The sequence below is a fragment of the Pungitius pungitius genome, chromosome 18 (assembly GCF_949316345.1).
Source record: "Pungitius pungitius chromosome 18, fPunPun2.1, whole genome shotgun sequence".
Lineage (NCBI taxonomy): Eukaryota > Metazoa > Chordata > Actinopteri > Perciformes > Gasterosteidae > Pungitius > Pungitius pungitius.
In genome coordinates, this window is record NC_084917.1 from 15,597,766 (window position 1) to 15,737,318 (window position 139,553).

The 139,553-nt window shown below is 43.8% G+C and overlaps 12 protein-coding genes and 1 long non-coding RNA gene across 27 annotated transcripts in view; 6 read left to right on the top strand and 7 right to left on the bottom strand.

The window, feature by feature from the left end:
* The window catches only part of LOC119226854 (endophilin-B2-like), an 11,192-nt gene extending 10,009 nt beyond the window's left edge, over positions 1-1,183 (bottom strand). For 2 of the 7 annotated variants that reach the window (XM_062558843.1, XM_037485193.2), the window contains exon 1: positions 1,011-1,182. In XM_062558843.1, the coding sequence (XP_062414827.1) occupies positions 1,011-1,073 (63 nt within the window). In that variant the 5' untranslated portion in view covers positions 1,074-1,182. Of the gene's footprint in view, positions 1-1,010 lie in introns of all 7 variants that reach the window. The other 5 variants (XM_062558841.1, XM_037485190.2, XM_062558842.1 and 2 more) reach the window with 3 other exon arrangements.
* A 4,137-nt stretch (positions 1,184-5,320) lies between these two features.
* Positions 5,321-18,217, bottom strand: zer1 (zyg-11 related, cell cycle regulator). Of its 2 annotated transcripts, none has more exons than XM_037485026.2 (16): positions 18,094-18,217; positions 16,925-17,142; positions 16,689-16,839; positions 13,500-13,954; positions 12,155-12,328; positions 11,937-12,051; positions 11,621-11,767; positions 11,349-11,522; positions 10,094-10,309; positions 9,302-9,343; positions 9,027-9,146; positions 8,725-8,840; positions 7,718-7,906; positions 6,729-6,826; positions 6,399-6,501; positions 5,321-5,799 (listed from the first exon to the last, which is right to left on the bottom strand). In XM_037485026.2, exons 2-16 carry the CDS (start codon positions 17,089-17,091, stop codon positions 5,712-5,714), a joined length of 2,355 nt encoding a protein of 784 aa, XP_037340923.2. In that variant the 5' UTR covers positions 17,092-17,142; positions 18,094-18,217; the 3' UTR covers positions 5,321-5,711. The 2 variants fall into 2 exon arrangements, with proteins under 2 accessions (XP_037340923.2, XP_062414805.1); XM_062558821.1 differs by lacking the exon at positions 18,094-18,217 and adding an exon at positions 17,480-18,068.
* Positions 18,218-19,703: 1,486 nt separating this feature from the next.
* On the top strand, positions 19,704-21,789 carry LOC134107212 (uncharacterized). Its single transcript, XR_009942703.1, has 4 exons — positions 19,704-20,017; positions 20,851-20,924; positions 21,009-21,049; positions 21,666-21,789. It is a non-coding gene; the product is annotated as an uncharacterized LOC134107212 (long non-coding RNA).
* A 1,859-nt stretch (positions 21,790-23,648) lies between these two features.
* Positions 23,649-31,721, top strand: tbc1d13 (TBC1 domain family, member 13). 2 transcript variants are annotated; one of them, XM_037485205.2, is made up of 12 exons: positions 23,649-23,960; positions 24,794-24,867; positions 24,952-24,992; positions 25,609-25,670; positions 26,096-26,195; positions 27,466-27,548; positions 27,652-27,811; positions 28,314-28,524; positions 28,614-28,777; positions 29,132-29,292; positions 29,380-29,437; positions 29,523-31,721. In XM_037485205.2, exons 1-12 carry the CDS (start codon positions 23,938-23,940, stop codon positions 29,586-29,588), a joined length of 1,203 nt encoding a protein of 400 aa, XP_037341102.1. In that variant the 5' UTR covers positions 23,649-23,937; the 3' UTR covers positions 29,589-31,721. The 2 variants fall into 2 exon arrangements, with proteins under 2 accessions (XP_037341102.1, XP_037341103.1); XM_037485206.2 differs by lacking the exon at positions 23,649-23,960 and adding an exon at positions 24,003-24,120.
* Positions 31,722-32,649: 928 nt separating this feature from the next.
* Positions 32,650-40,526, top strand: thnsl2 (threonine synthase-like 2). The gene is made up of 9 exons (XM_037485312.2): positions 32,650-32,753; positions 34,905-35,136; positions 35,429-35,623; positions 36,586-36,738; positions 36,816-37,055; positions 38,325-38,473; positions 38,910-39,035; positions 39,122-39,276; positions 40,010-40,526. Exons 2-9 carry the CDS (start codon positions 34,914-34,916, stop codon positions 40,224-40,226), a joined length of 1,458 nt encoding a protein of 485 aa, XP_037341209.2. The 5' UTR covers positions 32,650-32,753; positions 34,905-34,913; the 3' UTR covers positions 40,227-40,526.
* Positions 40,527-41,382: 856 nt separating this feature from the next.
* Positions 41,383-55,180, top strand: dqx1 (DEAQ box RNA-dependent ATPase 1). Of its 3 annotated transcripts, XM_037485073.2 has the most exons (13): positions 41,383-41,499; positions 41,609-41,754; positions 43,043-43,428; positions 43,759-43,952; positions 49,609-50,065; positions 50,857-51,162; positions 51,428-51,527; positions 51,626-51,784; positions 52,793-52,984; positions 53,167-53,292; positions 53,416-53,606; positions 53,751-53,941; positions 54,274-55,180. In XM_037485073.2, the coding sequence occupies exons 3-13, from the start codon at positions 43,099-43,101 to the stop codon at positions 54,479-54,481; spliced, it is 2,454 nt and encodes an 817-aa protein (XP_037340970.2). In that variant the 5' UTR covers positions 41,383-41,499; positions 41,609-41,754; positions 43,043-43,098; the 3' UTR covers positions 54,482-55,180. The 3 variants fall into 3 exon arrangements, with proteins under 3 accessions (XP_037340970.2, XP_037340967.2, XP_037340969.2); XM_037485070.2 differs by having other exon boundaries at positions 41,414-41,754; XM_037485072.2 differs by having other exon boundaries at positions 41,414-41,754; positions 43,049-43,428.
* smyd1a (SET and MYND domain containing 1a) lies at positions 54,761-60,409 on the bottom strand. The gene is made up of 10 exons (XM_037485074.2): positions 60,129-60,409; positions 59,099-59,275; positions 57,340-57,553; positions 57,079-57,209; positions 56,924-56,962; positions 56,466-56,661; positions 56,272-56,364; positions 56,025-56,188; positions 55,743-55,911; positions 54,761-55,648 (listed from the first exon to the last, which is right to left on the bottom strand). Exons 1-10 carry the CDS (start codon positions 60,263-60,265, stop codon positions 55,535-55,537), a joined length of 1,434 nt encoding a protein of 477 aa, XP_037340971.1. The 5' UTR covers positions 60,266-60,409; the 3' UTR covers positions 54,761-55,534.
* Positions 60,410-61,091: 682 nt separating this feature from the next.
* Positions 61,092-64,216, bottom strand: spra (sepiapterin reductase a). The gene is made up of 3 exons (XM_037485349.2): positions 63,857-64,216; positions 62,650-62,940; positions 61,092-62,418 (listed from the first exon to the last, which is right to left on the bottom strand). The coding sequence occupies exons 1-3, from the start codon at positions 64,176-64,178 to the stop codon at positions 62,228-62,230; spliced, it is 804 nt and encodes a 267-aa protein (XP_037341246.2). The 5' UTR covers positions 64,179-64,216; the 3' UTR covers positions 61,092-62,227.
* A 2,177-nt stretch (positions 64,217-66,393) lies between these two features.
* On the bottom strand, positions 66,394-78,021 carry LOC119226589 (excitatory amino acid transporter 1-like). 3 transcript variants are annotated; one of them, XM_037484705.2, is made up of 11 exons: positions 78,004-78,021; positions 75,168-75,293; positions 73,507-73,649; positions 73,272-73,409; positions 71,953-72,157; positions 71,835-71,877; positions 70,214-70,494; positions 69,889-70,122; positions 68,357-68,551; positions 68,120-68,254; positions 66,394-67,210 (listed from the first exon to the last, which is right to left on the bottom strand). In XM_037484705.2, exons 3-11 carry the CDS (start codon positions 73,643-73,645, stop codon positions 67,000-67,002), a joined length of 1,581 nt encoding a protein of 526 aa, XP_037340602.2. In that variant the 5' UTR covers positions 73,646-73,649; positions 75,168-75,293; positions 78,004-78,021; the 3' UTR covers positions 66,394-66,999. The 3 variants fall into 3 exon arrangements, with proteins under 3 accessions (XP_037340602.2, XP_037340601.2, XP_062414753.1); XM_037484704.2 differs by lacking the exon at positions 78,004-78,021 and having other exon boundaries at positions 73,507-73,646; XM_062558769.1 differs by lacking the exons at positions 66,394-67,210; positions 68,120-68,254; positions 68,357-68,551; positions 69,889-70,122; positions 78,004-78,021 and having other exon boundaries at positions 70,210-70,494.
* nadk2 (NAD kinase 2, mitochondrial) lies at positions 77,023-82,580 on the top strand. The gene is made up of 12 exons (XM_037484706.2): positions 77,023-77,782; positions 77,863-77,951; positions 78,024-78,112; positions 78,242-78,323; positions 78,481-78,564; positions 79,309-79,448; positions 79,921-80,014; positions 80,094-80,189; positions 80,878-80,933; positions 81,025-81,078; positions 81,162-81,285; positions 81,363-82,580. The coding sequence occupies exons 1-12, from the start codon at positions 77,552-77,554 to the stop codon at positions 81,499-81,501; spliced, it is 1,278 nt and encodes a 425-aa protein (XP_037340603.2). The 5' UTR covers positions 77,023-77,551; the 3' UTR covers positions 81,502-82,580.
* A 3,363-nt stretch (positions 82,581-85,943) lies between these two features.
* Positions 85,944-90,956, bottom strand: skp2 (S-phase kinase-associated protein 2, E3 ubiquitin protein ligase). Of its 2 annotated transcripts, none has more exons than XM_037484051.2 (10): positions 90,550-90,956; positions 89,688-89,938; positions 89,476-89,590; positions 89,080-89,223; positions 88,603-88,737; positions 88,190-88,288; positions 87,971-88,098; positions 87,514-87,565; positions 86,924-87,031; positions 85,944-86,851 (listed from the first exon to the last, which is right to left on the bottom strand). In XM_037484051.2, exons 1-10 carry the CDS (start codon positions 90,561-90,563, stop codon positions 86,644-86,646), a joined length of 1,254 nt encoding a protein of 417 aa, XP_037339948.2. In that variant the 5' UTR covers positions 90,564-90,956; the 3' UTR covers positions 85,944-86,643. The 2 variants fall into 2 exon arrangements, with proteins under 2 accessions (XP_037339948.2, XP_037339949.2); XM_037484052.2 differs by having other exon boundaries at positions 89,476-89,587; positions 90,550-90,954.
* Positions 90,957-91,749: 793 nt separating this feature from the next.
* fpgs (folylpolyglutamate synthase) lies at positions 91,750-102,851 on the bottom strand. Of its 2 annotated transcripts, none has more exons than XM_037484049.2 (15): positions 102,660-102,851; positions 101,493-101,621; positions 101,295-101,348; positions 101,087-101,151; positions 100,205-100,319; positions 99,572-99,649; positions 99,373-99,434; positions 98,638-98,740; positions 98,297-98,374; positions 97,879-98,026; positions 96,970-97,062; positions 94,073-94,223; positions 93,895-93,970; positions 93,159-93,225; positions 91,750-92,588 (listed from the first exon to the last, which is right to left on the bottom strand). In XM_037484049.2, exons 1-15 carry the CDS (start codon positions 102,798-102,800, stop codon positions 92,179-92,181), a joined length of 1,770 nt encoding a protein of 589 aa, XP_037339946.2. In that variant the 5' UTR covers positions 102,801-102,851; the 3' UTR covers positions 91,750-92,178. The 2 variants fall into 2 exon arrangements, with proteins under 2 accessions (XP_037339946.2, XP_037339947.2); XM_037484050.2 differs by having other exon boundaries at positions 91,750-92,555; positions 102,660-102,850.
* Positions 102,852-103,494: 643 nt separating this feature from the next.
* On the top strand, positions 103,495-107,664 carry cdk9 (cyclin-dependent kinase 9 (CDC2-related kinase)). The gene is made up of 8 exons (XM_037484054.2): positions 103,495-103,689; positions 103,812-103,925; positions 105,001-105,082; positions 105,310-105,400; positions 105,496-105,662; positions 106,070-106,241; positions 106,542-106,690; positions 106,788-107,664. The coding sequence occupies exons 1-8, from the start codon at positions 103,649-103,651 to the stop codon at positions 107,151-107,153; spliced, it is 1,182 nt and encodes a 393-aa protein (XP_037339951.1). The 5' UTR covers positions 103,495-103,648; the 3' UTR covers positions 107,154-107,664.
* Positions 107,665-139,553: the final 31,889 nt, after the last annotated feature.

The following is a 139,553-nucleotide window of genomic DNA, read 5'->3' on the forward strand; positions in this document are numbered from 1 at the left end:
AAATGACAAGATTCCATGTGCATAGATGACAATACAAAGAATAGCCTGGATACATGTGTGGGAAGTTTGTTTACTAACGATAAGCAGGAAAAACCTGTCCTTAGATGAACTTTGAAGCTAAAGAGTTGGATTATTTACTATATGTAGGTTAACCGCTTCGTTTTTAGCTATCAATGTTATACAATGTATGCTCTACCATTATATATATAATGCCCTTTACAAATTTGCCCCCCCCAGAGCTGTAAACCTAGGGCAGTGTAAGTAAAGTGACTATTGTCCTCTCCTCTGTGGCAGACACCCTTTGAGCAGGAATAGTGTGACACGTGGTGCACATATTCTATCAGTTCTTCTACGCATGAGGGGAACATTTTATATGTGTATATATATTATTTTGATTTTACTCAGAACGTTGTAAACTCAGCTTTGGCTGGTCAATACATTTAACTGTACATACCATTTTTGCCAGCATTACTTTTCTGCATTTACTGTGGTTAAATGGGAGTCATCGCTATGCAGGTTAAAGAAAACGTACTATCACCTAGCAAGATACGAACTCCAACCAGGACGAGGGCTTTCACATATTGTTTTATTCAATAAATTGTTGTGTGTATATATATATATGGCTGTCAGATCGAGCACTGGAGTGATGGGGACTGGTCGGAGTGTTCCAGGTGGAGATCCACACTACGGGGAAACACGCTGTGCACAGACGGCTCGTCGGGTCTGCTTCGATGCGCAGGTCGTAAAAAGGCATCCATGTGGCCTCTCGGATTATTCCCGTGCACAACGATGGGTCAAGTAGCAGAACAACACGTCTCTCACTGCTGCTGTCACGTGACACACGTTCAATAATGAATCAATGATGCATCAATAATGGATGGAGGCGGGACGAACGGTTATCGGCTTACTGTCCCTAACACGCTAAACGCTAGCGTCGGGATGTCGAACAGCACCGTGGACACCGAACGAGTCACGCGGACGCCGTGTGACGGGGAACGGCGGGCTGTTACCTGCACTGCTCGGGTGAAGAAGACCCCCGCGCCGCAGGCGAGCTTCTTCACGTTGAAATCCATGGTGCGTGGTGCTCCTCTGGCTGCAGGGACGTCTCCGGGTCAGCCGAGATGGTGAAGCAGCAGTAATCCGCTTCATGGACCAGCGGAAGTCCCCCCTCCGCCCTGCCCTTAAAGAGACCACAGCACCGGGCTGCGGCACGGGGACCTCTGGAGGACTTATCCCATTCATCTCGTAACCTGAGCTGATACAACCCAAAACAGCTGTCTAGTTAGAGCAAAGGGAGACAATGTCCTTGATTTAGTTCTAAACAACAAGATGTCAACAAAGCGTAACTGCAAATTCCATGTAGGGAAATGAGACAACTTACCTTAAGTTAATTGTGCATGAGCTGTATTTAGTCTTTGATTGGAGGATTACTGGAGCCATCATTAAATAAAGCTAATCTGATTGACGTGTATAGGACATGTCTGACCACAGCCATACAAAAGGACCTTAACTGTACCATTATATTATTTTACAATGGCTCTGACTATACCCTTACAATACAGCATTCAGTTTCATTGTACGAACCTGTTGCACCCTGAGACTGTTTTTTTTTTGGCCTCTGCTCCAAAAATGGCCTACCCATAATAAAAAGTGTAATAACACTTCTGTGGGGATAAAGGGGAACCCCTGATCCCTCAAAATATGTGTATATGTCACCGGTGAAGACATAAAACAATTTGTAAAGCCCTGAGGGAAAAGATCATTTCTGAATGTTTGCATTTACAACATCTTGTACATCTTACATCTTGCTTTTTTGTTATAAAAGCTAAAACACCTCTATAACTTTTATAAAAATCCAACATTTTACTGGACCATGTAAAAGAACAGAGGATCAGACACACACATTGGAAGTGTGAATCATGCACAATCATTGCCAAAATATGTTGGACATACAAGGAATTTGACATGGCTGGTGATGCATAGCCAATAACAAGACAAGACAATAAGACATTGGACAAATCAACACAGTGCAGGAAATATAGCATATTGCATATAGCATGACCATAATCTACACAAGTGTACTGTGTGTGTGTTAAAGGGATTAAGTATTGTTGATTCTGTACACATGAGATCCATTGCAGTTTGTTTTTCCTGTGCCGATGTGAGGGTTTCGGGACAGAGGATGTTGCATGTGTACAGACTGTAAAGCCCTCTGAGGCTAACTTGTAATATGCGATTTTGGGCTATACAAAATAAAATGAATTGAATTGAATTAAATTTGGAGAATGAGGAGATGTGCAGGGGAGTGACCGGTAGGAAAAAGGGTCAGTCACTCAGTGGGGGACCAGGGCTCTGTTGATGGACGGTCGGCCGTCGGGCAGATTAAATCTCCTCAGTGTGTTCCACACAGTCGGCCGAAGTTGGTCCTCGTCGGCTTCGTAACGGCCGATTCAACATGTTGAACTGTTGGTCAGTCGGGCCTTCTGATCATTCTGATCGGCTGCTCAGCCAGCGAAGTGGAAGGTATTTCCTCTTACGCAGGCGCAGAACAGTGTTCAAGAGACGGCAGATTGCAGCCAATCACCCTCTCTGCAGAGCGGATGACCCGCTGCAGCCGGCCCTTGTCCTTGGCTGTGGCTGCAGCGTACCACACGGTGATGGAGGAGCATCTCCACCGTCTTCAGAGCGTTGCTTTGACTGCACCAGGTGAACAGATGGTCAGATTCCGCCTAGAGATGAGTCCAATGAGGGTGGTGTCATCTGTAAACTTCAGAAGCCTGACGGACTGGTGACTGGAGGTGCAGCTGTTAGTGTACTGGGAGAAGAGCACCCAAAGAGCAACAAGAACAGCAGCAAAAAGAACACAAAGCCCACCGACACACTGAGACAGCCATCTTTCTTTCTTAAAGGTACAATATAACAATTCTTTGCAATAATTCCTGAGGATGAATCATTTATTTGTGAGGTCTTTCCTGTCCCCACCAATAATGAAACTCAATACTTACCATGGCTCGCTGGCATTCTGAATGACTAGCACTGACAGACTCTCTAAAAGTCATAGTTTCTCTGTGACAAAGTTTAGCACGAAAATCGTAAAAGCACAACAAAGAACAAAGTCGTACACACACGTTCAACGTGTCCAGCTGTGTGCCCAGAGGAAAGGAGGGCTGTATACTGGAGATCCGGGCTCACCACTGCTTCATTTCAGTTATTACTATTTAACTAATAGTATTTGTAGAAAAACAAAGCTGAATTCCAATTCTTTACCACTCCACCTTTATTGCTTATTCATATAGTTACACTAATGGCCTGGTTCAATCCAGAGCAGGAAAAGCTGGAATCCCATCTTGTTTGATCAAATATTCACCACTCCATTTTGGATTACAGATTACAGTTACAAAACAAATCAGTAACGGAGTGTTGACAGCTTTAGTAGATGAAATCTGAAACACAGCAGTTTTTCACTTCAACTAGGTTTCTTAAGTTAGATACATCTTCATAAATGACACTCATCCCTCTACAGTAGCTTCTTGTCGTCACTGACATCCATAGCTTTACAATTTTCAGCTCTAGACATTATTTCTTCCTGTAAAAAACGGAGAAATTGGACTTGAAATTCGAAAGAAGGCGTGATGGAGGATTTCAATTTCTAAATGGTCATCTAGTTGATACTATTATGGTAATTAAACAAACACTGGGGATTTATAAACTACAAACTCACAATATTTTGTTGAATTGTAAATCCTCTTCATGTCAACACACTTGAATTCCGAAAAGAAAGCTTTTAATCTCACACCACTACTTGAACATTAGCAATAGAAATTGAGCTGTACCAATTGATAGACCAAAACACTTATCTATTAAAATGGTGATAAAGACTTGGTGGTCATTTACTCCGGTTCATATGAGTTTAAATGGACTATCTTTGGGACGTGGACTGGCGGTTGGACACAACAACATATGTGATTAATCAATGGAGCCATCTACTACATCGCATGGAACACACTTGTGTGTCGTACTTCTCAAATAAAATACAATGCACGATTTGTTCTTGAAGTATTAATACAACACACATTGCGGTGTATCAGCCATGCCTCACTGATTTGAACATTGTTATATTATAACAGGTAATCTAGTCTCTTAGATAAAAATGTGGCAAATGTGTCAAGACCCTGCCTTTGACAGCTAAGTTGGATATTTAATGCGAATGCCCTTTGCAGAAGAATGTCCTCATTCAAAAGTCCTGTAAAGGATCTCAGAACTATTTGTGAGAAGCCATTATATCAACCAGTTAGTAAGGGCCCTCTTAAGGTAGACTGGGGAGATTGAACCACTAGTTGTGTTTTGCAGCAATGTCTTATACGCATATATACACATATATTCATGTGTCATATGTGTGTGAGTGAAACATGTATTCCTGCTGCTTTCTCAGTCTTCAAACATCCACACAATAGCTTTTAGGTTTTGGTGAGAAACCGTTTACAAGAAAACTCAAAGAACGTCTTTAACATTTAGCAGAAGAGGTGGTCAAAAGGAGACACTGTATATATTTGTGATTTCATTACTTCAATTTCAAGAATGTCCTCCCGGCAGTTGCACTATAAGGTGTGTAGTTCAGGAGCGTAGTCTTTCTAATGGTCGGGCCTCACTCTTCACCACAGGATGAAAGAAGCTGTAAGATTCCAGATGCCGATTTCACCGTTCAATGTCCTTACTATTTATACATCTACTTCATCAATTCTAATTCCACAGCACTGGAATAAACAGCAAAGCACTACTGTGATGACAACGTAGTCCTTATGAAGCACTGAGATTAGCAGTAGCTGCACCGTTCTGACGGCCTGGTGTAATCACCCCCTGCTTCATTCAGTCCGGTCTGCTGGTAGCGAACAATGACTTGGGTGCCAAAAAGGGTGCAATACTAGATTTGTGACAGCGGATAGTGGGAGCTCTCCTGGTTTCAGTGAGACCCACATCACGTCTGGCTCAGTCAGCATGCGCTCCACCCCAGTAGATGAGCTCGGGCTGTTCTCTCACATCAACCTGGAAAAAGCTTTTCTTTAAACAACCTAGCTTTGTGCAAAGGGACCTGCATAGTTTTGGTCATATAAAGTGGAGCCACCAGGTGCTTTGACTTCCAAAAGGAATAATCAACCGAATCACGTTAAAATGCCAGATCATTAAAAACAGACGCAAGTAGCAACCAAATCTAAATAAGAGCAGAGAATCCAGGACTGCCAGCCTACATATGAATGATATAGTTTCTTAGTACTGACCATATGCCATTCAAACCTAAACAAATTTAAACAGAGTAAAGTCATGAGTGTTTACAGTTATATTATAAAACATACACACAGTAAAAGGAAGAGACAAACTGAGAATATTTACATATATAACAAAAACAAATCATTGTGCCAGTAGGGGAAGAACTCCCTCCTGTCAACATCCGTGTGATGCTTCCATAGCCTACACACATAAAGTCCTATATTCACTGTGTCAACAGCCCAGTGAATGAGCCCTCTGACGGCATCTGTCACTCACACTGTGTGTGTTTGAACGGCTGTGAAAAGGGTCAGAGACAAATTTCTGCTCTACAAAAATGACAATGATAAGAATAATGCACACGATTGCCCATTGTGATGGTGATGACAGTGTATGGCGCCTTAGGTCGGTTTGTTGAATGTTTGATGGGAGTAATGGTTCCTATGATGTCAACCTCGTCGTCCAAGGTTTACCTCCTGTCCATTACTGGTTTCCATGGGGTCTTCTTTGAAGTTTTCACACTGTTCCATCACTTTGCTGAAACATTCAATGTAGACAAGTCAAGGGTTAGGTTCTGTCCACTTCTTAAACAGTCCATTGTATGCCTGTGCTGAAATGGTTTCTCGGCTCACTTGTAGTAAGAACAAACAGGGAACAACAGTCTCTGGTGAGAGTAGATTAAATCTATCTATGTTTTATAGGGAAAGGATTAGAGAAAGTGGCCTACTTGAAGTTAACACATCATTCCCACACTACAGGCAATGTCAGGACCTACATGTGTAATGCTGCCTGAAATCTTTTCTAAGCAGCATGCCACACAATCGGTTGGTTCTGTGTGTGCTGACAGGAAGGTGTTGGTAAGTTACACCAGTGTTACATCTAGCCATTCCAAGACTCATTTGTATTACTGAAGTCATGTGTGGCCTTACCCCTTAATAGAAGGGATTCCAGGCCTGGCTACTGACAACTTCATTTGGCTAAATACTTGCAATATCTCTTTATTAAGTGCAACAGACAAACGATAAACCAGGAAAGCTAGTTCTTGTGCTGCTACTGCATCTGTGAATCAACCATCAGCTGCAGAATTGATCTTGGCTGATAAAAAGGATGCATTCAAACACAACATGAAGTCTCACCTGGCCATGTCCTTTGTCTCTGGCTTTGAGCTTTCCAACTCCAGAACTTTCTCTAGAAGAATTACTCCTCCTTCCTTTATCAGAAGAGGACAATACTTGCTTGCTGTGGAGCAAAAATACATGTAAAGAGATATTAGGCATCAGCAGTAAGGAACTGTAGTGTGTGTAGATGAATAAATGTATAATCAGGTGGAACGTGTACATGTCTATTATTATAGAAATACAAATATTTGTATTATCAACTAGCTGTATATGAAAAACAAGTTGTGTCCATGCCAGTAGGTGAGAGCACCTGTGACGATGTAGACACTGAGCACAGTGGATACTCACGGTAAACTGACACCAGGTTGAAGAGCGCCCACGTGGCCCAGTGCTGACTGACGGGAGCGATGCTCTGAGGCAGCAGCCGCAGGATAGGCTCGAATGACCTGAGAGACCAACGGTAAACTCAACATTCAAGATGGAGGAAAACCACAACTTCCGTGTAGTATTTACTGATTGTTACCCATATACACACGTGATGTGTGATATATTCATACAAAGTCTATGCGCAGACGAGACTCGAGTGACGCAAATTTGCGGTGCATTATATGGTTGCAACAAGATACAACCATATGTGCCTGCACTGAATATTGTACATTGTAGTGTAGGGTAATTGAATTGTTTAACAACAAAGCTGCTACTGAATATCCACTTAAGATTTGTAGCCTGATAGAAGTAATATCACATGCTTTTTTATCACATGTTTACTCAATAATAATGTGTAATTAACTATTTAATGTGGCTCTTAAATGATGTGCTTGAGCTCAGTGTTTTGCCATGGGCTATCAAACGGGCTAACGGCTAGCATCATGTACCGCTGGAAGCAGTGGTCATCCAGACGCAGTCCCTGTAGAAGTTTGTCTGCGCCTACGGAATCTATTTAGTATTAAAACAAAAGAGCATTTGGTGGTCCGAAGTGAGTTGGACTTCCCGAAACAAGGACAGAGTGTCTTTATCTTCCATGGTTGATGTAGAGGAAAAAAGATGGCGGAAAGTTGAAAGTTTTCTGGGCAATCTCTTCGCAGCGTCTAGCGTGAATGAGGAGATTCATGCGAATTGACCAGAAATGATCCCCCAAGTACACAGCGTTTGGTGTGAAGGCATCATTACATGTCAGAACACAGCTGCTCTAAATATAATTGAACTATTTCTTCTGGAGTTTTTAATTTATAGTATTTGCTTTCATAAATCTTTATGACATGTTTTATGCATCTCATAATGCTATATAATACTTTATGAGAAGTTGATATGACAATAATAACTAATCAGATGATCACCTGTAGTTGATGTTGCGCCGTGAGGTGACGTCCCAGGTCTGAATGGCGTCCCACATCTTGTCCATCACAGTGTTTCTTAGCGGCTCTTCCATGGACCAAACCTCTGGCCCATCAAACATGATGTGTGAGAGCACCCCACATGCGTTGTAAGACACCTCGATCCCGTCAGCCTTACTGTCCAGCAGGTTACTGTCCAACACAGAACAACAAATATCAGACTATTTCTGGCAGATAACATTAAAACCCTCAGACGTTAATTTACTTTGAGCCACACTCTATATTTAGTTGTGTTTCAACTGTGTGGTTCATCGAGTTCAGTAATGGGTTATGTCTGTCAGTGCTCCAATGATATGAAGGAGCAATTGTCTTTTTATGTGGGTAGCAGGTAAAATCTTCAGCCTGTTGCCATGTAGTCGTTATGCAAAAGTATATATAATGCTCTGCATTCAAGTCTGCAGCCAAAGACAGACCCAAGATATTTCTTTAACAAAGCTTTCATCTGTTTAGCAGTTACTGTGTGTTGCAGTCAGGGCAAACACACTGCTGTGTTGGTGAGGATGTATTAACACATTGACAGATACAAGAGCTTTTTAGATGTCTAGAGGTATAATATTTAGTGGACTACAGAGTATGAGTCACAGCTAAATGTGTACCTGGAGACACCAACTGTAACACGAACAAGAACAGGTGGCACTGTGTGTGTGTGTGTGTGTGTGTGTGTGCAGGACACAATTGTATAAAAAAAAACCTCTTAAGCTCAATAAGAAATGTAAACACACATAGGCCATATATATTTATATGGACTGGTTTCATCACATAAATGTTCCCTAATATAAATATATATATGCAAGTCCCAACTATAAATACATGGCGGGACATATATTAACCATGAAATGGAAGTATTTGAGTTAATGTGTTATGTACACCCCGAAGGTCCGACTTCGTACAGAAAAAATATTTTAAAGAAAAATAGTTGATTTACTAAACGATCCAACGCACACTCTTACCTGAACACAGAGATGAACTGGGGGGTGAGCAGCTGTGGCCTCAGAGCTCTCACCTCTGCAACGTTTCCTAACAGCCCCAACATGTTGCGGTGAAGCTCCTGCTTGTCTGGAAACTCCTGGAGTAAGATCATGCAACAAGAGGAGAGCTATGTTATCACATAGTAAAACTACTGCCGTCAGCAGGATATTTCCTATCTAACGTGCAAGCATGCGGAGTGGACTGCCTGAGCATGCAGAGTGGACTGCCTGAGCATGCAGAGTGGACTGCCTGAGCATGCAGAGTGGATTGCCGGGTGCCTCACCTGTAGACACTCCAGAAAAAGACTCATGCCCCGACAGTTCAGAAACATCTGACAGTTGTCAGGTGTCTCATCAGTGATGTTCCACAGTGCGCTCCAGGCAAACTCCATCACCTGGTCACACTGAAGGGAAACAAACACACACTTCAAGACAAGGATCCAACAGGTAGACAAACAGATATAGTGCAGCATGGTTAATAGTTATAATTGTCTATTGCAAGTCTAAAACCATCCAATTTCAAGTTCAAAGATCCAGGGGGAATTAAAGAGAAACTTACCCTTCTGTCCTGTAACTTCTTCTGAATTAAATTCAACATTCTCTGTGAAGGAAGAAGTAAAAAATACTTTATCAGCCGAGAGCGGTCAGGGTGCTTTCAATTCAATCCATTTTATTTTGTAAAGCCCACAAATTGCAAATCACTACGAGGGCTTTGAAGTCTGTACACATAGAACATCCTCTCGAAACCCTTACATTAACACAGGAACAACTCTCCAAAAAAAATCTTTCAATTGCAAAATAAGGGGAGAATGGCGAAACAGCAAGACACCCACAGTCGCACTGTGGCAAACAACACATTGTTGTTGTGGACATTGTAGCTGCGGCCTGCTGCTAGACCACAAATGTACCAAGATTGTGGTGGAAAAAACTATAAACCATGTGCGCACACACTACATGTACAGTACCAGTCAAAAGTTTGTATGCACTTTCTCATTCAATTGAAATGTACCTTCAGATGTTGTGCATTCTCCATATGCTTCCTACATTACAGTATTTTATATCAGTCCTAGCGTGAGTTTGCGTAGATTTGAATCAACAGTGAACAGTGAAATATTATATAACATTAGATTGAACAAAGAACAGAACAAAGGCTGCTTTTGATACCTTATTTAGGTCTGCACACACACACACACACACACACACACACACACACACTTTTGATTCATAATTGAAATCATTTTATGACAGTAGAAGAAAGATAATCTGATAACTGTTTATCATAATCTTAAGCTCATACAGTAGTTCATCATTCCTGGGTAAGTTAGAATTAATAAATATAATATCTTGTTACCTTGACAAAGCCCATTTTCCCCACCGCCTCCTTTTGATGGTTGGCCACCTGACAGACCAAAGCATTGCAGAGGTGCACAGCGATTCTCTGGATGGACTCATCCTGCCGGGCTGGTTCCAGGATTTTCATTAGCAGCTGGTTGACCCGACTGTACTGGAACTCCACCTCCTCTGGAATACTGAAGTTACACAGAGTCAAGCAGCAGTTCCTCTGGACCTGGCGTGGGACACACAGGAGGGTTAACTGTCTGATGACCAACATGATGTAGAAATGATGACATGATTTAACGAAGCAATCTGTTAACTCCAACGCATGCGCTCTCTGTCTGCCGGTGAAAGAGTGTGAACAACTAGTGGAGCCAAAGTTCGGAAGAATACGTTGGATGCAGCGTGCGGGAGAACTGTTGACAAACCAACGCAAGAAAAAATTGGTTGGATAAAAATGGAATGGATTAAAAAAACGTGGCTGTTAGAAAGTTATTTTGTTATTATGTAATTGCTCAACCTGCATTACTGAAAGTGTTTGTTTTTCTTTGCCTGAGATTCAAAATCCAGCTTTATCCAGCTTTATTGTTTTTTGTGCTGGACCCCCCCTCACTCGAAGAGATCCTCACTACTAAACATATGCTGCTTTATGCATTATTGCTGTTGTAACTTGCTGTCGCTCAGAGTGTCTCTTATATAGTTCTATTTCTGAATGTCATTTTGACGTTTTGATACTGGTCTATAAACTGCTATAGATATTCTGTAAATGAAACCCTTAGTATTGGGTATGGAGCAGCTGTGCCCATCCAAACTCTGGCTGGATACTGTTTAGATTTGGAGCAGATACATTACCACAGAGGTGCTCCAATGCAAGTTATTCAAATGTTGCCATTTAATTAGGAATCCAAATATGAGAAAGAACGTGTGTTTGTAAAGCCACTCACAATCACTAATCGATAGTTAAGTTTGATCCCTGGCCCACGCATTTTACCCCAAATCTGTGTGTGTGTGTGTGTGTGTGTGTGTGTGAATTTTTATCGCTGCTAATGAGCAGGTGGCACTTCACACAGTAGCAAAAAAAACTCTTGGGTGCCACTTCAACAGGTACAAACATGTTTTTTTTCTCCTCTGTGTCCGGGTAAAAGTGGCCTGGTGGTTGGGCACCATTGTCTAAAGCCACTTACATTTTAATCAATTATTCAACTCTTTACATTACTTCTAATTGATTGATTGAAACCAGTTTTTAGTCTGAGGCCACAGGGTAGACTTACGGTGACCTCCTGGTACTGCTCCATTCCATTTAGGAGCACCAGAATGACCTCTCTGCGCAACCGCACACTCTGGTCACTGCGGTACTCGTTGTTGGTCAGGTAGAACAGAGCAGCGCTGCCCGTCACCTGGATGCTCTTATCATATTTATGGCACTTTAATGCAGCTATGACAAGCTGAAAGGAAAGAAGAAAGAAGGTGAGGTATAATATGGTGGCAACAGGATATCACCTCTATCCTCCTTCAAAGAAGGACCAAATCGAACTGATCATACTTGCAAAGCTCGGAGCAGTTGGCTGCAGTGCTGTATCCTGGCGATGTCGAACAGCTGATTGATGGCTCTGTGGGCTAGCTCAGGGCGAAACTCTGTGTAAGCCTCGATGGCATTCAGGACCTGGTCTTCATGCTTTGATCCAGTCACCTGAAACAGGCCGAAAACACGCTGATGTAACTCACAAAACAAAACCTGTCATTATTATTATGCAGAGAATTAATTTTTCATTTGAATCACAGAATACTGAAGCTTGTCTGCCTATAGATGTGATGCCCAAATTACCCTCATCAGTGTTGTAAACTGTAATGAACAGTACCTTATGAGCAGGGATATGAGTCACATTACAGAGGGTGGTGTCGTACAAGCCCAGAAACTGCAGCGGCCTTTTCAGCTCCTGGAAAGGATAGATGCTGCTCTTGCAAGGCTCAATGCTGAAAGAGTGGAAAAGAACTGGCTTATTAAGAATGTCGTTGTTCATCTGAAAGACAGGGCAACATTTACTCTCCAACATTCATTGTAGACTTGGTTACCCACCTTGGCCGACCCATAGCTTCTTCAAAGTGTGGAACCGTGCAGTTGTCCAGCATAATGTGACCGGAGATATCTAGTGACACCAGGTTGACCAGACGCTGTACGATGGCCGTCAGGATTTTCCTGCTCATCTTAAACTTAGAGGTCCTCCTGCTCTCCCGCGAGATGTCAAGCAGCCTGTAGAATGTAGAGCTTTATTAATGACAGTGGCGCATTCTTCTCAAAAGGTGTGGCAGTACCAACCAACAAGTCAAATTCCTTGTATGTCCGACATATTTTGGTAATGTTTCCTGAGTCCTGATATTAATATGTCACAAATATGTGCAGCGGGGCAGAGAGCACCAGAGTGACTACCCACGTTTGCCCAACTAATACACCCCCAGCTCCCCACCACTGTCAGCCTAACCGTTTGCCCGACTCTACTACCCCCCCCACCCCCCGGCCTGGCCCGACTACTGCAACGCCTCCTGAAGTTTAGGGGAAACACTGTAAAAGCACATTTCAACACTCTTTTCAAAGCTCTTAATTGACTGTGGTTCAAAATGGTCTAATACATTTATTTAATAAATAAAACTGTCAATAAAAATGTACAGAAACATATTTCCATCCATTAGTCTATCATTAAAGGACTACGTGAAAGTGCAACATTAGAGGTTGCATGTTCATGGCTACACACACTTAACAGCCTTTGACCTGACAAAGTTGATCCACTCTGTTCACACAGTGTCGTTCTGCTGCTGAGCAGCTGGAGGAAGACAGCTTCCCAAAATGATACCAGCGAGAGAGGGAGAGAGAGAGAGAGAGAGAACTCAAAGAGTAATGTTGGAAAAATAAGATGAAACTCCAGGAAACACACCGACCAATTACAAGTGTCACAATGCTACTCTGCCAATTAAATATGTGTTCTTATAAGCATCCAGGCTCCAGGGATATTTACACACATGGGGGAGAGAGAGAGGCCGAGTAGTCCGGGAATAACAGAAAAGAGAGGAAAGTGGTCAGTGAGAAGAGAACCTTTAAGCATGAGAGCAAACATTCTCACTCACCTTTGAAATGAGGACATAAACCAAAAAGCCCAACATGATCAGAATCCTAACCTATCAATTTTCTCCCCTCTGCTGTTTGCTGCTATTGAATACTACCTTATACACAGCAACCATCACCTGTAAAGTCATACAGAGAATTTGACAGCCACCTACAGCCAGCTACATTTGATCCATGCATGAATCAAATGTACATTGTAATTGATCCCTTCCAATTTTCAAACAGGCATGACCCCCTGGCAGAATATACACGGTGTAGCAAGAGCATAATGACAACTTTCACAGAGAAGCCCCTCCCACCTTACCTGAGGTTAGAGAGCTCCACCACTGTACTGACCAACTCCTCTGACAGGTCAACGTTGTAGAGCACAAGGGATGCCAGTCTATCCTTCCACTGGGTGAGAAAGGCTGTTCCCAGCAATTGCACATTAGACAGATCAAGTGAGATGAGCGACTTGAGGGGTTTGAGTAGGCTCTCAGCATCCACCTCGTCAGGCAGGCCACCTAAGTTGAGCAACCTGAGGCGGTTGAAGCCCTCGAAGTTAAAGTCTGTCTCGAGTGCTTGCCTAGAAGCAGGGCTCTCCTCATCCTCATCCTCGGTGTCTTCGTTACAGGCGAGCGGGGCGCCGCCCTTCCTGTAGAAGATGTGGCTGCAGCCGAAGAGACATAGAGAAACCAAGGTCTCCCGGAAGCAGGTCAGTGTTTTCAAGCTGCGGGACGAGAGACTATTGCAGTAGGTGAGGTGCAGCTCAATCGGGTCCTGGAGAGACAAGAAATGAATCATTAATAAACCACATTTAGAGATTGTGTTATGCTGCAATTAATTGGTAAATAGATATCTATTTGCGACTTTCAACCACTCAAAGTGCTTTGACATTGCATGTCATCATTCACACACTGATGACTGCAGCTACCATGCCAGGTGTCCCCTGCACATGAGAGTTTATCAAATCATTCGTACCCATTCAGTAGAAATAGACTGGGTAAACCCCAAGGAAATAGACATACATACATACAGCAAAGAGGAGCATGCACTATAATCTGGAAAATATCACTTGTTCACAAAATAGAGGAAGAGCTGAGAATTGGGCATCTGATCATCACAGAGCCTATCCTTCTTCTAGTTAGAAAACATTCCTTCTCACTGTTTGACAGCCGTACTGTACGGCTCTTGATAATACACTTGCACCACGCTCATCTGATTGAAGGACAACCTGCTCTAAATAACTACAACTAAGAAAACACTGAATGATCTGGACCCTGGTAAGGCCGTCAATTGGAACGTCTTGCCAACAAAACCGGACTCAACACCACCGGACTCAACACCACTCCTTCCTCTTATTAGTCCTCCATCATCAAATCTGGCTCCAACAAAAAAATAAAAATTCTTCAACGCTAAAATATTTGCAATACACAACCAGCTGGCTGTCCCATCCCCCACCACTACCACTGCTGTCAACCACGTGTTGAAAAAAACTCGACCCCGACATCCCCAACAACTACCAGCTAAATCTCCAACCTCCCGTACCTGTCCAAAGTCCTTGAGAAAGCTGTGGCATCACAACTCAAGTCCCACCTCAATCTCCATAATCTCTACAAACCCTTCCAATCCGGCTTCCGCTCAAAACACAGCATAGAAACCGCCTCACTGAAAATCACAAATGACATACTCCTCTCTGCTTACTCTGACTTCCTCACCATCCTCATTCTCCTTGACCTCAGCGCCGACTTAAACATTATCAACCACTCCATCCTCCTCTCATGTCTTCAGTAGGCAACTCCCTTGGCATAACTGGCACGGCCCTCTCCTGGTTCACCTCATATCTCTCAGACCGGCATCCATTCATTGCCCTAAACAACTGTAAATCCTCCCCAGTCACCCATGGTGTCCCCCATGGTGTCCCCTATGGTTCCGTGCTTGGTCCTCTCCTCTTCATCATTTACATCCTTCCCCTCGGACAAATCATCCATCGTCATGCTCATCCTCAACTTCCACTGCTACGCCGACGACACCAAACTCTACTTCTCCTCCAAGACATCACCGCAGTCTCCCACTCCACTGTCACTGCCTGTCTCACTGACATACAGAACTCTCAAACTCAACTGCAATAAATCTGAAATACTCATCATCGGCCCTACCACCCTCACCCACTCAGCACAGACATTCTCAGTCAACATTGATGGCTCCATCGTCCCCCCCTCCAGTCTGCTCCGCAACTTCGGTATCATCCTCGACCCCACCCTTTTTTTCCTACCCAATGCCAACCACATCACCAAGATGGCCTTCTTCCACCTCAGGAACATTGCACAGCTCAAAGCCTCCCTCTCCTCTGCCACCACCAAAACTATCCATCCCCTTAGATTCACATTGTAAAGTGTCTAATACAAAAGTATTATAATTATTATTGTTCTGTTCTACTTATAATATATTGAGGTAGATTTGGGTCTAAATGATTTATCATTTATCATAAACAAAACTGAACATTTTCAGGAGACCAAAAGGTTTAGTGTTTCTTGAAGTAAAAAAAAGATTACCATAGAAAGATTATTAGGTAAAAACAAAGAAAACTGTCAGGACTGACTAGATGACTCTGTGGTAGTAGCCTGTCAATCACAAGGTAGCCCGCCCTAAAGTTTAACTTGGTTTTAAGGTCAATTTGACTCTAATAGGACCACAAGGCTGTATTGAAGAAACCTTACAACTAGTGGATGAGGCAATGTTTAGTAAGTTAATAAACCAAGTGGGAATAAGACTCATTATCTCATAGACTTTCATACAACAGGCTGCGACGAGAGCAGTCGCCTCCTGATGGCCAGTAGAGAGAATGCAGGTTTAAGGCCATTCAGCACGGGTGTCATCTTTCAAACCCAGAGGTTACCTCAAGGCATACTCTTCTTTACAGCATTTCTTTGAGGCTCGCTGTATAAAAATGGCTTATAAGAGTGAATGTATAAAAGAGAGAAAGAGAGAGAGAGAGAGAGAGAAAGTGGGCTATGTTGTCAAGTTCACAATTCAATGATAATTCTCCATCTTCCCATTTTTAGGCAACTGTCATTTAAATAAATAATGCTACATAGTAAAAAATAATGCTTCAAATAGACAGTGTGATCAGGCCCTCAAATCCTAATCGGGGCACCTTTACGGTTTAGCCAAACAGATCTACCACCGAGTAAAACCCATGCATTGGGATAAAGACGTGCCGACAGCGTTTCGCCTTAGTTTTCATTAACAAATCAAAGGTTTGGAGAACATGACTGCTTGTGATATGCTCTCTATCTACTGTCATTTTGTCTGTGTCTACATAATTAAGTACAGCGCAATAATAGGTAGATGGGAAATGAAAACAATAAAAATGAGACAAAAAAATATAGTGCCTTAATTTTTTCTTTAGAAAGTATTATGTTTGAGATGATCCAAAGAGGTGAACTGCAAAATGAGAGCTGTAATCGGCTTATTGTGAAAACTGGTTTTTGACTAACTTTTGATGTCCCACCTGTTTTTTAATGGCCTCCAGATCTCTGTCACGTACAAAGTCTTCTCTCAGCTGTACTCTGTTCAGTCTGGTGCTTCGAGGGTCCGAAAATAGCTGAAAGAAGCTCTCCTCTGGTTCAAAGTTAATGTCTGTGTGGACCAACTCCATGTATCTGTTTGAAAAAAATGAAACAACATTGGATTTTGACCAAGAAGACTCAGAAATTGGATCAACCATCAACCAACACAGTTCCTTACGTGTTGACCAGCTTGTCGCAGATTTCACTGGGAAGGAAGATGTCCGAGCGCAGACTAAGCTTGCTCCTGAATCCCTGGTAGCACATGGACTTCCTCAGGTTCCTCAGGCAGAAGATGGTTGCCAGGGTCATGAGGCTGTCAGGGTTGTCTCCTGCTTTGGCTGCCATGTTAGCCTCTTCTCCTCCTGCTCAGACCGAGGACAGGGCAGTGCAGGGGACCTGCCATTGGACACAATAAACACCATAAACGTCTAAACTGTCCCCATGACAGTCTCACTTACGTGAGGATTAAATGGAAGCATTGAAAACGTTTCATTTTTCCACTATGTTTGACATTCGCTGCAGTAAAACGAGGACGTTTTAGGTTAATAAATATTGCTGTTATGTTAAATGTTTTGTGTGGTGCCCTTTTTCTATGTAACAAAAAATATTAGTTAATTAAAGTTACGCTAATTACATTCAAATCATTACACGCATGTTCAATGACTCTTCTGTTAATTACTAAACTAACTAAATACAAACTATTTATGTCACAACAACTTAGTGCCACAATAACCTGAGCCAATTTTGTCCCGATTAGACGACCTCTTTGCGGGCATTGCACACGCTTCGGACGGATCGCCTTCACACCTAATGTCGGTTACTCTGCCACAACTTGTGTCAACGGTTCAAACTAAATTATGGTATTTAGTTTACGCTGAAGTAATCTTGCTATTAAGCTAACGTAGTAACTTCGGATAAGCTGTTCCATAAGGTTACCGTAGCAGTGTATTAACGTTATTACGTTAACGTTAACCACACACAGCAATGAGTCCTGGGAGACACTGTTACGAAGTTAGCTAGCTTCCTAGCTAGCTACACTGTACAATCATTTACTAACGATAAATAGCCACTTACAAACAGACAACAACTATAAACCGACTCACTCACAACTAGCGGAAATACTATAAAGCTACACTTGTTGTTTCTAGTTTAGCGTCACCTTGCCAACACGGTGTCAGCGATATAACGTTACATTACAGCCTCTAAATTAGCTTGTGGCTAACGATTACTTTCCCTTCTATGACGCTAGCTAACAGAGCTAGTGGGGCTAGCTCTAGCTAAGCCCTGTGCGTGGTGGGAGCACAGGCAACAAACTGCGGCCACCTGTCTCTTTAGCCGCTGCTTTACCTTAGCTTTCGCCAAGTCTTGATGACGGCGAGAAATTGAGTTATTATCATTAGACTTCACTCATTTGATTTTCTCTTTCGTCCGATGTCAACAAACAGACTCCTCCTCCTTCTCCTCCTCCTCCTATTTCTCCTCCTCCTCCGTCCCCTCAATCTTTTCCTCGTAGTCTTCCAATGTTGGTTATTCCATCAGTCGTCCATCCAGGTCCAATGAATATACTGCTTCAGAATATTATTACTATTTTCAAGAATGATCTTAACGTGGTCAGTTTTTAATGTAATTAGTAGCAGTTGTAGTATTACTAGTACTGTTAACGTGTAATGAAAACATGATTTATTTTCTGATTATGTATTTATTTTCTTATCAAAACCATGTAGAAGAAACCTAAATGGGTTCTAGATATTTTACACTCTCTTTGTTTGTTTGTACTTTTGTACAACTGTGTGCCAAACCGTGACAACATGCAACATGGTTTATTCAATGATACGTTTCTGGATCTTTACTTAAACAATTGAAATCCCTTCTAGATGGCCCAGACCTCAGGAGCCCTAAACCACTGGATACTTTAGAATGTGTACAATCTGTAATTTGGTTGACAACAATTTGCACCACTAAAGAATAATAACAAAGGCAGATCCTTCAATATAGCCTGATCTTGTGGTCCTCATCAATAAGGACTCAAGAGCAAATTTGCCACAGGGTATCCTCCTTAATCCAGCCATGTTCCCTGCACAAGCAAACTGGTTTGTTTATTAAGGAATCCAATCAATGTTAACCGTACAATTGTTAAACAAACAAATCATTATGTGAGGTTTTATTGCACTGCAGAATCAGAAACAGAAACATTAATTCAATTTATTTTATTTTGTTTAGCCTAAAATCACAAAATTGGCTCAGAGGGCTTTACGGTCTGCAGACAGGCACCCGCTGTCCGAAATACCCTGGCATCGGCAAAACTCCCCCAAAAAAGAAAGAAACCTTCAATGGGGAGAACAAAGGAAGAAACCTTGTGGAGAAGAGGAGTATGCAATGGATGTCATGTGTACAGAATGACCATCCACTAAACAGATGTAACCACAATCCACAAACACATTTGAGGATCACAATCACAAAGACTTTGGGAAAGAAGCAAAGTCAGTAATGTGGGTATATGATGAGTAATAGTAATGTGATTAATAATAATAATAATAATAATGATAGTGATAGCAGAAGCAGTTGTCAGCGGGCCATGGCAGGAGACCGGCACAAGGTCCAAATAGAACCAGGAACCATGGAAACCTGTGAGGAGAGAAGGGGGCTCTGTGTGGTAGAAACAAAATGACTGATGTACATTAATGTTGCCGGGAGGGACTAATGATATCAGACGGTCATATCACAAATAGGGTACGTGTAGTCATCGCTTTGGGTTTCTAGGCATGCAGTGGCACTGCAGCTATTGAGTGAGGATTGACCCGTGGCCAGTTTCAAAGATCTCAACAACTACTGTCCCGATGTTTGAGCCTGCCCCTGGCATGCTTCATTATCTTGAAAAAGGTCCACCTGTTGTGGCACTGAACACAGCTTCGAGCATCACAAGGCGTGTACTTTCTACACAGTGCCGCTGCCTAGCGGCGTGACTACAAATCACAGTCAGTGTTTCACATTCAGCTTTAAGTGGTCGATTATGGTCTATTTATAACGGCACGCTGATTCAAATGCATCCTGTGCAAGTATTCAATGTAACGTCATGTTTATGAAAGCTGGCCTGGCTGCAGACATGTGAGCCCCTACGACTGTGGACAGTGGCTGCATCGTTGTTGTGAAGACGGAAGTGACAAGAGGACTTCCCTCTGGACATTTCTTCAGTCTTTTCTGGGGACAGCAAAAGGATTACACCGCCGCCTGACGACACACCATCCGTCATGTCATCCGCGTACAAAAACAGGTGGGACACAGTACGTCTTTGTCTCTGGATGAGACGCAGGACACGCGCCAACCTTACATCCTTCATAGCAGCAGCTAGCAGCCGATCCGCAGACGGAGAACAACTTCGGTCCACATAGCACATCAGAAGCTCTGGCTAGACCAACATGGCAAAACATTCCGTGCGTGGTTGTTGGTGACGTCTATGGCACATAGTTCGAGAACAAAGCGACCCCTTCGCACTTTACCAGTTAACACGTATAACGTTAGCAACTTCATCGATTCTAGTTGCTATGCTAGCTCCTGGTTAGCACGTCAGCTGACACACTACGTTAACAGATAACGTTACTTCCTTCTAGCCCTGACTGGCTAACCGTTAGCTATTAGCTACTCAGCTACCTGTTAGCAACATTTGCTGACACTATAAGGGAGAAAATATATGCTGCTTAATTGCAGTAATTTGTCATCCTGATGTTGAAAATAGTTTAAGAAAAACAATTCGTCAAACCTTGGATAAGGTCCTTGTGCTCGATTTAGAATAACTAGCGGTACTTTCATAATTTCTCTCATCTCGTTTTTTCTCTGCCTGAATTAATTTTAAACAACATTGCATTTGAATATAAAAATAGGCAACAATGGTTTATTCTTAATGCTACACTTTCACCTCACCCGTGGAAAGAAAAGATTAAGCATACCAACCAAAATGTAAAACTGTTCTTTTAAAGTTCTCGTCCCAAAGGTTTTAGGAATCAATATAAGAGTGCACTTTGTGTTTGTGATATATGAAGCATTTTGTCACTGCGCAGTCATTCAGACGTACCGATGGTTCGGACCATGTCTCCTTTCTTATTTCAGAATCCTGGAATTCAAAGAAACCTTGAGTGAAGAAAACATTAACCTGAAGACCCTGAGGGAGCTGTGCTTCAATGGTAACTGTCCCACCTGGAGCTTCTGTGTGCTCAAACTCTTCTGTTTGTGTTAGATTTTATTGTCCTCTTCTTTCATCAACTCAGGAATCCCATTTGAAGGGGGCATCCGGGCACTTTGCTGGAAAGTAAGTTGTGTTGTTTATTAAACTTCTGTGCGTGACACATCGGCCCTCATGCGACAACATTTCCCAACATCCCAAACCGTTTGCAGGTTTTGTCTTAAGGTCTGAACTTGAACTTGAACTGAGCTTTACTACAGCAATCAAAACTAAGCTGGTGACCTAACTGCACCTGATGAATGCTCCATGATGCATCATCAGTAACGTATTCAAACTGTTATATACCTGCATCTCCATCTGGGGCCAAAGGTCCTCCACAAAGCATATCGTATCGCAGGGTTTCAGTTAACTAGTGAAGAGGAGAGTGTCATATGGACCAGCAAATCATTCAAAATTGTGGAATAACTGTTGAATGTGAGAAGGTGAAAATTGTATGAGTGAAAGCAAAGCGACCCGATCGCATGTATCGAGTTCTGACATGAAGAGGAGGAAGCTCATTATCCACCCGCACTCTCTCATCTCATATTCCATACTCCCACCTGCTTTCAGGAGGTCTCATGTGGCTACTCATACAGCTTCCTCTTTCATTCTATATATTCTACATGAATAAACTGTCTTTGATGCCGGCTATAGCTTAAATTATAGCAGACGCTGACTCGTGATTATTTTACTCTCTTTTCAGATCCTTCTCAATTATCTGCCTTCTGATCAGACATTATGGGAGTCTTTTCTCAAAAAGCAGAGGTAAGAAGAGCACGCTGATCAAATAAAGTATCAATCAGCACAGCTGGTGACAGAAGCTAATGCCGTTGTTTCTTTGTTTAAATCACTCTTCTCTTTCTCATTAAGATTTTAGAAATTGTGTTGACTAACAGGAGGTGATGTATATAGATGTTACATTACAGCCTCTAAATTAGCTTGTGGCTAACGATTACTTTCCCTTCTATGACGCTAGCTAACAGAGCTAGTGGGGCTAGCTCTAGCTAAGCCCTGTGCGTGGTGGGAGCACAGGCAACAAACTGCGGCCACCTGTCTCTTTAGCCGCTGCTTTACCTTAGCTTTCGCCAAGTCTTGATGACGGCGAGAAATTGAGTTATTATCATTAGACTTCACTCATTTGATTTTCTCTTTCGTCCGATGTCAACAAACAGACTCCTCCTCCTTCTCCTCCTCCTCCTATTTCTCCTCCTCCTCCGTCCCCTCAATCTTTTCCTCGTAGTCTTCCAATGTTGGTTATTCCATCAGTCGTCCATCCAGGTCCAATGAATATACTGCTTCAGAATATTATTACTATTTTCAAGAATGATCTTAACGTGGTCAGTTTTTAATGTAATTAGTAGCAGTTGTAGTATTACTAGTACTGTTAACGTGTAATGAAAACATGATTTATTTTCTGATTATGTATTTATTTTCTTATCAAAACCATGTAGAAGAAACCTAAATGGGTTCTAGATATTTTACACTCTCTTTGTTTGTTTGTACTTTTGTACAACTGTGTGCCAAACCGTGACAACATGCAACATGGTTTATTCAATGATACGTTTCTGGATCTTTACTTAAACAATTGAAATCCCTTCTAGATGGCCCAGACCTCAGGAGCCCTAAACCACTGGATACTTTAGAATGTGTACAATCTGTAATTTGGTTGACAACAATTTGCACCACTAAAGAATAATAACAAAGGCAGATCCTTCAATATAGCCTGATCTTGTGGTCCTCATCAATAAGGACTCAAGAGCAAATTTGCCACAGGGTATCCTCCTTAATCCAGCCATGTTCCCTGCACAAGCAAACTGGTTTGTTTATTAAGGAATCCAATCAATGTTAACCGTACAATTGTTAAACAAACAAATCATTATGTGAGGTTTTATTGCACTGCAGAATCAGAAACAGAAACATTAATTCAATTTATTTTATTTTGTTTAGCCTAAAATCACAAAATTGGCTCAGAGGGCTTTACGGTCTGCAGACAGGCACCCGCTGTCCGAAATACCCTGGCATCGGCAAAACTCCCCCAAAAAAGAAAGAAACCTTCAATGGGGAGAACAAAGGAAGAAACCTTGTGGAGAAGAGGAGTATGCAATGGATGTCATGTGTACAGAATGACCATCCACTAAACAGATGTAACCACAATCCACAAACACATTTGAGGATCACAATCACAAAGACTTTGGGAAAGAAGCAAAGTCAGTAATGTGGGTATATGATGAGTAATAGTAATGTGATTAATAATAATAATAATAATAATGATAGTGATAGCAGAAGCAGTTGTCAGCGGGCCATGGCAGGAGACCGGCACAAGGTCCAAATAGAACCAGGAACCATGGAAACCTGTGAGGAGAGAAGGGGGCTCTGTGTGGTAGAAACAAAATGACTGATGTACATTAATGTTGCCGGGAGGGACTAATGATATCAGACGGTCATATCACAAATAGGGTACGTGTAGTCATCGCTTTGGGTTTCTAGGCATGCAGTGGCACTGCAGCTATTGAGTGAGGATTGACCCGTGGCCAGTTTCAAAGATCTCAACAACTACTGTCCCGATGTTTGAGCCTGCCCCTGGCATGCTTCATTATCTTGAAAAAGGTCCACCTGTTGTGGCACTGAACACAGCTTCGAGCATCACAAGGCGTGTACTTTCTACACAGTGCCGCTGCCTAGCGGCGTGACTACAAATCACAGTCAGTGTTTCACATTCAGCTTTAAGTGGTCGATTATGGTCTATTTATAACGGCACGCTGATTCAAATGCATCCTGTGCAAGTATTCAATGTAACGTCATGTTTATGAAAGCTGGCCTGGCTGCAGACATGTGAGCCCCTACGACTGTGGACAGTGGCTGCATCGTTGTTGTGAAGACGGAAGTGACAAGAGGACTTCCCTCTGGACATTTCTTCAGTCTTTTCTGGGGACAGCAAAAGGATTACACCGCCGCCTGACGACACACCATCCGTCATGTCATCCGCGTACAAAAACAGGTGGGACACAGTACGTCTTTGTCTCTGGATGAGACGCAGGACACGCGCCAACCTTACATCCTTCATAGCAGCAGCTAGCAGCCGATCCGCAGACGGAGAACAACTTCGGTCCACATAGCACATCAGAAGCTCTGGCTAGACCAACATGGCAAAACATTCCGTGCGTGGTTGTTGGTGACGTCTATGGCACATAGTTCGAGAACAAAGCGACCCCTTCGCACTTTACCAGTTAACACGTATAACGTTAGCAACTTCATCGATTCTAGTTGCTATGCTAGCTCCTGGTTAGCACGTCAGCTGACACACTACGTTAACAGATAACGTTACTTCCTTCTAGCCCTGACTGGCTAACCGTTAGCTATTAGCTACTCAGCTACCTGTTAGCAACATTTGCTGACACTATAAGGGAGAAAATATATGCTGCTTAATTGCAGTAATTTGTCATCCTGATGTTGAAAATAGTTTAAGAAAAACAATTCGTCAAACCTTGGATAAGGTCCTTGTGCTCGATTTAGAATAACTAGCGGTACTTTCATAATTTCTCTCATCTCGTTTTTTCTCTGCCTGAATTAATTTTAAACAACATTGCATTTGAATATAAAAATAGGCAACAATGGTTTATTCTTAATGCTACACTTTCACCTCACCCGTGGAAAGAAAAGATTAAGCATACCAACCAAAATGTAAAACTGTTCTTTTAAAGTTCTCGTCCCAAAGGTTTTAGGAATCAATATAAGAGTGCACTTTGTGTTTGTGATATATGAAGCATTTTGTCACTGCGCAGTCATTCAGACGTACCGATGGTTCGGACCATGTCTCCTTTCTTATTTCAGAATCCTGGAATTCAAAGAAACCTTGAGTGAAGAAAACATTAACCTGAAGACCCTGAGGGAGCTGTGCTTCAATGGTAACTGTCCCACCTGGAGCTTCTGTGTGCTCAAACTCTTCTGTTTGTGTTAGATTTTATTGTCCTCTTCTTTCATCAACTCAGGAATCCCATTTGAAGGGGGCATCCGGGCACTTTGCTGGAAAGTAAGTTGTGTTGTTTATTAAACTTCTGTGCGTGACACATCGGCCCTCATGCGACAACATTTCCCAACATCCCAAACCGTTTGCAGGTTTTGTCTTAAGGTCTGAACTTGAACTTGAACTGAGCTTTACTACAGCAATCAAAACTAAGCTGGTGACCTAACTGCACCTGATGAATGCTCCATGATGCATCATCAGTAACGTATTCAAACTGTTATATACCTGCATCTCCATCTGGGGCCAAAGGTCCTCCACAAAGCATATCGTATCGCAGGGTTTCAGTTAACTAGTGAAGAGGAGAGTGTCATATGGACCAGCAAATCATTCAAAATTGTGGAATAACTGTTGAATGTGAGAAGGTGAAAATTGTATGAGTGAAAGCAAAGCGACCCGATCGCATGTATCGAGTTCTGACATGAAGAGGAGGAAGCTCATTATCCACCCGCACTCTCTCATCTCATATTCCATACTCCCACCTGCTTTCAGGAGGTCTCATGTGGCTACTCATACAGCTTCCTCTTTCATTCTATATATTCTACATGAATAAACTGTCTTTGATGCCGGCTATAGCTTAAATTATAGCAGACGCTGACTCGTGATTATTTTACTCTCTTTTCAGATCCTTCTCAATTATCTGCCTTCTGATCAGACATTATGGGAGTCTTTTCTCAAAAAGCAGAGGTAAGAAGAGCACGCTGATCAAATAAAGTATCAATCAGCACAGCTGGTGACAGAAGCTAATGCCGTTGTTTCTTTGTTTAAATCACTCTTCTCTTTCTCATTAAGATTTTAGAAATTGTGTTGACTAACAGGAGGTGATGTATATAGATGTGGGGTCTTGTTGCAGGCCAGAGTGACGAATTATCGATTGTTTCAATGTAAAAATGGCAATTTTAAATCCCGGAAGTGTCATCAACTGAAACCCCAAATATTCCATTTAAACTCATCTGAAATCCCCTTTTAGAAGCTTTGGACAGAAAACGGTGTGTGTGTGTTTAACTTTAAAAATGAAGAATCTAGTATTATTCATTTTTTGTCCGCTGATTCCCCTTTTTCTCATTATAACCTTGATTTAAACAAATCTTCCCCTCTGTTGTACCTCTCAGGGAGGTGTACTCCCAGTTCCTAAAAGAAATGATCATCCAGCCTGGTATTGCAAAAGCCAACATGGGCCTTTCTAGAGAAGATGTGACTATGGAGGACCATGTGAGTCAAGTCTGCTTTTTTCCTGGAGTGATTTATTATTAATGCTTCTTACTTACTTGTACTCATTACCCTATCATTTCTGTCATGTGATCGACTGTTGTGCATGCCGTACACATGACATCTGTCGCCCTTCTATCCATCCTGAGAGAGGAATCCTCCTCTGTCGCTCCTCCTTTATTATTAAAGGGCTCAGGGGGTGTTGCATGTTTTGCTTACTGTAAAGATCTGTGAAGCCAATGTTTGGTGTTGGCCTTTACCAGTATATGGTTAATAATCTGACTTTACTACTACCACTATAACCACTACAGCAACCATGAGCTGTTTAATCTGGCCTTAAAGGGGTAATGGAGTGGACAGTCGCTGATGCTGATCCTCGTGCATGAATCCAACGAGAAATACCAACTGTAAAGCTTTTAATTTAGAATGAAAACATATGCAACTGCTGAAGACAAAGACAAAAAGAGTAGCTCATTGCATATAACTGGTGCAGGGATGTACATGAGGACCCGGACCTTAATGCAACCCTTTGTTGTAGCGAACCAGCCTCCCATTTAGTCGCAATGCTTTTGACGTGGCCAAAGGAAATGTCATGTTCCTTTATTGTTTCCACTTTGCAATGGCATGTTTCAACTAAAGAAGCTTTTCACTCCCCTACCTTCTACAATCAGTGCAATACATTATTTTCTTGGCTGGATCATAAATCAGCCGTTCTCAACTTGACCTCCACTTTTCTTTGAACAGTTTTTTCTTTTTCTTGGTCTTGTCTTCACTTTCGGTTCCATCACCAGTTTTTGCCTTTTGTGTCTGCCTTCCTGGTTTTCTTACATCATTTTCCCTGCACTGAGCAGATCTCCCCAAGTTTTATCAACAGCCTCCACCTGTCACGTGTGTTTGCGTCCATGTTGCTTAGTAACGAGCGTACGGTGGCCGAGAGGGGAAACGATACGTGCACAACACAACGTTAGCAGGACAACTTGGTTAGTGTTTCCTTCTCGAGATGTGGCGTGTTTAAATGGTGTCAATGCGTGAGGCTTCTGGGTTCGCGTATGCTGCACTTCTGACACATTAATAGCTGTCTTTACCCCCTTTGCCTCTACGGCAACACAGAAGGGACAGACTATGAGATAGTTCGTTACACGACAATAAATAAATAGAGCGATCTCTAGAATTCCACCAGCCAAGTGGGCAGTGAAGGGACTGCTTTCGTCTGTACTCCTTCATAGTTTGGCTCACAGATGTGTCCTGTTTTTCTTTTGTTCTCATTGTTCAGCCTCTGAATCCCAACCCAGACAGCAGGTGGAATAACTACTTCAAAGACAATGAGATTCTGCTACAAATTGATAAGGATGTGAGGTAAGGTGTTCATTTGCTCCGGATGAGTGGTCCCCACCACCGGGCCACTTGGTACCAGGCCGCAGTGGTAACAAGGTTGGGTGAAGTGTAATGTTGTTGGCAGGCGGCTGTACCCAGACATGGCGTTCTTCCAGCGACCCACAGAATACCCATGCCAACTCATCTTGGACCCTCAGAATGAGTACGAGACGCTGCGGCGACGAGTGGAACAGACCACGTTGAAATCCCAAACTGTAAACCGCAACCGCAGTGGAGTCACCAATGTAAGTGTGTGTGTGTCAGAGAGATGACCGGCGGGTCTCTTTAATCAATTTAGTGGTGATTATAAGTTATGAGAGGAACCCGTCCTGCATTGCATTATGGTTTTATATTTGCTGTCGATTTCTCTTCACTCCACTGGGTTACAGCTAGAAGAAAAAGGGTGAAATGTTGTCACACATTACCATTAGTCAGACAGTCAAATTGATTGTGTGTCCATTTGTACACTACCAAGTTTTACTCTTAGCTCCTGTGGTCGGGCTATTGGGCCCCCCTGATTTAGAGGGTTAATAGGTGCTGAGGTTAGTGAAGCTGCATGATATCAGTGGACTGGTTTCATAGTACAGGCCCCTGGTCTTTATTGTATTCATTGATGGACTGACTCAGCAGTATGTGGCCGCCTCTCCTTTTTACTTGATAAATATCATGTGCTGCACGTAATCCACATCAAACATTGTTTGCAGACTAATGGCGCCAGATGTGGTTAAACTGAATGTGCCCTCCCAGGTCAGCTCCCCTGGAAAGGCGTTCAACCTGTATCCATCCAACGAGTATGAGGTGCTGCCCAATGGCAGCGAAGCACACTGGGAGGTGGTGGAGCGGATCCTCTTCATCTATGCCAAACTCAACCCTGGGATCGCCTACGTCCAGGGCATGAATGAGATTGTTGGGCCAATCTACTATACTTTTGCCACAGACCCCAACAGCCAATGGAAAGGTGGGTTGCTTTGAAATGAAACATTTGAGATGTTGTTCCTTGAAAATGAAAAAAAGTCCCTTTTTCGACCTGTCTGCTTCGTTGTTCAGAGCACGCTGAAGCGGATACATTCTTCTGTTTCACCAACCTGATGTCGGAGAACAGAGACAACTTTATCAAGAGCCTCGATGACTCTCAGTGTGGCATCACCTACAAGATGGAGAGTGTGTACTCCATGCTGAAAGACAAAGACCTGGAGCTCTTTCTCAAGCTGGTAGGGAACCAGTGACTCCCACTAAGCATGTCCGCCTGACTCTTCTGTCGGTTCTGCTCCATTAGATAGAACTACATGCTATTAGGAATATTCCTGCTTTCCCAGGCAATGAAATGATTTAGTCTAGGTACCGTAACGTCCAAGATGAAACAAACTGGGTGTTTCAGTGAATCATTCAATTGTTTTCCTGATTAATCAATATTAAATTGTTCTATAAATTGTCAGCCATCCTGTGTTCATAGAATAGCTCTGTTCGTCTGAGGACAGAATATATAGTTTAGCCTGGTCTGGTGGACGTCCACAATGATATGGTCGTGTCCTCACCATGTCTGTCTCTGTCCTCCGTCTACACAGGAAGAGCAGAACATCAAACCCCAGTATTTCACATTCCGCTGGTTGACCTTGTTGCTATCTCAGGAGTTCCTCCTGCCTGATGTCATCCGCATCTGGGACACTCTGTTTTCTGACCAGGACCGGTTCCACTTCCTCATCCTGGTGTGCTGTGCCATGCTCATGTGAGCGTTTCACATTATGGATCCTGTGCTGCGCAGCATTGATCGACCCGTATGGCTCTACATGTGACCCCTGGTTTCTATTCACAGACTCATCCGGGATAATCTACTGGCTGGAGACTTCACGGTCAACATGAGGTCACTGCAGGTCAGGCTCTTTAGGATCCACTGGGAAGCTTCATGTTTAGACCAACACAGTGCAGAAAAGATGGATTTATTTCCTCTCCTTTCAGGATTACCCCATCTCCGATGTGCACACCATCCTGACCAAGGCCAAAGATCTGCGGGACAACTCTTAACCTGTTGGCTCTTTGGCTCCTGCCATTTCTGCTCGGATGTGGGAGGTGAGAGTTGAAACATTACCCAACATTGTCATGGGACACATGCCTCGTGGGAGGACGCGATGGAAGAAAAGCGCCCCGCCGGCTGCTTTTTCCCTGGCTGGTGAGACGATTCCCTTCTTGGGAGCGCTGGTCCCTGTCCCACAGCCGTCTGTCCTGGAGACTGATGATGATGATGATGGTGGCTGCACTGGACATGTGCCACATTAGTGCTACACTACAGATCTTAGTTTGTCAAAGGATTAAATGTTGCATTGCTTTGACCTACAGTGCGGTTTGTTCTGTTTGTGTTTTATTTTTCAAAGTTGAAGGTTTTTAATGTAACAAAAGTTGTTGTCCTCTGTTTAATCGTGTGAAACTGGAGACGGTATTTGTGGGACATTTTCTGTGTGGATCAAATAAATCTGAAGTAGTGGGTGTGGCTTATTAGTCACCTGAAAAATGCTTTTTTCTTTAACGTTGTTTTTCAACATGCCCCGTTTTCTCCTGTTGGGAACTTAATGTGATGGATGTCTTTGGCACAGCTAACAACTATTGAAAGAAGGCTGCTGCCTTTCACACTGAACATCTTTACTTTGGCACAATGCTTTGTACTGGTGTGACCTGCTGCCACCAGCCCACAGTAACTACCCTGAGTATTCTTTGAAACGTAGCAATCGTATTGCAATAGCATCCTGTTGATATCAATTCATACGTCACACCGCTTTAAGATACAAAACCATATTTTTCTAAGATAACAAAAGAAGCACAAGCAGCTGACTTTGCCTTAAAATGATCTTTAATTGACTAAACTTTTGCAAGCGTTTTTATTCCTCTGGGCGGAGGAAACGTTTCAGTCAGTTTGATCTGATAGCTTCTAGAGATTTCTCACCACAACTGATCCTTTGAATGAGAACAATATTTGATCTGCAGTATGTTAGTACATGATGCTCTGTGCTATATTCCCAAACAGTGACTAAGCCTATAGTAACACCTTCTGTTGTGTCAATCGGGGACAGATGACTGGCAACATCTGTATGTCTCTGTACTATTTGCTTGTTTTTTGAAGGCTTGGACAAAGTTAGCTGAAGATGCTCGGCTCAGCACAATGCATGGTGAGGACTAATGTCTTATCTTTCTGTTGAGCCAGCAGCTTTTGATTGAGCAGAAAAGGGTGTGAGCAGGGTTCAGTGTAAAGAGCCATTCTGCATGAAGCTCTTTTCTGATATGTTAGCTGGTGGATCTTAAGATTAGCAGTGGAGTGATGGAAAGCTGAAGTAGCATGACTGAACAACACTGTAGTCCTCCAGGATTCAGCATGATGTCGTTCAGGGTGAACACCTGCCCATACTATGGAGTCTGTGGCAGGCTGCTCATGTCTTGAGTTCAAATCTAAATGTGTATCTATGACCTGTTAAGAAGGTTCATTGGTGGAAAATGAATGACAGAAGCTGTTTAGAAGACCACTTGATACGCTGATAGAATCCTTACATGCATCCTGGTATGAGGAGCTCTATGAAGATCATTGATGAAATGCTTCTCTGTGGCACCATGAACAATCATTGTAATATCAGTCTTCATACACACACTTCAAATGGAAACCAAGCATTCCCACGGTCCCTGAGTTCCTTTCTCTTATGTGACCATTCTAATCAGAACACGCTATTGAAATGTGCTCTTCAAAAATGTTCAGGTTCGTGTTAGGGAAGTTCTGTTGACATTCACCTCCGTATGGAAGCGTTCAATGATTTTTAACGTGTTTTGTGGCTTGGTGTCGGAAGTGCACCTGAAGAGGATATTCTTCAAGATGAAATGCTTGATCCACAGTGAGTCCATGTTCAAAGATTTGATTATAAAATGTTTGCTCTGACAGCGTTTCCTCTCAAGCAGCAGCTTTCTTTTCAAGTGTTCCTTAGATATATCTATATCCAAAAGATTCAGTTCCCTCCGAAGGACCAAGGTGTGTGTGTGTGTGTGCGCTCTGTCTCATGTCAATGAACTGCATGTTTCTAATTTTTTAAGCACATTTTTGTAAGGTGTACCATGATGCGACTTGTATATATGCTTTTCGTTTGCAGCCGTACATTAAAATGAATGATGGTATAAACTAAACGTCTGTCTTTGTGAAGCCGTGCAGTTGAGCAAATTCCCCATTGTGGATCAGTCCTCTTTAAAAACGGTGTAATTATTTAAACATGTGACTCCAGCAGCCTTTTCACAGTAAACATTTTGACACACCATTACAGGTGTAACTATGTGTAACTGTGACAACAGATCCTCCTCGTCCTCTCTGTTGACATCAGTTCCATGACACCAGGACACTCATGTTGTAGGCAACGTTGCTGATCTAGGATTTTTGTGTTACACATGAAATGAGTCCTGCTCACAAACAGCCTGAGGACCAGCTGCTGGTCTTCTGGAGAAGCTTTCACTGTCATATCCCGAAAGAACTAGTCGTGTTCATCAAGACATCAGCTTCAGAGTACATACAGGAAACAATAAATGATCAGGATTTTACATATCCTCACAAATGATTGTTACGGTTTCAATTCCCAGGATGTGTTCAATGTTTTTAAAATGTTACAATTGCTTTTGCGTTGGGAGTTATGGGGAATTGAAATATTTAATGCAGAGCATGGACATTTTTTTATTACATTTTTGAAGGATACTATAGGGTACGATACATTATTAAGATTATTCAAATAGTTTTATGAAATAGTTTGACAATTGTCCATTTCCTTTTATCTACAATTAGTGGGAAACCCGCTAATGTATGAGATGTCATGTGTCAATGCACTTTCAGAAACTTTGAAGTTTTTGTATTTATTGGTCAGGTTGGTCTTCGTAGTGTTTGTCTTCTTTAAGATAAGGATAAGGAAGTATTCAAATTGCATTTCTAAAACGCAGTAGTTAAGTCGTATATTAGTTTGTTGCATTATTTCTTATTAGTTATTAACAGACTCGTGAAGTCGTCATGTTGGATGGGACAATGCCCTTATTTTGAAGTCCGTTACCGTATGCCTAGTATATGCGTGTTCCGGTATAGACCACTGTGTTTTTCCAAGCTGCAGACTGCCGTCACATCGTATCTGACGGACGTGAGTTCCAGCTCTTCACCCAAAGATTCACTTTCAACAAACAGTTGTAAGTTCTATTTTATAAATAGTTCAAATCAGCATACAGACCCAATGTAAACGAGCAGCTAACGTTTCCCACAGGTCGGGGTTTCTATGAATATTATTCTAATGGTTCTGCTGATTCTAACATTACTCCATTACATCCACGGCCCGGACTGGCGGACATAGAAACAAACCAAGTGTGCAATTAACCGAAGCTTCGTGTCGGACTGTGGGAGGAAGGCAGAGGGAATTACCGCTAACGCAAACGCTGCCAACTCCGCTCAAGCCAGCCTTCACTTCGAAAAAAAGTCCGCACGTTATTATGCAGTACACACGTATTTACTAAAGGCAGTAGTGACGTGTAAGAACTAACTTCAAATTAAGAACAGTTCCAGTGAACGTGATAGAACATGTTAAATTCATTCAATAAGTCTCAATTGTGTATTTACTTATATTAATAAAGAATAACTTTACACAGACCAGATGTATCATGACATTCCAATGGCTTATTCATGAGCCAACCTCTGTTGAATATCAGATTATATTTGAAACGACATGGTCCGTAGTTAAAAAATCAATTCACTACAGATTAATAGTACACTACCTCAGAGTGTCACCCGGGGATGATCAGGGCATTCTAATGCAGCATTTCAAAATACAAGCCTATTAAAATGTTGTTGTTCTTCTATACCAAACCTCTATTGATTTTCAGATTAGATTTCAAAGGAGATGTTCCACGTTAACATAATATTTCACTTCGGAATGATAGTACACCACCTCAAGGCTCACTCTGGGATAATCAGGATCTTCTGATGTCTGATATTTCAGAATACATTTTAAGTAATTACACGTCCTCAGTTTCTTTGTCAATTGTTATGGACGAAACGCTTCAATGTCTCGACACATCGCTGGTGCTATCCGCCAACGTTACCCTGATAGGTAAATCCATCTATTCTAACATTTCTCCTGATTGGTTAATGCATTTACACAAATTAGGGATACAATCAAGTTATCTAGAAGTTGGTGTACTTTATAAGGAGTAAGTATTTCCTTGGGTGGTTGATTCCAAAGTTCAGGTTCACCCATTATCTGCCCTGAGACAATCATCCACTATAGATATATAGATATAGATAGTCAATAGATCCATTCCCCTTGTTGTAGAAGGTTGGCAGCTTAGACCGGCAGCAGGTGTGTCTACATGTGTTTGCTTTAGGAGAAACCAAAGAGGAGAGTTTGTATAAATCCATTTGACCGGTAAGTGCTCTGTGAGGTAGTATAATTGTAGTGTATATGTACTTTCTGTGTATTATGGCTACTATGAGGTCAAGCTCCAGTAAAATGACATTTTAGGAGGGTGAAAGGACCATCTACTGTTTTGAATTGTGATTAAGTAACGTGGTCATTGCTGTCTGATAAGGAGTCTACAATACCTGACTCAGCTGAAGATGCCACAAGGGACCACAATGCAAATAATCCTAGTAAATCAATGTTTTGACATTGGCTCTAACTACTTTTTATACAATTGTGTAGTTTTCTCCAGAAATGTACTTTTGTTGTAACTGCTAACAAATCAAAGTAATGTGAAATGTGTTCTAATTAGGACTCTAAGGCAAAAAAAGCTAAACCATCGGTGGGCCGTAATAATTTACCTCTGAAACTCAGTTGCCTAGAAAGTACAATATAAGGTATTGATTATGGAGGATGATTATGTTGGGTGAAACACAACTTTATTGGAATATGCATCGTGTCATTACATTATATCCAAATTAATATGTTAAATCTTTCAAAATACATTTTTTCAAATTTAATCACAGATCACAGATTTGCCCAAGGTTTTAAAGTCTGTACGCATACAACTCTCCAACATGAACTAACTGTGGGGGAAAGGGAAGAACAAGGACCAGAGACAACGAAGTTGTCATGTGACAGTGTTTGTGGCCCCAAGATAACTGTGAATGCAGTTACCAACCCAGCGTCAGAAGCAGGGGGTCCTCGCCCTTCAGAGAGGTGGCAGCGATGCCCTGTTGATGGACTGTTTTTCTTGGGGAGTGTATAACATCTTCTTAGAGAGAGTCAGTAGAGCGAAGTGAAGCCTGCTTTGTACTTCAGATACTCTGGTGCTGTTATTCTGCGTTGTTCAGCATGTGTTTATCTCCGATCACGTATCCATCCCCAGGTGTGTCTGATGCAGTACTGCAGTACTCGGGGCGGCGTCCATGGACGGGACTTCTGTGAAGTTCTGTTTTCGGGATTCGCTCCCGACGGTGGAATGTTCATGCCTGAGGAGGTCCCTGTGCTGAGCCCGAACACCTTGAGGAGCTGGACGGGGCTGACCTACACACAACTGGTGGTGGAGGTTGCCTCACTATTCATCCCCACTCACCTTATCCCCCGACTGGACCTGGAGGGTGAGCTGGAGTAATATTACACACTGTATATACTGGTCTAAAAACTAGTCATGGTTAGTGTAGGTGTGTAGTGTGAGTGGTGGAAGTAGGACCCAAACGCAGACCCCTAGGTTTTTACACAAAAAAACGGCTTTATTAGAAAACAGGACATGAACCCCCACCTTGACAGTTAGTGTATACCTACAAAGGTAACTTCTAGGCATAAGGCAAGAAGAAACTCTTTTCAATGTGACTCAAATAGCTTAAGTATATGTAAATGTTAAGTGATTATCTTTCTTTCTCCCCGTCCCAGTCCTTGTGGCCGAAGCCTTGACTGGTTTCTCTGTACCTGAGGTGCTGAGAATTGCCCGACTGAAGGACGGTCTGTCAATCCTGGAGCTCTTCCATGGAGAGACGTTGGCCTTTAAGGACCTGGCCATGACCTGCACAGTGCGCTTCCTCAACTATTTCCTCCAGAAACAGAATCGCACAGCTATTGTTCTTGTAGGTAAGACTTAACCGCAATAAAAACAGCAACAGCGGTAAAAAAAACAAAGGCAAAATCGACATGAGGACTTCATATGAGCGGACTAGTGCAGATGGAGGGATGGAGTGAGTGATGAAGTTACTCCACTGGATGGAGTGAATTACGGAGTTACACCCGTGGATGGGTTGAGTGACGTAGTTACACTCTTGGATGGGTTGAGTGACGTAGTTAAACCCGTGGATGGATTGAGTGACGTAGTTACACTCTTGGATGGGTTGAGTGACGGAGTTAAACCCGTGGATGGATTGAGTGATGGAGTTACACACATGGATGGATTGAGTGATGGAGTTACACACGTGGATGGGGTAAGTGATGGAGTTCTTAATAGGTTGTCGCTCTCTCTGCAGTGTTTCCACTGGTGTCATCTATGCACCACGTGATCGGCTTGTGGAGCAACGTGTTATTACTCCACCTGCAAAGGGTCAACCCTTCTATTTCATGAAGCGTGCTTATGTTAGATCTGTCCACATATGTGTGATTGTTCTATTAAATAATGATATCGCTGATCACACAGACTCATATTTATATTCATTTGCTTAGATTATATCAGCTGAACAAAAATGTGGATTTGGTCAGATGGGCTGTGTGTCCCACCTTTAACTAGTCCTCCCAATTAAGAGACCAATTCCATTGTTTGTTCATTCCTTCCGAGAACCAGCCATCAAAGACTGTAAGTTGACTGTCAGTAAGAAACGGGAAGCAATCCTCTTCCCTCCTACATGGGAGCAAGGAGTTTGTCAAACTACAAGGCTGTTATAGTTGATTGTTGAGTGTGAAAATGTTAATGTTAATCAGAGTAAGGTACAAAAGCAATGATGGAATTAACAGGCATGAATGGGTTCCCAAAGACGATGCTATGGACCACAGAAGAGATGATAAATGGAATGAATGGTAATCCGTCAGCATGTGGCTGTGCTCTCCAGGTACATCAGGAGACACAGGTGGCTCAGCAATCCAGAGTGCGAAAGGTCTCAAGGGGTTGGACTTGGTGGTTGTTTACCCCCGAGGACGCATCACACCAGTCCAAGAGAAACACATGATCACCTGCCTGGAGGATAATGTCCATGTGTTTGCTGGTAAATCCAAAGAAGGACCAACAGCTGCTTTCACACAATCTATCACCATCAAATGACGTGTGTTTTTCTCTCTGGAGCCGACGGCAGCTCAGATGACATCGATCGGCCTCTGCGCCGTCTCTTTGCAGACCAGGAGCTGGTCAGTTCTCAAAGTCTCATGAGCCTCAACTCAGTCAACTGGTCTAGAGTCATGGTCCAGCTCGCCCACTTCATCTACGCTTACCTAGAGCTCAGTGGTATTGAGCACACACAGGCTGACGGAGGCCTGCCTGAGCTGGAGGTGGTGGTGCCCACTGGAGGGGCCGGAAACATTGCTGGTAGGTTGAAATCTATTTGAATTGAATGTTTATTTCCCTCAAATGTCCATCTTTTAAATCATTGATACTCAGCCTTGAATATCCAGGTTTGAAAGGTAGATGTCACAATCATGCACTAAAAACTCTATGGAAATGCAATGAATAAGTAAAACAAGGTAAAAGAACAGTTAGGGACGAGGAAGCAATACATGACACTGCGGTCTTTGGCTGTGAATCTTAAGAACCAACAGCTAAAGAGCGGTGACTTCTGCTGCAGGAGGTTTATTATTTACAGTCACAGATTAATCTAAACTGACAGGAACAAGTCTCCATTCATTAATAGATAATAATAATAAATTGTTTAATAGATATGTATTTCCACGGCTATAAGACCTAAATCTATCATAAAACACTTTCACTTAGGCTTGGTTATGATAGCTGTTTCCAGTGCTCTCTGGTACACACAAGGGTTTTTGTAAGTGACTTCACTGTTACTTATCAACCAACACCTTTAACCATGGATTTATATATCCAGACAACATCACGTATTAGCTAGCAGTCAGCAACTGGGAACCAACTGACTGTTTCAGCATTCTTTCAGTAATTTACTCATTTTTACAACCAAGGACTTCTGACTTATCTTTGATCTGTTCAACTTAAAAACAGTCATTAATCCCACTGGGAGCAAAAGCTTCCTTTTTCCAAATGATCCCATCATGCTATCCCCTAACAAAAGTTGTATCTGTCTGTCTGCCTGCCTGCCTGTCTGTCTGCATGTCTGTCTGTCTGCCTGCCTGTCTGTCTGTCTGTCTGTCTGTCTGTCTGTCTGTCTGCATGTCTGCATGTCTGCATGTCTGCATGTCTGTCTGCCTACCTGTCTGTCTGCATGTCTGTCTGTCTGTCTGCCTGCCTGTTTGTCTGCTTGTTTGTCTGCTTGTTTGTCTGCCTGCTTGTCTGTCTGCCTGCGTGTCTGCCTGCTTGTCTGCCTGCCTATCTGTCTGTCTGCATGTCTGTCTGTCTGCATGTCTGTCTGTCTGCCTGCCTATCTGTCTGTCTGCATGTCTGTCTGTCTGCATGTCTGCCTGTCTGTCTGTTTTTCTGCCTGCCTGCCTGTCTTGTCTGTCTGTCTGCATGTCTGTCTGTCTGCCTGCCTGCTTGTCTGTCTGCATGTCTGCCTGTCTGTCTGTCTACATGTCTGTCTGCCTGCCTTTTTTTCTGCCTGCCTGCCTGCCTGTCTGTCTGCATGTCTGTCTGCCTGTCTGTCTGTCGGCATGTCTCCCTGTGTCTAAGCTGGCTACATTGTAAAGCAGATGGGATTGCCTCTGAAGCTGGTTGCCATGGTGAACTCTAATGACATAGTGCACAGGACGGTGACTGTTGGGGACTTTTCCATGGCATCTAATGTCACACAAACTTTGGCCCCTGCCATTGACATCCAGGTAACACAATGACACAGCCTGTAGTCATGACTGCTCTCACCTATGACACTCATCCACATTCCTTTCTTCAGTTATTTGCTTTCTGTTCAGCCCCAAAGGGAAACATGCTCATGCATTCTGCCTATGAAGTCATTTGAAATGAAATGGTTGTTTAAATAGACCCGAGTAAATCTCATGGAATGACTGGGAAGGAAAGGGACAAACCTCTGATCAGAGAGATGGGGCAGTCAGTACAAAGGATTGATATATTTCTTGGATGAGACGTTTTTGTCCACTGGTGGGACAGTAGGGGAGACTAGCGTTGATGATATTCATACACAGCTTACACTCAAGAGGTATTGATTTGAACGCCCATCGAGTGTGTAAAGCATCATTTGTATTGACTTGTCTGGTCATCCAGGAGGCTGTGTCACAACGTGTGTGTTTTGGTCTGTAGGACCCTTACAACATGGAGCGACTGTTCTGGCTGCTGCTGGCCAGAGATGGAGCTACAGTGAGAAACATGATGAAGGAGTTTCAACAATCACACAGATACTCTCTGCCGGAAAACCAACGCAGGCTTGTAGGACTCCTTCACTGTACACATGCAGGCGTGAGACCACCCGTTCGTCTGCCCCCTAACACAAGGACTGTATGTTTTACTTGTAGTTGTCACAAGTTTTATCAACTGGAACAGTGACTGATGAGGGGATCCTGGAGACCATGAGGAGATGCTGGGAGGAAAACCAGTATGTCCTGTGTCCTCACACAGCTGTAGCTGTATGGCATCACTACCACTGTCCTCTCAGCCCCGGGCTCAACAGGTCCAGCAAACTCTATTCATTTACTTAGCCACACACACAAAACACGTCTGAGGTCACAGTGAGACATGAGGTAAATTCAGGAGCCTCAAGGGAGGCATACACTCTGAGATTATTTTGAATGAAAAGTGTGTTACAACTCAAATGCATTATTATTGTATTATTACACCGAAAGAAAAAACTAAACAAGAACAAAGGACCACCATAAGAAAAAAGGCATTTTGAACAAAACTAATCATTGCATAAATAAAAATTCCATTTAGCAATTCCCCTGGGGACATTTTTCTCTGCATTGAACCCATCCCACACAGTGGGAGCAGAGTGCTGCCATTAAGACCCCTACTGAGCAGTTAGGGGTTAAGCCTAGTTTATGTTTCTGTGTTTTCAGAAAAACGCAAGGACACGCAGACACAGGAGCCCCTTGCTGCCTTTTGCACCCCTCTTGCGTGCGTTGACCCATTTTTCTAGACTTTCGTCAAAAGCTACACGAGCTCACGCAGCCCACAAGTCTGTTATTAGTCTGCTAACTGCATCCTTTCAGGAGTCTCACATTTCCGGTTTCATAGCATAATTCTACCATTATTAAAACAATGATTTTTTTACGAGAGAATGAATCAGTCACGCCTTCATATAGTGTGTGAGTCTGTGCGAGCAAAACCTTTGACAACACGACTTCACAAAACAACACTTTGAGTCTGCTCCAGTTTCATAAATGATCACTAAACTCTCTTTGCAGGTGCTACATTGCGACAGCATCTCCAGCCAAGTTTCAGGCAACAGTCCAGAGGGCTGGGCTGACCTTTGAGCTGCCGGAGGCAGTGCTGGCGTTGGACAAGTTGGCCACCCGTTACCAGAACCTGGAGCGCAGCCTAAACTGGTGCAAAGACTGGGAGGACATATTGAGAGAGAAAATCCACTCTGTGAGTTCAGCCAGGAAAACCAAACGGTGTTAATACAGCTGATTCAGAAAGATGTTATCGCATTGTAAAAGGAGGTTGCATCTCACAAACCCTGATTGGACATTTAACTGTATGAGTGGGGTCAATCATGATCACTGTGCTTCCTTATCTGGATCTAGTAAACGATGTCGATGCGAAAGGCCTGTTGCACCATGTTTTGAAGGACTTTGGTCATTCGGGTCGTGCAAATTGTCTCTGCATTGCTACAGTGATGTCATACACCATGGACCAATCAACTGTTCACAACTTTCAATCTTCACACAGATTTAAATGAATGCTGAATAAAAAAATTTAAAAGTTTTTTTTGTCTCAAAAGCAAGCCCTTATTTAATGCAAATATTGAAACATACCCTTTAAAAAGTTTTTTATATTACTAACTTGATCTTAATACTTCAACACAGCTGAGTCCTCGGCTGGTTGTAATAATAATGAATGCAACTACACCATAAATGTATTTACTATTTCCATCCCCTGCCATGACAGAAGTTCTAAATATTTGAGCATCTTTATTATCCGGTCTTATCTCAATTTCACTTAATTACCATAAGAATATATACAAATCACAATAATACAAATCTATACTGAACGCAGCAGAATGAGCAATGAATACTCTAAAGAGCAGGACAGAAAAGACATTCTTGTTAAATGAAGCATTGATATTATTATTGCATTGAGATTGTTAATGCATTAAGGTTATTATTATTTAATACATTTAATTTACCTTCCAAAATATAGCAGAGCAAGAGAACGAAGCAACACAAATGGAATATATTCAATTAAGTGCCTTGACCATTGTGTACACCCTGTTAATTATACTGTAAATAATGTGACAATAACAAGTTTCATCAACTTGATGCTAAATGGGTCAATCAAATGATCACACTACAGCCTTTGGATGAAAAACATTTGATGTGGAGAAATTGTAGCCTTGGAGAGGCCCCAAACGTATGAGCGGACCGGACGCGCACGGACGTGTTCGGCTTGATGCAACATTCAAGGAGCTGAAGAGCATTATCACCCTTTGCTTTTAGATGTTTAAACAAATCATACTTTAATATATTTCTTTCTCATACAAACACGTGGATTGCAAACACATACATACGCAGATTTATTGAAAAGAATAGAACAACTGCGTTGGGGAAAGTTGCATTTTTAATATCTGATCGGGTCTTGACCATAGATCCCAAAACGCCAAGGGTCCTTGAACGCAGCACGAGGTTTGACAGCTACACGGGAAAACATGGCGGCTGCTGGCTAACGCAACCTGGTAACAGCGTCGTCTTTTATTGTTCTACACCTGTCAGGAGACATCTAGGACGGGGAAAATATTCCCGGAGAGATTGTGAACGAGTGTCCCCCCGTTTTCCCCGTCTCAGCTTATTATCCAGCCTCTGTGGTAACGTGATGTGAAGGCGGTGTGTGAGCATTAAACGGCAGGCAGGGGTGAAGTGACACAACAACAGTGGACTGAGGGCGGACTCCTTGCTTGGTTTCTTCATCTCTTTGCCAATATGATCCTCAGGTAAGACACTGCTCCGACTGACGTTACGGACCCAGAATGTCTCTATGGAGTCGTGTATGTGTGTCTGTTTCCTCGTTGTTTCGCTTGACCTCCGCCTGTGGCACCGTCAGGTGACGCGTCGCTTAAATTGCACACGGAGATAATAGTGAAGAGAGACGTTACCGGGTTGCTGTAATACACGATCAAACATTATGGAGATTATACCTGCGCCTCTTCAGAACGACCGGTTAAATCAATTTACCTGTAATGTAAGATAAACAGTCACCGATTAGCTGTCACGGTATCCGTTTGTTTGTGAACTGTACTCAAAAAAATGATGGCTCCAGCCCTGGAGGAATGTTATTAACGTTAGATACATTTATATTCCTTATACCAAGGCGGACGCAAAATAATCATCGTCTCTACAACAACAACAACAACAACAACAACTGTACATTGTAGTCCGACTGTAAGAACCCACTACCCAAAGGTTGCTTTAAAATATCATTGTCTGCCGAACTATCTACCTGCCTGTCTACCCGTCTACATGTCTACCTACCTGTCTACGTGTCTGTCTACCAACCTACCTGTCTACGCGTCTAGCTGCCTGTCTTCCTGTCTACCAACCTAACTGTCTACCTCAACTCCCTCAACCTCAACATGTATTTGTACATACTTCTATTTATATATATGAATGCATACTATTAGCATCTAGTGGTGTGGGCAATATTTTCTTGGCACACTTTGGGCCCCTTTAGTACCAATGGAGCATCATTTAAATACAGCAGTGTACCTGAGCATTGTTTCTGACCATGTCCATCCCTTCATGACCACAGTGTACCATCCTCTGATGGCTACTTCCAGCAGGATAATGCACCATGTCACAAAGCTCACATCATTTCAGATTGGTTTCTTGAACATGACAATGAGTTCACTGTAATAAAATGGCCCCCACAGTCACCAGATCTCAATCCAATAGAGCACCTTTGGGATGTGCTGTGAGGACTGTTCCCAACACCTTGTAGAAAGTATAACACTGAGAATGAAGGCACTTCAGAAGCCAAAGGGGGTCCAACCCTTTACCAGCAAGATGTACCTAGTAAAGTGGCCCCGGTGTGTGTGTGTGTGTGTGTGTGTGTGTTTTTATATATATATATACAAACATGACCATGCACCTTTTTAGTCCCATTATTTCAACAAACACACACACACACACTGGGTGGAGTCAAGGTTTCCACAGACGGAGAGCAAACATGATACAGCTTTCTAACAAACATCCCCTTCCTCACACTTTCCTTTGTTTCCTAAGCCGCAGGTGATCTCAGGCCTTTCTGTGAACCAGCCCCTCACCCACCCCTGCTGACGATGACATCGCCACCAGCAGAGCCCCCCGCTGCCTCCCTGTCCACTGAGCCCAGGGTGCGGCCCTCGGCTGCCCTGGACTCTTTGTCCATGTCCTCCCTGCTGTCTGGGGATTTAGACGATGAAGGTGATGGAGGAGGGGAAGAGGATGGCCTCGGAGACCTAGAAGTGAACCCCTATGACGGTTTGCCGTTTTCTTCGCGCTACTACGCCCTGCTGGAAGAGAGGCAGCGGTTTCCCATCTGGAGGCTGAGGCAGAGTCTGCTGGAGCACCTGGAGAGCCACAACATGCTGCTGCTCAGTGCACCGAGTGGAGCTGGGAAAAGCACCCAGGTAACGCAGTGACATCACATGTGCTATAAGGAGTCACCGAGATCTATTCAGATCAAACTCTTAAGAGGACATATAATGAGCATTCTACACGTTCATTCTGTCTTTCCGCCCCCAGTTTGGGAAACACTGCTGTTTACAATACAACTTTAGAGATTTTTATTAGTCAGTGTTTCTCAGGTTGATGGCTGAAACAATCATTTAATGAAGACTGCTCCACCTTGATGTTCAAGTAATTCTATTTATACTGGCTGTGCTTCTAAAACTGCGTGTAATCACTAGTGTCTCCAGTATTATGTTCCCACTTCCTTGTCTTTTCTCTTTCCCCTGCAGGTGCCACAGTGGTGCGTGGACTATGCTTTGTCCTATGAATTTTCTCAGGGCCTGGTGTGTTGTTCGCAGCCCCATTCGGTGACAGCGGTGAGTCTGGCCCTGCGCGTGGCTGATGAGATGGATCTCAGTCTGGGTCTGGAGGTGGGCTACAGAGTGTCTCATGATGACAGCTGTACACCCGACACCCTGCTCAGGTTTGGCTGCATGGACAACGTATATTGAAAATGACATCATATTCAAAACTCTCATTTTCAGTGTCACTCATACAGCTGCCATAGAAATCAATGTCTCCGCATTCAATAATTCACAATTGATGTAACAGAACAACCCACAATATTCCACGATGCCTGAGGGGAAAGAACCAATCAGATGTATGTTAGTTACAGCAGTAACTAAAATATGTTTCTTTAAAAGATGGCTGAGCTGTCTGCAGTGGGAAAAAGAGAGTCAGCGTAAAGAAGAGCATAAGATCTGTAAGGCTTTGGGTCAAATGTAATCTGAGAACCCTCTGGGTATCGTCTGACGAGATTCCCTTTCCTTTGGTTTGAAATGAGCTTGTAACCCGGGTACGGGTATGAAAAGCTGCTCTTCTGAACCGATGCTGATTTGTGTCCCGCGTGATAGCAGATACACAAGTTGGGTATTTTCCTTCCAGCCACGCCCTGACTCTTTGTTCTGTGTTCCTTTAGTTCGCTGTCCGAGCAGTGCTATTATTGAAGAGATCCTTGTGTCCTTCCCTGCACAATGATTGTGTAAAGAGAGGTCGAAGCTTTCAGCCAGTTACCATGTCACTTTATCTCTTTGTCATGTGACTGTGGCAGACGTGCGGAGTAACACGCGGACACTGGCAGCTCGAATATAAGTTTCTTTATTTGCTCGCAGTGCTTCGAGGTCGCACACTCCTCGCACACTCGTCGTTCACTCGTCGTTTGCTCGCCGTTCACTCGTCGTTTGCTCGTGCGTGCTCCAGAGTCTCCGGGCCCCCCTCTCCAGATCTGTTTACTGGTTTTAAGCACAGGGGGACAATTAGTTGATACATCCCAGCTGTGCTCATTACCTGCCGGCACCGTTCCCTGCACCCCTCCTCCCAGCTCTCCTCCCCCCCCTGCAGCTGAGCTAATCACACCCCACCACCACATACCCCCACCGCCCGACTTAGGCCGGGGAGCCGTCCGGCCGAACCAACTCCCCCCCCCCCCCCCCCCCCCTCCTCCTCCTTCTCTGGAGGGCGGGAGAGGAAGTCGGCCACGACCATCTGCGTCCCGGGCCTATGGATCACCTTGAAGTTAAAAGGCTGTAAAGCTAGATACCACCGAGTGATCCGGGCGTTGGTATCCTTCATGCGGTGGAGCCACTGCAGCGGGGCGTGATCCGAGCAGAGGGTGAATGAGCGTCCCAGGAGGTAGTACCGCAGGGAGTCGACCGCCCACCGGATGGCCAGGCACTCCTTTTCCACGGTGCTGTACCTGGCCTCTCTCTCCGATAACTTCCGGCTGATGTAGAGGACTGGGCGGTCCACCCCCTGCACCTGCTGGGACAAAACGGCCCCCAGCCCTCTGCTCGACGCATCAGTCTGCAAGACAAAAGGGAGAGAAAAGTCAGGTGTATGGAGGAGAGGTTCCCCGCAGAGAGCCTGTTTTACCCCCTCAACCGCCCACTGGCACCGCTCGGTCCACTGGACCGGATCTGGGGCACCTCTCCGGGTCAGGTCAGTCAAGGGGCTGGTCAGCTCCGCAAAGCCCGGGATGAACCTCCTGTAGTACCCGGCCAGCCCCAGGAACTGCCTCACCTCTTTTTTTGTCTTAGGACGCGGGCAGGCCGCAATAGCCGCGGTCTTGTCTACCTGAGGGCGCACCTGCCCGCCCCCCAAGTGGTACCCCAGATACCGTACCTCCCTCCGCCCAACTGCACACTTCCCCGGGTTGGCGGTGAGCCCGGCCTGCCTCAGGGATTCCAGCACCGCGCCCACCTGCCGCACATGCTCCGCCCAGGTGGTGCTGTGTATGATCACATCATCCAGGTAGGCGGCAGCATATGCAGCATGCGGGCGAAGCACCCGGTCCATGAGGCGTTGGAAGGTGGCCGGGGCCCCGAACAACCCAAAGGGAAGCATGGCGAATTGGTATAACCCAAACGGAGTGGAGAAGGCCGTCTTTTCCTTGGACTCTGGTGACAAGGGAATCTGCCAGTAGCCCTTGGTTAAATCCAGTGTCGTAAAAAAACGTGCGGTGCCCAGTCGGTCCAGGAGTTCGTCGACCCGGTGCATCGGGTAGGCATCGAAACGTGAAACGTCATTCACCCTGCGATAGTCCACACAGAACCGCACAGACCCATCCTTCTTAGCGACCAAGACGATGGGGCTGCACCAGGCGCTGTTGGACTCCTCTATTACCCCCATCTCCAGCATCGCCGCTAATTCCCGCTGAACCACTTTTCTCTTGTGTTCAGGTAACCGGTAGGGCCGTGTTCGCACTGTCACGCCCGGGGACGTCTCAATGTGGTGCGCTATGAGGTCCGTGCGACCTGGCAGGAGAGAGAACACATCATTAAACTGACTTTGCAACTGGGCTAAGTCCGTTTTCTGGGCCGCAGAGAGATGGGCCTCGAAGTGGAGCCGGGTCGGATCGGTGGACTTAGAAACCTCGGGCCCCAGCTCCTCTCTCTCAGCTACTGCGGACACCAGCGAAACGGACTCCGCCTCTCTCCATTGTTTGAGGAGGTTGAGGTGGTAGATCTGTGTAGCTCCGCCCCTGTCAGATCGCACCACCTCATAGTCGACGTCCCCCACCCGCCGTGTGACCTCGAAGGGCCCTTGCCACCTGGCGAGGAGTTTTGAGCTGGAGGAAGGAAGCAATACAAGAACTTTTTCTCCCGGTGTAAATTGTCTCAGCTTTGCTCCTCTGTTGTACAGCCGTTGTTGACGCTCCTGGGCCTCGAGCAAATTCTCACGTGACAACTCACCCAGTGTGTGGAGTTTGGCTCGCAGGTTTAGGACGTATTGAATCTCGTTCTTACCGGGGCTCGGACCCTCCTCCCAGTGTTCTTTAAGCAGGTCGAGCACCCCCCGGGGTTTCCTGCCAAACAGCAGCTCAAAGGGAGAAAATCCCGTGGAGGCCTGAGGCACCTCCTGCACTGCAAACAACAGAGGATCAAGCCATTTATCCCAATGACGTTCATCGTCGTGAATGAACTTACGAATCATGGATTTTAAGGTTTTGTTCAGCCGCTCCACCAGCCCGTCGGTCTGGGGGTGATAGACGCTGGTCCGAATAGACTTAACTCCCAGTAATTCGTAAAGTTCCCGCAGTGTACGTGACATGAACGAGGTGCCCTGGTCCGTTAGAATCTCTTTCGGGATTCCAACGCGGGAGATGACCTGAAACAGTGCCTGCGCAACACTCCTCGCGGAGATGTTGCGCAATGGCACTGCCTCGGGATATCGCGTTGCGTAATCCACCAGAACTAGCACAAAGCGATATCCCCGTGCACTCCGGTGAAACGGCCCGATAAGGTCCATACCTAAGCGCTCGAACGGCACCTCCATCAACGGGAGCGGTCGCAGCGGCGCTCTCGGAATGGCCGGCTGGTTCACTAGCTGACACTGCGGGCAGGACGCGCACCATCGGCGCACATCCGCCCAAATGCCTGGCCAGTAAAATCGGGCCGTTATCCGGTCCATAGTTTTGTCACTACCCATGTGGCCCGCCATCGGGTTATAGTGAGCCGCCTGGAAAATTATTTCCCGACGGCTTTTTGGTATTACTAACTGGGTGTTCTCCTGACCTGTACGAGTGTCACGACTCACTCTGTATAACCTGTCCCTGATCAATGAAAAGTGCGGGTATGATAATGCGGTGTCAGGGCGCACCATGTGACCATCAATACGTATCACCTGGTCGAAGGCCGAGCGTAGAGTATCATCACGAGACTGTTCCAGTGGAAAATCTTCCATGGAGCGTAATTCGGGAGCCCGCGGAGTCTCCGTGGGAGGCTCCGTCGGTTCCCCGTCCCTGTCTGCAGTGTCGGATAACCTCGCGTCACCACTGAGCACCGCACACATCCCGCATGTCCCTGCTGCTCGTGACCGCACCCCCGCGCACTGCCCCGCTAACTTATGAAACCCTGCCCAGTCTGTCCCCAAGATTAGGGGGTGCGTAAGGCGGGAGCTAACCGCAACCTTAATCTTATGCTTTTTACCCCCACACCTAATCTCTACCGGTACCACTGGGTAGTCGTGAATATCCCCATGCACACACTTAATACATACCCGCGATGCCTCCACCAATGCCCCGGGTCGAACCAGCCTCTGGTGGATCATGGACTGCGTGCAGCCCGAATCCACCATCGCCTGGTATGTACCCCCCTGGATCCTTACCGGAACGCAGTACGTCGCTCCCGGGCCGGGGGAGGGTGTTGGAGGTCCGGCAACCCTCACCGTCTGGCCCACCTCCATCAGGGGGCACTCCCGCCGGTAGTGCCCGGGCTGCCCGCACCTCCAACACTCCTGCCCTGGCGGTTGAGGCGCTCTCGGTGGGTCAGGAAGAGTGCCGGGTCCGGTCGGTTCCCCACGGTCGCCCCCCCTGGTCCGGGCTGGTGATCGCGGCGTCGGCAGGGGCCACGCCGCGGCCGGCTGCTGGGTCCTCCTTCGCGGCGTGGGGACTGGGGGTGGTGACGCGGGCGGGCGTCCGCCGTCGCCCCGTCCGCCGGGGTGAGCCGCCAGGTGGTCCTCTGCTAGGGTGACAGCCGCCTCCAGCGTCGCCGGGCGGTGGTAGCGGACCCACGACGAGGTCCGTGGCGGCAGGCCCTGCAGGAACTGCTCCACCACCACCTTCTCCACCACCGCCGGTGCTCCGCCCGCGCCCTCCGGCTGCAGCCACCTGTTGGCCGCGTCCTTGAGCTGCTGGGCGAAGGCAAACGGGCGGTCCCCCGGCCCCAGCTTCGCCTCCCGGAAGCGCCTCCGGTGGTCCTCGGGGGAGAGCCCCAGCCGGTCAACGATGGCCCTCTTCACCCCGTCGTAGTCGTGCCGCGCCCCCGGTGGCAGACCAAGCGCCGCCGTCTGCGCCTCCCCGGACAGCAGCGGCAGTAGGCGGATCGCCCACTCGTCCGCCGGCCACCCGCACGCCCCCGCCATCGCCTCGAACATTTCGAGGTAGGACTGCACCTCGTCCGCCGGCGTCATTCTGTGCAGCACCACCCCCGCGTAGGCCGAGGGAGCCGCCGCCGGCGGTGCCGCACCTGGCCGGGCCGCCAACTGCTCCAGCACCTGGGTCTGCCGGTCCGCCTGGGCCTGGAGCGCCCCCATAAAGTGCCGGTTGGCCTCCGCTTGCTCCCGCTGCATCGCGGCAATTTCGCCCAGCATCCGCCCGAGCGCGACCGCCGGCTGCGCCATCCCCTCCGCGTGGTGATCGCTGGGTTCCATCCGCTAGTTGGGCGCCACTGTGGCAGACGTGCGGAGTAACACGCGGACACTGGCAGCTCGAATATAAGTTTCTTTATTTGCTCGCAGTGCTTCGAGGTCGCACACTCCTCGCACACTCGTCGTTCACTCGTCGTTTGCTCGCCGTTCACTCGTCGTTTGCTCGTGCGTGCTCCAGAGTCTCCGGGCCCCCCTCTCCAGATCTGTTTACTGGTTTTAAGCACAGGGGGACAATTAGTTGATACATCCCAGCTGTGCTCATTACCTGCCGGCACCGTTCCCTGCACCCCTCCTCCCAGCTCTCCTCCCCCCCCTGCAGCTGAGCTAATCACACCCCACCACCACAGTGACGTTTGAGTTTGATGTCGAAATGCTTTCAAATCTCTATTTGTTGAAAGAACACTCATTGCTGTTTTTCATTTTTTTCTCCCCAGGTTTGTCAGTGACAGCCTCCTGCTTGAGGAGATGATGTCAGACCCTTTGCTGCATCAGTATGGCATCGTGGTGTTGGACGAGCTCCAGCAACGCACCGTGCCCACCGACGTGCTGCTGGGCCTGCTCTGTGACGTCTGCCGCCAGAGGCCGGACAACTTCCGGGTGGTTCTCCTCACTCACCCAACGCTGGCGCCTCGCCTCTCCACTTTCCTGGGACCATCAGTCCCTCACCTCACCCTGGACAGTGTGCTCCAAGACCCACCCACCACAGAGCCGGAGGAAGGGAGCGAGGCACAGGGGGGAAGGAGGCCTGCGATTGAGGCGAACCGGGTGGAGACGCTGTATAGAGAGCTTTCATCAGGGAAGGAGCCGGCAGTTGCTGCCTGTCACATGGTCCTGGATCTCCACCGAAGGGGAGAGGAAGGAGATGTGATGGTGTTCTTGGCCAGTGCTCAGGTACACGTCTACTAATGATGCATATTACTCTTTATTCACCAAAAAAATAAGCCACTTAACTTAAATAAGCCACTTAACTTGTGACATCAACATCTCTGAGCTGATGTAGATGGGCTTTACTAGTTGGTCATCATTCACCCATTAGCATCCCTTCCAACATTCAATGGTTTTCAAGGGGAGAAGACCTTCTGGCTATGATCAACACAACAAAATTTGAATATGACTATTAATAGTGCCAGTTAACCAGTTATCCTTTGAGTCACTGTGCCTCCTGTCTCACATTCGGTGGTTCATCAGTAAAGAGTTCAGCATTTCTGTGGAGTGACGGTCCTGTTCATTGGAAGAAATGTATCAAGTTACTGTTTAGGTCTTTTTGTATTTTTAACAAAAGGAAAAGCTCTGAGCTCCACCAGCTTTGTGTTATAGGACTGAAATGAGGACACCTCCACCTGAGAGGCCAGTGTCTCTCTCTCTCTCACACACACACACACACACACACAGTCACAGTGTATCTGTCATGTGCAAAGCCATCTGTATATTTATCCAACTCGCTCATGAACATTATACTCCCTTCATGTTAACATTTGGAGTCAATGCTTGTTTCTATTTCAGATGGAGCGGGTTGTTGACCTCTCTGGTTATACAGATGTGTTCTGGTTGATCCCCAGTGACTCAAACAAGCACAGGCAAACACACTACGGTTGCCTTGTGTCAGCTTACTGCAACACTCATAACATGTGTGGAGGGCTTGAGAGTGAAGTTCAAACTGATGCTCTGTTCTCTCTGTGTAGGAAACAGAGGTGTGTTTGGCTCTGCTGGAGAAGGAGTGTGTAGCTCTGAGTCCTCAGCTTGGTCCTCTCAGGATCCTCCCCCTCTATGCTGGACTGGGTGGACTGACCCAGCGGGTCTACGAATCCAGCCCTGAAGATCTTGCACTAAGGGAGAGTGACGGCTCTGAGGCCCTAGACTGCTCCGTGCGGGGAGCCAAAGGTCAGGGGGTGAAAAGGAAGGTTATTCTCTCCGATAGCCTGGCAGAGGCTTCCTTCTCCCTGCCAGCCATTCGCTACGTCATAGACACAGGCCTTCAACTCAAAACTGTGAGTCTGTGTAGTTTTTTTCTGACCTGACTAAATGTTATGATTATTTTTTTTATTGAAACATGCCAAATTCTCTTCATCTACTATGTTTGTATTGCATGTGTTTCCTCTGATCATTGGTAGTTTGTATCCTTTTGATAGAACCTTGTGCTAATGCGCTCAATCAAAAAATTCAAATAAAATGAAACGTAAAAAAGCCACTACCTTTATTTCATGTAAAAATGGACAAATCCAGTTCTGACATTTCCCTCGTATCCCGCCAAAGGTTTACAATACACAAATACGAGCTAATTCGCATGTGGTGAGGACGATCAGCAAACACCAGGCGGACATGAGAACGCAAAGAGTGAACAGCCACCTCCCCGGTAGGTCAAAGGTCATTGCTACTGTTGTTATTACCAGCTTCCTAAACCCTAAGGTTTAACTTAATGAACTGTATAACCTTTCTCTCATTTGTGTTTAGGGCTGTGCGTCCGTCTTTACGCCCAGTCTCTGTATGAGGGCGGCATGGAGGAGGCACATTGTCCAGGGGTGGTGGAGGAAAACCTGAGCCACTTGGTGCTGTTGCTCAAGAGGCTTGATATTGCCGACATGGGACAGTGCAAGTTCCTCGACCGACCAGGTACATTCATGAACTGCTTTGATTAACACTTGGTACCAACTGTGACTGTGAGGCCGGTATTGTTTTCACCGAGAGAGTCCTTGTGGGAGTCATCATGGCTGAATGTGTTCCTGGAGGGAGCGACTGTAACGGGACCTACCACTTAAGAGCTGAGCAGGACTCTACCAGGGAAAGGAAGGGCAGGTGGATTTATGGAGACCATTTGATACAATTTGAAAATACTACCACACCACCAGGATGGTTTTACACCTGCAATTGTTCTACTGTTATTTCTCAAAAGGTTCTGAGCCAGCTGGTATGTTCCTGCAGTTCTACTACTGGAACATCAAACATTATAGCGATAAATTATGAGACTACTTATTGTTAGCTAGCAACTATGGCAAATGAAACGCAATTACTTGCTTTAGTTTTGGCGTTTGAGGAGCAGGAGGAGGGTGGAGGGAGGAAGAGCCAAAGCGTTTATGGGTGCATAAAATCCTCGCAGAGGGCCTTTAGCAATCTGGTCCCGGAGCCAGGCCTAGACGGTGCTAGGTTTCCAGCTTGGTCTATTTTGGGGCCACCGGTAACTAAGGTAGTGGGTTACGTACCTACTATCCTTGTCCTGATTGGTCAGCTGTCAAAACGGCACTTGACGTCACCAAGCACTTTTTCTGAAAAGTCACTTCTGAAAAGTTTTTTAAATGCACCTGCTTTTTAAAAAGGCTTCCTTTTCCCAGAGGGTTGCATGTAAAAAAGAAAAAAAAGCAGTCACGAGCTACATCTGTATCTATGAACAAGTACAGTGTGTGGATGCCTCCTCTTCTTCAGTCTATAAAGCTCCATTAGGACTTTTCATCACTCACACTGTGCTTTATTTAGACTCAGTCCCTCATACACCGCCCTGCTCACACAAATACTCCACACAGCAACACTGCTATGTACTACAGCGTATTGCAGAGCACTTCATATTGTATCAGTATTTCCATGTCCTCCATATTTATTTTCCTTCCATGGGTGTCTCCTTCCCAGCCCCAGAGGCTCTAATGCAGGCCCTGGAGGACCTGGACTACCTGGCAGCACTGGATGACGATGGGAACCTGTCAGAGGTGGGCATCATAATGTCGGAGCTGCCCTTGGAGCCCCCACTGGCCAAAGCCCTGATCGCTGCCTGCGAGTATGACTGTGTAGATGAACTGCTCACTATAGCCGCCATGCTTACAGGTAAAGAAAAAGAATGACTGTAATCCACTCACATTCCAGGAGATATAATGCCCTGTGACCCACTGATATGCAATGGCTATGTAAGATAATACATATTTGAGGATACAGCACATAGTATCTTATTATATTATTATATACATATTGACTAATGTGCTCTTGATGTGGTTTCTGTCTTCTGTCAGCTCCTAGCTGCTTTGTGACAGCGGAGCCCAAAGGAGAGGAGATCGCGGTCACACACTGGAGACCCCTGATGCACGCAGAGGGAGACCACATGACCCTCATTAATATTTACAACCACTTTATAGAACGTACGTACTGCGCAGCCTTCATTACATGAAGTTACTGGGTTCCCAGTGGTCATGGGTTCTTCTAATGAGGCTTTACAACAGATATGTCAATGAGTGTGAGTGGTCTCTGTGTGGTGATTTCAGATAATCAGGATGAAGCGTGGTGCACAACAAACTTCCTCAGTCACGCTGCCTTGCGATTGGCTGTGGTGATCAGAGCGGAGCTGCTGGAGGTGATGCAGCGAATCGAGCTTCCTGTTTCTCCTCCTGCTTTTGGATGCCAAGACAACTGCACAAACATCAAGCGGGCTCTCATCTCAGGCTTCTTCCTCAAAGTAAACACCCTGTTGTCCCATTATCCCCAGCTCTTCTGTCTTCAATAATATTTCGAAAATCGCTGCGTCTCACCATTCTCTAATTTCACACACCTACGTCTTCCTTTACCCTTCTGCCGATAAACCAGTTGTTCTTCTGTTCAGGTGGCTCACGATGTGGATGGCTCAGGTAACTACCTCCTGCTAACTCACCGCCACGTGGCTCACCTGCATCCCTTCTCCTCCTACCTGTGTCGGCAGCCGTGCCCCAAACCCCCCAGCTGGGTCCTGTACCACGAGTTCACCATCTCCTGTGATAACTGCATCCGCATCGCTTCAGAAGTCCACCCTCAGATGTGAGTGAAACTGGTAGTTATATGTCTGCCGAAGTACCCGGAGAGACCCAACGTAGGGACGCGAGTAAAGTCAGACGACCTTGCCGTCCCTTAATATTATCCACCTTGGACGGAATTAATAGTTAGGACTGGGTCAAGTCATCTGTTGATTTTAAGGGGAACCCTCAATTTTGAAGTGAGCGCATTTCTGGCTAGCTTCTCCTCCTGCATCCAACCTTCATGCTAAGCTAGGCTAATCACCTCCCGGCTCAGGGAAAGAAAATAAGGTTGTTTTTTAGAATGTTTCACTGTTCACCCGAGGATGGTCAATAATGAACCCCCTCTCGCTGTAGGCTTGTGGAGCTGGCCCCCCAGTACTACCTGGGGAACCTGCCATCTAGTGATGGCAAAGAGCTGCTCATGGAGCTGAGGCAGAGTCTGGAGCCCCAGCCATACGACCCGGACCACAGGTCAGACGAGCCCAGCAGGACTCACAGAGACGTGGACGCCACCGGAGAAACTCACAGTCAGTCTGGCACTGAGCTCTGTATTGTCCAATGAGTGGGAAGAAGACACAGTGGTCACTTTATACTGAAATCTTGGTACTTTGTAAAAAGGTGGGTTTAATCATCACAGATCATCATGTGTGATTTCAAATGGACCTTTACTGGAAATCCCTAATGTACAGCAATGTATTGTCGATGTATCTTATATGCAGTGGCTTTGGGAAATATTTAAACCCCTTCATTTCTCCTTGTTATTAGTTTTATTTAGAATTATTTTTATTTCATGAGGGACTTGTGTTTCTGTTTTTCTATAAAAAAGCAAATAGTGTGATAGTAGTCTGTAATAATTACTTTATGATGGATCTAACTAGAATAGCGTGAGATTGGGAACTCGCGTTACAGTGCATAGCAACAGCAAACAAACATCCTTTGTGCTTTGTGTGGTACTACAAACATGAAATACTTTGTCAAACCCCTGAAGTGTAATTGTTGTTAAAACACAATAGACTTCAGCTAATAGCAATACGCACTACAGTGAGCAGAAACATGTTATGGTTGACCTTTGACCTCTATGCAGATGCTCATGCACAGATGGCTTCTCAGGGCTTACTGTGATCCACAAAGCTTCTATTTTCAATGTTTTGATACTGTTTGTATAATAATTTGTGTTTCCTGCTTAGATTCTACGTTTTTCTCTCCATCTTTGTGTCAGCAATAAAACATCCTATTTCATAGGATTTCTTTCTATACACTACTTCAAATAAGTGTGTTCTTGTGTTGGAAATATGTCAGCTAAGGGACTGTTTTATTCTAACCACTATAGTTAATTAATACCATACTGGGTGGACTTTGCCCTTTGCTTGGCTTTCTGTATGTGTGGAAGCTCAAGCGTTATCTCCCCTGGAGAATTGTCTTGAGGTGCAAAGGTCAAACCTCATGCACACAAAAGGACTTCCCCAGTTTATAAGGGTCAGAGGCGAGGCAGCAGAGCACAGGTGTTCCCACAATGCAAATTGACTAACCATGACTATGTATGCGTATAATTTTCATCTCATTTCTCTATTTATTTTCATCAGTGGTGTAGATTCTTGCGAAGGAGGCCTTCAGCTTAGAAGCTGCTGATCATGGGCTGCGTCATCAGAGCAGCGTCCCTTGTGGTGTGGTACGCACATTCTTTCTGCTTGAACATCTTCAGCTCCATCTCAGTCTGCATGCGCATAGACTGAAGGCACAAAAAAGACAACAGTTGAAAAATGCTCTGTCTGTAGAAATATTTCTTGGCTGTACTCCTAGAAGTAGTTTAGAGCATCAAGTACCTCCAGGTCTCTGGTGATGGGGTGGTTGGGTCCATGTGTCACCATGAGGATGCCAAAGGCCCTGCAAATGAAGCCGTGACCCACTTCGATCTGCCCCGCATGCCAGTGGGCGACACCTGCCCGCATGATGGCCATGCCCAGCTGAGCATTATTGGGGTTGTACAGTTTCCTGCCAAAACAAATCCCACAGAGAGCGCCACCAATCATCTATGCATACTACTAAACCAACAAGGGTTGTGTGTATATTAAGGCTAATATCTTTCCTTTATCCATGATACCCACATGTATCCCTCCACCATCCTGCGGGCGTAGCCTGCAGCCTCAGAGAAGGACTGCAGGTACGAGAGCACCTCGCTGGCAACGCTGAGCACGCGCAGCACATACAGGTGAGTGTCAGCTAAGACATCGCTCTGCTTCTCCAGACAATCACGGCACATCCTCACAACCTGAGAGAGGGCCGACGGAACGAGGGTGAACCATATGAGGTGGAGACAATGAGAGAGACAAAGGGATGAGGAGTGCTGTGTACCTCGTGGTAGTCCTTCTCAATGCGGAGCCTCTCGATCTTCTCCACACATTCTTTACTGAACGCGGTCACCTCTTTCACCTTATCAGCCGAGGGCTGAGAGGGAGACACAACGACAACAGCCAACAGGAACATTCACTATTTCCATCACCACAAACGTGAAATGAAGATGTGACCGTTATGATGTAATGCCAGACTTTGTTCCCCTCGCGCTCTGCCGCAGCCATCATCAGGTGGTCCTTGGCGTGCTCACTGCACTGTTCACAGCGGCACTGGAAGTGGAAACGCTCCTGCAGCTTCTTCTGGCGGTCAGTGGAGAGGTTGAGGAAGTCCACGTAGCTCACAGTCAGCTCCTCACCCTCTGAGATGTGACCCACAGCTCGCAGCTCGATCCTGAGACAGAGGGGCACGAGAGAGGGGTCTCATCTTCTCCTCTTACACACTACTTCATGGTGACGCCTGCCTTTCTTTTTTAAAATGTTCTTTATCTTTACTTATCAGCACCGATGCACATTAATTGAGTCTTTGTTTATGTCAATTGGCTTTATGAATGAAACCACACATCATTTCTGAGAAGTCTGGGTGTTATTTGCTATGGGTCATACTTGGTGTTGTCATATACATCTAAGAACGTCACATCAGCTGAAGTACTTACCGCCTCTGAGAGTGGAGAGCAGAACTCACTGCTGACTGGCTGCAACAACCAGAGAAAAACGATGGTTCACAGTTTTCATTTTTCTACTTATTATTCTGGTATACACTCATAATATATATTGAATTACAGAGTCAATAGGGAGCTGTGGTACCTACTTGCCATGGTTGAGAACGACGCTGCAGTTGGGCCAACAGTCGTGGTTGACCAGACAAAGGTTGGGGAAAAGACCCAAGCCCACAGCCTGCAGGCCTCTCTGGTCACTCAGTGTGACTCCATTACACTTGATCTGCAGAGAGACACATCAAGGGGGGGGAGGACAAAGTACCTCAGTTCGTTTCCGATGCTGTCTTTCCGAGGGGCACTTTACAAAAATATAATCATGTGTTACTGAGCAATAACAATCAATTCATTGTTACAATGCCAAGGATGTGTGAGACGTCCTCGACAGAATGCTGCTTTCTTCCATAAGAGCAGTATTCCAGGAAGGTGTGCACATCCGCCTTGAGCTGCTTGAGGTCTTCTTCAGGTAGATCAGCCACATGGTCCTCTAGGTGGTCCACTGAGACCATCTGACTGTCTGACACAATGCCTGAGTCCTTGTGTATACGCCACAGCGTACGAGCAGCCAGACTGGGAGAGACAAGTATGGAAAGCATTCAGAATCATGTGTCCACCACTGTGTCCTTTACTGCTATACCACACTATTCTATCATATACTACACTATGTTATACCACACTATTCTATAATATACTACACTATGTTATACCACACTATTCTATCATATACTACACTATGTTATACCACACTATTCTATAATATACTACACTATGTTATACCACACTATTCTATCATATACTACACTATGCTATACCACACTATTCTATCATATACTACACTATGTTAAACCACACTATTCTATCATATACTACACTATGTTATACCACACTATTCTATAATATACTACACTATGTTATACCACACTATTCTATCATATACTACACTATGTTATACCACACTATTCTATAATATACTACACTATGTTATACCACACTATTCTATCATATACTACACTATGCTATACCACACTATTCTATCATATACTACACTATGTTATACCACACTATTCTACACTATGCTATACCACACTATTCTATCATATTCTACACTATGTTATACCACACTATTCTATCATATTCTACACTATGCTATACCACACTATTCTATCATATACTACACTATGTTATACCACACTATTCTATCATATACTACACTATGTTATACCACACTATTCTATCATATTCTACACTATGTTATACCACACTATTCTATCATATTCTACACTATGCTATACCACACTTTTCTATCATATACTACACTATGCTATACCACACTTTTCTATCATATACTACACTATGCTATACCACACTTTTCTATCATATACTACACTATGTTATACCACACTATTCTATCATATACTACACTATGCTATACCACACTTTTCTATCATATACTACACTATGCTATACCACACTTTTCTATCATATACTACACTATGTTATACCACACTATTCTATCATATACTACACTATGCTATACCACACTTTTCTATCATATACTACACTATGCTATACCACACTTTTCTATCATATACTACACTATGTTATACCACACTATTCTATCATATACTACACTATGCTATACCACACTTTTCTATCATATACTACACTATGCTATACCACACTTTTCTATCATATACTACACTATGTTATACCACACTATTCTATCATATACTACACTATGCTATACCACACTTTTCTATCATATACTACACTATGCTATACCACACTTTTCTATCATATACTACACTATGCTATCACATATCACATATATGTAAACATATTTTCTATCACATATCAAAAATATCACAAAAAAGGTGTTGTGTACCAAAGGGCAATACATTCAATCCTTTTGTCACAGCAATCTAGTGTCCCTAATGAACCTGACTTAACACAGAATCACATTTTAGGAAACTAAACTAAAGGAAACTAAACTAAAGGAAACTTTGGGACTTTGGCTTCTATGATTTCTTTCCTTGCACTTCACTGTTCTATCACTTCCAAACGACTTTCTCTCCATGTGCCTCCTGCAGCTTGCTTCGGGTCAGCTCTCCTTACCGAATGTTCTCGCCGGGCCCCTTGCCCATCTTCTTGATGGCTGCACATTCCTGCTTGTGTTCATCCCAGCATGCAGTCTGGCAGGTGCGATCGCAGTAATGGGCGAACTTACACTGGCCACAGCGGTGCAGTTTGGCTTGGCGCCGGAAACAGCTGTGGCACACCTGAGTGGCCAAACTGGGAAGGAGACAAAAGAGAGGACGCTTGTAGCTGAACTAAAAACACCATCTCTCACTAATGAGAGCAGAGACCAAAGAAAACTAAAGTGTTGCATTTCGCTAACTTTGGCTCAAAAGCCTGGAAACAAGTTGTACACCCAGCCTTCCAAGGGCTCTGTCAAACCGGTTCTACAAATCAAATGTAGAAATGTCGCACACCAGGAGAAACATTAGAGCCTGGGCAGCAGAAAGCAAAACCGTGACAGGAGAAAGCAAGTCGATTCCACAATGATTACAGCCATATCTTTAACATTTGTCTCAGACAAACCTTCCCTGAACTATGGGGAAACAAACGTCAGACAAACTTCCTAAAGTTAAAGCTTAACTTTGACTTTAAATGTATTTAAAAACACTGCTCGGCGTCTCTCCCAACTCCTCCTACATATGTCCAGACCTCTCAGCAACCCTTGGTTTTATGTTTGGTTTCTGTTTAATGAAAACCTTTTTATTATTTTCCTATTTGAGCTGGGACAAAGTTCCCAATGGAGTATGAAGCATATGAACATTTTAAAGAATGAAGGTATTACAGTCTGAAAACTGATACAGGCTCTACTGCATGTATATGGAACAAATATCCTCTATTTCTCACAAGATCTCTGTGGAATATCTATTACTAATGTTTGACACATGACACTGTGACAACTCTCTCACTGCAAGTGTCATGAGGATTTGGCATTTGAAAATGAGGTCACCGCTTAGAGAAGCCTGACCTCTCTCCACCACACACAGATGTGCAGACATGCTGAGTAGGAAGAAGCCAGCCCTCTGACCTGTCCAGCTAGTCTCAGACCACAACAACAGCAGCCTCGTACCTGTCGAAGACCACAGCAGAGAAACTGGGCTCGGCGAAGACCACTTCCCCAGCACAGAGCTCTTTGGTGGCCCTCAGGCCTCGACCTTTGTTGCCAGCATCAAACAGTTGAGCACTCTCCATGTTCCCCACAGTCATTTTGCTGGTGAAAGCATACCCAGAGGAGGCCGAAGGCTGCAGAGGGATGAGGGACTGGACAAGCTGTAGCGAGTGGAGAGTTCTTGCCCCCTCTGTACGAATCCTACCCCTGCTACAGCCCAAAATAAATGCCGGTTGAACCAACTCTAAGAGTGGGAAGAGGGGAGGGCAGTGGAAATGAGGGGCTGGAGGGGTAGTTGGTCTAGGTGGTCTAGGTGTGCCCCCTTCTTTGGGTTGGTTCCTCTGGTGGTATTTTGGTTCGGGGCAGCTGTGGGTGTCTGTCAGAGGCTCATGACAGGAGAAATTCAGACGCAGCTCGTTGCAATGTATGGGGGGGGGGGGTCCTATCCTGTCGTCTTCAGACCTCCAAAAAGCCTTTAACATGGCAACACCATATCTATAGAGAGGCCATTTGGTACACAATACAGCTCTCTGCTGTACTGTCAGCCAATGATTTAGTCGTGTTTTGTATTATATAATAATAAGACCTCATTACAAGCTGAACCATGTTGAGAAGGTTGTTTGGAATGGGAAAGAACGGGTTTGTCACCCCGAATTAACATTTCCACAGTGGATTCGTTCTTAGATCAAAATATTTGTCTATTTATTTATCAGATATCTCATCAGGAATTTACACTTCATTAAGGATTACCAATATAGAAGTATTTCTTAGTATTATAAAAATGTAAACTCTTCGAATTGTGAGTCGTACTGGTAGTTTTTAAGTGGAGTAATGGGAGTTTTTAATACTTTGAAATTGTTGTTGGTCAGCATCTTATCATAGGCTTTAATTGGAGAAATTGCAAAAAATGAAAAAAGACAGAAATAAAAAAATATTGCATTTATTTAATAAACAGAATTACGATTTCAAAACAGATTAGAGCTGAAAGACAGCAGCTATGAATCAAAATAATAGTGGAAAAGGCAACGTCAACTGATGGACACCGTTATGACAAAGATGGACTATTTGTCTCCTCTTCCACCCTTGTGAACAGATGTGAGCAGCAGTGTTTAGGATGTGATCACATCTAGTGCAGTTTCAGCCTTTGACTCCTTCCCCTCCCTTCAGGTAAAGGGACACGGTCTAAGTCTCGCTGTTCGGTTTGTCTGGTCTGGGCTCCCGTAGAAACATGATGGACTCCCCAAAGAGGACGTGCTCCTGAGAATACTCTCGCTTCGGCATCTACATCAAAGTACTCCACCTCCTTCTTCCCCCTAGAGTGTGGTAACTGATAGCGTTGCCATTGCAGCTCCAACTTTTTCTCTCCCTCTGTGGTTGAATACCACTGCCATCCTTGCTCTAACTCGCCCCCCTAGTGTCAAGGTTGGTACGACACATTTGTCCCTCCTTAGTATTTCTCCTTAGTTCCCTAGCATCCCCCCCACCTTACGCTCCTTTGTTCAATCACAGTTAATTATTTGTTTAGATAGGTTTATAATTGTGTCGGTTACAGATATGGTTGATCTTGATCAATGTTACTATGAGTTAATAAAATGTTATACTTTAAAGAATGTCTTGTCTTTTTGTTTACTTGTGCATTTGTATTATGGTGACAATCAGTATTAACTTCAAAATGATTTACTCTTTATTAGTGTATATCAATTATGAGATTTGATTTGTATTGGTTATCATTAACAACGCTTTAAATATAAAAAGGAATAGATGTGATGTCCAAGGACGCATGCTGTGTGAGCTGGAGATGACTCAGCCCCTGAACGTTTACAGAGGGTGTCATCTACGCCGCTGCTCTCCTGCAGAGAGCTAACTGGAGTTCTGGAATGTTGCACTTGCTGAACCTCATTTGGATATGCAGGCATCATATTGGTCCATTTCAATATAAAAGGCTACAATGTTGATGTTTACTATCTACCCACTTCAAACTGTAATGCAGGTGGTAGATATAAATCAAATACATTAGCATATAAATTAAGGACATAAATGTGTAGGCAGTCATGCGGTGTCTACAGGTCAAAGATGTCGACGTGAGCTCCTGTTGTGTAGTTGTCTTCCAGGAGGAGCTTCATCAGCTTGGAACAAGACGCCTCACAAGTGAGCAGCTGGCCCTGAGCAAACATGTCTGAAAAGGACTTCCTGATGGTGGGATCAGCCGTTGTGGATCTGGCCAAAGTCTGCATGGCGGTGTCCAGAGGCCCTGGTTCAAGACAGAGGACACAAGTGAGTGTGGGTGAAGGCTGGGAATGGACACAACAAATGCATCATGGTTTAATCCTCCCCTCATTATTCTGTGACTGAAAGTCAATGGTATTGCTGCTCATTATCGGGACTTCTTCAGAAAGACTTCATTCAATTCCTCCAACCAGCTCCAGCCTCAGGCTGACCAGTTGGAGTGGAACACCGGCAGTAGCAACAGGTAGTTCCTCACCTGGGGCGTAGCTGAGCACCCGGACGTCCGGCTCCTCTTCGGCCAGCACCCTGAACATCATGTCTCGGGCAGCCTTACCGGTGCAGTACAGCACCCAGGAGCGGAAGGGCTGCAGAGCGCACAGTGAGGAGATGTTGATCACGGTGCGGAGCTGACCTGGACGCCGTGGGAAGGCCTGCAGGACGCTGGCAGTGAGGCACAGGGAGGAGCTGACGTTTAGAGACAAGTAAGAGTCCACCTCAGCCATGTCTGTGAAGCTTTTGGCATAGCGAGACACGTCCCCCAGCGACGCTAGGAAGAAGAAAGGAGGGCTTACCAAAATTATAGCATGTGTGAACATTGAAGCCCTGAACAAACCTTAATATTTCATAATTTTTGAAGAATAGGGGGCGCTGTAATTAATGGTTGAAACTCTGCCTATTTTCATGATTTCTTACAGTTGTAAAAGACCAAACTCCTCCCAGGGATTAAACCTGATTCTTTTCAAAATCGCGCAGTGTGATCCTGAGACCCAAAAATTATCAAATTTTTTAACAGTCCCTTATCCATGAAACCTTTAACAACATTTTGAATATGACAAAGTCCCCAAAAAGGCCTGCGGTTTGTGAGAATAATAATAATAATACATTTCTTGAAATATAATAGGTTCCTCTACGACTAGTTGTAGCGAGGACCCTATAAAAGGGTTCCACTCAAATGCTGCTGGGGCCCCTAATGTAGGGATGCATTTGTCTGACTTTACAAAGCGCTGTATTAACTACTCTGTACAACTAAATACAAAGACATACATTACGGACTTGTTATCTACTATTAAAATAAATCATACACCAGCAGCTTGTTTACTAAGCTGCTGGTGTATGATTTATTTTAGGTCTCCTGAAGGCAACTCGTGATTACACGCTCCCTCGTTAATGCCCCGCCCCCTAAAACCTGCAACCGAATAATATAATACAGCAAATATCCAAAAATATACATCTGATTCAAAACTAAAGTCAACCCTAAACAAACTTTTCGTCCACTATTTATTTTGAATATATTGCTGTATTTTACAATGTTCAGGACCAAAACTTTCAGGTTCACGTTTGTTTTTCAAATGATCAAAACTTTGGCTGCATACGGCTGCTCCTCACCACAGTAGCGCGGACGGTGGATTAGACCATCGCCACCTTCCACCGACCACTTTTCGCACTCGGCCTCACTCCCTTACCAGCGTTGTTGACCAGCAGCAGGTGGTCCATGTCCTCGGAGAAGGCCTCTTTGGACGCTGCAACGATGCTCTCCAGTCCGTCCGTCTCACTCAGATCTGCTACCACGCACTCGACCACCAGCCCCGCTCGGCCTGCCTCAGACTCGGCCAGCTCGGCCTGCAAGGCCCGCAGCTCTTCGACGGAACGGGCCGTCAGGACGAGCGCGGACCCCGGCTTTACCAACCGAGACATCTCTCTCGCTATGGCCTGACCAAAGCCTCTGGAGGCCCCGGTGATGATGCACAGCGCCCGGCCCAGGTCAGTACGCGCAGTGGAAGACATGGTTACTGAGGGCTCATTCTGCGCATGCGTTATATCCCAACGAGTGCAGAGACAAGTGCAGAGACCATAGATATATATATATATATATATAAATAAAGGCTAGATGTCTCGTCCGCGTTGCAGGTCAACGAAGTCGAACGTCCGCACATGGCCGCCATCTTGCTACAGTCAGCTCATAACATTGTGTTGGTAGTGATTCGTGTACTTTTTAAATAATCATAACTTGCCCAATTTCCAACCGATTTTTAAACGGTTTGGTACTATTGATACTATGAATAATTATGTTATGTTCCAGAAAATAATTCTAAAATGGGTACAAGATTTCCCTTTACAAATATACATCAACAAATGCTGCATGTTGAAATCCCCACCCTGTACAGAGATGTATTTTTGCACTCTGCATATTTATGAATAATTATAATTATAACCATGGGTTTTCATACAAAATATCATTAAACAGAAAAGATGGGTGCAATACTTGTATGTTTAGTTTAAACAATTAATAACTCAAATTATTGTATTAATCTCTTGATGGACATGGACATGGTCACATGTATTTGACCTCATCTTCCTGACGCCGTCTTTCCAGCATGTCCAACATCATTTTTTTGAGACCAGGTCTGACATCAATAAAGTTCAGCCACCTAATATAATTAAAAAGTAGACAGACATTTAACCATGTAGCCATTTAACCACTAACTAAATATTTATTGTAATATTTTTATTTTACCTCAGTAGCATTCAGCTTGTCTTTCAGCTCTTCATCGATGAGATTTTTATCCTTCGGTTCCTCCAGAAGAGCCTGCATGTTGTTCTTGGCGCTCTTTTCTCTCCTCTAGGCCTCACTCTTCTCCCGCTTCAGTTTCCTCACTCCTCCTGAGGCTTCCTCAAGTTTGGCCTTTATGGGAAGCAGGCAACGCATATATATAAGTGGTCAGTGGTCACTCTCCGGGAGTCGGTCCGTTGTCCCCGCCGCCGCTTCGAGGCACGCCGGGTCCAGCGAGCACGAGCCCGAGGGCCATTCGCCCCCTCCGAGGAGGGTTCCGGCTCTACTACACTAGCGCTTCCCTGCCAGTACGCTGTTACAGGGCGCTGTGTCTGTAGACCCGAGACGTTTACCAAATGCGTGGACGCTGCTCTGGCACCATTGCGTCTGCAGGGCATCCGCATCTTGAACTACATAGACGACTGGTTGATTCTAGCGCCATCCGTGCGGCTGGCGGCCCAACATCGAGATGTTGTGCTTGCCCACATCAACCGTCTGGGGCTGAGACTCAACGCCAGGAAAATCGGGCTGTCCCCAGTGCAGAGGACCACCTTCTTGGGCGTTGTTTGGGATTCGACCACGATGCGGGCACATCCGTCTCCCGCTCGAGTAGTTTCGATCCTTTCTGCAGTCAAGCAGGACAAGCTAGGCCAGCCACTCACTGTGAAGCAGTTTCAGGGACTGTTAGGTCTCCTGGCAGCGGTATCCAACGTGATCCTTTGCGGCCCGTTACACTTGAGACCGTTGCAGTGGTGGCTCAGGGCCAAAGGGTTCTCCCCGAGGGGAAACCAGCGCCGTCTGGTCAAGGTCACTCGGCGTTGCCTGCGGGCTCTGGCCATATGGGGGGCAGACGCCCTGTCGAGACAGGGGCCGAGGCCCGGGGCCCGGGGCCCGGCCACAGGTTTATCCCCGTCCACCATCAAAGTATATGTGGCGGCCCTGTCGGCAACCCATGCCCCACTAGACGGGCGTTCTCTGGGGAGACACCCACTGGCATCCCGCTTCCTTCGTGGCACCCTGAGGCTGAGGCCAGCAGCCAGCACTGGAGTTCCGTCTTGGGACTTGGCCATCGTACTAGAAGGTCTCTCCAGTGCTCCCTTCGAGCCCCGCACCTTGGCTGTCCGGGCCCATTCTACTAGGGGTATGGCGGCTTCTAAAGCCCTGTTGTCGGGAAGAGTATAGCTACACGACGGTTGCATGGCGGCAGGCTGGTCCTCCTATAAATTTGACATTTATAATTATAATAATCATTATATTATAACTTTATGATCGTGGATTTGTGTTAATGCCCTAGCAGTGGCAAATAGCTTTGGTTTTATTTTTGATTTGATGATGTTAATGTTTAAGTTGAGGTTTAATATATATATATATATATATATAGAAATATATATTTTTTATTGAATCAATTAAAATGTATATCCATTATAAATAAAAGGGAGAGGCAGGAAATGCCTTTTCTGTTTATTTGACCGAAGTTATTATAAACAAAAACAGTTTTCATGTTCAGTAGTTAAATTCATTTACACACATTAATATTGAAATCAGAGGCTTTAACATCTATTAATGACCCAACTTAGTCACTTTTCTCAAGCCTGTAGGTCACACATCTACAGGCTTGAGAAAGAATCTGTCAACCTGGACTGTACACTCATAAAAGGCTTGTAAGAACCTGTAAGAAGCAAACTAACTATTGAATGTTAGGACAATATAGACACATTTTAATTTGACTTTAGATATGTCCTGTGTCCAAATGTATAATTTCTTAACATAATGTATCACTATGTGCTCCAGAAACATCTTTCACTCCTGTGTCTTAGCTTCATCCAGCACTTCTCTAAAGCTACTTGCAGCTAATACTCTACATGAGGGCGATATGAGGTTAAAACATTCATTCATGTGGCCAACATACAAAATAGAAACTACCAGTCCTATTTGACACGACGACACCAAAAAACTTCAGCATTGTCATAGAACCAAGGAATGTTAACAAATCAAAAAGGTGTGAAATAATAAGTGAACTGGCTGTAAGTGCCTGCACACGGCAATGATGTTGAATCACATGTTGGATTCGCTGTGGGCACGTTTGTCATTTTCAAAATCACTGTCCTGGGAGATGAGCTTGTAGGGTTTCTTCCTCTCCCTCTCCTCCAGCACTGAGTTGCCCATCTCTACGTCTTTGCTGCGGAGCTCGTGTCGGGACAGGAACTCCACAATGCCGGCTCCGATGGAGTCCCCCAAGACGTTGGTCGTGGTACGAAGTCGGTCCCTGCACACCACCAAGAACAGATGCTAAACGCGCTGTACTTGTTTTTCTCTTTAACCCATTCTCACCCATTCCTACTCTGATGGGGGTGAGCTACCATACACAGCGACACCTGCCCATCAGGAACTAACATGCATGCCATTCACCCTCTGTAGTCACAGCGACGGGAGCTATTTGGGGTCAAGTGTCTTGCCCACATCGACATGGATGCGTTAATTGCAGCTACCTAGGAGGGCAACGACTCTTGTTCTTTTAGTTAAATGCACTAAATCTCCTTGTTGGGTGGAGTGACTTCCAGAAACATGCCGAGCCAAATAAAAGATCTCTAATACTCATTTAAGCCAAGGCACTACTCATTGTAATGAGAACTGTATCTAACATCTAAAATCGTGAAGTGAAGTTTGCCATCAAGCCGAACTGGAACAGACTACAGTCCCAAGGAATGTTTCTATGGTAACTGAGGCCACACTTACTTAACCTGAGATTCATGCTTTATAAAACACAGCAGCAGCTTTATAAAACACAGGCTGCTCTTCATTAAATACTACATTATCATTCTGGCTTGGACAGAGAGTCATATTGTGTCCAACCCATCAAAAGGAGGGAAGGGTATTTTTCTTATTACCCCAGTTAACTCAGTCATTTCAGGGAAGGGTATTCTAATTTAAATGATTAATTTGGGAAACCTAATTATGTTTCTATGTTAAAACTCATTGCAAAAATATTCAATACAAAAGGGAAGATGTAGAACAAGACTCCGGGGAGAGAGAGAAGTGTGTCACTGGGTGGTAGTAGATACAGATCTGCTTTTGACCTTTAAGATGACAGAGATGTCATGAGTCAAAGTAACTTCACAGAGCAAAGTGTCACGCACACTAAAAATGTATCTTCATGATCCATAAAGCAACTCACAGAAACCAATCAACCGCAATGATGAGAGTGATGTCATCAGTAGGAAGTCCAACAGAGGTCAGTACAATCACCATGGTGACCAGGCCTGCCTGAGGGATGCCCGCGGCTCCGATACTGGCTGCAGTTGCTGTAATACTGGATTGAAGAAGCATAAAGAGATGAAACAATGCAGTGATTTTCTTTTTTTCTCCTCGATAACAGCATGAACATTATCTATGACCCTCCTCGTTGTTTAACCTGATGGTGATGATCTGCCCAAAGTTCATCTCCATGTTGTTGACTTGGGCAATGAAGAGGGCGGCCAGCGCCTCATACAGAGCTGTTCCATCCATGTTGATGGTGGCCCCCACAGGCAGCACAAAACGAGTGATTCGCTTGTCTATTTTGTTGTTCTCCTCCAGACATTTAAAGGTGACAGGAAGGGTGGCTGAGCTGAGGGAGGAAAGATTCAAAAATAGTTCAAAGAAGGACTCTCACGTCTTATCCTAATTGACTTAGCTTGACTGGTGCATTCAGCTCACGTTTTGCTTGGTTCACTATTTTTCAAAGCTAAGTGATTCCGTTTAATTTAAATGATCTTTAGCTTGAAGCCTGCTGTGAATTAGGATGAAACATAGCATGTTACAAAACATCTTTACTAGCAATTTTATCGACTCTATGGTAAAACTATTGAGACCTTTTCTGTCACTTTGGAGGAAAATGTTCATGCCCCAAATGAATTGTACATGTTGTGACTCCTTCATCTATGCTTTGTCAAATGATCGAATAAAATAAAAAATTCCAATCACTTTCAAGTAAAACCGATTGTTTCATCAGACAAAAACCAAAGAAATGTGCAACCATCTTGTTAGAACAATGCAACAATGCATACTGATAAAACACCTTTCTGTCACCTTCTGTGAAAAACAGGGTTGCAGAGCTTGGATCTGTATTTAGTTTTGTGAGAGGCAACAGCATTTTGTGTACTTTTTACTTTTGTAAGAAGGGAAGTTCTCAATAAAAATCCAGAAATAAAACAATTCTGAATTTCCCCATGTGTCCCACCTGCATTTTTACAATACAGGGCTATTCAAATAGTAACAAAAATACGCAAGCCAGCCAAGACACCACTATATAAATTACAATAAGAACCGTTGGTTGTCAACTTTGCACAAAAGGGCGGGGTTTATACCAAGATAAAGTCACCATCCAGATTAAACAAACACGTGCAAAAAAACTAGGCAAATAATGCTAATTGTGTGAATTAACCGATTTATGACTTCACTGCTACAACTAGGGGGCGCCGCTCTGGCTGTAATTACATTCGCGTATTCTGACAAATGTGTTGCTTTCATGTTAAACTGTCAGCTGCAACTCTGGCTTAGTGAAACCGAGCAGCAGTTTTATCCATGACATAATGATGGCAAAGTGACAGAAGACAATTTGACTGTAAGACATGACTGAGTGATGTCACACTTTTTCTAATCCTAATCAGGTAGTTTGGTTATTTAGTTACATTAACCATCATGTTTCTATGCAAAACGCTGCTAAATAAGCAAAAGATGAACAGTAAGGATGAGGTCATGTTGCTTCAGCCTCCAACCTCTCTTTCTGTTGGTCTCTCCTGGCAGGCGTTCAAAGCCACTGGTAAGTGACGTGTGACGTGTGTCAATGAAAACAGAGTTTCAACCTCTCATAAATGTTACAGACGCAGCCCTCACAATTGTAATTGCAAACGGTTGCAAACAGGACAGACACTTGAACTCATGGTAGTGTCGGACAGGACTCACCTGGAGGAGGTGCCCAAGGCTGTTACCAAGGCTTGCAGGAGACCAGCGATGAATATGAAAGGGTTTTGCCGAGTGATAACGAAATAAAGAGTGGGAAGAACAAGAACTCCGTGTATAAGTAAGCCGATGATAACCGTGATGGTGTACATGCCCAGCTGGCCGCCCATCTGTGTCAGATCATCCATCTCTACAATCTTTCCTGCAATCAGGAACAGGATACCGATGGGAGCATACCTGAGAGGATGAGAACAACAGTGAGTTATTGAGAATAAGTGAGACATCAACATTTGTTCAACATCTCTTCCCCTGAAAGCAAAGATCTCACCACATGATGATGGCAACCAGGCGCATGATAGCTTCATTGAGGCTGTCGAAGAAGTCCCTCAGGATCTGGCCTTGCTCCTTCATGCTGCCAATTATTAGACCAAAGCACATGGAGAACACCACCAGCCCGAGAGCATTGACCCCGTTCACTTGACCCGACACTGGGATCACTTCCTCCCGGGTGATCTCCATGACTTCCTGGGTGCCGTTGGTCGAGTTGAAGAAGGTGTCATTCACTGTAACAGTAACATGGACTGTTCTTTTCCCATATTTGGTTTTGAACTGGGGAATGACAGAATTAAAAGACATTATAGTTACTTGTGGAGTTTGATTATTGATGGACTATTATAGAGAATTTAAGAAACACGTTTATGCTCTTTATATCCCATTCAGAAAAAAAGAAAAAAGATAAGATAATGTTAACTTGTTAACATCATTAATGTTGGATCTAAATCAATAACTTTTTTCAGACAACAATCTAAACTAATGGTTAATGGTTATTATTGGTTAATTAATTAAGTTAATATTTTATAAGAAATATTTTAACTGCTACTATATAAATAGTGCCATTTAAAAAGAACCTTCAGTGTTGGAACAACTAACAGTGCGCTAAACACTACTTTTGAATTAATTAATGAATTTTGCTGATTAATATAATTATTGCTAATTAATATAATTACAAATACAAATTGTAATAGGGTTGGGGTTAGGGCACGGACAGTTTTGGACTTAATTTGGAGGCTACACATCTAAATCCTTAGAGTTAATTGTCCAGTGTTGAGCAAAAGTGTTGAAATCACACTGCAAACTTTTACAGAGTCATTTTTACAAAAGAGCTGGAGTCATTATCCAGTGTCAAGATCAGATTCATTTGCAACACTTAGTAGAGTTTAATTAACTCTTTGATTTAGGTTTGAAATGTAGCTGTACAGTCTGAAACTTCTTGGTGCAGGACTTAACTCTTTGTACTGTGGTGCTTACCCATGTTCCAATGTAAAGTGTCCCTGAGCAATGCACCTAACCCTGAATTGCTCCCTGGGCTAAAATGTGTTAAAAATGCAATGTAAGTTAAATGAGCTAAGTTAGCTAAATTACATTGTATTTAACAAAGAGCAGATTTATTTTGACACTTATTCCGAGTTAAATTGTTAACATTTCATTGAGTGTTGATTTAACACTGACAAGATTGGGACAATATAAACACCAGCTTAGAGTTAAAATGGACTCTCACAGAGTCCAATTTAACTCTCTGAAATTTGCTGTGTAGGTGTTGGAGTGTGTTCACCTCTGTGTAACGGGGGGGGGTTGTTCTTGGACACATAACCCCAAATTGCTCCAAAAGGGTGTGCCATGTGTGTACGACTGTGCATGGATGGCATAGATACAAGTCCATCAACCCCAGTGGGTGGATTGAAGAGGGAAACCCCACGAGGGCCCCCCTCACTATTCTACGTCCCAATGGGGTCAGAAAGCCAGAGACTCTTTAGTACTCAACTCCTTGTACTCTATATAATGAATTATTGTCCACTATATGAAGCTGTCCTGACATCAACAATGTAGAGACTAGGTGCCGCTGTACCAAAGAATACCTAAGCCTTCACAGATAAAAGGTTAAAGCTCACCTGCTGTGTGCAGGCTTGGACCAAGTTTGGGGGAAACATATTTCTGAAATGAGGAATCCGACAGTGAGTAAGAGATGGTGTGGGACTTTGTGAATGATATTATTCATGTGCATGTTACCTGATCAGGTCTAGGAAGGCATCAGCAGGACTGATTTGCTCTATCTTTTGCTGCTTTCCAAACTCAGCTTTGGATCCTTTTCCTGGGTGAATGATGAGGACGACTATGATACCAATGAAGACTGCAATTATGGTCGTGGTCATGTAGTAAATCACGGCTCTCATGCCCATCTTTCCTGAGGCTTTGCTGTCTAAAGCTGCCATTCCTGATGGACAGAGGGTGGAAATACAGCCAGTGTTAGAGTATAAAGACATTTACAATACTATTTACAAAGTAGTGGCCGGTCAGCACCAGTTCTGGAATGAATTATATAATAGTGTGTCAGGCTGATGTTATCTTGAAAGAAACCTTTTAACAACCAAGTAACAGCAGTTGTCTTTCAAAAGAAAAGCAATAACAGTTGTTGATAAAAGTGATCTGGTTCGGCTGTTTCAGCACAGTATATGAGTAGGGCCTTACTCTATAGTGCTGATAGTCCCACCCAGTGGCTGAGGATGTAGTAGTCCCCAAGCCGATCACAGAACAAACTGTTCTGCTGGAGAAAAGTCATCTGCTGGGGACCCTGTGAGGCCTCTGAGGTTGGCCTGTTTGGTTTAAACACTCCATCCAGGTCACAGGACCAAAATGAGCTAAAATCCCAGCAGATCCATGGAGCTGAATTACTGTAAACTGGACCCAAATATTAAGAACCCAAGACAAGTTCACTTTCAATTTTGAGGTCAGTGTTGCAGAGCACCGATGTACAGTATTCCCTTGTACAATATACAGCTCTATCGCAACTAAAGGAAGTCTGGGCAGAAGGCTGAATTACCCACTGGGGGTTTCATGTTTAATGAGTGTATTCTCTGCCAGTGAATCAATGGGAGTCTGTTCCTCACCACACTGGCCTTCTCAACAGGTTGTAAACATGACGTCCCTTTGAGCAGGACATGTGTCCTACATGTTATTACAACTATTTGTCTTCACAATGAGACAAATACTAGTTGTACAGTGGAGTCACAGAGCTGCACACACAATTATTGGGTTGAAAAAATGTCTCAGTTGCATCCTCTTTTTCAAAGAATAGCATATCTCCTTGCTCAATTTGTACAATATATAACAACTTGGATTACGTTTGGATTTCCAAAAGGAGCAACATAGGAAGTGTGAGCTGATCTTAGTCCGAGAAGCCTCCATGTCACGTGGGGGCTCGTATCATGTGCTTTTATCTATATTTGCCACAGCTAAACCAAAAGATCAGAGCTAAACCGTCTTTGCTTTTTGACATCTCACCATTTGACCGGCTGAGGTGCAGGTTTTATTGATTGACAGGTGCCTACCTGTTATCAGACTGGATACCAATAAGGGAAGAACGAGCATCTGAAGCATTCTCATTAACAGCTCCCCGGGGAAGGAGAAGTACTTCACCTCTCGATAGGTCATCTTATATGGCCGCAGCAGGAATCCCAGAGCAATACCTGCAGAGGGAGTGACAGCTTTATCTTCTGTACGTGGATATTCATGTGGAGTGTTGCTAATGCAGAGGAGATATTTAGTTTGCAGAGGCATACCCACCTACAATAACGGCTCCAACAGTAAAAAGCACAAAGGCATTCTTCTTGAGGAAAGCCTGGACGTCCTCTTTGGAGATCTCCTCCACTTTCCTCTTGGCCTTCATTGTACGTATGTGAACGCCTTCCCTGAGTTGTTGCATCCTGCTAGTGGACCACAACATGTGCATTAGCCCACCAGCCGGCGTCTGTGTAAACCGGCTGCTCAGGTGTCTACAGTGTTGATCAAGGACATTTGGATATTTTCAACTTTGTTTGAACACAATGCTTGTATATTAGTTTGGCTTTTACTGTTGCCACATTTTAAATGCCATTAATATTCCTAGAGCTTCCTTTTAGAGCCATCAACCCCAAACACATACTTTCCCCTTAAGCCCTGAAACGCATCCGTCTGACTTGTTGTCTGCATTAGTTGTCCCACTCACACCAGATGTGACCCTGTGGGTTCATGTGTGGGACACCTCGGCCTACACAGCTCAGCTCAGCAGCTCCTGTGTCTGTGCTAAATAGGGACTGATGTGGAAAACTATTCACCCACAAACAAACTGGCCATGATACTGATAATTATATTTCCTTTAAGTCTAAAACAAAGGACAAAGGTGAGACAGCCCTCCACGTTAATTACGTTTCATTGATGACATTAATTCAAAGTTCGAGTTGTTCTATTGATGCTCAACAGAAAACACAAGGAGGGAATTTCGTAACATTGGTGCTCAGGGTGCTGAAGCCTCCTGCAGGCACTGGATGAGGCAGAATCATCTAAACAGGAGATCATTTCACTTAGAAGTCTCTGAGGTTTAAACCAAGGGAATTCTGCAAGAGTACAGAAATCAGCATCATGCTAATATGGTAAATGGACTGTACAGCATGTTCTAGTCTTGGGACCACTCAAAGTGCTTTAACACTACATGACATCATTCACCCATTCATAGACTGATGACAGGACCTACCATACACAGTGGCACCTGTCCATCAGTCACTAACATTCACACACTGTAGTCACAGCTAGAGGAGCAATGCTGGGTTTAAGTGTCTTGCTCAAGGACACACTGACATGCAGGTTAGCCGGGCCTGGGATCAGACCGCCAACCCTCTGATTGGAGGACCCCACTCTGCCACAGTCGCCCAAATATGTAGATATTGTAAGACAAAGACGGAAAGGGATCTCTTCAGGGGCATTACGAACATGAAAGAGAATTACAGTCCAATAAGTCTTTCATCTTAAACGACAAAACCAGAGCCCCGAATTGATTTAATTAAGTAGAACATTAATGACATTAAAAGACAATACACGGAGGACTTTATCAATTTACAGGAGGCGCTACTGTCATTCATTTGCAAATGAATCCTTCTGCAACACATTCATTATTTAAAGAGTATATTGAGCGCAACATCTTCAGTCTTGGGTCCAATTTGGAATACATTTTCGTACAGTTTCCCATTTGTCAGCACTATGAAAACAATGCAATCTTTATCCCATTGAGGTAAATATCTGAAAAACGTTCCAAATAAAACTCAAACCGTCTGAATGCATTTAACGGCTATTAACTGATCCTGTCATTGTTTTCATTCCTGACCTTCATTCAATTTTCTATTGCAAGAAATGTGATCATCTTAGCTTACATTCACAGCAATTTAAAAGAGGGGCCGAGCAGTGTCACGTACCTGGTCAGACCTCGGTGGTTCTTCGCTTGTCAGAGAGCTCCAGCGTTGGCGCGGTGAGGCAGTGACTGGAGATGGACCTCCAACATCAAGCACTTGCAGTGTGTGGGAAAGAGAGCTAACGTGGACCTTTGTAATTGGAAAACAAGGGAGGGGAGACATCCAGAAAGAGAGACAGGGGGCGGTGGGTGAGGGGGGGGGGGGGGGGGGGGGACAAATTAGAAGTGCTCCTCCCATAATAACACTGTTAGCCCTGTGACACAGTTTCAGGTGAAGCCCAGATTGATGAGAAACTTTGTTGAGGGTTATAGAAATGGTCACAGTATTATTCTGGAATGGTCCATCTAAAGGTAGAAACCTTCCTCACCTTCCATCCTCTCACCTCCTCCTCTTCACATTGCTCTAACAGAGGCTGTATATCAAAGATTTTACTTAGCGTCATAAAACAATAAGCAGGTTTAATTGATACACATCGTCTCACTTGGGAAGTGTTATAGTTTGAGGTAATTCCACAGAGTCAATGACACACCACAATTAGCTGATTAAGTAGAGCTTGTGCGGTAATAAGTGACCTCACTGTATGGAAAAATATTCCCTGGTGATAGTGAATATAATTAGTGAAGAATATCCCTCAAATCAGGTCACACAGCCTTTTACAAACTCTACTCACTGTCACACTTATGAATGAAACATTTCTGATTGTTGATACAAACAAGCTAAGAATTGCACTAGTATAAGTGCTTCAAAATTCAGTTTTTAGACCCTTTAGTTGAGCTTTCTGTCTGTGCAAAGATGAGCTGAAGATGAGCTGTGTGTTAATCGGAAGAATTTAGGATCAAGCAGATTGCAGAAACATGTTTTATTCGACTCCAGTTTTCTGTTGCTCTCAATGTTCTACGTTCTAATAAACATACACCTAAAACAAGGACAAAAACACAACACGCTTTATTTATATATTTATTTGCCTCAGAGGGCTTTAGTCTGTAACCATGAGACATCAAACTCCTCAAAAGGAAAAAAAACTTTCATGGAGAGAAAAAAGTAAAACAATATTTCCCTACATCCAAAGATGGAAACAGTATTTAAAATGTCATTTTAAAAGAATTTTCTGAGGTATGGACTGTAATTGTACATGTTGTTTCTAGTCTTTCAACCACTAAAAGTGCTTCAACATTTCATTCATCATTCACCCATTCATACACTCAATGCAGAAGTATCTGGTTGTAGGAGTACTCTGCTCTCCAAAGAGCCCAGTCAGGTTATGCAGATTGATGACTGTCCAACGAGCAGATGTCAGGATGTAGAACCTGATCAGCAGGGGCGTATGTAGGATTCAAAGAACGGCGGAGGGGGGGACTTAGCCCCAAGAGGAATGGCGTGTTTGCATATATATACACAAACCAGAACGCACAGGACATAAGTAGCATGTTAGAGTTATACATAACTTGTCATTAAATTAAACTTAATTTTTCACCTGTACATCAGGAAAAAATTAAAATAAAATATAATATGTATATGTATATTATTTTTTTTCTTTTCTTCTTTTGATGGAGGTATGATGTGCTAAAATAAGGTTTTCATTTGCTCTTGTATGGGCTGCTTATAATCTGAGCTTTGGAGAATATATAAATAATTGTATAGTTGACAACATTCTCATATTTTCTATTTTACAATGTATGGTTGCATCAGGGCTGTTTTCCTCATCAATCTGATTATAATTGCATTTTACGTTCAGAAAAGTTGAAAAACATGTTTTTATGAGGAGCCAAGGTGTCAAAGACTGTGCAATATATTTACAGCTCTACGTGAAATCCTTTAAAATGACAACCATTCCAACCCCGTGGCCGCTTGTGTGACCTCTCAGTTGTGCACGTGGCTGTGAAGGCTTCGCGGACACGCGCTGCTCTCTGACGTCACGCAGCATACGTACAGCTCGGCGACGTGCCGGGATCGCACGGTAACGTACGCGCCGTGAGGCCAGTGTGTCCGCTGTAGTCGTCTGTCCTTCCCCGCTTTACCTCGATATAAAAGTGGGTCAGACCCGAAGAGCGAGCCCCAGGTCCGGTGTGTCTTATGGTAAGAGTGTCGTCTTTGATAGCAGGAGCGCTAGCTTAAGTGCTAACTGCTAGCTTCTTCTGCTCTAATACGGATGGTAGGTAAATACCGGGCCGACTGTGTCCGTTCTCACTGGAGCATACCGCGATAGAAGTAAACCACGTGCCGACCGGGAGCGCTGGACGTGAGTCCCACGTCTGTGGGTACAGAATCTCCTCTGGTCGCGGAAGTGACATGTGACCCACGGGTCCACTACGGAACGACAGAGCCCCGATCCGACACGTGCAACGGGGCATGCTCCGGACTTCGTGGCGGTGTTCTCACTTGTCAAGATGAGTGGTCTCTCTGGGGGGAAGTGGGTGCGCCTCGGGCTGCGGGCTGTCCGTCTGCTCAACGGAACCTCTCCTCGACCCTTCCACGCTTCCGTGAGCGTCGCCGCGTCGCCGCCCACGGATGGGTTCAAACCGGCCAAAGTCGCAGTTGTTACGAAGACGACGCGGTACGAGTTCGAGCAGCAGCGGTACCTGTACGCGGGGCTCTCTGAAGAGGACCTGACACAACTGGTAAGGCTGCCTTTCTGTTCCGGGCGAGCCCATGGGCTCCCGCGCTCTCCCACACTGGTCCCCGTGTCTGTGCTTTGCAGCTCGCTATGAAGGGCTCCAGCTACAGCGGCCTGCTGGAGAGACACAACATCCACACCAGCAACGTGCAACACGTCGTGACCAGCCTGCGGTGAGACGTGCTCCATCACGGGGGTGGGGACCACACACCACGGGACACTTACCCTCTACTTCTGTGATACAGGAGAGAAGGCATCGAGGTGCGCGTGGTGAAGAGAGGAGAATATGATGAAGAAGTAGTCCGATGGGCGGATGCCATCATCTCTGCTGGAGGTAGGAACGTGTTGCAGCCTACTGGTACCGTGACATTGATTCAGTAGTGTATGTACGATGGTGAGGGACAAAGGCTTCACACATCCAAATCCACAAAACGAGTTCTCTGATGGCAGTTTGTTTTGTTAGGTGACGGGACTATGCTACTTGTTGCCAGTAAGGTTTTAAGCAAGGACAAACCAGTTGTGGGTGTCAACACAGACCCTGAGAGGTAAATCCCTGAGCAGAACCTCTGACTGATAAATGTGTGAAGAACAATCCCCATGATATCCTGGGAGCTCTTTGGAGACTGGTGGCAGTTTGTCTACAAGCTCTCGAGACATGAGGTATAATATGTCAATATTCGATATGCCCTCCTGTATCTGCAGGTCAGAAGGTCATCTCTGCCTGCCGGTGCACTACACGCATGCCTTCCCCGAGGCCCTGGAGAAACTCTGCCGTGGTGAGTTCAGGTGCGTATTTAACCCGTAGCACTGCTAGCCTACTTGTGCGTGGACTTATTTCTAGTGAGCATGCCGCCCTGTCACCAGCCTCTTTGGTGACAACTTCCAAGTGAGATACTTCATCAACTATGGGTCATGCAGGGAATCTATACAACTTGTCCCGGTTGCTCTGTTAAGTCGGGTGTCTGGTAAAAGTCACATGGTTTCTAAAACCTGTCTGCCGCCTTCGGATTATGTCAAACCTCATACATCAAGTAGCTGTCTGTAGAAGTCTGTGTGCTACTAGAGGTCACTAATCAAGAGTTACTCCATCCTGCAGCTCAGGCTCTCTGAGTGGAAGCTGGTCTCCTTACAGCTTTTACTCTGCTCCTAAAACTCTTCTTGAGATTACATACTGGATTCATTTGTGACGACAAGATCAGAAACCTATTGCTAATGTTATTAGTATTTTCACTATGTATGCAGTTGTGTATGACTCATTAGTGTGTCAGTAATTTAGTGAGACTGTCAGCCACAAATATGTGAGAAAATGAATCCAGGATTATCTTTGATATGTCAGTTTCTCCAGGACCTGTTGCCTAAACAATTAGCTCTCATTGTTTAGACATGATGGTTGTAAGAGAAACATGGCATGGATTCATAGTTTGTATTAATGTGTTGTGTTAAAGCGCTCCGAGTAGTATGAAGACCAGTACAGTCCATTTCCCATAGCTGTGGAATGTTCCAAAGATTACCTGCTGGTGCTGTGTCCAGGTGGTTGTGGCGTCAGAGGACCCGCGTGCACTTGGAAGGAACAGGAATCAACCCCACCCCCGTGGACCTGCACGAACAGCAGCTGAGCCTGGAGCAGCACAGCCGAGCTCACCGCATCAGCACCCGGGGCAGCGATCAGAGTAGGACGCGCTCTGTGTCTGTCAGTCAGCTCTGCCGTGGGACTCGCTCATTTTGTTGATGAATTGACTTGGAGTTAGTGTCATTAATTCGTTAATGTCACCAGAGGGGAGAATCCCTTGAAACGTGATGTTGAATCAGTGGAATATTTGAACTGTATATAATGTAAGCAGAGAGGTTTAGACTGAGGTTAGTTCAGCTGATGTTCCAAACAGGGCTCACCCTGCACTAACAGGAAGCGGTTACTGTTTATTTGATTTCTATCTTCTTCCACTGTTGCCCACATCTTTCTTTCAGTTGAACGAGTGAACAGTGTTTAAATCTCCTCTTTCAGTAAAGCCACTTTGAGCATTAGGTCCTAGACCTCCTCTCACACGTCTGAAACCGTCCTGCTGTGTGGCAGAAGGTTTGAACCTTTGAACAGTAATGTGTTTACAAGTTGATGCCTGTATTCTCTTGCTTTTACTAATTCAGGGGCCGGAACGCTACATGACAGCTTCTCTGGGGCTCGTCTGCTTCCTATCAGAAGTCTGAATGAGATCTTCATCGGAGAGTCTCTGTCCTCCAGGTACCTCCGTCATCCTCGTGTACTCCTACCTGTGTGTAGCACCAGGTGAAGTTGAACTCCTTCAAACCTGTCTCCGTAGGGCTTCCTACTACGAGATCTCTGTGGATGACGGCCCGTGGGAGAAGCAGAAGAGTTCAGGACTCAGCGTCTGCACAGGAACAGGATCCAAAGCGTGGTAAATATCAAATGTTTCACCTGTGCTTCTACTCATCTACTGTGCTGCAGAGAGGGTTGACTTCAGCACTTTAGAGACTGTATTCAGTTTGTCGTTGACATGCTGTATACTTTAAGCTCCAGTTAAGGTTGCAGCATTAAAAAGCTTTACACTTGAGTTGTAATTCATGTCTTTTTTAAGATTGGTTACCAAGCTTTTGGTGTTTTGATTTATTCATCTTGACTTGTTTTCAAAATGAGGCCAATTTCTTATTGCACGGTACTGCAGATTTAAAGGGAAGTCTTTGGTTGTTTCAACAAAGAAAAGGCGTATTACCATGTTGAGTCCTCAGTTATGGAGACGGCCTGTAGGAAAACTGCCGTTCTCCCTCTAAACATTATGCCGCCTTGTAGTTTGAATTAGGAATTTCCCTTTTTGTTGCTTTCCTCAAATTAAAACTCTGCTAATGAAACCTATAATACTTTCAAAATGGCATTAACTGCTCGCTGGGACAGAGATCAATCCTGTTGTCGTCAATTAGAGGTCCGCTCTTTGACCTCCTCCGTACATTGATCCGTGAACCATTTCACACTCAACACAAGCGTGATGTCATTGTTTTTGGGCCGGTCTCTGTGCATTAATTCTAAAGTGCTTGGTAACGGCTGCAGGGGTCCATCGGGGTCAGTGTTGAGATCTGCTCTCTGTTCAGGTCATATAACATCAACAAACTGACCCAACAAGCTGTGGAGGAGGTTCTAGACATCGGTTCGTACCTTTTACAGGCTGTCATAATAAATCTAAACAAATCCATGTGTCTCTTGAAATCCCAAAGTCTCACCAGTGTCTCCTTTTTCAGGAAAGTCTCAAATGGGTCTTGATATCCCACTTAATCGTGACATCATTGAAAAAGGTGATGATAGTCCTCCTTTGTTCATGTTTGGCTGGTACATATTTTGGCGCTTTGTTTGACGTGGCGTCTGTGTGCTCGTTCAGTGACGGATGAGTACAACGAGTCTCTGGTGTTCAGTCCGGATGACAGGCGCTTGTTCTACAGCATCAGGGAGCCCATCATCAACAGAGTGTTCTCCAGTAGCCAGCAGAGAGGCTTCGCCAGCAGGTCAGTGGTCACAACAGCAGCCATACAAATCTCAGTGGGTGTAGCGTTTGACCGGCATGGTGCGACCTCTGCTGCAGGGTGTCCGTGCGCTCCCGCTGCTGGGACGCCTGCATGGTGGTTGATGGCGGCACTTCATTCGAGTTTAACGACGGCGCCATCGCTACCATCAGCATGACTGAGGAGGATCAGCTGCGGACCGTTGTTCTGGAACATTGAGATGAGTCTTGAGCGGTTTCTCTCCAGGCCACTGCTAAAAAGGAAGCGTTTAGCCTCCACAAGTGGTGAATAATGTTACACCTGAAAGAAAGGGGTTTCCAGTGTTCCTCCTGAGGCCCAACACCTTTTATGACCCTGGCTCACAAATATAAAATGCTTACCTTGGTGCACGGGAGCGAGCCCCACTGGTTGGCCAGTTGTCTCTGTGCTCCCACCTCAGGTAACTGCTAATAGATGTCATTAGTTAGCATTGTAAGCAATTAACAAGTTTGAGCTCTGATAATTCATCTACTTTTAATTAAATCCTTTCGAGATGAATTCAAAAATCCTATTTTTTCAATACACTATAATATCATCTAAATTGGATTAACTAGGACCCATTATAAATGAGACTTATTGTGATACGCTCTGAATTTCTGTTTTGAACAGTTTTATCAATATTTTTATATCTTGCAGTGGATTCCTCAGACAGCTGGTCAGTCGTTTTTAAAGCAAACGTTACGCTGACTGTAGCAAAGTGTGGCTCTACTGAGTATTTGTGGGAGCGGGACGGTGTGTGTGGGACTGGGGCTAAATAAAGTACAGTGTGAGTGATGTTGAGGAAGAGTCCTAATGGAGTGCTGGTCTGAGGAAGACTTGCACACACTACTTGTTGGTAGAATCACTCCCTGCTGGTTTGGGTCTGCTCATGAGATTCAAGGACCCCCGCTGACGTCTCTGGTGCTTGTTTAAAGGTTTATGTGGTGAGCTGAAAGAACAGTCCGTCTGTTGACTGGAGATATTTTTGTTACAAAGCTTATTTTGTTCTAGCTGAACCATTTTTGCTCTGGGGAAAGATGTGCAAGCTTACAAGGGCAATGTGCTGTGTGACTCGGTCCACAGAGCCGTGTGGTACCTCGAGGATCAGAAGTGATTCTTTGCACATGCTTCTGAAAGGTTGTTGCGGTCTGGGGTTGGAACTGATCTCGCACAAAGGGAAGTGACGTTAAAATCATGGAAACAATGTTGGAACAATGCTCAAGTTGGCACTATAAAGATTGTAGGTGTAAAGATTTCTAAGGAATCCAGCACATCTCTTGTATATGCTTGTAATTCTACTCCAGCAGACAGATACTGCTGGTGCACCTTGTAACTGCACTACTTTACAACAGCTGTGACATGCAGCGTGCCAAAGGCAGGGTTCCTCAGCAATAGAATGTTGGGATGGGTTTTTGTTTTTCAATCCGATAAAGTATGAAACATAAATGCTTGTGTGTGCTTATTTAAACTCCACATTGCACTAGTAGAGGTATTACTGACTCAAACTACTATATAACAAATTCATTCACCTCCATGCTACAAGTCAAGATTATTTGCATAGCACATTACAACAAGGTCATTAAGAGTACTTTACTTAAAACCATCAAAACATTAAGCAAGCTATTAATAGAGTGCAGTTCATGAACTATCAGTAAAAAGTACAGCAGGTCAGACGTGTATTTTGCCCTTAACCCTTTCCAGCATTATAAACCAACAGCAGGACTTATAAGGCAAGTCTTTGGACATGACGCCAGCGTAAAGACCTCAGAACAGGAGGGGTGTGATCCACTCTGTAGCCTTAGTGAGCACTTCAGCTGCAGCGTTCTGACTGACTTTTTACAGAGACCTGTGAACACACCGTTACAGTAATCCACAACGCAGGAACAAGTCTTGAATCCTTGATATATTCTTCAGGTGATAATAGGCAGATTTTGTTTTACTTTATATGTCAGATTAATGTCTGAATTCATAACTACATAGATTTCTGGCTGGATTTGTGCTTTTTATTATCAGTGCTAGATTTCAATTGTTCGTCCTTGGCTCCAAAAACAATTACTCCAGTTTTATCCCTGATTAATTGAAGGACATTCTGTCATAACCTTCGTATGGGACTACCCAGTGATATAGTTATGTATATGCGTGTTGTCTGCAGAGGTGGAAAGTAACGAATTACATTTACTCGCGTTACTGTAATTGAGTAGTATTTTTGTGTAGCCTACTTCTACTTTTTACGCGCTAAACAAGGATGATGGAGACGGAAACCCAGCTGAAATCGAATGAAAATACGAAGCGTAGCCGCTAAACCGGAAGTACGTAGATTTTCACAGTAAGGATCGACGCAACAGTCTGTAATAACAGCGGTTACCAGGGTAACAAGAGGAGAAAAGTTATTTAACGTATATAAATAAATTATCCTGGTCTGACGGGATGTGTTAGCAGCAGTAGGTGACTACACTCGCTGCTCTTGGCTCTGACGGCTCTCAGCGAACCGTCGGTCGGACCGCCAGCGACTCAGCGATTCTCAACTGGTGTGTCGCGACCTACTAGTGGGTCGCGGACCCGTTTTTAGTGGGTCCCGGGCCTTTGCATTGGAAAATATTTTTTAATTGTCCGCCAATGTTTTCAGCAGCGGGTTGGGCAAAATACACGGCTGACCTGCTGCAGCTAGAGGTTGGGTCAAACCATTCCGAATTGGGGGAGACATTGGTTTTTAGGATAATTAAACATCCTGAATATAAAATATAAAACTCAGCTTATGAACTTGATTTTGAATACATTTGAGAAGTTGAGATTTGGGTCGCGGCTTGTCATTAAGTGGTGATGGTGGGTCCCGGACCCAGACCAGTTGAGAACCACTGCGATAGAGTATCTGATGTTCTATAGAATACATACATTTGATCAACATGGTAAACGTATCTGATGACGTGGGACACATTGTGCAAAATCTTTCTTTTTGAATCTACTTCCACGCAGCATGCCGTTGCAGGATCTGCCCTGCCTCAGCCCTCGGGGCTCCATGTTGTCTCATGCCAGGAGGATGAACAAACACAAGTCCAAAGGCTGTCTCGGTGAAGGCCTGGAGATGGAATTAGAGGCTACTTAAGAAACAGAGTGCATGAGGAGTCTACCATAGATTGAATCTCCTGAATTTCAATTACATTCTGAAACAGGCGTGGTACTTCTCAAGGATGCTTATTGTGGTAGCAGGTACTTCAGACAGTTATCCAACTCAATACAAAGGATTTACACGTTTTGAGACTTGATCCGAGTGACCCAAAGTTGTAAAGCATTTGTTAGGATTTGTCCTGTTGTAGCAATGACTGTAATCTTCGCAATGCATAATGCTGCTCCATATGTTGAAGTTAAGCTACTGGCTGTGATTGCTATATGGATCTACACTGCAACGCACCTACTGCTTCATATATCAACAGGGACATTTTCCACTGAATATATTTGACTGCGAAGCACAGGGGAAAATATTACAATGGCCGAATTCCATTTAGCTCTGGTTCTGAATGCTGGCTCACTGGGACTTTCAACAATCATGCTTTTCCAACTCTGACCAGTCACAATGTGGAGATGCATGTTTTTATTCTGTGTTTGTGAGTTGTGATCAATAAACATCCTGTTTTCAAACAATAGTAAGGTGAGGTTGGTGAAGCAGTGTGGTCTTTGTTCTCATGATCCCTGACATTTACACATTGACCCATAGAAGGAGCCCTTGTACAGCGGTGCTCGTAGTTCTAGAATAAGGGGTAGTGGAGGGTAAACGCATAAAATCGCTTAATAGGGAGCCTCTTGTTGTTCAGGGTGACTCTGACTCTGGTCCAAAGGGATATATCAGATATTGATCTCACTGACAGTGACGTGCAGACACTTTTATTCCCTTTGAGTCGGTACCTGAACAGGAAATACACTCAATTCATAAAAATCCATGAAAAATAATTGGAATGATATTTTAATTACATTTCTATCATGTAACAGTGGACAGATGTTTATTTATGATTAAGCATTTGGTTTTTACATTTCATGAGGACAGGGGGGGCATGAATGGCTCAAACCAAGTAGGAGATAGGATGGAGGGGGCGGGAGCAGTGGCGCCAACCCCTCAGCAAGGAAAGTCGCTATTGGCTGCCATAAAGTTGCCAGAAGTCGTTAAATGACGCCACCGCATTACTTGCATCATGGTTTGCATAATTGTAATGGACGCTTAGGAATTAGCGGCGGCTTTGCGCACGCGCAGACGTGTGGGGTCTGCAGCACGAGGCTCCTGTGAGACTCGTGAGGACAAGGACTGCAGAAGAACACGTGCTGTCACGTCGGACACGGACACGGAAAGATGCTCAATGTCGCCAGTCGCGTTTAACTTAGCTGAGATGTGACGTCATCCTAGCCATTCAAATATGAACTGTTTAAATGAAACTGTATGAAACCCTCTCTATACTTCACAGAAGCTTTGAAGCTAATGCAGTACTGATAAACAGCCCTGAACAAAAGGTTTACCTCTAACGTTTTACGAGTTTCTCCCATCCAATGTGAATAAATATTACCTGTCAGTGTAATCCTTTAAAGCTCAGCAGCACCTAAACACCCAGAGACGTGTTCATTCCTCGATGGTACGGACCAGCACAAACACACTGAAAGATGGATGTCACCATTTATGGGTTATTATGAAACTCTAGCTTTAAACCATTGAAATAGGAATGAAAATGTAACTTTCAAGGCTCACTGGTGTACTGGATGAAGCGGTGACACACACACAAAGCACAGTCTGGGTATTCAGCGGTTTACTTGTTAAGACTCAATTTAAAAAGTTCAATATTATCTTTCATTTGAATGATATATTCATACAGCATATCAATGGTGATATTGAGTACTGAACACATGTACAGTGACTGAGCTCATCATAAAAGCCTCCATACATAACAAATGTACAGTTTGTCCAACAGGAACATGAATACATCATTTTATACTCCTTAAAATCATGTGGTACGTCATTATTATAACTAAGACATTTGTCAGTATTATACAAAAGTCCCAAATACGCTGACATTGCTAAATGAGTCTTTACACCATGTTTCCCTTACAATCGTTTTTAAATTAACACATTATTAGAACCTATAACAGATTCAAAAATCCATTAAAAATGTCAAACACATTCCAAACAGAAGTGGACTCCACAATCCCATGTGACCTCCCTAAATGAAGTATACCATTCATCTACAAGCGGGCTCACTCTGGTATGCAACCTTTAACACTAAAAACATCTGGTAGCAGCAACAAACTCCTCGGGCTGGATCAAACACTCTGCAGCAGGAACAAACTGGACTTCAGGCAGGCGGGTTACAGCTGGACCCTCAGTCGACACTTCCTGTCCCACATGAAGTGTCCAAAGGGCCTGGAGGCCGGCGTGGGCCGAGCAATGCTGGAGAAGGGCCTGGAGTTGATGCTGACACGAGGCATCTCTTTCTTCAGAGAGGACAGGTGGCTGCCGTTCACGATGCCAAACACATCCAGCAGGCTCAGCCTGGGGAAGGTCTTATCCAGGTCCCTGGAAAAACACCGGTCCGTCAGGCTGAAGTCCTGCTACGCATACGGGAGCACGACGGGGCGGGGGACTCACGTGAGAGCAGCGAGGTGAATGTGATAGCAGCGACTGAGGGAGAGATGCAGCAGATCTTTCAGCGGTTTGAGGACAGGGAAGCAGTCTGCCATCAGCAGGGTGCTGTCACTGGAACAGAGACACAGTCACATCAGCTGTTGTGTGAGGTCAGAGTTGCGGCCGGAGACACACGCCTATAACATCAGCAACCTGATGCCACAAGCAAGGCTAGGGCCCTCCACACAGGGGTGTACATGTACACATATACCAACAGTCTGATATTATAGCCATTCCAAGTTGTATCTCAAAGCGTGGGAAACTAAAGGTTGAGCTCAGCACTGTAAAAGTAAGAAGTGGCCTTAAACTCGTTTCACATTTCAGGGTGTGGTACATTTGACCGACACGCTCGAGCCTGGCATTCGAGACAGCGTGTAGAGGACAGACAGCCGATTCAAATCAATGGGAGGAAAGGTGCGTTAGGTAATGTCACATGCACGCCAGCAAAGCGCATGAGTCTCCTGGGTAATTACACTTTCTAGAAACCCACAGGGGTCAGTGAAATTCTTTTCATGGCAGCAGCCTTATAAACTCAGCTAAAACCAGCAGCTTACCTTAAATCTAGTGTTTGAATATGGGGGCATCTCGTCACCAGTACCTTCACATCTGCACCCAAAGGGAAAGTTATTAAAAAGGACAATATGATCGTTTTAAGCATCAAATCATTAAAAAGGATACTAATAGTTGTTCCAAGTCATACAAATACAAACTATTTCCAAATCATTAACTTGTTTTAGAAAGACAAAAAAAAAAAGAAAGCGCAGTTCAAATTCTTTTGGGACAGTTATCAAAAATAGTCTGGATCTTGTAGACCAGCAGTTATAATAAAACAAAAAGATCTGACAGTCCATATGGACCATCATTAGTATCAGCAGAAAACCCCATGAGCGATTTCTGAAAGTTAAATTGAATCCCTTTTTTGTGCTGATTTGACCAGTGACTTGTCGTAACACTCCCGTTGTCAATAGTAACGTTGGCATGTGATGGTTGAGCACCAACACTCCTACTCACCGTCTAGCGTGAGGCCCTCTCTGTATCCGCTCAGGTTCAGGTGAGTCAGTCCGGAGCTCACACTGCCAACAACACTCTTGACGTGGTCATTGCTGAAGTCGCACCATGCTATGTTCAAATGCTTAATGCTGCAGAGGGAAAAACAAACCACAGCATAGTGACAACGCTGCTGGTATTTGGAGAAGGGCATGTTGACACATGACAGACTGAGGAGCTGACCTGCAGCAGGACGTGAGCATGTCAGCCAGAGCGGCAGCAGAGAAGCCAGAGCAGCCGCTCAGGTTGAGCTGCAGCATGTTTGGATTCTTGGAAAGAGAGCTGAGCAAGAGGAAAAAAAAGCGCACTCATCAGGACCTGGAAAAGCTCCAACTTACTTTAATTTCTTTACACAGTACTAGTAGCTATTAGATAGTGTTCACTTCATGGTTTTTGTTAATGCTAGCATTCATTTGGGGGTTGCCTAGCAGAAACATTTATTCATCATGTTGCACACGGTATCCTTATAGAAATATTCTGCACGGCCATTGACATCCCTGAGGCTTGGGACAGGACAGAATCATCGACATGCGTCGCCACGCTGTCAGATGTTTGCCTGTCTGGCGCATCACAGCAGCTGGAGAAATGGAGATTACCTGATGATGGTGTCTGAGAGCTTCAGACCCTCCAGGCTCAGATACTCCAGCTGCCTGCAGTGACACATGATGCTCTCCAGTGATGCGGTGGGGATGATGGAGCTGGACAGGTCCATCACAACTATCTGTAGAGGGCTGCACAACAGAAAAGACAAAGCAAAACCATTAAGTCCTTTTATTATTGTACGTCACTAAACATGAGAGCTTTGAAATGTTTGACCTGAGAAGACGAGATGCAAAAAAAGGACTTGTTGAAACGTGAACTCAGTTTTTAATTGTAGAAATACTGGAATCAGCTATTAAAACAAACTGACCGTTATGACTGTAAAGAACATCGACACAAGTAAAAGGGTCTTTAAATACTTTCATACAAGGGATTTCATGCATTTTATCAATAAGAAACTGTACTAGGCTGAAAGGATCCCTATAGCAGATTCTACTGTATGTGAAGCGTACATCAACTACTGCCGGACTCACCCTGTGCCTGTAAATTGCAGCTCCTCCACAAAGGAGCGAGGGCAGCGCAGCATGCGGACTCCAGTCTTCAGCACCTGCTGCAGAGCTGGACCCATGTGGGTCAACCCCTCCAGGTCCACGCTGTGCCACAGAGACTCATCGAGCCTGCAACAGGTAGTTAAAGCTTGTGATTAAACCAATACTACGTTCATGGACATCTCAAGCGTATTTATCAGGATTCTTTGGGATGGAACAGTATTACGTTGTGATGTAACAATCATTGGCTGGTTGGAACTACACCTTTTCATGCATCAAGATGAATTTACATCTGGTTTCACATCTGTGGCTTGATGGGATATGGGGAATGCGTTCTTAGGACCCAAACCCCTTATTACAACGTGGTGACTGGGGACTCACGCTATTCTACGCCAGCGCTGGCAAACTGTTGACATCCTCAGGAGGTCCTTCAGAGGAATGTAGAAGAGGATCCGGAGAAGGAGCTCGTCGGGCAGGTGGTCCCACGACACGTCTGCTGGGGATTAAAAAGGAATCACAGCACAGAATGAATTCATCACAGCATCAAACTAAACACAGTAGAGCTGCTCAGAGGGGGCACAAGGTTCTCCTACATGACGTGGGTTCTCTCTTCCTCCTCGATCTCCTAGCAAGAACAAACTGGTTGCCATCGTTCTCTTTTCCCTTGCTGGTGAGCCGCTGGTGCTTGTGGAGAGGGGACCACTGCTGGATGAGCTCTGTTGGGGTGCATTCCATCTCCAGGCCTTCACCGAGACAGCCTTTGGGCTTGCGTTTGTTCATCCTCCTGGCCTGAGACAACATGGAGCCCCGAGGGCTGAGGCAGGGCAGATCCTGCAACGGCATGCTGCGTGGAAGGAGAAAACCAACATCCAAATGTTACCACAAACGAGGACGCAACAACGGATGGCTGCGGTTTCACTGCGACATCTCGATCACACGATCGCTTCGCTCCAGAAAGCAGCCTCCCTACCCGCCATAATGATGCTGCTGCTGCAGCGCGTGACCGCGCAAATTCTCCGTCAAACAACACGGCAAACAGGCAGCCACTTCTATTTTAAGGCATTCAGTCAAACTGGCTTTTTATTATTATATCCCGCTACGCTTCATTATATAACTTATGTAACGTAATACCTGAACCGAGGCCTGGCGACTCGAAAGCGCGGCATTGACAAAGTTATTAGCTTTAGTTTTAAAACTACATCTGCACACAATGGCGACTCACAAACACGATGGACCCGCGACGAATGCTGGAAACTGGAAAAGTTAAAGCCATAAGAGCAGTGGTTTCATTAATTGGATAACAATAGGACTGAGTTAGTTAGCTAACGCTAGGTTAGTACTGTAGTCTGGTTTTAACATGCAAAGTAAAGCGTGAAGTGTTGAAGAGCGTTTGTAATGTACTCCAAGTGTTTTCACCAACATGAATCGTTAAATATAAAACTGTCGAAACAGTACCTGTGTTCTGACATCTGCTCCGGTTTGAATCAAGACGATACCGTGTTGGTAAAAGGTTCAGTGTTGCCTTCCAACCGAGACTCTTTAAACCCACCGCCGCGCGCCCCGTATTTCTACGTCACTGACGTGGCTGCGTCGTACGCCACCGCGTCACACGGCTTCGTGTGGGGTTCAAGTGTTGCTTGTTGCTTCCGGTCTCTTCATATAGTTGTGTACATATACACACATACACATTACATGAATATGTATACATTCACATTACTATACACTTAAGTGGGCAGATTACTAACATTCATCATCCGCTAAATGTATATCCAACATTTTCTGTTCCCCCGAAGAGCTGCTGTGCGGAAGCTTCTTTATCTGCAGCCTCAATCCGGAGCGGTTAACAGACATAACAGCAGCCTCACGTACACACCACCACCTCCCAGAGAACATTTGTCCATACATTCCTATACAGATACAACTATTACGTTCTTCAGTGTCTACTACTGGATCTGTTCGGAGACTCGTTCTTCTAGTCTTCATACCACTTGAAGCTCTTTAACAATACATGTATTCACCCAGTGATGACAAGAGCTACCAGACAAAGTGCCACCTGCCATCAGGGCCAACGGTCACTGTCCCTGCAGCACGCATGGGTCATCCACTGGGCTAGTGGACGAGCAGACTCTGGGCCTGAGCTCATTTCTCAAGGACTGATCAAGAATTGGGTCTTTAGTCGGATAACATTATGTTTACAAGGGAAAGAAATAAGACAAAATTTTCATATCCAGATTTTTTTAATCGACTCAATTTTAAAGACGTGAGCACATGTCTCCACTAATTACCAGTGACGAGTTCCATTTAAGTGCATTTAGTCTTGATTTAAAACGTGGCAGGATGTGTATAATACTTCCCATCCAGCTAATGACCTCAGAGTTTGAATGAATAAATTATCGTTATAATAGGACCCAAATAAATTAGTACATATTAGACCCATTATTTAATTATTGTGGTCAATCTTTCAAAACTATTCTTAAAATAGTTTTATCATTCTGTTGTAAAATAGAATACACAGAATTTAATTTAGTTACATGGACTCATCTGATGCAAACATAGTTAGTATACGTGTGTACATGCGCGCACACACACACACGATATTAGTAGGCCATGTATGTGAAACAAAAAAAGGAGAGCATGGGAAAGAGGTCATAAAAAAAATTATTATAAAAAGGACACAAAAGGTAATAGACAAGAGTTCCAATCAGACATTGTGAACATGAAGCCCTTTATGGTGAAATTAAGGTGATATTGTAATAAGGGAGCACATCGGGGATGACTGAAGCACAGAATTCATGAAGGTATCCTTCGCATTTCACGTAACACGGAATGAGCTCCGTCTGTAAGGCTGGGGCGAGGCTGGTTCTGTCGCGAGGACTGGACCGCCAACTTGTGGGCTCCTAGCGCTGGCTATTAGGCCAGGGTGGAGCTAACGTCATTTAGGTGAGCACTTTAAGTCACTGTGCAAGAGATAGTCGGTCCAAAACCCCATCTCTACCAAAACGGATCCCTCTTCTTTCACAAAGGTAAATGTGCAGATAAGCAGAGTATGCAATCATCCAAGCGGTCTGAATTGACACATTCTGTTCACTTGGAAGAAGCCGGGTCGAGATGCTTGAGGGCTCCTCCCACAAGGTGGAGGCTTCCGGTGATGAGGACGTGGACCTCGGCCGCGTTGCAGAGCGGAGCAGCTCTGGCCATGACGCTGGGTTTCACTGGTAGTTCTCTCTCTGCTGGGTCTGCCAGCACTGAATCCCTGCCCTGGGTGATCCACTGGAGGGCGCTGAGTATGCAGGGAAAGACTAGGGTGTCTGCCTTCTTCTCAGGGGCCAAGGCCAGGCTGCTCTCAATGAGCAGCGGAGCCCCTTTGGTGTGTCCCGTGCTGTTGTGGAGATGCCAGCTTCTCTCGTTGTCCAAGCAGCGAGTCAGCATGTGCTCCACCGAGACGTTGAAGTTCTGCTGGTCTGAGACGTGCGGGAATGACAGGATGGCGAAGGCTATGAGTACACAGCATTACAGAAAGGACTTGGCAAAACTAGCTACAGAGATCTAAAGCAATATTTCAACATTTTGTGAGATGTGCTTATTGGCTTTCATTTTTGTTCTCTAATGACAATTTGTTTTTTTCGGTTCGGCCCTGTGCTTGCTGAGGTTGAGTCGTCTGATTTAGGATGCTAGTGTTAGTTCCTGCTCACTGACTGACACCAAAGCTGGTTCCTCATCAAGAAGTCAAAAAATTGATTTGACAAACAAGGTGCCGTGTGTGTGCATGCTGATCTGTGCATGAAGCCAGGACAACGGCTTCTTATGCTTCCAACCTTAATGCTTAACTAGGCTCAACCCGTCCTGACTCCAGCTCTGTAATTAGTGCACAGACCTGAGAGAGTTTGTCTCAGCAAATGAAACAAGCAGCATACCTAAAACAATGCTCAACTAGGCCTTTAAATCAACCACTGGGAGTCCCCAAGTAGGAATTTATCTCAGCACTATCTATGGGAAAGAGGCATGAGTATTTGTAGTTGATGGTCCTTTGATGTTTGCATCAACCACCACGCACCACGACTCACCTGCATTGCAAGAAGCGATGGCTTCGGTGATGTTTGGGCAGAACACAGCAAAATCAAAATGGCATGGCTGAAAAGAAAAGCAAAAGACCGGTTGCTCAGACATCAGTCAGCTGACTGCGCGTCTGTACGGACTATATTTGGCTTTCTTCACTTTTTATCTTCAAATGAGGTTACACAGATTAGAACTCATGCTCCTCATTAAAACCGTAGACATGACTCTGGAGAGCCTGAGATGCTTCAGCCCACCTCTAACAAACCTTTCACTAGTAAATTGGATCAGCTGTCTGGAGGTCACATGGTAAGTTCCATGAATGTAGAGCAGCGAGTGGCGTTTGGTATTTGCCATACATTCTACATTGTTAAAAACAATTACATATGTTTTACTGATTAAAGTGTAATAAGTCATTTTTTTCAATCAGTTATGCGTGTTCATGTCAAGACACTCATTGAGGTAAAAGTGGTCAAAATGCACAAAAGCCTAATCCGCTTTCAATAAATCATAAAACTTATTCAAAAATGCAATAATTAGAATCAGGGAATGTGATATAATGGAGACATCAGAATGTGCTAAAAGAGACAAATGTGTGGGCTTTTACAGAAAATAATTTCCCCAGGAGTGCATTCCCAAAGGCTCACAGGCCAACCAATGGAACAACACTAGGTCTGTACATAGGCACTAGTTGTTTGTGAATAGCCAATGTAGCAGCCGTAACAGCGGGTAAGACGGGTGACTCACCACCAGTAGCTTCAGCATGGCTGCAGAGTCCCTCTCTCCCGTGGCATTGAAGAGCAAAACTCGGATCACAGGCCCACTACAACACAAACAGTTCATGGCTCTACATCAGTGCTGTTAGTGGGTTGAGTGAATGTCTGTTGCTCTGTGGGGAGACGCGGCCACGCAGGGGCACCATCACCTTGCATTTCTCTCGTGCTGGACTGCAGTCTCTCTGAACCAGTGTACACAGGCCTGCATGCTGCGCATGGTGTGCGCTCCATCCAGGAAGTAGGTGACTGCTCCGTGTTTCAGCGTCTGGTTCCTTCCAGGCCACTCGGTGTCTGCCAGGCCTGAGACCAAATCGTCACCATGTCACACCCACCAGACTGACCCCTCTACATCTCACCACAAACACCAATCCCATATTAGTCAGGTATCATTTGGGGGGTTTTCCTATACAGGTGCCTGAACCAATACTAGACACAAAAATTGTACAATATATTACGTGTATACTGTGAATATAAATAATTACCAAACCCTGTTTTAAACTATCGGATCAAACGGTTTAACTTCAAAACTATAAACCATATATTAACAGTAACCAATATGGCACTGGTTCTGGGTACCTCATCCATGCTCTTAACCATGTATTGCAGGAGTCAAAAGGAAAAGACAGTAACAGGCCTGTTTAACCTGGGGAAACTAATCACAGCTCTAACAGAAAAGCGGAATGTGCAGAGGACCGTATCAGGTGACCAAACCGGCACTTAAGTTGCTTTGGATAAAAGCGTCGGCTAAATGACATGTAATGTGATTTCATATAATCAAACGCGCCCTCATTCTCTCTCCTGCAGGCTGCGGCCAGCAACAGACTGAGGCACCACAGTGTTGCGGTTTTTTTTTAGGAACTTCCATGGGTTTAATCAGAACTAACCTAACTAACTAAGAACCTGCATACCAACTCTAATCCCTCTCATCACCAGCATCATCAACACTTCCCTTACCTCTGGATCTGTCCCATCCCCACTCAAACTTGCCTCCATCACTCCCCTCCTGAAAAAACCCGGCCTTAACCCTGACAACCTGGACAATTTCAGACCCATCTCCAATCTCCCGTTACTTTCAAAAATTTTGGAACGCGCCGTCATAACTCAACTCCACCAACATCTCCACTCCTCCCATCTCTTCGAAAAATTTCAATCCGGATTCCGTTCACACCACAGCACAGAAACAGCACTTCTTAAAGTTACAAATGATCTCCTCCTCGCCGCTGACTCTGGTTCCATATCCATCCTCCTCCTCCTCGACCTCTCCGCAGCTTTTGATACAATAAACCATACCATCCTCCTCCACCGTCTACAATCAATCGGCATCTCCGGCACAGCACTCCTCTGGTTCACTTCATACCTCTCCGACCGTCACCACTTTGTCTCTGTCAACAACTGCAACTCCCACACTTCCCCTGTCACCCACGGCGTCCCCCAAGGTTCCGTGCTCGGCCCCCTCCTATTTACCATCTACATGCTTCCCCTCGGTCGGATCATCCGCCACCATGGACTCAACTTTCACTGCTATGCCGACGATACCCAACTCTACATCGCCACCAAATCCATCACCCCGGTTATCCTCTCCACCATCACTGACTGTATCTCCGACATCAAAACCTGGATGGACAATAACTTTCTCAAACTCAACAGCAAAAAAACTGAACTCCTCATCACCGGCCCCAAATCTCTCCTCTCCTCTGTCCAGAACTTTACCCTCCACATCGACGGTCACAATGTCACCCCCTCCCCCTCTGTACGCAACCTCGGCATCATAATGGATTCCACTCTCTCATACCAAACGCACATTAACCACATCACTAAAACATCCTTCTTCCACCTCCGCAACATTGCCCGCCTCCGCCCCTCCCTTACCCAGTCAACAGCAGAAATCCTCATCCACGCATTCATCTCTTCCAGACTCGACTACTGCAATAGCCTCCTCTATGGACTTCCCACCACTCATCTCCAAAAACTGCAATACATCCAGAACTCTGCTGCCCGCCTACTCACCCATACCCGGTCCAGAGAACACATCACCCCGGTCCTCGAACAGCTCCACTGGCTCCCTGTTCAATATCGGATTCAATACAAGCTCCTCCTCCTCACTTATAAGTCCCTCCATAACCTGGCTCCGCCCTACCTCTCTGAGCTCCTGCAACAACACCAGCCCACCCGCCACCTCCGCTCAGCAGGCACCAACCGCCTCACCCCTATCATTCGCACTAACCGCCGAACCCTGGGGGACCGAGCCTTTGCCATCGCCGCCCCCACCCTTTGGAACTCACTCCCACAGCCCATTAGAAACTCTGACTCACTACCTTCCTTCAAATCAGTGCTCAAAACCCACCTGTTCAAACTAGCTTTTTCGTAAACCCCCTTTTTTGTTTTTTCCTCCATGTAAAGCGTCTTTGAGTGTCCAAAAAAGCGCTATACAAGTTCGATTTATTATTATTATTATTATTATTAAGGAGCTTGAATCGTTACAACCAGGTTAAAATAGCCGACTCAACAGCCAGAAGATCCATTGAAAAGAGGGATGTGTTTCGTTTGGGTCCCTGTCCAGTCATTTGATTGTATGGTGACATGGTGACATGGGGATTGATGGTTACAAATGGGTGTTTATGTAGGTAAATTAACTTTGTTGTACTTTTTCTGTGTTTACTTGTGCATTTGTATGGTGGTGACAATTGGTAATTATAACCAGTGCTCAGTATTAAAACCTTCAAAAGGCTTTACTCGTGAGGAGTGAATAACAATTATGAGAACTTGATAATATTGGTTATTAGTCCAATGTTATCTCAGGGTGGTGACCCCTTATTTATTGTTTTTTTTAATTATCTTGAGGATTGCATCGCTCCTTTCCTTGTTTTCATGTAGTGAGCGAGTTCTTGTGATAGCGGGCGAGCTGTACCCAGTATGCAATTCGCCGGGGGTCATTTTATGAATGTACAATTATTAGTGTCACAAATTATGAGACGATGACCAGGTCAAAGGCAGAGAAGGAAGCAAAAGAAGAAGAATCATTGCGCTCTGATCTCCAGTGACTCACCTTTGATCATGATGGGGCTGGGCTTGAAGGGAAGCGCCTGCTGTACCGCGGTGTTCGCAACACCGTCTGAAGGAAAGCGCTGATCTGTGGAGCCTGGCCAAGACCATGTGATAGAAGATAGCTTTAAGCCCTTTTCAGACTACACCTGAATTCATTTTTAACCCCCTCATCTAGAGCACACAAACTTTGGAGGTTGATCTGATAAGAATCTCCTAAACATCTATAAATTGATGGGACATACAAGTAGGCCTGTTGTGATATGCAATATATAGACAAATCGCGCAATATCGGAAACAGAGTGCGATCATTTTTGGTGGTGCTATATTCCTTTTACAGCTAAATGAACGTCTCCAACATGTTAGTCGATCGCGCTGCCCTGCTCAGGCACCAACAGGGAAGGGAACGCGTGAACCCATCGCGTTATGGAGGGGGTATTTCGTGATATCTACATACAATTAGGATTAACTATTCCAAATGGACTTTGTTACAAAGCTGCAATCTTCAGCTCCGGTGTGGGAACCGTTTGTCTTTAAGCGAATGAGAGGAGAGAGACAATAAAGTGAATGAGCCGGTGTCGACTTTGTTTTAGAACAGTGGCACCGAAAAGAGGCAACACAACTAAGCTAAAATCTCACCTAGAACAACAACCATCCGCCCAGTCCTTCAACCTGAACTACTGTCGGTTCCCCGGACTGCTCGTTCACCTCTTTGGCCGACCGATTATTCACATTCACATAAAACTATTCTGACAAATTAATTTCACTACTATACCATTATATTGTCATAATGTTATTAGTGGCATATAATGGTCTGAAAATTGCAATAATATCGCAATAAATGTTTGTGCAATAATCGCACAAAAAAATGTGATACGATGACAGCCCTACAAACAACCCACCCCTGTCCCACCTGGTAGACATCTTCTCTGCAGCCAAGTGTAACTCAGCTGGAGGGCGAGGGAGGCGTTGGAGCGCTGGTGCTGTCCTGCCAGGCCCAGATGCAACGGTCCACAATGTGCCTGGTATTCCTCCAGCTCGGGACACACCCACAGAGGACACTGCAACAACAGGGCAGACCGTGTTACAGAAGCTCACTTTCCATCACATGTCATTTAGCTGAGCGACTTACATTGAATTATAACCCACGCGTTACATTTCTGCCTGGGGAGCAACTAGGGGTTGGGTGTCTTGCTCAGGGACACTACATCTGCTCTGGGACACTTTGACATGGCACCTGGGGCAGCTGGGATTCAAACCACCAACCTTGCGGCTCCCAGCGCATCACACATATGAATGACCACTCTGCAGTGGTGTGACTGGTCACTTACCCTCATCTCAGTGGCCCTGCTCCTGAGCATACCCATCGCATCTTCTGGCTGTTTGACTGTGAAGGCAGGAACGCCCAGCTGAACACACATGCACATGATTACCAGCCAACAAGCTTATCGTCTGATCAACATGGAGAACTCAATCACTGTTTATCTTTGACCTTAAATACCCCAGATAACTGCTAGTATTTTACAGCACTTCCAAATACACAGTGAACAGTTTTAATCCTGGCTGCACTTGAATCCACTTTCAAAACTAAATTGATGATATAACAAACTTTCTTATATTAATCATCCAAGTGCAATCACAATGACACATTACTGATGTAGAGTCAACCCACCTTGAAGATGCCTCCTTTCTGCCAGGCGATCTTTTCAATCGTGTCTCCGAGAATCTGAGTGTGGTCTATACCCAGAGAAGAGATGCCACACACCCATGGCCTCCTGTGGACACACAGTGCAGGTGCAAACTTATTACACCCCTCGTGAAGTTGATAAACTTTAATGGTACAGGGAATGAGCAGCTACAGTTGGTGCTATATAAGGGTAACCAGAAACATTCATTTAGAGTTAACTATGACACAAATGCCATTAATATTTTAATCGTTTGACACACAATACCAAATTTATTACAAACCTATTGCAATTCAAACATGTGAATGTCACTGCAGAGCCCTTTAATTACATGTCAGGGGATCAGAAAATTTGTTTTTAGGAAGTCTTAAAAACCTACATTTTTGTCAATATGTGATAGTCACATGACCAACCAACCAACTAACATTCGCAGTGATACGAATGCTCAAAATATTTGTTTAAAAACACAGCCGTGCACACGCTGTAGTGGTCCATGGGCCTTTGGACTTTGGCCGGATGGTACAACAAGGACAGCACTCACTGGGTAACCTGATGTAACCTCATCATAGATATAGTTCCATGTAGTAAATGTATACTAAAAGGTTATGATATCGCAAAAAAAGTTACTAAAACTACCAAGTGGGAGCCGCTTACATGCACTAAATAATTCCAGCTTGAACCAGCAAGTAAATAGCAATCACTTTAAGAATATTGAGTCCTACCTTATAATGTTGGTGCAGTCATATGCGCCACCAATTCCAACTTCAATTACAGCCAAATCCACCTTGACAAAAAGAAGAATTATTTAGATTCCAAGGAAGTTTCCCTCAGCGCCGTATGGTAGGTCTGAGGCTTCTGTCGCAAACATGGGATCGCTCTGAGCTTTCTGCTGATGAGGGCAGCAGAGGCAGGCTGGCATACCTTCTCCTGAAGAAACACATGGAAGGCCAGAATGGTGAGGAAACGGAAGTATGCCGGCATTGTTCCTCCATGGGCCTCCTGAAAAGGTAGAGGGGGGGGATGATGAAGATCTTAAAGCAGAGGTTGATGGGCAGGTGTCACCGTGTATGGTAGCTCCGGTCAGTGTGTGAATGGATGACATGAAGTGTTGAGCTGTTTTGAGTTTCTTTCCAAGTACAGTCTCATTTAAAATAACACCTCCACAGGTACAGAAGCCCCTCAAGCACTACCAACAGTTCACATTTTATGTCTGCTTAGAGTGGGCACAATCAGTACATCATGTCTTATAAAAATGTAGGAAATTTTATTTCTGGAATCAGTCACAATTTCTCTAAACTAGAAAGGATTTTGTCATGGCCCACAGAAATGGCTTTTGTTCAAGGAATGACCATGTTAGTCAAAAATACTTAAGAGTTCAAATGCACTTTGGACTTCTGATAATGTAAGCAGAGTGATGTCACATGATGGTCAAGCCAATACTCACACCAGGGCTCTAATCTACTGTGGACTCAAATACAAGCCGTGAAGCCACTGATTACACTGAAGCAAATGAGTAGCCATGCTTAGTCTGGACATCGAGCACACACAGCTTACCTTGGTCTCATCCAGTCGTCCATAAATCTGCCAGAAGTATTTAGTGAAGAGCTCTTTTCCAATGGGCTGTCCGTTGATCCGGATCCTCTCTCTGACTTGTACCAAATGTGGGGAACTAGAACCAAGAAACAAAGGGACTATTGATCGACTAATAAGTCAATTAATACCATGGCCTTGTTTTATTTTCACTTTAACAAAAACATATCACTAACGTCATCTATCAAAATGTACATTACCAGTAGCTATGTTTTGATATTGGAAAACAGTATTGCTACAATCACAAATGATAGAACTATAGCGCTTTAGAAATTTACACTTAAAATGAGTCACACATATCCATTTGTGACAATTACCCAGTGGGAAATTAGACCCACTTTACTGATACACTAATACCTAAAGAGATAGAGATAGAATTACACTTCTATGCATGTCAGCAGCAAAGTCCCTAATAATAAAAAAACAGCCCCTCTGCGGCAGCTTGATTGTTTTCTTTCATTCTTACTTCTAAGGTGCAATCGTATTACATAGTCCACTGTCTTACCACTTATTTGCAATTGTTTTGTTTATCATTTTATATTGTATCTGTGTCCATTCATCTTGGTTATGCAGCTGCCCTCTAGGGGGCGGCGCCCAGATTGGGAAACACTGCCTTGAGCTATGGTCTTTAGGTTTAGCAGTGGATGAAAAGGTGTCCGAGAACTCATCAGCGATGAAGTTCATAACCATAATAGTAGACAAGGATTATTTCATTGTGTGACAAAGGGCAAAGAAGGTTAGGGACCGCTGTTCTTTACCGTCGACAATTTCAGAACCAAAAACACAAGGCCCATTTACTGACAACTTCCTCCCTCCAATACGCTCATTCACACACTGCAGCTTTACCTGTAAAATCCTGTGCGGAAGCCATAACGTCTTAAAATGTGCTCCGTGAACGCACATGTTGACCCCTGGAAGACAAACATGGACACTCAGAGGCAGTTCACATGAGCCGTTATGTGAACTTCTTTAAGTAAACTCTGAGCATTACTCACTGTGCTTTAAAATGTTACACACAAAACCCTGAAGCAGGCTGGGTGTCCGGTTAGCTCACCTTGCCCTTGGTTCCTGTCACATGAATGATATTGAGATGGTCCAGTTCTTCCACCTTTGATACCGGCACAAATACTTTAGATAAGACTGAGGGAAATAAATAATCTGTCACACAAGAAAACAGTAACATTCTGTGTAATCCTTGAAGTGGGCACAGATACACAAGTAGTGTTGGAGCAGATGTATGAAAGGTACGTACTGTGAGGCCGGCTCGTTCCAGGAAGCCTCTCATGGCCTGGAGCTGCAGCTGAGGGTGGTTCCGCTCTCTTCGGACCTGCTCCAGGGCACTGGCATTGGTTTGTAGTGTGTTCAAAGTGCAAATGGCGTCCTGCAGGGAAAGGGACACATGTTTGAAACCACAGCACAGGACTGTAGCTGGACATACAGTCACCGTCTTTGACTTGTTGCCATGTGTAAAACTTTGAGCATGGCTTATACCTGGTCCCAGAAACGGTTTGATGCATAACCCTCACCCCTGGGACACTTTGGTGTTTGTACAAATTAAAACTAACTGGATTGGATGACGCCGAGTTTTCTGGTGACTGTATAGTCCCACCCTGGATCCACAGGTGACAGGTGGCAGCAGAGTGCTGTGCCATTCATATATTACATTACTCGGATGGCACCATGTCGTTTTAATATCTTTCTGTAATTTAATACTCAGTGTTTCCCATACCATTAGAAGGATAAATATAAAAGTATCGTACGTAAACACATACGTGCGCGCGCGCGCACACACACACACACACACACACAACTGGTTGCTGTGGACATCTGGTTACGGGTTGATGTCATAAAAATAACAAACAGGACAAACAACCCTTAGGTAAGTCTCACACAAATATATTCTTCTATGTGGTCCTGTGTGTTTGAGGGACTAACACGTAACACACACACACACACACACAATAATTAACAACAAGCTGCTTTGATCATCTGGTTACAGGTTGACGTGTGGACAGTTTCACGTTTCTTTAGCGCTGAGTAGTTTCCGTAATGTTGAGTTCAAACTAAACACAAACATAAGAAAAATGTATCCAGCCATTTGAGTCAAAGTGTATACATCTAAGTTACCTCTGTTGAGAGGCTTGGACCACGTGTCTGCAGTCAGCTTTTACTTCGGCTCTGTGTGCCACTAACGCACAGTACCGTGACAGTGTGCCGTGGGCGGCGAGCACACCGTGATCTCTCACCGTACAAACACCCGGTAACCAGTAGCTCGCCCGCCTAACGAATGTAGGTTTATGTTTGTCTCATACAGTCAGCCATGTTTCTATGATCCCTAAGTCTTAGCTCAAACTTGTCCAAGCAGCGCTGGCGGCTAGCTCGCTAGCAGCCGACTGAGCGAGAGGTAGAAGGGGCGTACCTGGTACTCCATCCCTGGTATCTGTGGCGCCGTCTTGGTGCTGTAGAACCTGCGTGACACACCTGCCAAGCTAAACTGCCAGTAGTGCTGCGCGGCAAAGACGGACCTCCGCTGACACACGCGCAACATGCACACCACCATGGTGCGCGAAGCTCTCACAGGAAGCTGCGGCCAAATATGGGAGGTCCGCTTACGCACGCATATGACGCCACGCCGCGCCCGGTCGTTTGAAGAAAAGAAAGATGATGTATGTATTATATCTTTTTGAGCAGGCTCGTAGTATGCCTAGTACAATGTGTATCCTAGTGTGTGATAAATCCATGTGAACCGGGAACTTGTCTGTGTATAATTAACTAAACAACTAACTGACAAATCTCCCATACTGCATTGTATAGTTTTATAATTTCCTTATGCTGGGCAAGTACTGAGTTTGGTCAATTGGAAGTTTAAATCGCATTGAATAATGATGCATGTGATGCTTCCTTGACACGTGTACTTGATATATTTACAGCCACAGTAATATTCACAAAAGATACAAACAAAAAAACATAATTTACCTAACGTTTGATTTGTGGGACGAACATTTAACCACGCTGATATAATAAAGTAATGCAGTAATTAAGTAATGCAACCTTTATATTACCAGGCCTTTATATAACATATCTATGAATGCAACAAGCATATTTTGCAGGGTTATGCTCCTCCGGGCCGCCTGGTGTCACTTCCATTTCCCTGCACTAAAGCGTTGTGTTGCTGCCTTCAAGGACCGTTACCTGCCCTAAGAAGTTCACAAGAATAATTGGACTAGAAGTAATATTTTGATTAGTTTATATCGTATGAATATGTGAATCGAATGGATTACCTGTATATTTCGATACATTATTTGTAGTATTGTCAATAAATCAAAAAAGCAATTGCTGAGGTCGGGCAGCCTGAGTTTAACTTGAACGCAACAGTCTCAACACACAGTGGGGTCGCAGACTGAAAACATGCAGCGAGACAAAACAAGCAACTCCGGCGCGGCTGAAAAGTAAGAATATAATGGTTTACAGGTTTACATTTAAAACAATTGTATTTTAATTCATCTCGTTACAATGGTTCAGATCCTCTATAGCTTTTTTCCCAATAACATTATATTAAAATTCTCTTCAGGCCCGACCGAGAGGCCGCCATAATGTCGAAATACTACGATGGAGTTGAATTTCCTTTCTGTGACGAGTTCTCCAAATATGAAAAACTTGCAAAAATAGGACAAGGAACCTTTGGGTAAGTCTCTCATAAATGTAATTTTCTGTCTGTGTGTTTTTATGGCGAGTATCTTGTTAGCTGGGCTAAGCTAAGCTAACACAAGTCACGTTAAGGTAACTTTAGTAACCGTTGGGCCTAAACAATAGTCTTTTTCTCCGTGTTTGCGGGCGTTCAAACCGCAGTCTAACTGTAGATATCTAATAAATGTTATAAGTGAGACGTTATAAGTTACATATTAAAGTCAAGAACGTAACGTTAGTAACATACCGGCGTAGCACTGTTAACATGAATTTGATGTAACATTAGGGATGAATTAACGTCTTCCCTTTCGAGCTAAATACTGTATTAATGTTAATTATAAAAGTTAGTATTGCCTTTACCAAAGTTGGAAAAGGGACACTAACGGCGGTGAGTTAAATTAGCTGTGCGCTAACATTGTACCGACTCTGGCAGATAGCCATCGTAAACACTGTTTTTCGGGGATATTCTGTAACAGGATGCCCGATTTCCAACAAACCTGGCAACACATCTACGACTTTAATTCTATCCTTTTAAACAGGGATTACGCCCCAAATCGTGCAACATAAGCTTCAAAATAGAGAATCATGTTCGAGTATTGAGCGTCGTCTCAGTAGTCTTAATGCTTACTTTCATCGGTAACCTTCGTTTAGTAATTAGCCATAATACCTTAAATGTCCATATATAATTATGACATTTGACATGTACAAATTAACATCACTGTGGTTTCGTTGGCGATCACCGAAAAAAAATATGTTGAAAAGACCGGAAAGTGCGTCACAATGCAGACTTCCGGGTTCGGCCAATGATACATTCGGATTACGAAACGGTGTTATGTGGTTTAACAGTATTTAACCACGGACGTTGTAGTCCATCATTTATATACGCTTTATGAGCGCCCTATGGCTCTAAAGAAACACTTGCCTACAATTGGTGTCTGGAAGTGGAAATATATTCCCTCAAAAATGTAGACATGGGGAAATTGTTGTTGGCATTAAATGTAAAAATATTCAATTTATGGTTTCCCAATTGCACCGTGGTTTCTGGCTCTCATGATGTAATTGTCATTTCACAGGGAGGTGTTCAAAGCAAAGCACAGACAGACTGGGAAGAAGGTTGCATTGAAGAAAGTGTTAATGGAAAATGAGAAAGAAGGGGTAATATTCTACTTTCTTTTGTTGATCCATATGACCAGAAGGATGTTTATGGTTACAAGTTCCAGTGTCTCCCCTAGGTTAGCCCAGAGAGAGCTCATACTGAGCTCATAGTATTGTTTTTCTCTGCTCTGATATTATTTACCACATACTGTATTTATGAGTATCAGTGTTTCATTATATATTAGTATAGTATAGTAGTCATTATAAAGTTTTCATCTTGGTTTCAGTTCCCAATCACAGCTCTCCGAGAGATCAAGATCTTGCAGCTGCTCAAACATGAGAATGTGGTGAACCTGATAGAGATCTGCCGAACCAAAGGTTGGTGTCAAAAATCCAATTCTGTTCTCCATTTTCAATTTGCTACACCTACATTGTTTTAGTTCTTTGATTTTGACCTGTTATTGTTCTTGAAGCTACTCAGTACAACAGATATAAAGGCAGCATCTATCTGGTGTTTGACTTCTGTGAGCACGACCTGGCCGGGCTGCTAAGCAACGCCAATGTAAAGTTTACACTGGCAGAGATCAAGAAGGTCATGCAAATGCTGCTCAACGGATTGTACTACATCCACAGAAACAAGGTGAGTCATTGTTAAACATCAACATTGCCTGGGATTGACCGGGAGTAGGGATCAGAAATATAAATGACCATCTCCAAATGCGTGATTGTGATGGTTTTATGTAATTGCATTCATGACAATAGAAGTTAATCCCAACATCGTGTGAAGCAGCCGCTACATTTAAAAAAACGTTTTATAGCTGTGTTGTTTTGATCTGGTTGGCTCCTCTAGTCCTGCCAGTTAGTAGTTGTTCTTTTGTTTTGCTCTGATGGCTGTAAATGTAGACCCAGTTGTAAAAGTGAAATGCTACCCCTCATTTATTTTAAGGAGGTGGCTGTGTATTTTATATCCCGTTTTAAAGAAATGCCACTTCATTTATCTTGCTGTGGCTCTTGTGGTTTTCATCCTTATGTTATCTCTTTGATCAGATCCTTCACAGAGATATGAAAGCAGCCAACGTGCTGATCACCAGAGATGGCGTTCTGAAGCTGGCGGACTTTGGTTTAGCTCGAGCCTTCAGCCTGGCTAAAAACAGCCAGGGCAACCGCTACACCAACCGTGTGGTCACACTCTGGTACAGACCTCCAGAGCTGCTGCTGGGTAAGGGACTACCATTAACCTCCACAAAGGCAGAAGTATGCATCTGCCCTCCCTGTCTTAGAACTATCCTTTCATGGGTGCAGTGCAATTCACTAATTTGTGTGTTTTGGTCATCTAACAGCAGCCAAGCAGCACTGTGTACAGTCTTTACAAACCGCTGCTGCTATTCCTGTTGTCCGCGCTGTCTGAGTCATTATCGTTAGAAATTACAAAGATGCTGAGTTTACCATCAAAATTTTACCGGTAACAACATTTTAAGGACTCTATATTCATTTCTATGTCATATCATTTTTTTGAAAGGTGAGCGAGACTATGGCCCCCCCATCGACCTGTGGGGAGCAGGCTGCATCATGGCGGAGATGTGGACCAGAAGTCCCATAATGCAGGGAAATACTGAGCAGCATCAACTCACTCTCATCAGCCAGCTGTGCGGTTCCATCACTGCTGAGGTAAGGTGCCGTCAAACAACATCCGCTCACACTCAAGTTGCGTTACTTGGGGACTTCTCTGTTATTGGGATCATGATCCATTCCTGCTTCCTGTCAGGTGTGGCCTGGCGTTGATAAGAAGTATGAGCTTTACCAGAAGATGGAGCTCCCTAAAGGCCAGAAGAGGAAAGTAAAGGATCGCCTCAAAGCGTATGTCAAAGACCCGTACGCCCTGGATCTGATAGATAAACTCCTGGTCCTGGACCCGGCACAGCGCATAGACAGCGACGACGCACTCAACCACGACTTCTTCTGGTCCGACCCCATGCCATCAGACCTGAAGAACATGCTCTCCACCCACAACACCTCCATGTTTGAATATCTGGCCCCACCCAGACGGAGAGGCCACATGCCCCAGCAGCAGCCCAACCAGAACAGAAACCCAGCCACCACCAGCCAGGCTGAGTTTGATCGAGTGTTTTAGTGCTTGAAGTAACTTGTGTACAGTCCTTTTGTTATCATTCACAAATGACCAGTGTCTTTCCCAACCAGCCGAATATCGCATTACGGTTTTGGTTGAGTTTTGGAGGGTATTTCCTGGAGATCTACTTCTCTGTGTGCACGGCAGAGGATGCAGGTGGGTTACGCTGACGAGGAACAGGACTTTTCATATTCAATTCTTGCAAAGCGTATGCAAGCCAGGTGAATCTTTTCAAACCTGCTATGGTCTTCCCAGGTAATAATGAAGTGAATGATGGTTGGCTCCGTACGCCTTGATTAGGCAAGGCCCCATATCATTTTATTTTGATTAGTAATTAAAGGTTCTGGCATTTTATTTTTCCCACATGATTATTTCCATTGTTTTGTTTAAAACAAAAAAAACTATCTTTTAAAGGGTTTTATTTATGTTGGTGAGAAACCTTTATTTAAGCCATTTTACACAAAGAATTGGCTAAATATAACAAACCCAAATAAAAGAGTTCTTACTCGACTAATATTGTGTGATCATGTTTTTTTGCTGAGCTTCACACTCAAACCCGGCAATGTACATTTTTTGCGTGCTGGTTCTCCTGTTAGGAATATGCTCATTGAAGAGCGAGAGCAGTAGGACTCAAGCTTGTTCCTCGTCGGGGGGGGGGGGGGGGAGGTCTTGACCACACTGATTATGGCTGAGCTATAGAAGATTCTTGCCTTGTGTTGGAATGTTGGTTCCATTGTCATTCTCCTGGACATGTAGGACAGCTGCAGCAGGAGGCACATCAATGTTAATCCCTTTTTAGTGAAGCCCCGCAGATGCATCCAGACAGGCTGTCACTGCCTTCTATGGTGCCAGGAAGTGTCTATGCATATCTTACTGAATTGATTCATTTCCCCTTCTGTTGAAATGACTAACTAAAATGTAATGTTATTGACATGCTGTGTCATTGGCTGGCTGCTGTCAGAGGGAGGAGCCTGTCAAAGAGACTCCTGTTCCTGACCAGGGTAGGTTCACAGGCTCAGTTACCATAGCGACTGACCCCGAGGTTTAGTTACCTCCCTTTCTGAAACAGACAACAAGAGTTTCCCTCGTCTCAGGGTGAACAAGCTGACCACTAAACCTGCTTCTTGAAACTGACCCCTGGTAAGAACCTATTGATCTTAAACAAAAACAAACTCCAAAAAGTTGTTTGATTGGCCAAAAGGCTTGATGTCAGGATGCATTTCTCAAGAGTTAAATCTGATGCAAGCTGTTGCCCTTTTTCCGGTGCCCTGTGATCCCTACTGCTGCAGCCTGAACTTTGTGCCTCCATTCAAAATATGAGGATAAAAAATATTAATGAAATTACATTTTTCTATTTTTTCTTTGTTTTATACCAGAAATAAGAATTCTCTTAAAGCAATTGAAAATGCCATGAATGCCACATACTCACTGTTAGGTTCTTGTAGCTCTGCTGATCAGGTGGCCCCAGGCGCTTCATCACAGCCCGAGTGTCCTTGGGGAAACTCCTTGGGACACTTAACTCCGAATACAAGGCCTGTCGTGGTATGACCACAGATTCAAATGTATTTCATTTGAATGTTATGTAATGGATCAACACAAGTCCATCATCTGGATGTTGGGGTGAAAGTTTGCATGGATTTTATGGATTGATTTACAAATGTGAAAAGTGTTGAGTGCATATGTATTCACCCACTTTACTGTGAAACCCCTCATAAAGATCTGGTGCCACCAGTTGCCTTCACAAGTCACATAATAAGTAAATAGGGCCCACCTGTCTGCAATTGAACCTCCGTATGAATACACGTGTTCTGTAAAGGCCTCAGAGTTTGTTAGAGAGCAGTGGCGGTTCTGGGCACGGGCGAACCGGGTAGCCGCCCGGGGCGGCAGTTTTTCATGGCTCATGGGGGGCGGCACGAATACTTGAAAGAAAAGAAAAAAATCCTCTGCTCCGTGAAGCAGTTTTCTATCATCTATCGTTTCACTGTGTGGGGAATTGGCAGATTGGCGCCCCCTGCGGCTGCAGGCGCCCTGCTTGCTGGAGGTGCTGTGCACAGAAGCTGTGTGTTTTGAGAAAGGGAAAAGGAGGGACGCGCGGGGGACAGTTCACCTCTGGGTCACCCAAATGGAACGGTCAGATAAGGGGGGGAGCAGGGGTCGGGGGATTCAATTCATTTTATTTTGTATAGCCCAAAATCGCAAATTACAAATTTGCCTCAGAGGGCTTTACAGTCTACACATGCAACATCCTCTGTCCCGAAACCCTCACATCGGCACAGGAAAAACTCAAAATATGAAAAAACCCTTCAATGGGGGAAAAAAGGGAAGAAACCTTAGGGAGAACGTCAGAGGAGGATCCCTCTCCCGGGATGGACAGACTGACATGGATGTCATGTGTACAGAATCAACAATGTAAAAGATGTACAATACATTCAAATCCTCAAGTAATTGCAAGTTGCACAACAAGTGTACGGCAGGACCACTGCAGGGACAGTTGGAGCTGAATTAGTGATGTACATTAATAAAACATGGATGGTTGTGGAAGGAGAGAGTGAGAGTGTGAGAGTGAGAGAGGGGCTCGGTGTGCCCTAAGAAGTCCCCCGGCAGTCTAAGCCTTGAGCAGCTTAACTAAGGGCTGGTCCAGGCTAAGCTGAGCCAGCCCTAACTATAAGCAATATCAAAGAGGAACGTTTTAAGCTTTATCTTAAATGAACTGACCGAGTCTGCCCCCCGGACTGAAAGTGGAAGCTGGTTCCACAAAAGAGGAGCTTGATAACTGAAGGCTCTGGCCCCCATCCTACTTTTTAAAACTCTAGGAACCACAAGTAGCCCAGCATCTACGGAGCGCAGATGCCTTGTAGGACAATGCGGTGTAACAAGCTCTTTAAGATAAGACGGTGCCTCACCAGCAAGTGCCTTGTAGGTGAGGAGAAGTACATTAAATTCTATTCTTGATTTAACAGGAAGCCAGTGCAGAGAAGTTAATACAGAAGTTATATGATCCCATTTCTTAGTTCTTGTTAAAACACGTGCTGCAGCATTCTGAATCAACTGGAGAGGTTTAAGAGATTTACAAGAACAGCCTGATAACAAATAATTATTCCAGTTTAGAAGTAACAAATGGATGAACTAGTTTTTCTGCATCACTTTGAGACAGGAAGTTCCTGATTTTCGATATATTACGTAGATGAAAAAAGGCAGTCCTTGAAGTCTTCTTTATATGAGAGTTGAAGGACATATCCTGGTCGAAGAGAACTCCAAGATTTCTGACGGTGCTGTTGGATACCAGAGCAATTCCATCCATAGAGACTGTATCACGTGACAGCTGACTTCGAAGGCGCTCTGGGCCTGTCATGATAACTTCCGTTTTTAACAGCAGGAAGTTGCAGGTCATCCAAGTTTTGATGTCTCCAAGACAATCCTGAAGTCTAACAAGCTGGTTGGTGTCTTCTGGCTTGATCAATAGATACAGTTTAGTATCGTCTGCATAACAATGGAAGTTTATGCGGTGCTTTCTGATAACGTCGCCCAAAGGAAGCATATACAGGGTAAATAGAATCGGTCCAAGCACAGAACCTTGTGGGACTCCGTGACCAACATTGGTGGTCCTCGATGATTCACCGTTCACAAACACAAACTGGGATCGATCCGATAAATAAGATTTAAACCAGCTGAGTGCAGTTTCTTTGATGCCAATCAAGTGTTCCAGTCTCTGCAGCAGGATACAGTGATCGATGGTGTCAAATGCAGCACTGAGGTCCAGCAATACAAGAAAAGAGAGAAGTCCGTGGTCCGATGCAAGTAGAAGATCATTTGTAATTTTCACCAGTGCCGTTTCTGTGCTGTGATGCACTCAAAATCCTCACTGGAAATCCTCAAACAAAGCATTGTTTTGTAGAAAGTCACATAATTCATTTGTGACACATTTCTCAAGAATCATAGCGAGGAAGGGAAGATTAGAGATGGGTCTGTAGTTAGCCAACACCTCTGAAGCTGTTGTCCTGTCAACAAAGATTCATAATATCCAGTAGGGATGTGCTAATTAACAGAAAAACTTCCTAAGCAGTTTAGTTGGAATCGGATCCAAGAGACATTGAAGAGGATTTCAAAATTGTAGAAGTCAGTTGATCAAGGTTGATGGAAGAGAAACCATTCAAGTAGGTATCAGGGCCCACGGCTGCGTCCAAGGTTCCTACATCCGAGGACGGGTCGGCTCCAGTTGGGGGCAGGAGACCATCAATTTTCTCTTTGATAGTCAGAATCTTATTATTGAAGTCGTTACTACTGTTAAATGCGCTAATGTAATTAGTGGGCTAAAGTCAGTCACACCCCGACTTTCTTCCAAATAACGCACATCTCAATAATGATAAATGCTGGCCTATAGTTCCTGCACATTGTAGTTTTTTATGAATTGTGTGAAATGGCCAATAAAAATTGGTAATACAAAATGATTATGTGTCCCCTGTCACCAAGGTTAATTGGTTTGGCCTTGACTTCTGGTCGTTACTGACTGTGTTGGGGGAATGGGAAATATGTTGCTTGTCGAGTCAGTGGCAAATAAAAACAGAGATGGACAGAAAAAGGTTAAAGCCATCAGGTTCTCACTATAGAAAGAAAAGAAGAGGAGGAGAAACAAGCAAAAGATGAAGGTATGCAACAATATTCTCTCTCTGTATGATTATACATGTGTCATGAATGCAGGGCTAAAATTAATTGGTGGGGTAACTTTCGTCTGTTAGCCTTTTTGCTATGTTGCTTAATGCTTATACATCAATAATTCGGTTTTAACTCAAACACAAGGTTTGTAATTTCACCATATGTGCTTTGCAACAGAACTGTCACAAGTTCAGATATTATTTATTTCCAGCATTTGGTTTAACGTTCGGTCCTGTCATTAACCAACAGAATTTTCAAATCTGTAGGTAGTATCAAAGATGGACATTTGCTGTTTGCTACAACTATAATTTGTAACAAAGTATAGTTTGACAGTCAGAACTAAAAGTGTGCCATGTATATTCATTTAAGTTTTTTTGTGAAAATGTGTTAAATGTGTGTTTCCTGTAATTGCAACAGTAACTGGATTCTGTTAAGTGTGTTTTTCTAATGTAATTTTTTCTCACTTATGTTAAAATAAAAAATATATATAACTGCAGAATTTTGTGAACTTTTGTTTTTTAGGGGAGTGTTGGGGGGGGGGGGCGCTCAAAGGGGGTCTCGCCCTGGGTGCCATTCAATGCAGAACCACCCCTGTTAGAGAGCATTACTGAACAGCATCATGAAGACCAAGGAGCTCAGGGACAAAGTTGTAGCCAAGCATGAAGCATGGTTAGCTCATATAAAACTATCAACACCAACAGTGGCCATCACCCTGAGCACGCCATCCCAACAGGGGAACATGGTGGTGGTACCATCATGCTGTGGGGATGCTGCTCATCAGGACGAGTGAGAGCTGAGGGAAGGATGGGTGGAACCAAAAACAGGACAATCCTTGATGAAAATCTGATGCATTCTGAAATTATTTGTTTACATTTAAAATAGTCCTTTCTATCTCCTCTGTTGTACAAAGTAATACAAAATGTGATGTCACATCTGTACATTATAGAGACCATTCCGTGCCAAGGTGAATGACATCCACTGTATTCTATTTTCAGACTGGCAGTCTGTTTACTTGAACATTAAAGCATATTAACATGTTGTAATAGAAACCTCAAATACATGTCTGGACGTGTCTCCTTTAAGAGTCTTAAGCCTAATATCATCTTCGCTGAAGGCATTTGCTAATATGCAAATATAGTATATCCTATATTTCTTAAGAAGCCCCTCAGGCTCATAGTATCACTGTGACAACAGTCTGCATGTGGTGTCAGCTTTCCTCAGATGATGGATTGCTCTTTTAGTTCCAGAGCTCCTCTGCCCCATTCTGTGTGTGTGTGTGTGTGTGTGTGTGTGTCAATGATAACAGCAACCAACATAAATTAGAAAGCGCTCCAATGGACAGATGGACCTCCAACTAAAGCCTCCTGCAGGCAAATGGCCTCTCAAATTCTCCGCATCAAACCAGCGTGCTGAATGAATGAGAGGTCAGGATGCAGACTGATGCTCTAAGCCGTGCCATCTTTGGGCGAAGAAGGGTACATCGGGAACTGGCCCTAGAAGCTCCATCAAGGTTTTCTGTCTCACTGATGTGATGGCACTGCTTCAGGGTTTGTTTGAGGTAAATGCCATCTCAGGTTGGGATGAATGCCATCCACAGGGGTCACAAGAAACAGATGCTGCTATATTCACTTTGCTGTGAGGATGTGATTTAATCTGCCCGGTACAATGCAGTACTCTGCGTGCGTATAATGTTACCGAGCCTACAAAACGTTTTTAGCCTCTATGGATGTGTTCACCTTTTATTGCTTGTATACATGAAATAATGGTCAGCAAATACATATGTTTTTGTCAACTTATCAAAAACATATACGGTACAATACAATATTTTGTAAATATTTCCTCCTTGAGGTCAGTATTTAGTAGATGCCCTTTTGACAGCAGTCTCTGTGGGTGTGTCTCAATCAGGCTGCGACATCTGGACACCGCCATTAGTCAGAGATGGTAATGGGCTGAATGGTGTTCAGACCTGAAACGCATCTATCCAATGTCTGCCTGGAACTTTGTTAAACTTGGGTTGGCCTTATCACACATATCTGGTTTTCATCAAAGGGGCTTATGTTAAACCTGCAAACACGATTACATTTCTATTGCAGCAACATATGTTTAACACCTGTTGTGCAAAAGGGTTTTTTCCACTTAACAAAGTTAAATATCTACAAATGAACACTCATGGCCCTCTCCATATTGTTTTTAGCGACTTAAACCAACATTTGTTTACACATTGTTCACCATACATGTGATGGCTTCACCTTGTAGCTGCTCTCCTTGCTCGGTTTGTCACATGTTTAACATCCTCTCTGCCTCCGCTCTAATGGAACATTTCTACTTAGTACATTATGTAAATGCTTACAGCGGGTGAAATAAGTATTAAACACGTCACCATTTTTCTCAGTAAATATATTTCCAAAGGAGCTATTGACATGACATTTTCACCAGATGTTGGTAACAACCCAAGTAATACATACACCAGAGCAATGTCACTTTTGTACACATTATAAAAGCCCTCTCGGGCAATTTAGGGAATTTGGGCAGTACAAAATACATTGAATTATATTGAACTGAGAAACCATATGCAAATGAATTTAGAATAAACTGTAATATGACATTTGAGTGTGCTTCCGTTTCAGCAAACTCTTCCTCACTGTAATTATACTGTTGTCATACGTAGGGAGGAGCATATCATTTTTTGACTTTGATCTTGGGTTCAATCTTTTGTCTGTGATTTGTTTGAGGGGTGTGATTGAATACTTCCATGTTTGTTCAAACACAACTCATGTCTGGAATAAAGCACTAACCTCAAAGTATAGCTCGATCTGATCTGAATGTCCAGATGGTACCACGACTGTCCTTGAAATCCATCTAGAGGCTGTTGAGTTATGCCAATACAATACTAAATAGTACAAATCTCTTGCTAGAACTAATTGCTGAAGTAATTTGATTCAATGCGCAAAATGTCATGATATTCTAATCAACAGTTATTGAGATATGTAAGTCTTTACAAAAATGCACTGTTCACACACAGATATTGCCATAGCCACACACACTGCATAGGTAAAAATGCACATGGGACTAGTTATCAGGTTTATACAGGTGGTGGCTACCAAGTATCTCATGAGGCATCGGTTTTCATTTCAGCCTCCCTCAAATGTTGATTTCACACTTTTTCTGTTTTTTCCAGCACAGAAACCAGGACTATGTTGAATTGTTCTTGACAGTTTTCTTTTAGGAGGCACAGAGGCTGAGCCAATCAAAAAAGGCACACTCATTTCTCCTACTCTCTCCATCACTTTCCTCAACTTATTTATTCAGTTATTTTCCTCCTTCCACCACCTTGTCAGTCCTAGCCAGTGGCGCATGTATGCGGCTGATGGCATCCAGCGTTCTGGGCAGCACACATGAAACGTGTCCTGTCACTCACTTGAGGCAACCATATGTGTGCCTGCATAAGTTCTGTGCCAGAGGCAGGCTGTCTCTGCCAGAAACATTAGGAAAGCAGCAGGGTGTCATTAAGGCGGCACAATGATTGATTAACCGTAAAATGTGAGCTTGAGACCTACTAGTCACACTCGCTTTCTCTCCCTCCAAACCACACACACACACACACACACACACACATACAGACAGACAAAGTCCCCAGGAGTGGGCTGAGGTGGAGATGAGGGCAGAGGGAGCCCCCTGCAGATATAAGGGTGTAATTGCATTTGGTGCCCAGTAGGGGTGGGATGAGCTTGGGTTGCTCTGAAATCAACACAGTCAGGGGCCACATTAAGCCATTAGTAGCACTCCAGCCTTCTGCTCCACTCCGGAGGCGGATTTCATATTTAGCTTTTCTGCAGAAGCTCACAGAGCTGTGGGGAGTAAATGGAAGCTCCTTATCCCGTGTTGCTGGATGTATTTCTGTTGAGGGGGAGAGTTGGATTGCAAAGAGGAGTTATGAACATCTGTGTTCAAGAAAAAAAAGTTACAAAATAACATTATAGACAATATTTAAACAAAGAATATATTAAAACTAATACTTTTAAGCTTCTGAAACAAAGCAAGCTTATGTTTCAATTTACAGGAGCTCTCAGCTCCCCTAAAAGTAGCAAATTAAAGTGACGTATAATTAAACTAGAATAGATTCTCTGGCTTATTCACTTTCCATCAACCTATTTTAAGAGCAGTAGATGAGCTCAGTAAAAGTCCAGATATTGCAGAAAAGGTTTTACAGTAGGCTGAGGTGGGAAATGTCCATAAGAAAGGAAGTGCAATGGAAAAAGGCCTAGTGAATAAATCATGACATTTTACCTAAACCCTTGAATGAAGAACTAAAATATGTCATCCGACTTTCACAACAGAGCTATGTGATGCAATGGCTGTAATCCTCCTCAAATAAATAATGAACCTGCTCTGGAGCTCAAAAGAGAAATGAAGGTGTGTCAACCACACAGAGAACATGTTTAACACTACAAAGCGCCGTCGAGGTCATCCATCACCTCATTGAATGATTAATAAATGACCAGGCTTCAAGTTTCTACTAAGATATGGTGAATGAATTGTTTCAGGAATGCATATCGACCAGCACACAGTTCAGAGTCAGCCACCCAAACATGATTCAATTAGAGTTTTCCTAAAACGTGTGCAGCATATGTGTAAAATCACCCGACCTGTAGTGGTGTCTACTTGCATTTTGCCTCCACATCTACCCGTCTGTGTCCTGGAGTCATGTGGAGCCACACTGAGACGAGTGATGAAATCAGCACAGAGAGAGTTAGCTAATGTTTTGTTTGGTATTAACATGCACGAGGCACTTAAACTCCCACTGATTTGGATGAAAAAACATTTGGAATAGGACTCATCAATCAGGGAGCACACACGCAGGAGCTGTCAAAATCCTGGGGTGCTCTGTGTATTTGTGTTTATTGCATAGCTCAAAGAATTTGTTTATGAAGGAGAAAGTGTCTCTCTGCTGCACAGCTTTAATGATCCATTTTAATCTCTTCTTTCACGCCTGAGACCAAAGGAGGGTTTGAGCACATGTGGTGCACCGGACAACCTTATACCCCTGCTCTTCACAACACGCCCCAAGAATCCAACCTATCCTGATGGTTGTTTTTATGCATCTCAGGCATTAGGGTTGTTCTATTGAAGTACTTTGGCCATTTGGATTCATATGTATAAATCAAAGACAAATTTGTGAGAGGTACAAAACATGTAGAGAATGTTAAAAATTGCCCCCATGTAACCTTTACCTAAAGGGTAGTGTAGTGCGTTGAAAAGGTAAACATTAAACGAAGTAAAGTAGAAATATAAAATATATATATAAAAGTCTCATAAATTGTAATTGTAAAGTACTCAAGTATGAGTAATATTACCTTTCACAAGCAAGAGGAGAGGTTTTTCTATTCTCTACAAAAGATTATTTCCAATGTTGCTCATGTCGGCCTTCAACCCGAGTATCTGCAGTTTGATCCCGGTCTCCCCAAGTCCATGTGGATGAGTTCTCGGGCAAACACTTAATCCCAAATTAAACCCAAATGAATCTTGTATGAATGTGAATTAGTCCCGATGTGCAGGTAGTACCTTGCAGTCTGTATATGAATGAGTGGGACTAGTTGTGACATCATTTTAGTGTACAGACATTGCAACACAGACTACAGTGTTGCAATGTTAAAATATGAATATTCCTGAGGAAGTTATGACGTTAGAATATTTCGTATATGCCAATTTAATAACTTAATATTGAAGGGTAGGTAGATAGGTACAGGTTATAGATGAGAAGGCCCACAACATTCACCACAGAAATATATACGCTGTAGTGTGTGTATTCAAGAGGGGAGGAAGACAGATTGTGCTGTGACCGCACGGCCCAGGATTGGGATTCAGTCCTCACAACGTCACAGCTAATCTCAGTGGGAACAGATTAGAGCGGCTGGTATTTTACCAGCAGGGAGCAGCATGGAGATACCTGGACGCTCTATGTCAGTGGGAATGATGGTTTTCTGGTAAAAAATAAAGATGACTAGAGCCAGGATTCAGCGCTGTACATTACCAATAATCAGACGTCTGTGTGGGTGAGACAGGCAGACCTCAGGGCACAGTATTTTGGATTTGTGATTATTGAGTTGATAAAGTCCACAATGTTCTCAGAGGGTGTGTATTTGCAGCTACCTCCCTGCTTTGTTGAAAAGTTTCTAGGTGTTAGATACTCCCCGTGGTCTCTGCTTCCACATGATTCCACCTGCCAGGGGTCCCCAGAAGGCCGACCTGACTGGATATCAAAGAGCCATTTGACTGGGCCTTTGAAATGCTGAGCTGTAATGTCAGCCCTGGGCTCTTTCAGATAGAAAGGAGAGGGAAATGTCATCGCAGATTTCTATCAGCCAAGTCAATAAAGAGGGTCCTCTTGGTGGCCGGCTGGGCCTGCCAACAGGACAACTGCCCTTTTATTGCCAGTACTTTTAGAACCTTTTTGCCGGGATTTGGAGGTACATTTAACATTCAAGATGCACACGATGCTCCAGGCAAAAGATTAGCACACCCAAGCAATATATTCTGTTGCCGTATCAACAGTTATCTGTTATCTTAAAGTTCTTATCTGCAGTTCTTGTCCATCACCGTCACCGTTAATGTGTCTGTCTCTGTAGGTCAGAAATACACATTCATGTGCGCATACAATGCCTTTGACAAACAATGGGCAATAATACATGCTATTTAAAGGATCCTTAAATGATTACATTTTGGCAAACAAATATTCAATCCAAAAAAAATCTGCATATCGGTATTATGCTCATCATCTAAAAAGAGAAAATTGTGTGCAAGGACTGTATGTGTGGTTATTAAACCTCTTGTGTCGCCTCTATTCCTCTCTGTTTACATCTTTGTTCATATAGATTGTTTGTTTGTTGGGCCTTCATTTTGGATGCGAGTGGGTGATTTAGTTTTTCCCCATGGTGTTTACATCTGAATTATCGCCACAGTCTTCGACCACATGACACCTGTCCATACATGGTCAAAGGGTCTGGTCTTGTCCACATTGTTCTTCTTGGAGAACACCAAGACTAACGTACTGCTTCCACTGTGTGATCTCCCTGTAAAGGCTAGAAAAGTGGTGCTTATCTAAAAAGAACCGCTCCATTATCTATCTGGTTAGAAGTCAGGATGCAACAGCGGGTGGTTCTGGATCCGGACCGGGTGACCCCTGTCTCAGAGACAATTCTACAGTAAGTTCCTGTGAATTGGTCCCAGAGGCCTAAAGGCAGCAGTTTAGAAGAAGCCAAAAGAAGCTTTTACTTACTCAAATGTAAATGTCGAGTTTTCAAAGGGAATCATTATCAAACAGATGTTTTCTCAACCGGGGCCAATATAACGCCTGGGACTGTTCTGGAGGGGGGCCTTAAAGGGGACATATTATGAAAATCCCACTTTGATAGGTCTTCTACACTATAATGTGGCTGTCTGGCATATCTACCAACCCCCAAACGCTGGGAAGGAACAAGACATCTCGGTTGAAAGCAAAACCAAAGCAGTACAGTGAATAGTGCAGCTCATCCGGTCAGCAGAATAGCACCTGTGCACGGCGAAGCCCATCCGGACCCCCATCGGGACCCCCATCAGGATCCCCACCGGGACCCCCATCAGGACCCCCATCAGGATCCCCACCGGGACCCCCACCAGCGGGACCCTGGGTGGAGGACTCTGGAAACGAGAGCAAAACAGGAGGGCATTGATGGAGTTGCAGGAAGTTGAGGAATGTTTATATTACGCACACATACATTGATAGTGATATTGCACATCTGTCCTTCTCACACGGGAGAAACAGATGCCTTCTGAGGGAGCTGCACAGTGCTCTTATTGTCCTGAAGGGGGTGGGAGGTGTTGTCCATCATGGATAATGGCTTCCACTGGATACAGTGGGCTTCTCTGGACATAGCTGGCCTCCTGCACCAATTTTGTTTCATTGGGAGTGTAAACAATTACAAACAGCAACATTTGCCACATTTCTCTGGACAAGTAATATGGCCGACATCTTAACGTCTTCCAGGGGTGAAAGTAAGCCGGTACTGGCCGGTGTGCCGTACCGGGAAGAAATTACGACACACGCACAGGCTCGTCGCGACAAAGCAAGCAAAACAAGCAATTGCTTGGGGCCCCAAGACAACGACTGGTTAAGAATAAAACTGTGTGAGCGCCCCTTTGATAGTCAATGCAGTAAAGTGCAATGACACTGTTATCGGGATCCCCCTCAAGGAGCCCCTCTCATGATCTGTGCTGCTCATTCAACCCAAGGCATGGCTCGTCGTCAAGCAGATGAGGACAGCTACTTCAAGCCTCTTTGGAATTTATTTGTATTTCTGTATTTCTGTTCTGTTCCACTGTTCTGTTCTAACTATTCAGCTAATAAATAAATAAATACATGTTGAAATTATCAAATCAAAAACAGATAGAGGTGGGTTAAAGAGTGAAACTAGAGTGATGAGAAGTCATAGTGAATGCTTGATAAGTAGACTATAACACAGTAAATAAACAAATAAATAATAAATAAATAATTAGGCTAATTTTCACACGCGCGCATTAAACCTGTATCATAGTACCACCAAGAAATAAAAACTACTTTCACCCCTGACGTCTTCCCACTGATATTCTGTGCTCGGCTGCGGCTTTCCTAGGTATTAAAGAGCCTGGTCGTTCATTGGTTCCCCTTCAGAAGAACCGTGTTCATCCGCTTCCGCCTACCAACACTCATCATTTGGACTGACCGTGCTTTCTTTGTGACGTCTGGAAGGAAATAACAGTTTGCCCCCCTTCGTCTCGCAGGGGCAGTGTTTACGTTTTAGTGGAGTTTTTTGGGGCAGATTGCAAACACTTAAAGTCCCCTCTGCAAACCTCTCCCCTACTAAGTGTACATTAGTAGCTCCCTATGGCCTATGGATAGGGAGCGTTATCTCTAGGATATTAGTATAACTAACTTTATTGTTCTACCTGACTAAATAATTGGTTTTAGTAATTGTTTGGTATGTGTATTCAAATCAGTGGTATTGGTGAGACGAGGAGCCTCAGAGGAGCTCAAAGTACATTAAAAGACCAAAGCCACCCAGACACAACGTGCTCCCCCTGCTGCTGCCTGGAGAGAGAAAAGCATCAGCTGATGGAGTGCTGTGGGAATCATTGACTCATGTTTCACAAACCTTATTGAAGAAGTGATTTTAAATCTTAGTCCTAAATCTTAAACCTTATAATTTAATCAAAAAAACACTTTTTTTCAATTACAAACTTAGAAATGTATTTTGTTCTTGTTCATGTCCTTTTGGCTCGTATTGCATAATTCTCGGTTGAATCAAGAATTCATATTTCATATTCATATTAAAACAAACATTAGAAAGCCAACAATTTGTATGACTTCAAAACAGCTTGTTGTGAGATTTCTAACACAAACAGTTTGTTATCTAGTTTGAAGGACCTTTCAAAACGAGTCACCAAACCCCCAGTGACAGTAAAAACGCTCGTGATAACATGAGCACGGTCATCGTTGAAGTCGCCCTGACTCAAACCCTGTCAGACACATAACAGACTCATTATATTTTAAGAGGAAATGACTTGGCTTGAGAAAACCAAGCACCATGTGTGAGTAAAGTTTCTCTTGAGTATTTCACAGGCCTGATTACTTCCCATCCTGCTGATCAGGAAATATGATAGAAAGTGAATGGAAAGGCTTTTCCTGAGCTGCAGACTCATCTGGTCACCCAGCTGCTGCTTCTCATTATGCTTCAGTGGCTTTTGATGCTCACAAGCAATTTCTTTCGGATGACTATCACATTACATCAAATTAAACTGCATTACCTCACACCCAATGAGGACATTTATTTAGTCAACAGATGGGAGCCTTACCCTTCGGAAATATGAAACGTGCCTTTTTGTATCCTGCAGGTTTTGTCATTTTTAATTGCGTCATAGAGTTTAGCCATATGGCTTTGCGTTACCACACACTCCCATCTAAAGGTTGAGAAGTATATGTTGTGGTTAAGAATGAAGAGCATGTCAGAGGCTTAGTTGAAAAAACAATACCTGTCCTGCTACGTCCCACCAAGCAATTTCCTGCCTGGTTAGGTTTCATCAGCATCACTGTTGCATTCAATAAATGATGAATATTTTTCTTACTTTGTGTCTGTTTCGATAAGATGTACAACTTGTGGATCGCGATAATAATGAAATAATAGATTAAAGCCAATGTTGGGAGCCTAAAGAAAAACTAGGTGCAGCACGTCCTTCTGAGGCTGAAGTCCTGTGTGTGCACATGTGGAATCACATGTTCCATGTATGGCTGTTTCCTGCTTTCTGTCAATGGCCTCTTTGTCTGAAGTATCCTTAGTGGAGACCTGGACTGCGTTTGAGAGGCTGCTGACAGTGGAGCAGATAGAGACAGAGGTGTTTGGTGTTACACGGGGAAATGGAAATAATGACCTTTGTTTGGCACAGATATCCTTTATCATTTGGCCTTTAGCTCTCTGGCTCCATCACTCACATCGGAGATGAGATAAATACTTGGAAACAGTGACATCCCATGAAGAATGTTTTCATAAAACTAAATTCACATGCTAAAAGGACTTGTGACAAACGTTTGTATTGCATGAAAAATATATTTTGTATATAAAAAGAAAGCCTGTTTCGCTACTGTTGAGCAGGTGCAGGGTGTGCTTGATTGGCAGGACTACCTGACCTTCGGGATCCGGCAGTGTTTGGTCTTTAGTTTCAAAAATGCATTCGTTCAAATTAATGAAATTGTTAATATCAATAGAATTGTTTAAGTATATTCATACTTTCAGGGAACATTAATACAACAGTGGAATAGGTTTAAAAATGTGACTTCACTCAATTTCAATAGTCAAGTACTAATCCCCATTTAGAATTTAGAGTGAACGTTTAAATCAAAGCAGACTCCCATCCAGCAAATGGGGAACGAGACAAAGAACACGTGTGTGCACTTGTGTAAATGCCTTCATGAGTGTGCATGTGAATATGTGTGGTTTGGTTTGGTAGGAAAAGAAGACAAAGGCACTCAAAGCAAAGTATTTGTACCTTTAATCACTAGAAACCCGATGGGCGTATGGGAGCACTGGATTAGAGAAGAACAAAGCACAGAACTGTCTCTTTCCACCCGGACAGGAAAAGGGGGGGGGAGAGGAAAATGAACTTAGAGAAGCTGCATGGAGGAGAGCACAGAGCGTAGGGAGAATTGCTAGAAGAGTTTCTGGACATTTTACGCTCAAACAAAGAAATCGTTGATGGATAAAAACCAAAACGGAGCAGGAGTAAAATAGTACTTTCTTGAACAACAAGACATCGGTGGAACACTGTTGAACCTAGGAGCAGGTAGATTTGCTCATCTACAGTTGGTGGCTACAGTTATGAAGGTAGATTTTTGGGGCTGGTACTGTGAAGTTTCTCCAGCTGATGAACGCGTACTATGACCCACTCTGTTGGCGAGTTGTAATGTAATGTGTTATGAATCCATCCAGACGGTTTTACTTCACTCACTTTTTTCTCATAGCTTCAGTTTGGCAGCAGACCATTGTTTAATCAGAAAAAGCTAAAAAAGTTGAAAAACCTTTCTACTGATATATTCTGTTCTTACAAAGTCAAATAATTCTTTTTAATTCTTAGTTTAAGGTGATACATCCCATTGCTGTCAATCCATGCCACTAATTGTTGCAAATATGCAGCATTTAAAGATGCATTTGTAGCGATGTCAAGAGGACGACCAGCTAATCTATATTAATATGTTAGCAACGCCACCTGTGGGAATTTCACCCCAGGAATTAATAACTTGGAGCACCTATTTAGGGTCAACAACAGGACACAGATTCGGACAACACCGGCACTAGGCGTGATTCCATTATACAAATTTACACGTTTATTTATAATTACATCATTCTTAAAATACAGTCTCGAAATGATTGATAGGATCTATAAATGTATGCACGATTAAACCGAAACAACCAAAAATGCTTAAAAGTCATCCAAACCAGGAAGGTTATATTTACGGTATATTTTTGGCACCCGTAAAAATTCCCACTTGAGAACAGTTTTGTTTGTACGACAATTCTCTATTTTTTTTAAAACAGCATTTATTCTGTGAACCTAATTAGTCTTTCTCAGAGATAAACACAATACTACTGTATGAGTTCCGGTATTTTATTACAACGTTCAAAGCAAATTTCCGGCAACTGTATAGTTGCCAGAATTCCATTGCAAAAAAATAAGGTATAATGTATTACAGTTGGTTGGCATATATTTCAGTCTTCAGGAAATATTACATAAAGCTTATCGTAATTCAAGATCCAGGAAGCGGAGCGGTTCAGGACGCTCTGCTGGAGGATTTGTATCCTCAGGTGTTCACTGCGGATTGGGATGATCCTCTGTAGCCCTGAAGCAGAAACAAAGGGAAAGTTAGATTGATGCACTGCTTGAGCAAAGACACATTCGCTGCCTTCTTGTGTTTAACTGAGCTTCAATGACCTAGAAGAAATCAACACTCTCCACTTTATAGTTAATCAGGTTGAATGTTAAAAGAGGACACATTTTAGCACAAAGGCATCAACGTGTGATTAATTTCTGTCATCTTGCAGCCTACAGATGCCTTCACTCTAAAGAATCTTGACGTTTCATGTGGTTCCATTTTTAACAACCAGGATAACTGCACATTTAATTAATTAATCCCATACATTTTTGTTGTAAATTGTTTAAGATACAATAACTTTTTGTTTTTAGATGTTTTTAAAAACATCTAAAAGATTAAACTATTGTTGCAAAAATAAGAGAAACTACAATACGTATTCTGTGGTAAAATTTTATGGCATTTGAATAATTGAAATACTCAGTGTACAATTGACACTATATCTGCCTTTGCCATAAAGTATGATTTTTGTTAATGAGAAGACCCAGTCCAATTGGAAACAATGCCGGCCTGCATTTAGCATTACATGAACTTAAGAGAATGGAACACCTGTGTGCATAGACACAGTTGCAAATCTATTTAGTGAGGATTTTGGGAAAGATAGTACACATAAGGATATGCCCTAGAATGAATTAAATGTTACTGTTATGTAAAACGAAATTGAAGGGAGATAACAGTTCAGAGAATTTAAAAAAATAGTTATGCATTCCAGTTTTATGATTTTTGCATGAAGCTGTAGGCTCAGTGAAGTTGAATGGTTAATATACCCATGTTAACTTCCGATTATCTCCACCACCGTCAATTTATTGTCACAGCTTGTTGTCTTGTCAATTATTTGTCTCCGCCCCCTCCCAGGTGTTTCTCGTTCCCTGATTGCCTTTCTTGTGTATTTAACCTCTGTTGGTTTGTCGGCTCACGGCCAGATCGTCTTGTGGCTTTTGCCAAGCTTTCCAGTGGTTTTCTCCCTGTCTCTCCCGGCCGCCCTTAATGAACGAACCCCGCCTCTCTGACCACGCCTGTCTCCTGCCCGACCCTCGCCTGTCTGACCACGACGTATCGTGCACCCGCCCAGGGCGCGTTCATAAATAAAAAACTCTGCATCCAGCCCACCTGTGTCCCGCGTCTGCTCTTGGGTCGTTTCCTGCACGGCTCTGACATTTATGTTATTAGCACAATGGTTAGTACACTTACAGTGGTGACTGTTGTATTTATGTAATGAGCTCAGTGGTAAATTAACTAATGTGTTTTTTTTTACAGATGTTACAATGTTTGCAAAAATAAAAATGTTGCCTGTTATATATGTTCAGTACAATCATGCAATCAACAGTTGTAAACTGTATTTTCCACAAATAATAAATGCAAAAAATACAAGACTTAAATTCACAATACGTTCTATTTAGATTTGCAGCAAAATATCCCGTATATTTTAAAGTAACGCAATTTACTTTTAAGGAGTAATACATGTAAAGGCTACGGTATTGAGTGTTGTTCATATTACAGTGTATTACCGTCATGTACGTCAAGTACAGATTTTAGTGCGATTAACAGTGACCAACTTTATCCTTTACAAATAACAAATGCAAAAATGACAAGGCTGGCTGTTCCATTTAAAATACGTTATATTTCAATTGTCAGCACATTAGTCCGCACATTTAACAAATTGTAATTTTTTTAAAGTTATGAATGTAAAAATTACGGTACAGATTGTCTTTCATAATACAGTGTATTTCCGTTATCAGTACAATGTTAAGTACAATTAACAGTGAGGAAATGTATTTCTTACAAGAATTAGATGCATGAATTGCTGTTTGCGCTGAAATATACATATACGGTACGGTAATGTGGTAGGAACGGAATATGACCTATTTTTAATCAACTAGGAGTCCGAAAGATTATAATGTGATTAAATAGAGGGATAGAGTTGTATCAACATTTACATGTAATCAATTCAAATCAACAAATCATATTAATTCAATATGATTCTACCTCTGTCGGCAATATTGAGTCGATATCGTCATGCTTGTAATGCAAAGACTCGATTGGTCGGCCAGTTAGTGACCTCCGACTTACACACTGCTGTTGGCTTCAGCAGTGTCCGTCACCACAATAAATGATATTTAGCAAAAGCAAAGAACACAGTGGGATTCATTATCTTGGATTCCAAATCGTGTCCAGACTGTCACACAGCGCTGTAGACAGCGTTCATAAATGCTGCAATTTCATTGGCTGTCATCAGGCAACCTGACATCTAGCATGTTGATGATGTTCAATATTGTCTCTCTTTTGGACTGAAACAACTTTTGAGCTTATTGCTGACGGACATCAACAGGACATGGTGGAAACTGGATTTCTGATTTAAGCTGAAAAACAGAACTTTTCTTTGCTCCGGTAAGAACTATTCACTAATTACTTGTAAATACAACCCAGACGTTATACAAGGCTCATGCTAGTGATTTTAGTCCGGTTTCAGTAACGTTTTAATATATTGCTGCTAACTCGCATTAGCTAACTAACTCACAGCTGGAAACACTCATCCGGCTGTTAACGTGTGCTAACGTGCTAACGTGAAATAGCTAACTCGGGTTAGCTAGAAACACAGCTACATTTTAAAACCGTTAAATGTACCAAATTGTCATCAATATTAGTTTAATAGAGAGTCATAATGAACCAATTCATTTCTGAATCTGTGGTAATATAAAGCATAACTTACTTAAATTGAACTGGTATGGAAAACATTCATTTTAAAATGATGGATTTAAAAAAAAATGAAATGATTTTGTAAGTCTATGATATGAACTACATCCATAGCAACAGTTTGTATTCAGAATAATGTGTAATAATAATGTATGACACTTATCATGTTTACTGTCAAATGTTCTAAAAATAATGTTATAAAATGTTTAGAAATTCAAAGCTAACCAAGAATACTAATTATATGCATTCTGATGAATCTTTTAAAATGTTTGAATGCTGCTCAGTTTGATTTGGTTGCTGGGTGTATGTTTACCTCGTGTCAGCTGATTTTAATTGATTTAAAAGTGATTTTTGGATTATCTGACCTACCTCTATGGCAACACTTGTTGTTATTCATAATTATGTGCATTAATATTACAGATTATCATGTATCAGGCAGTATTTGAACAGCGTTGCTTGGTAGCTGCATGTGTTTGTTTACTTTCTGTCAGCTAATACTATTTTTATACATAAAATCAACCTGGACTTTTTTGGAATGAAGGAATGTTGGTGTCTAAAAAATAATAATTTACTATTCTATTTTCTTTTGTCATGAAGTATTGCTATATTGCTATCTGCTTTAACTTAAGTAAATTCCAAAAATATATATTTGACACTATTTTAATGTAATGGGCTACTAGACATCAAATGGCCTCACTGTAAAGAAGACGTTTTTTGTTAAATGTCTTTTCAAGTTGATAAAAAAAGACTCATATTCAGCTAGCTGAACATCAAAGTTTAATATAAAGACCAGGAGTGTCTTCCATTCAGGCTCTGATGTCGCTGTTCGTGATGTACTCCAAGGATGGCTGGGTGACCCTCATGTATGACGGACTGGACGCCGTTGGAGTGGACCAACAGGTATCCGATTGATGTTCTCACACTGACATGGTGTCAGTGAAATTACAATCTGAGGTGTCTTTCCTCCTCCTCGCCCTCAGCCCGTGGTCAACCACAATGAATGGATGCTCGTTTTCTTCAACTCCTTCATGATCGTGAGCTTCTTCTTGCTCGACATGTTCATCGGGGTGATGGTAGAAACCTTCCGCAACTGCCAGAAGCAACAGAAACGGAAACTGGCTGTGGAGGCGAGAAACCGCTCGCAGCGTGGCACAGGTGAGAAGCGTTGGGATAGAAAGGGATCGCAGTATCTCGCTTTCCCGTGTGTGACCATCTGAAATCTGCATTTGTGCGTGCGAAGGCCCGGATGTTCCCAAGGTGCCCGAGGAGACGCCGTACCAAGCGTCCTACTCCCGCTTGCGTCTGTCCATCTAAACCCTGTGCACCAGCAAGCAGCTGGACCTCTTAATGGCCGTCCTGATCTTCATCAGCGTTTTGATTATGGCCGTCGAGCACTACCAACAACCTCTGGTGAATGTACACACACACACAAACACGATACGGTCACGGGCCACAGCAGCATGAGGCTAACATGGAGTCTGTGTGTGTCCTTGTGTTCAGTACATCAAGAGGCTTACAGAGTACTCCCACTACGTTTTTACCACCATCCTGGTGTTTGAAGTCCTGCTGAAGCTCGTGGCGTTTGGCGGGCTTAGGTTCCTGCGAAACAGGTGACGCACTTCAACCGGGGGGAGGTCTCTGTTTGCTTTTTTCAGGCAGTGACTCATGTCTTCTCGTGTTTGTGTTTAGTTGGAACCTCATGGACCTTGTGGTCGTCTTGGTTTCCATCATGAGCATCGTTTTAAACGTGATGAGGGTGTCACGGCATCTTCCCATAAATCCCACCCTCCTGAGATTCTTCAGGGTACACACTTTTTAAAAGAATGGCTGTGTGTGTTTTGAATGCATGTGCACAACGTTATTCATGACCACCACCACCACCACCGTTTCTCTTTAGTCTTGAAGGCCAAAAGGATTTGTGTCCAGCTGACAATGATCATCAAAACGCTGTCGCAGGTAAATGCTTGATATATCAACGTAGACTGAGAATGAATGCATCCATCTGTTCTCTTTCATTTGTGCTGGTGTTGAGGAAGTGGCTTGCGTGAAGCATATAACGGCCCCATTGGCTCAGAATTGACGGCCATGCTGTAGCTTTTGTTGAGCCTGGTGCATCTAACTCTTATTTTTATTCCAGGTTGAAAACATTTCTCTGCTCTTCCTGTTCTTCTTTTCAATCTACGCAACGCTGGGAGTGGAGTTCTTTGGCCATCTAGGTCAGTCACACTGTCAGCAGAACAAACGCATGCACGAAGGCCAGTGAGCGTAGTAACTATATAAGAAACACTGCAGTGTGGTTGGCCAATGTTGTCTTAGCTCATCCTGATGGTGGGGTTCAAAAAGTGTAGAAGTCAGCGTCTGAATCACACGTGTTGTTTTTTCTCAGAATGCGCTGAGGACGACCTGTGCCTCGGATTAAACGAGTACGTCAACTTCAGGCACTTCGGCATGGCCCTGTTCACCCTCTTCCTGGTGTGCACCGGGGACCACTGGAGTGTGATTATGATGGTATGCACACACACACGCACGCATCAGCACCGGACGTAAACTGGCCAGTTTTTTAAGGTAATCCACTTCCTGCAGCAAATGAGAGCGATGAGTGATGTTCATCTCTGTTAACTTTCTGGTTGGACCGATTGGTAATGTCACCACGGCAACCCAACGGTCCAGATTTACTCGTCTGTGGGGAGTTCTTCGTTCCTCTCTGAACCTCACTCTGCTCCTCTGAAGGACACCTTGAAGCAGTGCCGTCCTGGAGCGTGTGCAGACTACCTCATGTGGGTCTCTCCGCTATACTTCATCGCCTTTGTGGTCATCGCCCAGTTCGTGCTCGCCAACCTTGTTGTGGCCGTCATCGTGCAAGCTATGGAGGACAGCAACAAGGTAAAGGTAATGCTCAAGAAAGCTTTCATTTTCTTAAAATGTCACTTAAAGAGCTTTGGGATGATGCTAATTGTAGGCAAAATAAATCTGTTGAAGAAAGGACTCCATGAAAACTGTTGATCTCATACGGTGGATTAGAGAGATTTACATTTGTTGAGATAAAACTTACAAACATGTCAAAAAGATGCCAAAGAATCCCCCCAAAAATGAAACAAGTCAAATTGGATATGTGCCTTTCAGATTTCAATACCAATATTTGCATATTATTAGAGAGATTGATTCTGTTTTCAAATGACTTTTCTGTTATGTCCCCCCAAAGAAAGAAGGAGTGTCTGGAGTGTCAGCGGCTAATCTTGTTGTCTCAGGAACTTCTGATCCAGTTTGTTGATTTTAACCCCACACGGTTCCACACAGTTTTAAAGTATAGCATAAGCAAGTATAAGCATTTCAATGTTTTAAGTATTTGTACATATTTCTTGTATTTCTTTACGTCTGATGAATCTGTTGAAGCAGTGGTTCTATTCCAAAAGAACGATTTATTGATTTAACTGCAATTTCTAGCCATTTGGTTTCTTTGAAAGTAGTTGTTTTATTCTAATAAAAGAAATTCTTGAATTAACTGCTATTTTAATGTTTTAAGAATTTGTATATTTTTCTTCATGTATTTTTATGTCTGATGGTTCTTTTAAAGCAGTGGTTCTATTCCTATAGAACGATTTGTTGATTTAACTGCTATTTCTATCTTCTAAGAAGTGATATATGTATATATTTTTAGATCTGTTTTTAAGCCACTCAGTTCCTTTGAAAGCAGTTGTTTTATTGTAATAGAAAAATTCTGATATTTTAATGTTTCGAAAATGTGTATATATTTCCTAATGTATTTGTATATGTAATGTTCTTTTTGAAAGCAGTTGTTCTATTCATAAAGAACGATTTATTGATATATCTGCTTTTTTAGCGTTTAATAATTGTTTTATATATAATTTTATTTCTGATAGTTCTTCTTAAAGCAGTGGTTTTATTCCTATATAAAATTGTATTCTTTCTTTGTTTTAAGAAGTATACATACATATGTGTATACATTATATATACATTTGTTTTTCCCATTGCTGCCTTCCTTGCGAACTTGTTTGAGTTTGTTGGCGCTTAAGGAGTGACGTTTATATTTCGTTATGTATTTTTGTATTGTTATAATAAAATGTAATTCTGTCCATAACCTTGTATTTTTTATGCTGAGAGCTGCTTCACTGATGCAATGAGCTCAAGGTATTTGAGTATATATTTTGGCATTGTCCCCACTACAAGAAACATTTAAACTAAATACAGGTCAAATTTCCCAGTTTGATCAACGTTTTATCAAAGTTTTAACTGGGCTAAAATATTCTATTGCATCAATCTGCCTCATTAATCGTATAGATTGACGCTGACTGTGACAGCCCTAGCTTTTAGTAATTGTTCTGTATTTCGGTTAATTTTGTAAAAAGAAAAACTGTTTCAACATTTTCTAATTTCTAAAAAATTAATAGAAAAGTGTTATTTCTCAATAGTAAATCAGTAGACATTAATATAGGTAAATGAGTAACACCCTTAGCTCTGTGTTTAGGTGTCTAATTACAGTCAGTGCCTCAGCCCTGTACAGAATAGTGTGTCAATTTAATGAGGCAACTAAAGATATTAGTGATATTGTATCAGGGCTGTTTGGCCCATCAGGAGATTCGAGGGGAACTGGGAGGTATGGTGCAGGCTGTGGAGGCAGTGGGAGGCCAGCGGTGTAGGGTTGCAGACGTGTTGCTCTTGGCTCAGAGATTGTCCAGCTGTAAAAAAGAAAACGGGTTCATGTTATTAAAGCCTCACATATACAGTAATTCTTGGTAAATTAGGGGGATAACCTCTTACGCACTGCTGGGGAAACAGACCTTACAGTCTCCCCTGAAAACCAATCCCTGTTGATCAGAAGACTGGACACTAAGACCATACCATAATGATCCTACTAAGTCACAACATGGGCTCTGTGCATTCAATTAATTACAATCCATTGGTTTTGTAAAGCCCCAAATTTAGCTTTCAATGGAGAGAACGACGAAAGAAGCCTTTTATAGAACGTCAGAGTGAGATACCTCATGTGTACAGAATGAACATACTGTAGAACATGAGTCAAATATTGAGTGAATGTCACTTGAGGCCATTCATAAACTTCCCACAGCATTAAATGCTTGATACAACAAATCATTTTAGAACCTCAACACCAAACAGACTTCCCTTCCATCTGATATTATTACTAATGGCTTGAATGGACATCTTCAGTGTTGAACACAGCGGAGAGGGAGCCCTTCAAAGTGAGCCATGCGTCTGGTTCTTATCAGGGATTGAGGTAGAGTGTGTGTCAGCAAGCCTCCATGTGTGTGTGTGTTTCTGTGTGTGTGCATGGTGCCATGCTGTAAATTGCCTGTGTTCCTAATTACAGAGTGCTAATGAAAGGCTGTACTCCTGGTGGGACTACTGAGGAGCGGCCTGGCAGCTCGCCTCCGTACTCACGGGAGGAGAGACAGTGGCGACACGTCCACACACACACACATACACACACACACTCATAAACCAAATGAAAGACATACAAGCATACCATGGAGTGAAGGTAGAGGGTTGGTGGGAAGCAGTTGATGCGGATCGTGGGAGGACAGCTGCAGTACCCCCCACACTGCAGTCCTGTGGTTGTCATGGGGAAGCTCAGATTCATCCTGCCAGACTGCAGAAAGAACCTCACTAGAACTCCTAAGTGGACGAGTCCTTTGCACGTCTAGGTGTTTCTACAGGAGTTTGTTTGTGTCATTAGTTCTCCAGGTAACTGGTCATACACCAATGTGTTAGATACATACACCTGAAGATGGTGTACAAGGGTCCGTGTCAATAGAACATTCACTGTCGGTGAATAGTAGTGTGGGACTAGTGAGCTGTACCAATTAGTGTAAAGTTCATTCATAGCATTGAATGTTAGAATTTGTATAATTGATAAAAGTGGCAGCTCATGCACTCGCAATATGTTTGAGTGATTTATGTAAAAACTAAAAATGGTCATTTGCTTGATAGAAACAGTGTTTCTGCTAAAGCATTCTTCAAATTAGATTTCAAAGAGGAATACTCGTCTATTCATCTTTTTTTTCTTTTGCGAGCTTACGACACAATTCATAAAAACTATTTGGGAGCTGTGCTGTGGGAGGTGTGGTGTAAAACTCAAGCAGGGACCCTCAGTGTTGCTAATTCATTTACAGATTTAATTAGATGGATGCAGCCTTTGCCGTTATTAAAACAGAGAGCGAGAGAATGTTGCCAACACTACAGGACTTTTTAATTACAACTCTACATCCCGCTTGCTGATGTCTGGGGAACTAGTTAATTAAAATCCTCATTATTTTACTTTTAATTAGTTCCCCCCTCCTTTGTTTCCTTGTGCCATATGGCAACGTTCCGTGGTCAAATCAACTTAATTGAGCTAATTAAGTTGATCAGTTTAATTATTCAAAGTCTGATTGAATGCAATTACTCCCCCATCCCCCGTTCTCACTTACCCCAAATCCTTGCTTCAAACTCCCATCTTACACATAGTTCCCATCATATCCATATCATATTATAGTAATTTACTGGGGGTGTGACTCATAGGTTTCATCAAACCACCGCCAGTGTCTGTGTTCCTCAAACAAAATTGTACAACAACCAAAGAGGGAAGAGCTTTCTTTAAAGGACTCCATGCCCTTCTATTACATTTTGACCTTCAGGAGGGGGGGGGGGGGATTATGTCACAAATCTGACTAGGATTTCATGTTTGTATTCAGCTGTTTTAATGTGGGACAATATTTTAAGTTAGCATTGCATTGAATGAGGGAATTACCCACAAGTCATTGCAATGTGATGTTAAAAATGGAATGACCAGTGAAAGCAAGCAAGCGTAAAAAAAGGTAAACAAAGTCAACGCAAACACGTGTGTAAAACATTAAGGATTAAAAATGGAGAAAAAAAACATGAAATCTTTATTTATTTATTCATAAAATATAGGTATTTTATTAATTAAATCAATTTTGACAAAGAAAAAACCCATAAAACACTACAACAAGAGCTGTTAGAATGATCTAATGCTATGGAAAGGAGCTTCAATGCTTCCTTACTTAGCTCCTTTACAAGGCAACCACTGGACCATTCTGTACACAAGGGAAAGGAGATCATTCCGTCCCACAATTCCTTTCTGCATTTTGAATTTACCTGAATGCATTTCCGGTTGAGCTACAAGTCAAACCAGTCAAACTTCACAGCCCACTGACCCAATGGGAGACAGAGGGAACATCTCAGAATGGTCATTCACCAACTCATACACTGATGACAGGGCCTCCCATGTAAGGGGCCATGTGCCCATCAGGAATGTCTACCATTCATAGACATTCATACATCGTAGACACAGCTCTATCCTACATCAACACTCATTTAACACACTGTTCTTAACAAATCCGCTGCGTGCAATAATGCAGGCAGACTTCTCTTTGTTGACTTCACAGTCCTGAAAAAGGCAGTTTGACAAGCTCAGGGCTGATAGGAAATCAATTATTTACTCCACGTCTGCGATCATGAAAAACATCGACAAATTCATTAGTGCATGCAAATGACTTTAATTGCAATTATCTCCATATCTTGATAAGCAAGGAGGGGGGTCTTCCAATCTCCCTCCTCGGTGCAAGTTCCATGTCACACTCTAGCCAATCAAGCCTCATCTGCATATCATTAACCCGACTAGTTTCAGAACCAATTAGCAACAGACAAGGTGAGGGAATAAAAGTTTTGGTCTTACATGTACATACATCTGTGACGACCTTCTCTGGTCCTGGCCGGTGCTGCTGTAGGTTTTACCGGTGGGCGTGGCAGAAGGTCATCAGGAGTGGAAACACCTGACGTGACGAGCAGCACTGGCAACACATGTGTGCCGGTGCACTTTGTTGAAGGCCTCTGGTCTCAGCTGGTCTGATTCTCTCTCTCTGCCCCTAAGACACCCTGTTTGTGAAAAGAGTTTAGTTTTTCCTGCCATTACAACATGCCACGTCCAATGCTGTGGTCCTACATGGTGTTAGTGATAGTGGCAGGCTGATCTGCTTACACGAGTAGCTCAAGTGTGTAGACACTGTCTGGTTGAGACCTGTGGGCTCAATGATGAGAATCAATCCATTTTCATGTATGCAGAACTCTGGTTAGAACTAAAACTCCATTTTGGATTCCTAGCTTCCTATCGCTTGTCCCCAGGTTTTGATCTGACCCTAACCGGACGTGTGATTTAAACCCGTTTCACTGTTGAGATCTGACAGCAAAGTTCAGCTGCTACAGAAAGTACATCCAACTGCTCCGCTTTCTTAGTCATGGAACTGATATTCAGCTCTCCCTTCTTGCCCGCTCTGCCACCTTCCTCTCTGACTCCGCATTGTCAAGCAGTGTTTAAGGATTACAATTTGAATCACCATTACGCTATTTCTCTTGGGCTCTGGACGAGAGCTGCGATGTCCGCAACACAGCCCAGTGACTCATCTCTATACGTGGGACAAGCAAAGACTTGGTCATTACAGGGGAGCTGGCATCAATGACCTGTCAGCTCGTCACCCATACGTGCTCGGTCACTGCTCGATGTGGTTACTGTGACTCAGGTACGAAAACTCCTACAGTAACAAAAGGAGGATTTTGTGGAAATTATTCAGCAAGAGAAGAGCGCCAAATGTTTTGTTGAAATGATAATGCATTCTACGAACAATCCTATGGACAATATGTTAAAGGACTTGTAGGATCTTATGAAGAGCATTCGATACACCCATAAGGGAAGGACTCTAAATCAGCCAACACTTATCACATGGCCGTGTGCAATAGTAAGCAACAAGATACGATTAGGGACGACATCAACAAGAATATCTGCTCAGGGCCAGTCCAGGAGAAATAACCTCTTTGTTGATGGGATGGTAGAAACTAAAATTGACAAGGTACTGTTGTAAAATCTATCTTCTCAGTACAACCTAGTGATCACCAAAACGTTGGTTTCACTGTGAAATATTCTGGAGGTGATTGTTCAACCAAGGGAAACAAGCTGAGAGCGCCTATTATCTGTTGTTCAGTTTGGGTTATTCTAAATGAGAATGTGCAATGTAACTAGTAATTAAAGCTGCCTAACAGATTCATTAGAGTAAAGTATCTTGAATTTGTACATTGAGTACAGGACACATTCCAACACTGATCATATTTGCTTTTACGACTCACAGCTCATCAAAACCATACAATGTACTGCTCTTTACGAAGAGGTGGAATAATTTACAGCCGGATGGAGTTCAGTCTATCTGTCCAACCCTCCACACCAGTTCCTGTTTGTAATGCGGCCCACCCCTTGGACCACGACCTTTCCTCTGCTGTAGGATGTCGGCAGCAGCAAGTGATAAAAAGTGCAAGAAACAGTTTTGTTTGCAGAGTCCCGAGTGATTTAAGGGGGTGTGGGGGGATTTCAGCCCCGTTTCAGACTGACGATTATAGGGGGGGGGGACGGGGGGGGAGTGAGGGGAGAGAATTTAGCTGTCTGACAGCTTGGTGTATGAAGCTGTCTCTGAGTCTGGTGGTACGGCAGCGGAGGCTCCTATACCTTCTTACACAGGGTAGGAGGCTGAGCAGACTGTGTGCGGGGTGGGTGGTGTCACTCGCAATCGAGGTAGCTTTCTGGATGAGGCGGGTGGTGTATGTGTCTTTCAGGGAAGGGAGTGGGGCGCCAATGATCTCACCAGCTGTGTTCACTATACGTTGCAGTGCTTTCATGCTGTGTTCAGTACAGCTACTGCCCCACACAGTGATGCAGCTGGACAGGATGCTTTCAATGGTGCCCCGGTAGAATGTGCTCAGGATTGGTGTGGGAGCTTTCACTCGCTTGAGCTTGCGGAGGAAGTAGAGGTGCTGCTGGGCTTTCTTCGCCAGTGATGCAGAGTTGGTGGCCCACGTGAGGTCCTCACTGATGTGCACCCCCAGGAATTTGGTGGCGCTCACTCGCTCCACAGCAGCACCATCGATGGTCAGTGGTGGGTGTACATTGTGGCTTTTCCTGAAGTCAACCACGATCTCCTTTGTTTTGCTGACATTCAGCAGGAGGTTGTTGTCTCTGCACCACGTGGTCAAAAGGTTGACCTCCTTCCTGTAGTGGTGTATTGGTGATGAGACCCACCAGAGTTGTTTCGTCTGCAAACTTCACCATGTGATTGGTGCTGTGGGTTGTTGTGCAGTCGCGAGTCAGCAGGGTGAAGTGCAGGGGACTGAGCACACAGCCTTGTGGGCCCCCTGTGCTGAGTGTGACGCTGCTCGAGATGTTGTTGCCGACTCGTACTGCTTGGGGTCGGTCACTGAGAAAGTCCAATACCCAATTGCAAAGGGAGGTGTTGAGCCCCAGCCGGTCTAGTTTACAGATGAGTTGTTGTGGGATTATAGTGTTAAAAGCTGAACTGAAGTCTATGAAAAGCACTCACACGTGAGTCTGCTTTTTCCAGGTGGGTGAGGGCTGGGTTGATTCATGGTAAGCAAGTGGGTCGTCCTCAAGTTATTTAACTTTCCAGATTTTTATCCTGCCTTCTGAGCCAATGTCCTGATGGATACATGTGCATGAATGTATCTTTTCAGATGTAGATGGAATCAGTGAAGAATATCAGGATGTCTTTCTTTGTTCCTTCTTTTTTTCAAGCACGGTCCATCTTTGCGTTTCACCCCAGCTGTAGTACCTTTACATTTACATTGAATATGCTACTCAATCCCACTGCTCTCTCAATGTGATGAAAACCTCTCACAACTCAGCTGCATCCTCCGTAGTAAGATATGGCAGCAGTACCTCTAGAGGTAAGTGACATTTGGGTGAATGGACCCTTTGGTTGAATTACAACACAAAGTTGACTCTGTTGGAAGATGCTTGTTTTGGCAAAGTTTCGCCTTTTAAATATCTCCTACATAACCTTCATGGTGATCTGAAGCAACAGCTTGATGACACAAAAGTATTGTAGCAGATTTGAGTCATGACTAAAAGCAGAAGAATGAAAGAGCACTTTGAAACACCTAGTGGATGTGAAGCTAATTGGACTAACCATGTGAAAGGAGCTGCTGAGTTGTGAAGGCTGATCATTTGAAGAGACACAGCTGGTTTGTCCCCGTTATGCCTGCTTCACCTTAGACTTTAACTGGCTCTACAGTAAGCCAAACAAACAACGTGGGAAAGGAGTCATCGTAAAACTTAGCGTGGAAGAAATGAGGCTGTTGTTTATATGCCGAATATACACTCACCGGCCACTTTATTAGGTACACCTGTCCAACTGCTCGTTAACACTTAATTTCTAAGCAGCCAATCACATGGCGGCAACTCAGTGCATTTAGGCATGTAGACATTGTCAAGACAATCTCCTGCAGTTCAAACCGAGCATCAGTATGGGGAAGAAAGGTGATTTGAGTGACTTTGAACGTGGCATGATTGTTGGTGCCAGAAGGGCTGGTCTGAGTATTTCAGAAACTGCTAATCTACTGGGATTTTCACGCACAACCATCTCTAGGGTTTACAGAGAATGGTCCGAAAAAGAAAAAACATCCAGTGAGCGGCAGTTCTGTGGACGGAAATGCCTTGTTGATGCCAGAGGTCAGAGGAGAATGGCCAGGCTGGTTCGAGCTGATAGAAGGGCAACAGTGACTCAAATAACCACCCGTTACAACCAAGGTGGGCATAAGAGCATCTCTGAACGCACAGTACGTCGAACTTTGAGGCAGATGGGCTACAGCAGCAGAAGACCACACCGGGTGCCACTCCTTTCAGCTAAGAACAGGAAACTGAGGCTACAATTTGCACAAGCTCATCGAAATTGGACAATAGAAGATTGGAAAAACGTTGCCTGGTCTGATGAGTCTCGATTTCTGCTGCGACATTCGGATGGTAGGGTCAGAATTTGGCGTCTACAACATGAAAGCATGGATCCATCCTGCCTTGTATCAACGGTTCAGGCTGGTGGTGGTGGTGTCATGGTGTGGGGAATATTTTCTTGGCACTCTTTGGGCCCCTTGGTACCAATTGAGCATCGTTGCAACGCCACAGCCTACCTGAGTATTGTTGCTGACCATGTCCATCCCTTTATGACCACAATGTACCCAACTTCTGATGGCTACTTTCAGCAGGATAATGCGCCATGTCATAAAGCTGGAATCATCTCAGACTGGTTTCTTGAACATGACAATGAGTTCGCTGTACTCAAATGGCCTCCACAATCACCAGATCTCAATCCAATAGAGCATCTTTGGGATGTGGTGGAACGGGAGATTCGCATCATGGATGTGCAGCCGACAAATCTGCGGCAACTGTGTGATGCCATCATGTCAATATGGACCAAACTCCCTGAGGAATGCTTCCAGCACCTTGTTGAATCTATGCCACGAAGAATTGAGGCAGTTCTGAAGGCAAAAGGGGGTCCAACCCGTTACTAGCATGGGGTACCTAATAAAGTGGCCGGTGAGTGTACATTCATAGTAGAATTATCTTTTCATAGTCTTATAATTGATATTCACTCATTAAGAGCAAGGAATTGAAGGTTTCAGTTAGTACACTGGCTGTTTCCAGCCAGCATCACAGTACATATGCACAGAAAAACTATTCCTTCAAGTATGACACGGTTTATTAACTTCCAACAATACTACACAGATCAATACCATTTGAAATCAACAAAAGC

Bases quoted from the DNA above. Each gene is read 5' to 3' on its own strand.
- zer1 (XM_037485026.2), bottom strand. From the start codon at position 17,091: ATGGCAGCCAAAGCAGGAGACAACCCTGACAGCCTCATGACCCTGGCA. The intron at 16,840-16,924 runs GTAAGGAACTGT...TTTTTCAAACAG, and splicing joins TGCGACAAGCTGGTCAACAC to ATACATGGAGTTGGTCCACA. The intron at 10,310-11,348 runs GTAAGTCTACCC...GTCCCACGCCAG, and splicing joins AGCAGTACCAGGAGGTCACC to GTCCAGAGGAACTGCTGCTT.
- tbc1d13 (XM_037485205.2), top strand. From the start codon at position 23,938: ATGTCATCCGCGTACAAAAACAG. The intron at 26,196-27,465 runs GTGAGTCAAGTC...CTCATTGTTCAG, and splicing joins ATGTGACTATGGAGGACCAT to CCTCTGAATCCCAACCCAGA. The intron at 29,438-29,522 runs GTCAGGCTCTTT...CTCTCCTTTCAG, and splicing joins TCAACATGAGGTCACTGCAG to GATTACCCCATCTCCGATGT.
- thnsl2 (XM_037485312.2), top strand. From the start codon at position 34,914: ATGCAGTACTGCAGTACTCGGGGCGGCGTCCATGGACGGGACTTCTGT. The intron at 37,056-38,324 runs GTAGGTTGAAAT...CCTGTGTCTAAG, and splicing joins AGGGGCCGGAAACATTGCTG to CTGGCTACATTGTAAAGCAG. The intron at 39,277-40,009 runs GTCCAGCAAACT...CTCTCTTTGCAG, and splicing joins CTCAGCCCCGGGCTCAACAG to GTGCTACATTGCGACAGCAT.
- dqx1 (XM_037485073.2), top strand. From the start codon at position 43,099: ATGACATCGCCACCAGCAGAGCCCCCCGCTGCCTCCCTGTCCACTGAG. The intron at 51,785-52,792 runs GTACATTCATGA...TCTCCTTCCCAG, and splicing joins CAAGTTCCTCGACCGACCAG to CCCCAGAGGCTCTAATGCAG. The intron at 53,942-54,273 runs GTGAGTGAAACT...CTCTCGCTGTAG, and splicing joins TCAGAAGTCCACCCTCAGAT to GCTTGTGGAGCTGGCCCCCC.
- smyd1a (XM_037485074.2), bottom strand. From the start codon at position 60,265: ATGACTGTGGGGAACATGGAGAGTGCTCAACTGTTTGATGCTGGCAAC. The intron at 56,662-56,923 runs GTAAGTACTTCA...CCTCTGTCTCAG, and splicing joins GCTCTCCACTCTCAGAGGCG to GATCGAGCTGCGAGCTGTGG. The intron at 56,365-56,465 runs GTCTGGCATTAC...TCTCCCTCTCAG, and splicing joins CAGAGCGCGAGGGGAACAAA to CCCTCGGCTGATAAGGTGAA.
- spra (XM_037485349.2), bottom strand. From the start codon at position 64,178: ATGTCTTCCACTGCGCGTACTGACCTGGGCCGGGCGCTGTGCATCATC. The intron at 62,941-63,856 runs GTAAGGGAGTGA...TCTTCTTCCTAG, and splicing joins GCTGCTGGTCAACAACGCTG to CGTCGCTGGGGGACGTGTCT. The intron at 62,419-62,649 runs GTGAGGAACTAC...GTCTTGAACCAG, and splicing joins GGTGCTCAGCTACGCCCCAG to GGCCTCTGGACACCGCCATG.
- LOC119226589 (XM_037484705.2), bottom strand. From the start codon at position 73,645: ATGCAACAACTCAGGGAAGGCGTTCACATACGTACAATGAAGGCCAAG. The intron at 71,878-71,952 runs GTAACATGCACA...TCCTCATTTCAG, and splicing joins GCCTTCCTAGACCTGATCAG to AAATATGTTTCCCCCAAACT. The intron at 68,552-69,888 runs GTGAGTCCTGTC...TTCCTCCCTCAG, and splicing joins GCCTTGGGCACCTCCTCCAG to CTCAGCCACCCTTCCTGTCA.
- nadk2 (XM_037484706.2), top strand. From the start codon at position 77,552: ATGAGTGGTCTCTCTGGGGGGAAGTGGGTGCGCCTCGGGCTGCGGGCT. The intron at 78,565-79,308 runs GTGCGTATTTAA...TGCTGTGTCCAG, and splicing joins CTCTGCCGTGGTGAGTTCAG to GTGGTTGTGGCGTCAGAGGA. The intron at 80,015-80,093 runs GTACCTCCGTCA...CTGTCTCCGTAG, and splicing joins GGAGAGTCTCTGTCCTCCAG to GGCTTCCTACTACGAGATCT.
- skp2 (XM_037484051.2), bottom strand. The intron at 88,099-88,189 runs GTCAGCTCCTCA...TTCCCTCTGCAG, and splicing joins ATGCTCACGTCCTGCTGCAG to CATTAAGCATTTGAACATAG. The intron at 87,566-87,970 runs GTGAGTAGGAGT...CTTTGGGTGCAG, and splicing joins AGAGGGCCTCACGCTAGACG to ATGTGAAGGTACTGGTGACG.
- fpgs (XM_037484049.2), bottom strand. From the start codon at position 102,800: ATGGTGGTGTGCATGTTGCGCGTGTGTCAGCGGAGGTCCGTCTTTGCC. The intron at 101,622-102,659 runs GTACGCCCCTTC...CTTTCCCTGCAG, and splicing joins TACCAGGGATGGAGTACCAG to GACGCCATTTGCACTTTGAA. The intron at 98,741-99,372 runs GTAGGACTCAAT...GTGTGTCCACAG, and splicing joins GACTGCACCAACATTATAAG to GAGGCCATGGGTGTGTGGCA.
- cdk9 (XM_037484054.2), top strand. From the start codon at position 103,649: ATGCAGCGAGACAAAACAAGCAACTCCGGCGCGGCTGAAAA. The intron at 103,690-103,811 runs GTAAGAATATAA...AATTCTCTTCAG, and splicing joins AACTCCGGCGCGGCTGAAAA to GCCCGACCGAGAGGCCGCCA. The intron at 106,242-106,541 runs GTAAGGGACTAC...TTTTTTTGAAAG, and splicing joins ACCTCCAGAGCTGCTGCTGG to GTGAGCGAGACTATGGCCCC.